At 37.8% G+C, this 118,828-nt stretch overlaps 1 protein-coding gene across 1 annotated transcript; it reads right to left on the bottom strand.

The window, feature by feature from the left end:
• Positions 1 to 919: 919 nt before the first annotated feature.
• On the bottom strand, positions 920 to 91,281 carry SPAG17 (sperm associated antigen 17). Its single transcript, XM_052702933.1, has 48 exons — positions 91,117 to 91,281; positions 83,780 to 83,920; positions 83,416 to 83,475; positions 71,998 to 72,126; positions 70,043 to 70,247; positions 67,270 to 67,464; positions 63,661 to 63,842; positions 60,591 to 60,737; positions 59,792 to 59,870; positions 59,341 to 59,462; positions 58,351 to 58,488; positions 58,159 to 58,269; positions 57,443 to 57,593; positions 55,608 to 55,838; positions 53,017 to 53,117; positions 52,259 to 52,375; positions 50,471 to 50,625; positions 46,471 to 46,583; positions 45,041 to 45,135; positions 44,049 to 44,285; positions 42,461 to 42,572; positions 41,812 to 41,940; positions 40,864 to 40,977; positions 36,508 to 36,713; positions 32,431 to 32,551; positions 31,177 to 31,595; positions 29,434 to 29,563; positions 27,596 to 27,816; positions 27,153 to 27,297; positions 26,458 to 26,612; positions 25,973 to 26,149; positions 24,276 to 24,403; positions 22,394 to 22,524; positions 20,834 to 20,961; positions 20,253 to 20,426; positions 16,889 to 17,002; positions 14,784 to 14,829; positions 13,405 to 13,507; positions 12,914 to 12,967; positions 11,441 to 11,543; positions 10,732 to 10,828; positions 9,310 to 9,408; positions 8,245 to 8,396; positions 7,572 to 7,741; positions 5,634 to 5,694; positions 4,751 to 4,895; positions 3,299 to 3,436; positions 920 to 1,046 (listed from the first exon to the last, which is right to left on the bottom strand). Exons 1-47 carry the CDS (start codon positions 91,216 to 91,218, stop codon positions 3,300 to 3,302), a joined length of 6,582 nt encoding a protein of 2,193 aa, XP_052558893.1. The 5' UTR covers positions 91,219 to 91,281; the 3' UTR covers positions 920 to 1,046; position 3,299.
• Positions 91,282 to 118,828: the final 27,547 nt, after the last annotated feature.

Below are 118,828 nucleotides of genomic sequence, written 5' to 3'. Positions count from 1 at the left end.
ACTTTGTCCTAAAAAATAGTATTACTTTTAGACTGAGAGGTCTGACTCAGGTTCTCAAAGCTGATCTTCTTTCTAACGTGAACTTCATCTGAATTTTTAATTGCATCCAAGTTGTTATTGACTGTCCAGTCTTTGACTTATGTTCTCTATAGTAGTGAAAGCTGTTTTTTAATCTCCAGTCATAATCTTCTCAGTCACTGTAAAGTGTTGAAAGTCGTCTCTGTGTACTAGAGAAAACTCCCTATTTCTTAGGATGTTAGGTACTGGAAAAAGGATGAAGCACAGGAAAGCAACCCACTGGAAATACATTTAAAAAAAAATAAAATGCAGAACTGCACTTAACAGTAAGAATAAGGTATCTCCTAAAAAAGCTGTTTCTTTTAGTGACTGCTGCGTAAGTAGAAACAAAAAGGGGAAAACTGCACCTCTAAGTGGTTCAGTCTACCACTATGATAAAATGAACCTTTGAAGATAAGTGGATATAAACAGAATTCCTTTCACGTATAACTTTGTGTTCAGCCCCCATCTGTTGTTTGTAGATAATTAAAGGTAGGTGAGCAGTCTGTGTGCAGAAAGTTGAGCCTCAGACTGAAAGCAAGCAGAAAGTTAGGAATTAGAAGGCCAGAGCAGATCAGCAGCACTTGCTACAGTTACTTGCTCAAAGAGTCACACTTCAGTGAAACTTGCTGCATGCCTGGTACTGGTGGGGGGTTTCAGGTGCTTCAGGGTGGCTGCAGAAACCTAATCTCTTGTAAAAACAAAATAAACCTATCAGGAAGCATTCAGCACTCGTGCAGTGCAGAGTGTCAAACGGGGGAATTGAAATTCCACGTTTGTTTCAACTGTTGGCATTTCAGGCAGCCACAGAAGGCACTGCAACTTTCGGACCACCTTTCCCATGAATAAGAGACAGACAGAATTTTCATTCATGCCAGTTTGATTGAATAAATGAAAAAGTCTACGCGGGGAATGTTTCCATAACGTTGGACTAAAATTTGGGTAATTCAATATTGCTGCTTTTTACATCATTCTTCCAAGGCTTTGACCTGTAGGGAAAGAGGAGAGAAAATTAACATGAGAGGAAATAAAAGTAAAATAATAATAATAAAAAGGTCTACTTCTGTGTGGTTGTTGAAACACCGTAATTATGTCAGGCTGCCTTCAGTAGAACTGGCCTGTATTGTTGCTGTTGGAAGGGAACAACATGAAAACGGGTTCTCGCATAGGCTTAAACTAGATTAAGGGTTTGTTTTCATTTCATAAATTGAGTGGAATAAAAATCATGACCAGGAGTTCAAGCTGGGCAATCTGCTTGGGAATACTGAAGGCATTCACTGGCAGCTTCCTCTGCAGTATTTCATTTTGAGTGTATTAAGAGAATCTTTGTGAAATGTTTTAAACTTGAGAAAACGTGAAAGAAAGGCCTGAGCCTGAGCTGCTGTTGCTTCATTGGTGATCTTTGATTCTTGGTCTCTGCTGGAAGGTGTGGCAAACTTGTGATCAGTTCCAGGCAAGGGAAGTTTCTAGGTGTCATGGGAAAGAATAATATTGGTTCTAGTGATAGTAATCACTTAGGAAACATGATACAAACTTAAAAGGTTGTCACATAACCCTGCAAAGACTTTACTTCTGTCTTGGTGAAGCCGAACAAGACTGTTCAAAGTGATGTGAGCCTTAACATAGAAGTGTCAGTGTTTTCTGACCCCCATCAATGCTAATTTTTGATGTGTTGGAAATGGACAGGATGTTGAGCTCAGGAGGTATTTTGGGGAAAAATGTTCAAAGAAGCTTTTGGTTCAGCTGTTTGAGAAGTGGGGTGTGGCTAAGAATTGATAAATTGGTAGAAATTGTCAGTCCACTCACACAAAGGCTTTGCTAGAATGGAAGGACATCAGACTGCAGTAATGGCAACGAGGAAAGCAGTCTTCACAATTATCTGGAATAGTCAGGTGGGAGATGAATGCCATACTAATTTCTCTCCACCTGGAATTTTAATGGAAGGTGACGCTAATCAGAATAGGCTTGGCAGGGAAAAGTAGATCAGTGTGTACCTGGTGTACAGGGATGATCCAACAGCTGCATTTTGGTGCAGGGCTGTGATGGGCTGAGGTGGGAAAGGGAGGAGTCAGACTGGGTGAGTACTTCTGTTCCATTTCAAAACAGTGCATGAGGGGTTTGTCTAAACTGCCTTAACTGATGAGCTACAAGTTGTAAGCTGCTAAAATGGAAGGTGTTAAATTAGCTATTCTTCCTAGATACAGTTGTTTGTTGCTCTGGAGATAAAATTCCATATTGAAAGGGTAAGAAGATATTTAAACAGGAAAAAAGCAATGCTTGAAGTAATCAGGGCAGTCCTAGAACAGATGCAGCAGTCAGAGGTGCACATCTCTCTGAAGTTCTTTTGAGAACTGACTGATGTGGTCTTTTTTTGTTTTTTCCCTCCAGAGGAGCGGAAATGAGATACAGCTGGGATTTCTTTACTGACTTGTTAGATAACATAGCAGGCTTACAGATGGTAAAGTTGAAAGAAAAAAGATGATGTCAATGTAACAAATGGGAAGTCTAAACTGAATAGAGAAGAAACAGCCATAGGATTTCTGTTTATGAACTGTCACATTTGGCTATATTGTAGAGCACCTGAGTTGATGTGGATTAGATGAAACACCAGCCCAATGCTTAACGTGGTGGTCGGTGGTTTGATGAAAAATTCCCAGTAAAGCTGCCTTGTTGGCAGGGAAGATGTGTCCACTGTCCATGTATGGACACCGTTTCATTTAGGATACAGAGATGTTCTGTATGAAATGTGTGCAGAGGGTGATGTGTGCTGGAACATGCTAAGTTGTGTCTGTCTGTAAGGCTGCTGTCCCTTATTAGGCTTGCTGTCAGTGTCAAAGGGTCAGCAATAAGATGTGGTTTTAGGAATAGTGTTAAACTGAGGCTGATTTATTAGGGCTTAACCGAAATAAATCTAGCTGCCTGCTGCCAGAAGGCTCAATCTACTGCTTAATGTGGAGACAATTAAACGAAGGATTTGGGGCAGGGCTGAGGAGGTTCTACTGTATCTCCGCTGAGCAGAACAGCCATAGTAATCTGTAAATCTCTCACAGTGAATCTTTTCGTTAACGATGTCACCCAGTGCATTTCTTGTCTTTTTCTTGTCTCAGGTCAAGTGCGTGATGTGTGTGTGACAGCTTTGCTGGCAGTACCTGGCGGGTTTGTTGATGCTGTGGATCAGAAGCTAAGAGAAGGTACATCTGCCATTTAATTCACAGCTGGCAGCACTGCATGCAATACTTACATTAGCTTGAAAGCTTTCGGGGTAGCATAATCCGGAACCGTGGCTTGGGACGTGTAGGAACTGCCCGAACTGTTGCTGCCATCCCACCCTGGGGGTATCCTTGGGGGCGGCACTCGTAAATGTCACTTCTTAACACAGGTGGGATGTTATGCTAAGGATCGAATCATCTCAGTATGCTTATATAACTAAAAGAATATGGCTGGAGGCTGGAAGGAACTCGGGAAGGAAGGCTGAGAGACAATTTGAATCTGAACTGCTGGCCTCAACTCAAAGATTAAAGGCCAAGTAAAATACTGGGCGAGGGTGCTTGTTTTGGAGGGTGGTCTTGCAAAAGTGAGTGACTGATGTCTGGGCGAGTGGGAATGGAGCAGAAACCATTTTTGCTTCTATGCCACCAGGTTTGTCTAGCCCAATTCCTCAGTTACACACCTGAAAGACTTCCCAAAGCATATAAAACCTTGATGCAGTTGCCATTAACTAGCACTCCAGTCAGTCTCATAGGACCCTGAATTCTTCTTCTCTTTGGGACTAACCAATTGAGCCCACACAGGGCTGATTTCTGGCAGCATTCATACAGTTCTGTGTTCACAATTGCTGACACAGCGATTCTCTCCCTTGCCTGTTTAGTGCATGAGACTGTACCATCAAATGCTGCCATATGTTTTATTTCCAAGGGATGGCACGCTTCCCCTATGAGGACAGGCTGTGGAGATAGGGCTGTTCAGCCTAGAGCAGAGAAGGCTCTGGGAAGACCTGAGAGCAGCCTTTTAGTCTCTTAAAGGCAGGCCATAAGAAAGAAGGGGGCGGACTCTTCAGGGTCTGCTGCTGGACCATTTCAGGGGAAATGGTTTCAAATTTAAAAAAGGCAAATATAGTTTGGAGATTTAAAAAAAAAAAAGTTGTGTTTTTTTGTTTGTTTGTTTGTTTGTTTTACAATAAGAGCAGTGAGGAACTGGAACAGGTTGCCTGGAGAGGTGATGGCTGCCCTGTGCCTGGACATATTTATGGTCAGGCTGGATGGGGCCTCCAAGCAATCTCATCTAGCTGTGGATGACCCTATTTATTGTCAGGGGAGGTGGACTAGATGACCTTTAAGGGTCCCTTCCAACTCAAACAATTCTACAATTCAAAACTGTGATTAAAATATTTCCGTCAGTGGAAAGTGGAAACAACGTCTTAATCTTTTATTTGTTCTTAATACCCACATCTTTCTGGCCTTACCATTCCTCCTTTCCCTATTTTTCTAAGTCTTGTTACTTTATCTAAATTGCTTTTGGAGTTAGAATCTTAAATTCTTCATTTGTGCCTTGGAAAACATTCATCTGGTGTTTCCAAAAAGGACAAAAAAGCTTAAGGAAATGATGTTTAAGGCTCCTGCCAGGTAGTCAGACCTCAGTGTGATGCTGCTAGAAGGTGTGTGTGGAGGGGGAGAAGTAAGACTGCAAAGGATATTTGCTCTCACAGGCAGCAAAAGAGTCTCTGTTTCTGTTATTATTTCAATATCATGGGAAATTTCTTCAAAGCCATCAGTACTTTCCTCTCCAACTGACATGGCAAAAATTTCTATCTCCAGTTCAACCTGCAGTCCTGCTGCCACCTGGGAGGGAGAGAGAGTGAGAGGACTGCTGACAAACAAGGCGCATGTTCCATCCATAGCCCCTCCACCAGTGCTTCCAGTTGATTCTTGTTCTGCGTTATCTGATGAAATCAGAGACTTAGTGGAGTACTGAGTACCTGTATCATGAGAAAGGTCTGTATAAAGCAGTGGCTCTTCCCAGTGTAGTTTGAAAGAAAACTGCCAGGTCTTTTTTTGTTTGTTTTTTTTGTCTCATTGCAATTTTTTTCCCCTTAAATTTCCTTTCAGTTCTATAGGCAAAAGGCAAATAAGGAAAACTGAGAGAAAATAAAAAAGCTATAACGTGTAGGTGAAGAGATACTGAAGAAAAGCAGAAAGTGTGAAAGCTTTCTACTTCATGGGACAGTTTCATGTGCTGAGGTGCTTTGCAGGGTAAAAGACTTACGGTGGGGGATGGTTGCAAGCAAGAGAAAATCACTGAGGCAAAAGTTTATTAGGTTCAACTCTTGCAGATACCAGGATAGGAGATGAAAGTGCAGGCCTAACAGGTAGTAGCTCTAAAAAATACCCCAAACAATGGGAAAAACTTGGCATGTTCTGAGGCACAGAGTGCAGAAGACAGCAGAGAGAGCAGAAGGCAGCATCACTTTAAATAACTTTGAAGTTATTTACAACTACATGGTCTACTCCCAGACAGCTGTTATGGCAGCATCATCAGAGTCATGTAGCATAAAACAGAAGACCTTCTGTACTACTTACAGGCCCAGGTGTGTACAGCACGCTCAGTCCTGTGTATGGAGGTGGCTGCTTCACCCGAAACCTGTCAGAAAGGGAAGAGAGGGAGGTTGCTAGAAACTTTCAGGCAAGCAGAAGACATGGTTGGGAAGCAGCCCATCTGCTTTTCCTGTGATTGTGTAAATGACAGCAGAATTTTTTCGCTCATTCTTCCCATCACAGCATACAGCTCTGGCTATAGCAGTATTCCTGGGCTTTCAGCCAAGGCTCAGGCTCCTATCAAAAATCAAAGCAGTAGTTTAAACTAAGTCTTTACATTGCTTATTATACTGCCTTGTCCTTGCAACAGAAGTGAAACAGCTGCAGTCTAAGCCTGCAATACACAAAGGAAGTTGGACTACACGTTACACCTTTTTGGCAGCTACCTGTGTGTTGCACACCCAGAAGTCCTTAAAGATCTTTCTTCAATGTGATTTGATATGATTCTAGTGCAGAAGCATGATCCTTGTAGAAATTACATGTAAATGAGCCTCTTCAGTTTCACGGTACCCAGTAAGGCAGTAATTAAATTTAATTAACTAGCATGCTAAATCAATCAATCAATCAATCACTGTCATGTTCTCTAGAAGTCATTAGAGCAGATAAGACCTTTGATAGTTCTGTAAGAATTCCTGCAGTTCCTCTGGAGTGCTGGTTAAGAGAAACTGGACTTCATCTTTGTCACAGCATCCCAGCACTCCCAGGCAATGGTGTGGCACATAGTTAACTACTGACCCTGCCCTGGAGAAGTTTTGGCTTCAGCATGTGGCAGATATGGGCAAGAACTGCCCACCTTTGCCCTATATCTCTGCCATCAGCATGTTCTGCTGTCATGGAGCAGCTAGTAAAAGACTCAAGCTGGATTGAATAGAACGAGGGTGGTATTTTCTGTGTCTATATAGAATGCTCTGGTTTGAATCTAAAGAATGTAATGTGCACAGCTGGAGCTCCAGGATGTTGATATATGACCTACTGATTTATCATTTGCATGTACCATGACGCTAAAGTGTGCATTAAAGTAGAAATGTCTTTCTGAGGCCACATCTAACTAGGCTGATTTAAAATAAATAAAATCCTGTTCATTCTCATAGAAGAAGTTGTACAAGAGTCTCTCAGTTGGTCTTGAACAGATTTCTAAAGCTCCTCATTGCCTGAGTAGTCACATGAGACCACGATGACTCATGTGGGTGCACCTCCTCTAAGCCCCTGTTTTGATGATAATTCCTTCCACCCAAGAAAGGAGAGCAAGTATTACATTTACATTGTATTTAAATGCTTGGTGTTTGTCTCATCCTTGCATCATAGCACTACAGTAGAAGGATGCTTTGATTGCTAAGGTAGCACCACTGTGACAGCACTCTGGAACAGTGCTATTGCTATGACTGAATGAAAGTATATGTTCAGTCACAATGCTCTGCTATCTTCTCACCCATTGACAGGGGTGACAACAAGTGAGGGAAACATGCTCAAATGAATGTTTTATTTCATCCTTATCTGTCTGTTTCTGAAATCATCACTGAAGCTGTTTCTAAATGCAGCTCAAGACATGTGGCTGCCTGAACACAGCTCAGTCCATTTAGGTTGTCAGAGTTGCAGCATCCAGCAGCACTTACAAAAGCCAAACTTAATACTGATTACCATGAAAAAGTTTTGTTCTTCTTCTTCAGTAATAACCAGTAAATCATCTGCTGTTGGCTAGGACTGTGCGTATAGAACCTGCTGTTCCTTACCGGATTTGCATCTTCCTAATAACACTAATATGCAAATAATGCTGCAGTATTGCTACTATTATATTCTCTCTTACATTGATTCCAATTATAAACATACATTTTGTTATCTCACATTCATCATATGAAAAGGCTGACAATTAACAAGCAATGCATATTTTGGTTGAAAACCAAGTTACTGGGAATGTGAACTAACCTTGAGAAATTAATGCCAACATTCTTCAGAATCACAGTGGCTGCATAGGTACAGCCTTCCTTTAGTACTCCAAACATCATTTGAGGTGGAATGAGGTGGAAGTCACTAAGATGCTGTTTTGCTCTTGCAAGAGAAGATATGTTGACCCTTCCTGCGGCAGGATCTTCTACCTTTGCAAACAGAATTAAAATATTAGATAACACACAAAACTGATGGCCCAACGACTTAGATTCAGATTTACTAAACCTAACCACCTATATTTGATCTCTGTCCATTCATCTTGAGGAATTACAGGCAGGCATCATAAATGCAGTACAAACTGAAAAGGCAAAGCTAGGTACTTTGAATATTATCTGCAAATGTATAGTGGTTTGAGTTTTCAGACATAATGAGATATTTTAGGGCAACTGAGCATGCTCTACACTTTTGGAAATTAGTGCTCTCATGTGAGCACCTGGTATAGAACCAGGCTTTTGGCACATGAGGTAGTCCTAGTAGTTGAGAGGAAGGCTACTTTTAGAATTGCAAGTAAATTTCTGTATAGATTGCAAGTTCTGTTGTTTCAGTAAACAGTTTCAAAACAATGTCTAGTATTGCTCCAGAATAAAGATTTCATGCAAAAGAGATGATTGAGAGGATTTAATATTAACAACAACAGAAGATGCTATTTCACCTTTTTATGTGGTATGGAGTTCGGTTTTCTTCCCAGAAGTGATGATGGTAATCTCACTTTCTCTTTCCTTGGCTGTCCTGCAGCATTCACCAGCAAACTCTGAACCTTTACTTGAAAGGGTGCCTCTTCTGACCCCGCAGCCAAACTTGAGTCTGGAAAGCAAAGATTTCAAAAGCATAAAACACTGGGCATCAAATTTTGCCCAATCCTGAAATTCCTATTCAGATAAAACTTTAATTTCCAGGAAAGAATTTGATTAGCATTAGCACAGCTGAACTGGTCCCATTTTATTTAAAAAGTCAACAAATACATTTTAAAAAAAAACAAAAACAAAAACGAAAAACACCACTCTAATACTAGCTAGTAATTAAAATTGAACAAATAAGCAATTCTGTACTATAATTAGTAAAACTGATTTGTGGGAAGCATCACACTGGAAATATGCAATGAAGGTATATAATCATCTGTGAAAGTAATTAAAAACACAAGAGGAGCTACAAAAACCCCATAAAATCATAATTGAGGACATTACTATTCCAAAGAAGGGCTTCAACTGCACATTGATCAAGCCAATCTGTGTGTTCAAGCAAGAGAAGTTCTAGTCCAGGTCTCAGAGCAGGATTCTGTCATCACAACCATCTCGCAAGCTCTGTTTTTGAGCAGAATTTCTTGCCTTTATTGCTGCAGTTCATTCATGTGGATTATCTGTGAACTTCTTCATCTACCAAGCCCCTAACTTGTTGTCTTTGAACTGAACTCCACTGTGTAATATACATAAAAGGAGCATAGGAATGAAATGTTTTAGAGGAGGAATTACAGCTTGCCTGTGTCTGTGGTTCTACCATCGCTATCATGCCCATGTAATTATAGCAGTCTGCTAGGGGAAAGGAGAGAATTTCTCCCATTATTTTTATAGCACTCTCCCTTTCTGTCAGTCTTGTGCTCAGATATATTCAGAATGCTCAACAGAAACAGGTGGATTTAAATATCTGTTGCAGACAGTCAGAATTTGTAAGTAGATAGAAATAAACCTGCTCCAAACAATGCTCTGAAAAACAGTTTTACCTGTTGTGCTGCTGGAATCTTCGCTTTGTATGGAATGAGTCTGCAGCAGAAGACCAGGGGAAGGTGAGGAGTCACTCGTGCTACTAAGACATTCAGATTCTAAAGGAAAAAATAATGGGATACTGTGACAAGTGTTCTTCACAATCAATCACTATCATTTTCTTAAGCACATGAAAAAAAAACAGACCAAAGTATTTAGCACTTTAATTTAGGCAGCCTTTGAAAGCTGCCTACGTGACCATGAGAAGCTAGGTAAGTTCTGCACTCATGTTCCCCAGGCAGAAACAAACAAAGAAACAAACAAAAACAGCATAACAAACAAACAAACAAAAACACAAGAAAACAACAAAACAACTTTATATCTTGTCATTCTTCATTTATTTCTCAGTTAGCCAGAGAAATCATCAGAAAGGTCTAATGTACAATCCAACCCAGCCTTCTAGTGACTGCAAACTGAGGAAGTGTGGAAACCACCAGGGATCTGATAAAACCCCACGGAGGACAACTTTCCTAATACAAATCTTTGCTGAGTATGACTCTTGATCTCACTTCACCATATCAGTACCTTGCCAGAGCAGCCTTCAAACAGAGAAGTATCTCTCTCAGTATTGTAAAGGTTAAACTTCAGAATGGATTGCTCACTCTTACAATGCTTATCCTCAGTCACGGCTTCCTCCTCTTTCAAACACTTTCCTCCTTTATTTTCCACACTACCCTTATGCTGTGCATTTCCTTTTCCATACCCCTTCTGTTTCAATCCTGAGCTGCCCCATCCCTGTTTCATTTCAGTATTTGCACCATCTCTCAGCTTTTTCTGGTCTTGTTTCCAAACTTGGCCTCCTCATTTCTTGTTCACTTATTCCTGACTATTTTTATTTCACTTTGGGTTTTTTTTTTTGAGCATTCTGCATCCATCAATCCTCATATTCATAGCACAATTCCTCAGCTTTGTATCCAAAGCCAGTGATGTCTGCTAAGGATCCTTTGGCACATGAAACACAGAAGTCTCATAGGCCACTCTGGTACTAGTGGATTAAATGGAAACATTTCAAGATACTCAAACATGTTAATCTATATGGTCAAATTGTTGAACACTGGCATGATACTGACAGTGCTGTTGAGCAGCCTCCCCAGAAATATTGTCAGGTATTTAAGTTGGGGGAAAAGGCTGCCTTTTTTGTGAGACTGAATTTGCTAACATAGACACAGCCTACTCCATACTGATGGACCTCAATGTGAGGGAATGCTGCTGGGTATGCTTCATATGTTATCATAGGTATCAAAATGTCTGAGAATACACAGAGGCAGAAAATTTATTCTTAAATTTAACCTCAGTATGAAATGAGGCAACTGGGTAAAAAAAAAATTAAAAAAAAATGGAGAAGATATTAAAATGCTATCAGACAGTAGAGTCCAAATTACCTCTCCTGACGTTTTTCATCGTCTCTGAAAGGACATTCCCACTTTCTTTTTGTGGAACTGGAGGAAGTTCTTTAGATAGTGCTTCCACATCAGGAAACTATAGAGAAAAAGGATGAAAAGAGGCTTAGATATTCCAACAATAAGTATAAAAAATTCAACCTCATCAGCATACCTCCCCTATGAAAAGAAAAAGGTCAATGGAAATAATAAAAAGCAGAACCAAAGAGGTAACAAAAGAATTTATGCAATTTATGCACATAAATATGCTGCAGATTCCAAATGGTTTTGACTATACTTTATACTCATAGCACTGATGAGGTGGGATTACAAGAAGAAAGTTCCCAAGGTCACCTCCAGTTAACACAGGTGGTTTGGTCTTAGTGATTCCTTTTCAAGTTAACAGAGAGATGTTTTCTGGGGGTTGGGTGAAAAGACCCAAGGTTCAGTATCTGCTTTGGATCAATCAGATTGTCCAGAGTTTACCTAAGGAATCTCCATAGTTTTGCCTCAGTAAACACATGCCACCTCTAAGATACATTTCCTTTGGCAAGAGTATCTAATTCCTAGCATTAATTCTGCCACAACTGTCCTCTGTAATGGTTGCTGGAGTTAATTTGAGGCTGAGATGTAAAACCATATCTCTAAGTGTGGGACTATGGCAGAGGTTACCTGGCCTCACATAAACTTACCCAGTTTTCATCTCCATTACCTTTTTTGAGAGAAATGCCTTGCCCAATTCTGATTTGAAGTAGGGAGGAATTATTTTGTTTCTTATTGCCATTAAGGTTTTCTTTCCTTCATCAAGTTCTTTCCTAAGAAATTTTGTCGTTGTTGGTAAGGAAAAGAAAGAAAAAAGACATAATCGAGTTCATCCTGCTTTCAGTACAATATCCAAGACACTGAAGAACAAAAGGGATAAAGCAAAGTGGCATTTTATTTTTTTTTCCTGTTTAATTACAGTGAACAATATTCTTGTAATTTGCAATTTTCTCAGAGGCAGACCAAGAACAGGCTGGACTGGCTTGCAGACAGTTCTCTGCAGACACTGATTTATGGAGGTCTGATAAAAATGCATACATGCTGTGCTTTGGCTGCTATAAAGAGCTCTTACTCAAAACACACTCCAGTTACCTAAATCTTGCAGATCACGTCTGAGACTGCTAATAGTGCCTTTCTGACCTTCCAACAAACATTTAAACCTGAGGATTGGTATTGCAGATGCATTGTGATTACTAACATTTGTAATATAAAATTAATCAAATTTCAGTATTTCCTGACAGAAAAACTTGATTATTCTGTGGATGCTCAGAAAAAAAACTTGTTCAAACTTCTGAAGGTGGGAGTCTAATACACCAGATGGGTGTGTTGCCACTTGGAGGAAATTTGAAAGGCTGGAAAAATGGACAGAAAAGAACCTCATGAAGTTCAACAAAGGAAAATGCAACATCAGAGAGCTGTGGAGGAATAAACCCATGCACAGGTACAAACCAGGGGACAAGGCTACAGAACACCTAGGAGTCCTGGTAGACACCAAGTTGAACCAAGGATGTGCTCTTGTGACTACAACCAGCAAAATCCTGGACTGTGATAGAAGTGTTGCCAGCAGATTCAGGGAGGTAAACCTTCCTCTCTACTCAACACTGGTGAGAACAACCCGGAGTACTGGGTTCTGGGCTCCCTAGTGCAAAAAAACATGGATTTATAGGAGTGAGTCCAGAGAAGGGCCACAGAGTTAAGGGCTTGAAGCATCTTTCATATGAGCAGAGGAAGAGACTGTTCAGCCTTGAGAAGCTTTGAAGCAGCACCACAGATATATCTGGGGTTCTACTAGAAAAATCAGCCAGGATTTACAAAAAAGTCAGAATCTTAACCTAAAGCATTAGCATCTGAAAATATTAATATAAATTATTTTTCACACTGGTGGCAGAACCTGATGATAGAATACAGGATTTCTGACTTCAGCCCTTGTTTTAATTATGCTGAGTTAACAGAAATGCTATCAGGTTTTGACAAAATGAAAGGCAAACCATCCATTCAGCATTTGCTGAATTTGCAAAGAACACTCCTTTATTTGCTAGCAGACCACAGCACTCAAGACCTCATGAAAGCAGTAAGTCTGTCCAAATGCAGACTTCAGTTGGCTTTTAAAATAAGTAAATTTCTGCCCTACTAATACTATTACCTGTGCTCTTGTAGTTTGCTCTGCCATTTGGACACTGGAGTTTGTTCTTCTGAGCTGAATAATTATGAAAGAAAAAGGTAATGAAAACAAGAAAACTAGCATAAGTGTTTTATAAGCATAAAACAACCTGCAAGACAGCCCTGGAAAGAAAATGTTCTTTATGGAAGTCCAAAACATTAACATTGCTAGTGACTCCTGACTTGGATTTGTAACATTTGGAAAATTGTTCACACATACCTTCATTTTTATTGTTCAATTCAACCAAAATATTCCTAAAAAACCTCTTCCAACAGACGTTTGAGTATCTTTCAGACGAGGAGAGGCACAGAGGGACAAAATAACCACAGGAAAAACTAGTAAAACACTGGGATATGTACCCAGAGATCTAAGTCTTGGCTCTTTGCAGCAGCCAGGACAATGCCATTCCTGTGTGCTTAGTTCCCACTTTTGCGTTACCTACATTTACATCAGTTCTCACAGGTATGTCCTACCTGAAGCTCTGCTGCTGGTCTGCTGTTTGCTCTGTGACTCTTTTCTTGGTGTGAAGCAGGCGTTGAGAAGCCACAGCATGTTCATACAGCTCAGTTATGTGAGCTGCAATGTAAAGAGCAGTACTGAATGCACATGTCCTGCTACGCGCTTGTAAGCGTTACGACTAACAAACTTGAAAGGATATATTTTAATGCATCTTTCTTATACTTGATGAAAAGCTACAGTTAAAAGCAGTGAAGATAAAATTAGTTCTTATGAATCACTTTTAATCATATTAAAGATTAATTGACAGGAACATATTCCAGAGCCAGCTGAAGAGAAAACTGTGTTCTTCCATTTTTTTTTTTTTTTTTACAGACAATAAACATTAATATGAGACAGGCCAATTACAGATTCTTTACTACTGTGAGGAAAGAGGCATAAAGAACTTCATTTCCAACATCAAGTTCAGAACATTAGCTGATAAGAAATTAATTCAATCAATAGAAAACAAACAAACAAAAAAACCCCAAATCGGGAGCAGATTAACTTCATACCCCCACTGTATTTCCTGTATTTATGTTCAAGATACAAATCAAATAGCTGTGAGCAGGAAAAGTTGCTGACATTCAGTCACTTTCTAACTAGTGAGCAACTCTGTCTCCAGGTGAGGAAAATAATGTGGGCTTTTAGGTACCTTTATTACTTTCAGCCTACTTAGGTTGTACTTTAATTGCTGCTGCTTCATAGCCACAATCAACATTATCAGGTTATTGAACTATTAGTTCAATATATTTGATGGAGAAAAGCCAGCCTGTAAGATTGCGACAAATTTGAGGGCTTTTATAAAGAGTTTCCCTATCTACAGACATCTTTTATAAACTGCGTTGCTTCTACCAAGCATTGAATCTAGACTGTGAGTTCAAATAAAATTCCTTTGTTCAAAAGAAATTTCTGTGGTTAAACTTAAGATACACGAGTACTGAGAAATATGAACCTATCTGGCATTTTTTTCACAATAAAACATATTTTCGTATTTTCCTGTTTTTTCTTTTTCTTTTCTATTTGGCCTCTTTTAATGAGCCTCTTTCACAATATCTTCCTTGTTAATAATAGTACATTACAAGTGCATTTTAATTATGTGGCTTTTTGTTTGTTTGTTTGTTTTTAAATTAGAAAACTGTAGTAAGCCTTTGTTGCAGAAATTCTCATTTCCATTACATATTTTGTTTTGGTCTCTTTTTAACAAGCAGAAAAACCCTTGGCAAGGCAAGAGGGGAAGAAGAATAACATTTTGAAGAGTAGTGTCACTACGAGATTGAACACTGTATATTTTTTTATGGAAAAGGGCTGTGGATTATTAAGGGGATTATTAAGATAGGTATTCAATTTTTATTACCTTTGGCACTGAGATCTTCAGATGATTTCTTCCAGTTAGGGAAGAACTGTAATGAAGAAAGAGTAACTGTGACTATGTGAGAAACAGATCTAACAATCATATCCTCTTTAAAGGATTTCTATCCTAAACAAATGTTATCTGTTACCTGACAACATGACTACTGGAATGGAGGTATGTCAGTGTGTTAGAAAACATGAGCTGGAAGAAAAAGAAATGAGGCACAATTTTCCTGGCCTAAAAATATAGGTTTCCTTCTTGATGATCTACGTCACGGCTAGCTTCCTATTTTACAGAGTTGCTCTTTATTACATCAACTAAGCCAGTTCATATTCAAATCATACCTCAAAGTCACAGGCAAAAAGGGTCAAATAGGAAATAGGTTCAGGAAATTGCAGGCTTTGTTAGCTGTAGAGGAAGCATGAGAGAGCTCCTCAGTAAGCCTTTGAGCGGTGACAGACTCTTTTACTAAAGCCATTTCCTTCGTTTTCATGCCGTCCCTGAAGCAGTTAACTGGAAACCAGAGTTCTTGTCATCAGACAGTCTACGTTTTAACAGAGCTAGGGAACAGTGGAGACCTCGGAGGAATATAACACAGAAGGTCCACAGTGGGACTCTACGTCTCAGAAAACAGTTTTCCAATGTGAAATCTGTACCTGCAAATGTGCTCTGGTAGCCAGGGCAATCAGCAATGATGAGTCAGGAGAAAAATCCATTGGAACTGAGTAACATGTGAGATTCAGCACCTGGCTCTCATCAAAGCACATAAAGGATACAGGGAGATTACAGAGAGATCATTTCTCAATACCAACCTCTCCAGAAAGATTGTGAGTTCCCTCCTACCTTCTGCTTTTTTTTTTTTTTTTAAGGTATCTTTTCTCTGCTGTCATTTAAAAAGTGCACATCACATGAAAAGTGTTGAGAAAAATGCATGTGGAAGTTATAATATCAGCAAATCAAAAAGGTCACTTTGACTAAAAGGTTCAGGGGTGAATTCTAGAGTTACATGATTACATTTTATTTTTAAAGCTTGTAAGGAAGAATAAAATCCAAAGAAGCAAGAGAAAGACAGCAGCAGCATTTAACACTGGAAAGATTTAATGTCTACTGATTTTGCACATTGAAACAAGTTTTTAAAATGTAGACTCTAAGCCTAAGATGATGTTCATTTTCTAGAATACTCTCACACTTCTGAAAAATGGATCGATGATCTGGTAGTGAATAATTACACTAATGTGGCTAATTCAAACGTCAGGTTTTTGAAGTCAGTATGTTTAAATTTGCTTTATGCTTGTTTTTTGACTAAGTGGAAATAAAAAGGAAAGCAGTGTTTAATAACCTAAAAGTCTCGCACATTAATTAACTTGATGCCAGGTACCAAATTTAAAAAACACTGAAGAAAACATGACTTGAAGAACTGAAAGACAGCAAACTGAATGCGCTGTGTAAGATGTGATGATTTTTAACATAAGATGCAAACAGTGTCTCTCATTCATCCTAATGCCCGCCCACTTCTGCTGCTTGAACTTCAGTTTGTCACCACTCATCTCCCACTGACCTCACAGTTTCCTGGCCCCTAACTCCAAGCTTCTCTTCACCTTTTCAGCACCTTCCCTGTTCCCCTCCCATTTTTTCCTCATAGTCTAATCAGCCGTGCAAATTAATGGAACGTATTTTACAAAAATATAAGCAGAGACAAGCAATAACAATATTCCTCCAGATTGCTTCTAGATTACCTTGAAAAGAGGGTTTAAACTCTTGACGTGAAGGTGGTACTGACTGAAAGAGAAGTCTCCCAGCTGCAGCCTAGAAACATTCTCATCCTAATGCTGGGGAACACAAGCACTTCAGTCTTTTTTGGCCTGTGTGTTTGGGAACATATCGTTCTGAAGAATCCAAATTCTTAAGCTGTTTTCAGCAGTCCTTCCCCAGATGGCAGTAGTGACATTCAGTAATCCAGCTAAACGCTCAGCGTGGCTTTACTTTACCACTAAATTACAGTGAAGGAAGCACTGTGCTATCCAAACATACACTATAACAGAGTTTCAAGTGTGGCACTTGCAATGCAATACAATATATTTGTTGGAAAAAAAGTAGTTCTTTCTCACCTTAACCAGATCAAGGAGATTTGCAGCATTCTCTTTTTCCTCTTCTGTTCTTGGTTCTTTTAAATTCATCTCTTCCAGCTCATCTTCCTGCTTTAAAACGTTTTCTATGTATTTCTTGTGGGGACAATAGAAAAAGAACAAGAAAGTATGCTTTGCAGAAGTAGACTTAATGGACACGTAAAGGAAAAAAGTTTGTAGAAGTAATGGGTATAAGTATACTTTGCAGTGTCATAAAGAGCATTTCTGTGAGAATGTGTGACTCCATATCTACAGGTTTGCAGGAGGAAATAGTTACAAAAAGCTGAAGAAGAGGAATATGTGCAGAGAAAGAGTGAAAGCTTGCCAGGGTCTAATCAACTCTGATGACTAGCAATACTGTTGAATCTGCAAGAAGTGACAAACTGAGGACACAAAGCATCTGCTTAATTTGCACCAGGCCACTTGCACACATTCACACCCACAGTGAGCTGTATGACTTGGACTACAATCAACAGGGTGGCAATCAGCTACTTAGAATCCCTTGGTGTGTGCCTGTATGATCCTGTGCTTCTCACATTGAAGTAAGGGCTGGCCTCCCAGCTGTCACACCAGCCAGGCAAGAATGAGTGAGCGTGCAAGCATCTGATTGAACTACAGGAGTGAATAAAGGAATGCATTTAATCAATAGCTATCTGTTATTAATAACAATGATTTGATTACTAAGATCACGTTAATGAATAAAGGGGATCAAACAAACACTGGTTGTGATCTCTATCTTCTTTCCATTTGATCCCTGTTAGGGAAATGGAAATTTAGAGTATCATTAGTTGAAAAATTAGGCTTAGAAAGTGTCTGAAGCTCTGCTTTTATACATAAGCATACTTTCTCAAAATCACACTGAGTGCTAAAGAAAAGGGCATGCTCTTTTTACACATTTCTTTATCCATTAGGTGATCAACTGGATGGAAAAGAAGGGTCTTTTGCAGACAGCTGCCCTAACACATCACCCTGCTAGAAAGTTACATGCAACATTGAACTTTATGCATGGAGAAGGTTGGCAGAAATAATCTGCTTCTAGTTCCAGTTCTTTTTCTTTAGATACTGATTTAGTTCTGCAAAAATGAGCATTTGGCTAAAGATTTAAGATATCTGTTTCTGGAAAAATCCATTAATTTGACATTGATATATGAGCAATGAGGGTTTTTTCACTGCACATTAATGCAGTTATTTACAAATGTTTCCTCAGTGCCAATAATTACAATTCTTCCTTCCCAGCATAACAGTGTTCTTCTTCCTCTAAAATCCAGAAGAGATCTGGTCAATGGAGTGATGTAATTTGGGATTTTGGTGTGGAATATTTACTTTTATTATTATTTTTAAGACTGTTGCCTTTGAAAACTCAATATGTAAATTAAAGAATAAGTTTGATATATGAGGGCTGCTCTGAAAGCAATGGTATGGTAGTAGAGGTTGAACCACCAATTTTCTTTTAGATTTTGTTACCATGTGACAGATGGCAGTTTGACAAAATAGCATCTGACATGGAAGTGCAGATGAAGTAAAGGCATGTTACTGAATTCCTCCATGTGGAAAAAATTGCTCCCGTTGACATCTATCAACACTTGCTGAATGTTTTTGAAGACCAATCAAAGGATGTGAGCACAGTGAGGTGGTGGGTGGTGCAGTTAGCAGTGGTGACAATGATGAGAAACACAATCCATGTTCCAAACGGCCATGCACATTTGTCACACCACAAAATGAGGCGCGCCTTGATCAGCTCATACACACAAATCAGTGCATTACAACCAGGCAACTGTGTATGGAGCTGAATATTGGCTTCAATGCACTGGAAATGACTGGAATAGGTCGCAACATCGGAATATCAGACAAACCATCAACTCTGACTGCTACATTTTGACTAAGCTGAAAGATCAAATTTTCAGAGTCAGGTTAGAGAAGACAACAGCCTTTCACTTGCAACACAATGGTGCCAGGCCCCAAACCAGTTTGAAGATTTTGGGGCACACTTCCAATTTTGTCTGAACTGTCCTACCACAGCCATCATGTAGTTTGGATTGGTGCCTTCTGACTTTCATCTGTTTGGACTGATGAAAAGATGCACCGTGAGGGCAACATTTCCCTCCTAACAACATCATCACAGCAGCTGTGAAACACTGGGTCATCTCTGCTGGTGCAGATTTCTTTGAACATGGCATGCAGGTTCTTGTTTATTGCTGGCAAAAATATACAGCTAATGGCGATGACTAAGTTGTACTGTTTTGTAGATGAGAATTTGCTCTATCAAATAGTGTTATTGTACTCTTCGTATCTGTTGTAGTTTCCATGGAAATAATAGGAGGCATTACTTTCAGAACAATCTACATTTATAGAATGTAGAAGAGTAAAATTTTGTTCTGATGGATTAGTGTGTCTCAAACTATGCCAAAGTTGGACAGCTGTTAATGTTTTTCTATTGCAAACATGCCTTTCTTGAAATGTAAGGTGGAAAAAAAAAAGTCTAACCAGCTACAGTTTGCTTCCACCATCACAGATTCTATATGCCATTAATTTTGAAATTCAGTCTGCAACGCCACCATCAAAGTGTTTAGCAATTTAATTATAGAACACGTGTATTTTGTTATTCCCTGACTGGTAAATAATAATGTTTTTAACTATAAAATTTGTTTTAAGAGCATCTTGACAGTATGAATCAAATAAATCAGTGTTTTATACAAAAACTAAGAAGTGAAGTGCTAATAAGGATGAATAGCAGGACTTTCAGATCCTATCTCAGAATGCTTTAACAGGAGCTGCAACTTGTTCTTGTTTATGAACCAGGCAGTAACGAGTGATGCACAGACACTTTTGCAGAAGGCTACACAGCTATTTGCTAGATGTGAACCTAGCAACAGAACTCAGGCTTCAACCTAGAAATGTTCTATGCTGACCTATAAAAACTAATCAGTAATGAAGACTGTCCCAGTGACTGCATCACTAAGCTAACTGTAGATTTATAGTGGATTCAAAATTATTTTGTAACATTATAGATCTTTTCAAGGTTTTGATCAGGAAAATAAACCCTAAGCAAACAAAAAAGTAACATATATTTCCCTTTCTCTCAGCATTGATTTGCTAGTATACAGTCTATGATGTGTACTGGACTGGTCCCCATGTATCTGCTCAGAAAAGTAGGTTCCAAAAGGTATAGGAGAAGAGAGACAAGCAGCTTCAAAATCAAGTTTTTCGTAGAGCACCTGCCTGCATATGAAATGGTTTGTTCTTCAAAAGTATTATGGTTCTTGTCTCAGAGATATATAAATCCATGTTACCCATTTTGTCTGTTCTCTAACTCACTGGAAGAATGAAGCGAATATGATTGTACTACCTTGAGAGAAAGCTGTAGCTTTGTTCTTAGTTCATCACTGAGCGGTTCATAGTGGAACAGCTGACGGATCTGCAGTTTGTTTGGACATTTTCGCACGGGTACTAGTAAGCATGTCTCCTCTTTGGATCCAATGCAGAGACCCTTCCAAGTGTGTGCCCTGACTGTGGTCTCCTTCTGAGCATAAGCAAGAGCAAGCAAAAAAAGCAAGAGGCTATTTATATCACTGGGTAACTATAGACATCAATAATTCATGTTTCAGCTGAAAAGCACATGCTGTGCTTATAGCATTGGAGATCCAGTAAATCATGTTAGTACATCCTTGGGCATAATTTACACATCCTACAATCTCTTCATCTGGCAAAAAAAAAACTATCCCTAAAACTGTTGCAATCACCTCACCAAGCATAAAAGAAGCCCAAGTTGACTAGATTTTTTCCTGACACAGCCCACTCCTTGCTTTGTTTGCTTAATAAAATAAATTTAATTCCTTACTTAACTGTCACATTGTTTGGAGTTCCAATAACCTCTGTGACAAACATGGTACTGCTTAAGCAGTAAAAGACAGTTTCAAAACAATATACCTCATAAGGAGAAAATGCATTCCAAGTTCTTGGCCAAAGATTCGGAGGAACAATACTCTCTGGTTCTTTCTTCATCACCCAGGGAGAGGCTTCAGACAAGGGGAAGAGGATGGTAATACTTACAGCACCTGGTTTGAAAGTGTATTTTGGTAAGAATCAGTTTGAATCCAAAAACAATGGGCAAGGGTCTCAGACATCCAGAAAAATATACTGTCCAGAAAAATGTAAGTATAATGAAACTTATGATCAGATGTAAAACTACAGGTGAAAATGTGATACCCAAGGCTATAGATAATATGGGATCACTGAGGTGATGATACAATAGCTAGACAGCTCTGGATTACTCAGCCTACGTTTAACAACTGGCCACTTCTTTTAGGAAGCAGTTTGTTTGTATATTGTGTGGAAAAAAGGAAGAAAGACCACTGACTTGTGTGTATTGAACACTAATTTCAGAAGATATACATTAGATTCATACAAACATAGTTCCTCAATGTATTTATTCATCACAGCCTGATCACCAGAATGATTCTATTGGAAATTATTTATTATTTCTTTTTATTGTTGCAATTAATTTTAAAGTGTTTCAAAATGTTTTTTTCTTACCCAGATCCAAAGTCTACTTAATCTACTATTATCTCTATCCAAAAGGTGGCCTTCAAAACTGATACTTCCACTGAGATATTCTGTCACAATAATACAGAATTGTAACATCTTATTATCAAGGTAAATCTTGATAGGTTTTCTTGAATGGGATTTCCACCAGGTGCTTATCTTCTCCATCTTCCAGAGATTTCCACTTCCCTTATCTTTTTGGCTCCCTTAGCACTTTTCCTCTATTACCATGAGAAAATCATTCCTTTCAGTTTATATAGAGGAGAACAGAGGGGAACTAATCATTGTTATAAGTTCTCTACATTCGTTTCTGTCATTTTCAAGATACATTTATTTCATTAGATCTACCATGTCTAGGCTTTACATCTTGTTAGGCCACCATATATTTACAGAAGCACTATTTCCAACTAACTTCACAATAATAACTGTTTCAGGATGTAACTTATTGCATCGGTGTAATGAGGCGGCTGTTGCCAGGTACTACTGGCATCCCCCATTTCAGTCCTCTTTTTCCAGATTTTTAGTAATGTACATTTACTCTTTCTACAGCCAGACTAAGGGACAACAGATTATGTTTGTCTTCACTGATAAAGACAGCTATATTACTATATGAAGACTGCAAGATATTCCTTGTTTTTGATAGAGATACACAGAGGATTTATGCATCTGGCAAATGCTTTTGTTTGTAAGTGTGAGAGCGAATAAAGATATGCCAGTTGTTCATTCACTTACTTATCCTTTCAAAGCATCGTTCAGTTAATTCTCTGTTTCTCTAAGCTTTTGCACAAGCTCTCTTCCATTTCCTTCAGTGCCAGGACAGTGGACAATTGCCCACACAGGGAAAACATTTTCATATTTCCCATCCAAATGAGCTTTGAAACTTCTGACTCTACTTTTGATTATTTTTGTCACTAGTTTGTCAGAAAATTAACTAAATCTTCCTACCTGGATATCCTTGTACAGGTTCCTGCAAGACTGCAACAGTTGGATCATCACAGACCTCAGCAAGATACTCTTCCACATCCTTGCTCCGCAGGAGTTCGGTTCCTGAACCATCCATATGGATGATGAAGAACCTGGAGTGCCACAGAACTCTGACTGTGTTGTGTATAGGAGGCAAGGTATTGACAATGGGGAAGGCTGCTCAGACAGCAGCTCTGTGCCAGACACAGAACTCCAGCTGGCTGCACCATCCCCAGCCACACAGCTGAGCCCAAGCTGGGGGGATGTTTCTGGGAAAGCATATTTAAGACAGGGTAAAATCCTGCACAGGCAATGAGGGGTGAGAAAGACAGTATGAGAAACAATCTTGCAGACACAAAGGACAGAGGAGGATAAGGTGCTCCAGGTGCCAGAGCAGCCCGTGATACCAACCTAGGTGGGCCAGTTGATTGGCTTAAGGGTAGGACAGCTCTGCAGAGGAATCTGGATAGGCTGGGTCCAATCACGTGCCATTGAACATGGCTACATGCCAAGTTCTTCATTTCTGTCACAGCAACCTGATGCATTGGTATAGGCTTGGGGAACATTGGCTGGAAAGCTGATCAGTAGAAAAAGAAGCTCAGGTTGCTGGTTGTCAGGCAGCCAGCAGATGGCCAAGAAGGCCAACAGCATCCTGGTCTGCATCAGTAATACTGCAGCCAGAAAGATCAGGGACATGATTGTGCCCCTGTACTCAGCATTGCATCTGGAGGTGAGCCTGCATCTGGAATACTCTGTTCAGCACTGGGCCCCTCAATACAAGAAGAATGTTGAATTGCTTACACATGTGCAAAGAAGAACAACAAAACTGGTGAAGGGAGTAGAAAACAAGAGTTATGGGGAAATGCTGAAGGAAATGGGGTTATTTAGTCTGAAGGAGACTGAGGTAAAACTTTGCCAATCTTTCCAACAACCCTGCAAAGAGGTTGCAGTGAAAAGTGTGTCAAACTATTTTCTTGGGGAACAAGTAATAGGAAATCTCAGCTTGTGCCAGGGGATGTTCTATTTGGTTATTATGAAGAATTTTTTTCATGGAGAGAGTGGTCAAGCACAAAGTGGAATGGGTTGCCCAGGGAAGTGATAGGGTGCCCAACTCTGGAGATATAAAAGACATAGGGATCTGGCACAACAGGACATGGTTTAGTGTAGGTGAGGTTGACTTGATGATCTTGAAGGTCTACCATATATCCTTAAGGAACTGTGGCCTTGGACTGCAGCATGTGAAGAAGGAACATGCTGGAAAAGGGGAAAACTGTGAGAAGGAAGGAGAGGCAGAGAGGAATTGGGAGGGACCACAACCACAACCTCCGTTCCCCACCCCCTGTACAGCTAAGGAGGTGACAGGGAGAAGAAGTAGAGCAGTCATGTTGAGCTTGCAGAAAAGAAGGGACTGGGGAGAAAGTGGTTTTTTGTGTGTCCTTCTTTCTCACTATTCAAATCTTGGCAATAATTACATTATTTTTGCTTAAGTTGAGTCTGTTTTGCCCACTACAGTAATTGGTATGTGATTTCTGTCTTTATCTCAACCCACAAGCTTTTCCATCTTATTTTCTCCACTTGCATCATCAAGGAGGGGAAGTGAAAGAGAGGCTGAGTGGGTCTGGCAGCTGACAAGTGCCAACCCACCACCCTCATCAAATCCTAGACTTCTGAATTGTGTTCTTTTCTAGATGGAGAAAATAAGAAAGCTCTGTGATGACAAAATAAGAGGAGAGAATTTCAGGACACTGACATCAAGTGCAGAAATACACAGTAATGAACAAAGAAAGTGCAAGTCTACAAACCCTGTACAAATACAGAGTAGCAAAGAAAAAAAGTGTAAACTTATCAACGTAGGGAAGTTTACCTGGGGACATGTTCATCACAAGAGATGGATTTGATAACTTCTGGGACTACGGATGCTGAACTTTTGTTCTCCTTGCTGTCAAAGCCAATGCTTTGAACTAACACAGATGTGCTGCCATCAGCCATGACCTACAACAGAAATCATGCCAAATGATTTGAGATGCATGATGTATTTAAAACAGTAACTTGCTGCTGGACTGTAAGTATAATCTAGCTCAGTGACCAAAAATAAAACCATATTTCATGTCGAGCAACCTGAAATTGATGAGAAAAAGAAATGAAGAAAACTGAAAACACAGTGAAAAAAGTGAAAACATTTCTAGGAAAACATGACATATCAGAAATGCCAATACTACATGCTGACATACTTTGAGATTGTGAGTTGTCAAATGAGGTCATCTATGATTACATTATGTTTGCAATATATATATCTGCATGCATCAATAGGCAACTTCATACAAAAAATACACGCTGGGCAGGACTCTAAAGCTGGATGCTTCCTATTAAACATAGATTCATAAGGTGATACTGGTACTGCATACACCAACTCCATCACTTGAACACTCCTCTTATCCTCACACCAATGAAAATGGGGTCTTGAGAGTAAAATAGTGTGGGATAATGTAATTGAAATATACTTCATTAATGTCAAAACCAATGAAACTTGTTTACTCTTTGAATATTTTCCATGTCTGTCTCTTCTCGTATTGCATCTCACCCTTCTCAGTACACCCCATGTTGCCTGAGATCACTGCTTTCATAATACCTTCAGCTGCCCCACAGCTTCTTCAACTCTTGTCTTTTGTTCTCTATGTATCAGCTGGGAAAAAGGTGGATGTTCTGATGCTGATGCCAATCAACTATAATTTGAATAACACTGATTTTGTAGGAAATTGATACCTTTTAAATTTCTACCCCTCCACTGATTAATTCAAAATTTATTAAGGAGATATTGACAGATAAAACATATTTTTATAAGCACAATTTATCCAGCTTAGGGAACCAGGTTAAAAACTGCATCATAATGCATATGTCCAGTGCCAAACTGTATGTCTGAGAACTTTGAAACTACTCGATATCCTCATTACTGTACATTCTATCAGATTTATCAGAGCACATGATGATAAATAAATAAATACAATCTGGAAAAATTGGGAGGATTATAATTGGATATCACATTTAGAAAATAACATGTATGTCACAGACACTTAAACTATCTATTTCCCGAACTCGTAGCAAAGTACTAACCTAGCTCAAAAACATGCCTTAGGTGTGGAAAGATCAAAGCACTAACAATATGACTTCTAAGACTGAATTTTACAACAATATTTTACTAGGCAGATTACAGTTTTTCTAAGGTCCTTCTGAAAAGCCAGTATCCTCTCTCGTTTTCTGTCCACATTTGCAGAGCTGATTTTTTTGCTGTAATACAAGTCACAGTAACTAAGGTAACTTTACAGGTGAGGTAAACTGCAGATCTTGTGTTTCACTTCAACCTCTCTAAAAAGGGGGAAATACCACAAAAGTTAAACCTGAGACCGGTCACGTTTTCTCAGTAACACTTCAGAGTTCTGATTCAGGATCTATGCCTTCTGGCTAGGTAGGCTACTTTGAGTGCCACAAGGCTACAAACAGACTTTGAGAGTTGCTCATGAGATAAAATTACTTAGAATGCATGAACTTCTCCATGTATTTTACCTTGAAAAGATTTCCTTCAGGATCCATCATCTCACAAATAGTGCTGGAAGTATGTTTCATAATATATCTTCCTGCTTGTGTCCCTTCCTTCCTGGTGGTGAAATTGCAGACTTCATGGGTATAAACTGCTGAGCAATCCTCATCAATGAAAAGGGAGCCTGTCTTGACGGGTAGAACCTATTGCAGTAAAAATTGGGGATGCTTTAATGGAATGGATGGAGAGAAGGAAGGAAGATGAGGTCCAGGAGGCAAGCTAATATTTATATCAGTAGAATTTTGACTTCAAGAAAACTTGAGCTTGTGAATTAAATTTACTATACAATTGTGAAGAATTACTTAAACATTGGCAGAGTATAAAGTTGAGAGAATCACAGGATTCATGAAATTTATAGAGGGGGGAATTAAAACAGTCAAGATGAAACTGATGACAGGTAATTGGGACAGAGGCATAAATATATCTGTCACAAACTAAAAGTAACTCCTACCTGATATGTTCCCCATGGCTTTGCTATAATGGATGTCCCATCTCCAAAAATGGTACAACAGGTACCATCCTCACAATTTGTTGTAACAGTAGCAAATTTGGGGTTTTCTACTCGAATCCATTTTACTTTCCTTGTGATGGTTTTTGAGAGTTCATCTAAAAATTAATATAGAAAAAAACCTGAGTAAATGAATCACAGAAAAGTCCTAGAATTCAGCTTGTATTTCTTTCCTCTGACCTTTATCTTCTCAGTAAAAGGTCCTTACATTTTTTTCATACCATCCTTTATCATCTAATTTTGTTATGCAGACACTGTGCAACCTTAAAATTTTTGGACTGAGCACTGAATATAGAAAAAATTATCTGACGATGGCCATACTTAATTTATCAAGTATAATCCTAACCATAATGATTTGGATATTTGTAACATACAAACTGGATCACTGAAATGTATTCTGCCTGTGATACACGCTCTAAGATATGAAGAAATTCTTACTCAGCAGCACAAGTCATAAAGAACGAATTGAACAGGTATATTAATTTGGCCACTGACATTTCTTGTTCACTAAATAACTTTCCCTACACAAGGCATGAGCCTTCTTGATTAGAATGAGCAAAAACCTTTTAAAAGTACATTTTGACAGTTATCCCTATCATGAGATAAAACAAAGTTAAATATTCCCCTTTTGTTTATACCTGTTTTCTTGCTATCCTGAGCTACAGGATGTTCTTGACAGTCTTGGTAAAAAGTTGTAATTCTAGTACCATCTGCATGATCTACTACTCTGCTGCCATCCAGCTTCTCAACAATTATCACTTCATCATCTCGTACAGTCATAACCTGAAATAATAAGGGAATGTGGATTTACATCAGCATTGAGATACCTGTAACAGCAACAACGGTAATGCAAAGCATTATGCATTATGTACTGAAACTCTGAAGAAGCTGGTCTGCTCCAACTTCATCTAGGTCAGAGACCAAGGATTTACATTTTCTTCAACATCTACAGCTTTTATATTAGTAATGATGTAATTACAAAGTCTGTGGGATGTTTTGAAAATGTTTTCTGCAACAGATGATGGCAGCCCTGTCACATAGCTTAGTAGACAGTGGTATAACAACACAAAAATAGTATTACTGTTCCATCAGCTGGGTCAGTTGCCTGATAGAATAAGATTGGCTCCAGATCCATTTGCCTTCCTCCTTCAGTTCGCACTCGAATGCCTAATGGGGTTGTTGTTATCCAGGTTCCTGCTTGATTCTCCTTAGGTTGCTCAGGATTGACCAGACCCTGAGTAACGTCTTCAAATATTTCCTCCTTCTTTGGGTGCAATACGATGTTTTTGTCACTGCCTTTTCCTGCAGAAACAAAAAATTCTGTGTAAGATTTGGTATTGTCTAAGGGAAAAGACAAAATCAATCAACTGAAGAGTTTCTGTGAGTATTGGCTTTGATAGAATTGAAAGAATAATTTATCATCGAATCACAGTCTCAGGCTAGAGGGAAATAACAAGACCTATTACTAAAAATTGTTCACTTGAACCAATCTTGTTTAATATGTTTATTAACAACACAGGAAAAGTAAACAGGATGCTATGATATTTGATTATGACATGGCTTTGGAACGTACCATGAATATAGAAGAGAATCCAAATGGCTTAAAGGAAAAAAAAAAACATCCCAAACTGTCCCACTAGCTTGAGGACTAAAGTACTAGGAATTGATAAAGCCCAACAGAAATAAGTTACAGCAGAAAGGATTAAGACAAATGATTTCTGGTTCAGACACATTTGAAACAGTAGAATGAGATAAAGATCTGGATATAGCATCCATGTAGAATGACTACAATTGTCAGCATGAAAGTACAGTGACAAAAAAGGCAAATACAAACCTAAGGTTCACCAGAAGTAAAGAGATGCAGATTAGACTGTGAAAGGCAATGAATCTTATCAAGAATACAACAGAGAATCTGATCACTCACATTAAGAAAGAGAACTAGACTAAGTGTGGGTAAAAGACAATAGCATGGCCTGGGTAGGAGTCTAAAAGTTTACGGTTTATAAGTCCTAGGAAAAAAAAGAAAGAAACAAAACAAAACAAAGTGTAAATATTCACCACAAATTTGTCAAGACTAAGTAGCAGAGAAGAAAGGTGGGGGGCAGGAGAGGGAATTCATTATAAAGGATAAGGAATAAAAGATATACACTGGTCACAGATATGGAAACTGAAAATTAGAAGATAGTTTGTCAGTTCTTAAACATGATTCTAGATTTCCTAAGGAATATCCTAAGAACAGAGAACTGGACTGGAAGATTCAGAAAATTTCTTTTTACAGACTTCTCTTTAGCAGCAATTTTTATTCACATACTTCCAATAAATTATAAGGTAATGTTATGGCAAGTCCTAATCATTCTTTGCACTACTTAGCGCTGAGAGTCATGTAGGACCACACTGTGAGGTATGAAGCAAACACATATTTGCCTCCTTCTCTTTGAAATGGAATAACATGAGAATACTTGGACAGACCACAAGCTTATACAATCAAATAATGAATAAAGCAAGTGTCCTGGAATAGATACAGTGAGAAAGAAAAATACAGCAAGTCCACTGTAAATGGGATATAACAATATAACAATTAAAACAATATAACAATTAAAAACTGTGTAACGTGAAAGTAAAGATTTGATGTTCCTGGAGTTACAAGGCTTTATCTGAAAAGACTGTTACTAAATCACTCTGCTAGATATGTAGTTCTTATATACCCTTTTATTATTAGAGCTCTTAAGTGCTATAAGAAAGCTGGAGTAGGAGAGAAATTATCTGCTATGAAGATAACAAATAAGCAGTGTATAGCAGCTGAGTACAGATAAATTGCATTTTACACCAGCACAATTTTTAGACCAAAGAAAAATGCCCTTTACTGAGTACCATCAGCCCTGCTCACATTAAATCTATCCAAAACACTGGAAATGTTACCTCTCCTAGTGCTCATCTCAGCTAAAGGTTCTGGTTCTGATAATGGTTGCATGTTTTCTGGAATTACAGGTGGTGGTAGGACAGGGCCAGAATCAGGACTTCTACTCACTGTGCCATCAGCAAACAGAATCTACAGAAATCAAAGACACATTAGAGACTAAAATAATTTCAAACACTAATAAGAAGTCTCAATATGTCACAAATACAATAGTCACTAGAATTCAGCATGCGATGAAGGAAGAAATGTAAGGCTCACAGAATAAATGCAAAAAATAAAGAAACTATATTAAAAAAAAGAAAGGACTGCTAATTAGTTCAGTTCACATATCTAATCAGCGGGGATTCTATTTAGTAACAGGCAGGCATGCATAAAAGCAAAGGTTTTGAGTGCTTAAGTGGTCAAGGGTTGATATCTTTTGATGAATACCACTTTTCCTAACAGCAGTAATGCATCTGTGCCACCGTATTTATCTGTATTCAGGTATTGCACACGTCTAGGATTGCTGCTAATTTTTCTAGCCATCAAGTCTAACAAAAAGAATTAATGGTTATTTATTTTACTATAGCTGATTTCTGAAATCTACTGTCCATAATATCTAACTCTTGATATGCAAGTTTCCTTGTGTGGCAGATTAAGCACAGAATTACCTCATTAATCTCTGAACACATTTACAAATAGAAAACAGATATACTGCGGAGAAAACGTACAATGTGGAAAACATATGGACAACATACGGTCATATCTCAAGACCTACAGTTCCTGTAAGATAATTAACCATTTATTTTTCTTTCTGAGTGCTTGTCTATATGCTTTCCATTCTTCTATAACTCATAGATGTTAAATTAATACAAAGAAGGAGGCATCTAGAATCTGTGCATACAAAGACTCTGGTATGACCATCCTAGGCACATGAGCCCTGAATTCTTCAGTCAGGAGACTGCATCTGGAGGATATACAAACGAAAGGCAGCTAGTTTCTTTGCATACTACTGAAATTGGTATGTTTTTCTGAAATCTTGGATAAATGGTTTAAGATTTAATGTAACGAATGAACATAACAAAGTTGTACTAGCAGTTGTGGCCTACTTAAACTGTTTAAAAAAGAAAGAAGAGGAAATAAGGAATAATTTTGACAGTTTCTGAGTCAAAGCACACATCTTTTCATCAATTTGCTTACAATACAGAGAGTATTAGACTTAGAAAAGATAATTGGTTGTTGACTGATTATAGTATCTGCAAAAGTGGTATCTAACTTATGTTACCTAAAAGGTACCAAAATTCTGGGCAACCTAATTTGTGTATAAACAAAGAAGGAACTTAGGAATACAGTCTTTTTGATGAAAATTTAGGATACCAAAAGGTGTCTACAGGACTGACAAGTGTATCTTTTCTTAAACCTTGTATGAAAAAAGATACAGATGCATTTGTGTCACCAAAAATAAGGAAGATGAACTAATACACACTTCAGATGTAGTTCTCAAAACTATACTAAGCTGTTTCCTAATCCCAAAATTGCCTAAAATGTTCACATGCTTAATGTTTTCACCATTAAAATTTCTTGTGCTTGTTATGGTATCTGATTCTGAACAAAGCCAGGAGCATTTTAGTCTTGACACTGCTGCAAAATTCATTGTTACTCAATTCCAACACTGACAAACTATATACTTATCTATGCCAGTTGAGAAAGCACAAATTCAATGATAACACTACACAGGCTGCTTCCAGTGACTCTGCAAAACATACCCAGGTAGATCCATCCATCATGTATCTTACAACAGTTCCTTGACTGGTGATGACTCTTGATACCTCTTGTTTTATTTGACTTGTCACTGATGCATATAGACGAGAGTTGTTCACGTTCTGGGGATAACTTTGCCTAACGAGAATTTTCAAAGCTGGTTGCGTGGCATTTTCTCTCTTGGTGTTGTCTTGTTTCATTTCACCTTCTATAACCTCATGTTCCTTCTCTTCGCTTTCCACAGCCTTCTCTCCCTTCACCTCGTTTGCTTTGGCCTCATCTTTTTCAGCCTCCTCTTCCTTGGCTTCATCTGCCTCAGTCCGCCGTTTCTCGCCCTCCTCTTCTCTGACGTTATATGTTCTGATCTCACCTTTCTCAACCTCATCTTCCTTAGCTTCAACTGTAGCAGCTGCACCTTCCAAATCTGAAAACAAATTCTGAATTACTTAGTACACACGTTCCAACGGTGTTAAACACCCAGTATCGAGTTGTTTACATATGATATTCAACTTAAGCTACTAAGACTAACTCAACTTGGCTTCTTCTGTAACCCACAGAGAGAGGGACAGTTTCTGTTTCTTGGATAGCAATTCAAAGCAGTTATCTACTCAGAAACTCTGCATCGTCCTACTGATGTGTCTTTCCCACATGAAAAAAAGGAAAATTTTAGATTGGTTTAGTATGGATGCTGAACTTCTAGAAAACTGAAATTAGATAGAGAATCTCCAAACTGGCTCTAAAAAGGAAAAAAATTACTGAGTTTCGCCAAGTTTGAGATGGAATAGAAAATGAACATAGATATTCTGTCTACTTCAATAAATAAAGTTTTTAGGACAAATTACGGACATGTATTGAGTGTGCTACTGAGTATAATAGGCAACTGTGTCAAGAGATTTCATGTATGTGTATGTCACAGCTCTGTTCATCTCAGCCATTCAATATTTGAACTCATGCTCCTTGTCAAATTGTGTGTTTGAAGATTCTCTGTATCCTTTTTGCTGTACTTTATATCACATTGATCATAGCACATTTATAAACTAAATGTGCTAAACTGAATTAATAGCACCAAACTGACAGAATATTAATACTGTATTCAAATTAAAATGCTACTTACGTTGTGATTACTATCAAACAGACTTTATAACAGAATTAGAAATCTGAGATGTTAAATCTAAATCTCTCAAGACAAAGAAACATTTTTATCTGTAATTTTAACTTCTTTAAAAGGTTCTTATTCTGTAGTGGTTCAAAAAACTAGCCTTCAAAACTTTCACCAAGGAAAGTTAATACTAGTCCATTAGGACAGGAGACGTTGAGGCTTCGGAAAGCAAGAGCAGCTGACATCACTTTTGTTTGGGAAGCTGGTTCTTCTACTTCCACCTGCAGGAAGTAACAAACCTTACTTAGTTTTATTCCACATTTATAAAGACTTAAGACAAAATTAGACTAGATTTCAGTTTTACCAAAACATAACAAAACGTACGTTCTGTCACTGATTTGTAGCATTTTGAAAGTGTATGGATTCTGAAGTGAAAGCATTAGCTTATTTTCTTTGATTATGCTATCTTATTTTATTCATTGTTATTAACCTTTGAAGAAAAAACATTCTTGACTGTATTTATTTTGCTGAGTCGTTAAGCAATCTTATGTACAGTGTCAGGATGAAATAAAAGGTAACATGAAGCAGAAGAGCACTGAGTTTGTATCAGCTATTCTAACTTCAACAGTTAAAAAAGTGCATAAGATAGAAGTAACACTACGTCAAGTCTGATGGATGTACAGCAGACGAGAAAAGAACAGGAAGGAATGCTTGACAGACAAAAAGTGAAGTCCTCTGCACTACTCCGTACTATGAATGGAAAAGATGAGGATGACCGAAATAATGTCTGAAGGCTCTAGAAAATACAGGAAAAATACAACAATGGATCCTTTGATGTCAACCTCACAGATAAGCATGTGACAATGAACTACGCTATACCAATAATCATAAGATGAAAACAGTTTTGGGTTGCAGGTGAAGGTAAGAGAGCACTAGTCTCTGTATTATCCCGTATTTTTAATTTATATGGATGGAAATATAGGGGAAAATAGGGAAAACTGGCAGATGCTTTGCCACATCTTTTTAACAAGGGACATTTTATGGTTACCTTACAAAATATTACTGGGTCATTAAGGCTACCCTCACTACCCTAAAATCACAGCCATACAATTGTGGGGTAGACATCACAGAATAGGGTGGAAGTAACCCTCACTTGTCCTCTACTTCCCCCTTTCCAATGGTAGAAAAAGTATAACTATATCATTAGAGAAAACTGGTAGTATAACCGATCCTAAACATTTCCAGGGCTTAACATTTCCTAGTTTCTCTAGGCAAATCTATTCCAATTATTAATCTTACTGAGATTTCCCTATTGGTCATCCTGAACCATTCTGATAAAAAATTAATTTACTTCTGATGATTTCTTCTGATTATATGGGCTAGTGTAAGAGATCTTGTCGTCCCTCTACTGCAAGCTGTTCTCTCTCTCAATTTTGGGTCAAACAAACCCAAACCCAGTCTTTTAACCTTTCCTCACTGGTGAAGTTTTCAAGACTTCGGGTTGTTTTTAGTACTTTCCTCAGATGTATTTAATGTGGCCCATATTTTTCTTTACCAGTACTGATGGGAAGAATAATTTTACATACTTAACAAGTTATACTCTTGTTTAGTCATCTTAGTATGGTGTTTGCCCTTCTCACAGCAAGATGGCATTACTGACTTGTATATAAATTTTCATTCTTTTCAACTCTCAGACCTTTTTTTGCATTATTGTGATTGATAAAATGGTCATACATTCTACAGATTACTGATTATTTATACACAATTACAGAACCTAGTACATGTTTTTACTGTTTTCCATGACACTGTTTATGTGAATTTGTCAAGTTCACTTCAGACTCTAAAGCTGTCCTTCAAAATATTTGCAGATTCACACAACTAGGTTTGCACTAGCAAAGGAACATTGCTTGTCTTACAGACTTTTTATTAGAATACAAAAAATAATGGACTGAAGACATTCTAAATGAAACAGTAAGAAGTTTTTTGGAAAAAGAGATGGAACATAAAGGTTTTGACAGAATTTTATTGGTAGGGGAGTATGTGTGGGGTTTAATGTATCGTACAATTGTGATATGTTATTGTCAGTGCTGTCTGGCAAGTTCCCTTGCTCGAGCTCTTCAAGTATCTAGTTAAATTTGAGAAAATTAGGCCAGCAGGGCTTTTTGTGGATATGGGCAGAATCCAAGTTGAAAGAGCCACAGCATAGCATCATTTACTAGGTACCACAGAGAAGCATAGCTATTTCATATCAGAGAGCCTTCCAGGATATCCTAAAAACATTCAGTATCTTTTCATTCTTGTCTTTCTTACTGTCCTCCCCTGTAACTTGATGTGCACTGGAAACTATCTCCTGTTTCAAATATATCTATACTGCATTTAACCCCCTCCTTTCCATGTTGCCTACTCTGCATCTTTGAACAGCTTGGCCCAGCTCTGTTAACATAATTAGTCTCCACTCAACCTCCCTTGCCAAGAGGGCTAAGAATACATATCATAAACTGCTGAAGAGGGCATAGCAGGAGTGATTTTGAAATAAATGGTGAAGTGACCAGTGTGACCCATTTCTCCCTCACCCACGTTTCCATGCCAAAAAATTGTTTTCCCATAGAACTTTCTGGAAGAATTTCAAGATCAAATGCTAAGCACTTTTGAGGCACATGGCTCTGTAATTTCTGCCATACTTTGTGATAAGCATTCCATAAAACAAATGCAGAATCTACTTCTAAAATGTCATCCATCCTTTCCAAAGCTCTGTCCTAACGTAGAATTTTGCCATGGGCAAAAGCAGCTTCCAAATTGCTGGAGCCTGGCTTGTGGTTTGTTGAAAAAAATCAAACTGTATAGCAAGCTTTTCCAAAAATGATAACATTAATTTGGCTAAATGCTGAGTGCTGTACTTGGGTCATAACTCCAGAAAGTAGTATATGCTTGAAGAGGAGAGGCTGGAAAGTTGTCCAGCAGTAAAGAGCCTGATAGTGTTGGTTGACAGCTAGTTGAACACGAGCAAGCAGTGTGCCCAGGTGCCTTGTATCAGAAATAGTGCAGGTAGCAGGACTAGAAAAGATACTGTCCCTCTGTATTTGGTACTTGTGAGACCACATCTTGAATACTGCGTTTAGTTTTGGGCCCCTCAACACAAGAAAGATGGTCGCTGGACCACATTCAGAGAGGGCCAACAAAGCTGGTGAAGGGACTCAAAAACAAGGATCTGAGCAGGGGCTGGGTTGGAAGGAAAGCCATTTGGATGTGCTTTGCAACCTGCCGTTTTAATTAGAGTACTGTCATCTCTTAGCTGCTTGCAGATCTCCAAAGAAATGTTGTGCCCTGCTGGAAAGAATTTCTTCATGGTTAAACATCAGAACAGGCAGTCCATGAAAGTGGTGGAGTTACCATTTCTTAAGTTATTTAATGGATTTGTGGACACGGTTTTTAGGGACATGGCTTAGTGATGGATTAGGTAGGGTTAGGTGGACAGTTGGACTTGATCTTTTCTGATTCTAATGATTCTATGATTCCAGTTTGGTTGGCTGAAGACTTTCCAATACAGATTTTAGAAAGCACAGAGAAGTTCTCTTATTTGGTTAAAATAGAAAGTTTAACCATAGAAGAAGTTTTAACCATGGAAGTTCTGTACAAACACAAGGAATAATTTCTGTACTATGAGAATGATGGATCACTGGAACAGACAAGAGCAATCTGTTTAATCTCTCTCTGGAGATATTCAAAACCCATTAGGAAGCTTTCCTGTGTGGCCTACTGTAGGGAACCTGCTTTAGCAGGAGGGTTGAACTAGATGATCTAAATGTCCCTTCTAAACCTACAGTTCTTAATTCTGTGTTGCTGCATAAAAACCAATTTCTAGAGCAGCCCTAATCAGTGAGAATGTAACAGGTGTCACTGTAAAACCAAAATCAATGCAAGTATGTGGATCACTGCTCTACATCACAAAGCTTTAAAAGCTACCTTAATTAACAGCTACCAATATTCACACTTGAGAATCATAGAATTGCTCAGGTTAGAAAAGATCTTAAAGACCATTGAGTCCAACCATGACCAAAATGATTTTTATACAACTGGAGAAAGTAAAGCATATCCTTAGAAGCACCATAAATTATTAAGAATTTGTTGAAACACTCCTCAAAATCCTGAGAAGAATATATATTTCTATTACCTAAGTGTAGGTATTTAAATTTTTGTTTCTTTTCTACGTTCAGCGGACAATCGTCCATTTTCTTACCTTTTCCTCTTGTTTTTCATTGTTGTCTGGTGGTGAAGAGCTTATTCTGCTACCGTTTGATTTTGTAGATGGCAGAGATTTTCCTGATTTTTGTTTGACTGACTTGTCTTTTTTTCCTGAAGCTGATGTAATGGAAGGAGGAACAGTCGGAATATGAACAGAAGGAACGTTCAGAATTGATGCTAAGATGGGATCTGTTTCATCATCTAAAGAAAGGAAAAACATTATTTTTAATGCAATTAAGCTTCATAAATGTAAATTGTAACACTCATTTTTGACAAGATATTATACTCTAAATTTTATCCCTGAAATAATGAATTCAGTGGTATCAGATAGACGGTCTGAACATATTAAATTATTTGGAATGGGCTATTTGACAATTGAAAAGGAATCTTGAAACTATTGTTCCCCTTAGTTTGGAATCGGCCTCAAAATAGAATATACAACTTTTTAATTCGGTTTTAACTCCAGAATACTTACACACATGGAGAAATTTTGAGTCTAATGCCTAATATATGATGGATGGAGCATGGACTGACTCCAGCAATTTTGGGTATCATAGCTCTATTCTGTTTCAATGATTCAGAAATACTTTTTTTCTTAAGTTCTCCCATTTCTTAAAAGTCAAGCATTACAACAGTCTGCTATGTTGACATTAAGTATTTGCATTACCTTCTGAAACAGTGACTTGAAAAAAATATAAGATATTCTGTGAGGTAGGTGACTGTCCCCCTCTATTCTGCCCTTGTGAGCCCCATGAAGAGTACTGCATCCAAGCCTAGCAGCTCCAACACAGAAAAGACATGGAGCTTTGGGAGAGGATCCAAAGGAGGGTCACAAAGATGATCCAAAGGCTGGAGCACCACTCCTATGAAGATAGGCTGAAGGAACTGGGCTTGTTCAGCCTAAAAAATTGAACGCTGCAGGAAGACCTCATTGTGGCCTTTCAGTATTTAGAGGGAGTTTATAAACATGGGGGAAAACAACTTTTACACAGGTAGATAGTGATAGGACAAGGGGGAATAGTTTTAAACTAAAGGAAGAAAAATTTAGATTAGATGTCAGGGGGGAAGTTTTTTACTGAGAGTGATGAGGTGCTCATCAGACAGGCTGTGTGGAGAGGTTATGGATGCCCTGTCCCTGGTGGTTTTAAGACCAGGTTGGATAGATCCCTACTTGATCTAGTGGCTGGCAAGCCTGCCTGTGGCAGCAGGGTGAGAACTTGATGATCCTTGAGATCTGTTCCAACCCAAGCCATTGTATGATTCTATGATTATCTCAGAAAACAGCTTTTGGAAACCTTTAAAAAAATTTAATATAGATAGCAAGCTTGATCTGCTTCGTAGTTTCTGAAACTCTGAAGTTTAATGACAAGTCAGTCATTGCAAAAGTGTCTTTTGGAAAATTCAAAAATCCTTTTTTCATTTTTTGGTAAAATTACTTCTTAATTTTGCTTCTTACAATGAGCAATGTATTTTAATTGAAAAACTAATAAGTTAGGCAAAGAAAAGTTAATGAACTCATTGACAAACTGCAAGCCAACTTGGAGTTAGACAAAGGAAAAAAAATACATACGGAAGCATGCTAATAAAACTATTCTGGCGCGAGGTCACAGGGTCTTCTGTAATGCAGACCAAGTGTTAATACAGATTTGGCTCAACAAGCTAAAAGGTAGGCCCAGTACCTACTAAACACACAGTTTCCAGGGAAGTTTTGACTTACATGCTTTTAGCTCTGCAGATAAGACGACGCTTAAAATACCCCCCAAAACAGATTCTAATCAACTAGAAAGGCTGTTTGTGTGCTCAGGAACATTTGCCTTATGGATGATTCTGGATTTATGAGAATTGCAAAGATGACACAAAATTTGACAATCTAAGACTGAAAGAAACTATCATCACCAGAAGATCATCTAATTAGCAGTCCACAGAAAACAAGTCTTCCAGCTCAGATTTTAACCTAATTCTTCAATCTCAGCTTCTGTCTTGATGCTTGCATTAGGAAATGCAGCAATATCTGAATATATCCATAGCCTTCAGCCTGACAGAAAAATTTAGATCACCTTGAGGACTTTTAAGTACCCATTTTCAATAGCTGATGCATGGCTGATGTGCACAAATCTGATACTTTGTTAGGTGGCTCTGTTTTCAGGTGTTTAAATTTATGATGTGCAACTTCTACAGTTCATTGGAAATCTGAGGAAAGATGAACAAATCTGTTTTATTTGTAATAAGCCAGTGATAAGTTCTCAACTAATTATATAAAATCAGAAAGTTAAATGTTCTCAATGGGGACCATGTGATGTAAATTTATTAGAGAACACAACTGTGAAATAAACCACAGAAGTATCAACCTATAGGTGGATGATTAGTAGAAACAGCTGATGAATAATCTTTGGCAGAGGTAGTTCTCTACTGAGAAGCATAATAGCTAAAACGAAGGACTGAAGGAACTGGCTTTTAAAATCATTAGTGAATGTGATCCATCTTATCAAGTTTGTACAAAAATTCATGTGATCACTGCAAACTAGTTACAAACAAGCATTTATTTAGGTATAAAAGCTGTTATTTTAGGTATAAAAGCTGTTATAGGCTCTCAGCCTCTGAGGAAATTTCACCTACTCTTACAACTCTGGTTGTCCTGAAAAAAGGATGACACTCTGAAGGCAGCAATGGAAGAATGGATTGTCATGACAGAGAGCAAATATCTTCAGAAATCTTGAGAATTATGGGAAATTCCAGAGGACTATCAAAGCAGGGTATGTTCCTTTCCTCTTTAAAACAAAATCAGATCTCTAGGACTTGGGAGCTGTACTCTCAGGATTTCATCAAGGCTCAAACTGCAACTGCACAGTTTTCATAACACCCAGATGCAAAAACTCCAGAAGAGCTCTAGTAGTTCAAAGTGATGAAGAGCTTACTTACTAAATCTGAAGTTAGATTTGGGTTAAGCTAGAGAAAACAATCTAAAAACTAAAAGTTGTTTTTTATTATTTTTTTTAACCTTAGAAGTTTAATATTAAAATTTAACCAAGAAACAAAAAGCTGGCAAACAATCTGAGTCCTTCTCTCATCTGAACTTCAAAGAAGAATATGGAAGAGGTAAAACAAGGTAAGGAAAAAAAACCAAAAAAACAAAAAAAGAGAATTTGAGAGGCTCCAAAAAATTATTTCAATGACACAATTTAATCAGTCCGTGGAGAAAAGCTCTGGATTACATGCCATTATCATTCTAATTTAGGAATGGATGATGTGCAAAAACAGACTAAGCCCGGGTGTTTCTGGTTAGTATGCTTCTGAGCTCTTACAACACAAACACCCACAAGGGAAATGAAGCCATAAGCAAGTGATTGCAGGAAAACTGCAAACGCTCAAAGAATGCCAGTCAGCACTGCTGCATTAACACTCAACATGGCAAAGATTATTCTAATGCAGAACAGGTTGCCTATTGGATACGTGCAAAAAGCCTGCACATTACAGCTGATATGTAAGTGTTTAATTAGACAACTCATTTTTATGCCAAAATACAAGAGTTCTCACAGTCCACTACATTGTGAATGCTATCTTTGCCCAATTTTAAATAGTTCTTCTTTAGAAAATTACTTGGAAAAGATATTTGAATAATTAAAATGGAGCATATAGTTGAATGGTTTACCACAGTCCACACAAAGGTGCACTCAATTAAATGTTTTCATATTTTAAGAACTGAAAAATGCTGGGATTATTCTCTGATCAGAAGAGGGTTTCACTTTTATCCGTGTGATGGTTTCAGTGGCCTTTCAAATGCAATGGAAACAAAAAGCTCTTGGTAAAAGCAGATGCTATTTTCACTGTGGTTTTGTGAAGCAATTGCTTCCAGTTGGTGAATGTGTTTATTGAAAAGCTGAGAGAAATCCCTCATTATGACTGCACAACTAGAACCTACAGGCCAACTCCTAACATAAAATGAAAATTCCATAATCACCTACATAAGTTAATGAAAATATTATTTCTTGGAAAACCAAAAAGATTCCTCAACAAATCACATTTTCTTTGGCTCAAATTAATTTGCTGATTTTGCTGGACTACTTAATAACAATACTTGCAAATTTCTCCCTCCACTGCTCTGTTTTCACAGTAAGTAAAAAAAGCATGGAGACCTCTTTCCATTTTGAAATTTAAATCACTGAACATTCTTGACAATGTAATCTCATCTCAAGCTTTGCTGAGAATTCCCCACCATGTGGTAACAGCTGCTAAGAAAGGCAGAATTGCATGCAACAAATTATTAAGTTAAGGGGTGCATGAAAAATAAAAAAAGAAGAAAAAGAATTCCCCCTTTAGTTCTCAAATATCCTCTTCTATTTGCTTATTTTACCTGCTGTCTTCCCTGTAGGTCCATAATAGCTCAGGGACAGCTGGATTCCATTTTCTAACGTGGCTGAAAAAGATCCAAACTTGCTCACAGCTTTCTTTTTATTTTTAATTTTTCCTTAAAAAAAAAAAATCAGAATTTTAATGATAGCAACGCACTGCAGAACCATCTGACTTGCAAACAAATGACTGATTTGAACAGTGCCACATTAATCTGGATGACTAACCTGTAAAACAAATTAATATAGAGCAAGGAAAAAGTGGCTAGCATCTGTTGTCCTGCACTATGCTTATGTCTACGCTTTAATAAGATTTCTGCATGATGCTTAAGTCAGCAAACTGGATTACTATTTAACCTTTTGTTTTTTAATGACTGAGTCTCACTCTGATCTCAGATACAAAGAGTTGTCTCACCCTATAAGCTGTCTTTCCAAATAACACAGTTTTCAAGGGTAAGAACAGAATGGAGCATCCCTCTTTACCATCTTCTTCATCTTCTGACTCAGAAGGTTCAAAGACTATTTCTGCTCCAGCAAGCTGGGGCAGTACTAGATCTGCATGTTTCCAAGACTCCCTCAAGGATTTCAGCTGGAAGACTGGTCACTGAAAAAAATATTTCTGCATCTTCTCTGGACTTCTCATTTGGTCAGTAAATTGTAAAACATAGTAGTGACCAGAGAAGTACACATTCATTCTACTTTGTTTTTTTGGACGAGTGGTGCAAATAGCTGAACGTTTCACTTACACCTCACATTCACAGACATCCTGATATCTTTATAATTCTGAATGATGCCTAATAACATACATTCTTGTATACATTCTTCATTTGAAAGAATGCATCTATTCACAGCAGCACTGATCTTATTTACTCTTTGCAATTAGGGTTTACATCTGACTACTAAATACATCAAACTATTAATTTTTTTTTAATGAGTGATGTCAACCCACTAACCTGGTGCAGTTTTCTGTTCTTCGTTGTTTTCATGCACTTCAATTTCTGTTAAGTTTTTCTTGGGGTCTGTGATATGAATGAAGAAGTTGTGATTGTCCTTTACCACTTTCACCTTTACCAAAGTTAGGCCTACAAAGCAATGGAATACTGTTAGGCTTCAGTACTGATTTCTGTCCCCCAGAAAAGCCTGCACCTGCAACTGTAAGTCATACAAAAATAAAATTATACCCACAAAAAGAAGTGGGCCCAATTTCTTACTATTAGGCAAAGACGACCAAATTAAGTTTATCTGAATTTAGATTATCTTACTAAACGTATAGAAAACTTTCTGACAGTTACAACCAATAGACTGTGGAACAACCCTGTTACTTACACTGGACAATTGACTGGGATATGAATTCATGGAATACATTGCATTGGCTGCCACTGAACAACTCTATTTTTTTAATACTTTATGAATTTTTTAACCTACTACAGAAAAACTTAAACTTCAGCGGCAATAAAATCTAACATGGAATTACATGGTACTGTCACAGTATCTTTAACAGAATTTCTACTACTGAAATGCAAAAAAGCATTTATGGATAAAGGAAACTTTGTCATCAGCTATTAGTGAGACAAAGCAAAGCGCAAAGTGTAAAATAATCACCTTTTACAAACTCTATCTTCTCTACTTGAATCTGCCCTCCATCAGATGGGAAAAGATAGTGATTGATTCCAGATACTTGAATGAGATTCTCCCCCATGTTGTAACCAAGAAACTGAAAAAATGCAAGTTTTAGACTGCGGGTAAATGAGAAAGGCAAAAGTTGTAAAAGGCAAAAGCTGTGAAGTAGGGTTAGGGTAATCACACTAACATTGCTCGGATCAGTATTTCTTGTTCAGAGATCTAATTGTGACTTTAACAAATATATGGCATGTTACTCTTATACCTGAGTAATATATCACTTTCTAACTGAAGTAGCTTGTTTCACATGAGTGTAGAATCTAGTTATTCAGTTGTACATAGCCACCGTGGGAACTAAAAAGTAGCAAGTAGTCTGGTGGCTTAATAAATAAAAGAGAGAAAGAAAAATTCTGGCTAAATACAAAGAGATAAAATACAAAGTACAATGCCATGAGATTTGTATGTCCAAACCAAATCTGATAAGGATTCTGATTTCCAGCCCTGGATTTTGGAATTCAGACATGGAATGTACTGTTAGGCAAGTTCAGATCAGAAATTTACATAGTTATGATTTTGTAGGGTGTACTCAAGCAAGCTCAGACTAAAGTATACTGACTTAAGGAGGTCACTTTATCTGCAGTACATAACCACTGTTTATATCTAGGAAATAGAATTCTGTGCCATAAAGGGACTCTAAGCTTCCTTATTTACATTCCTAAATTTCAAAGAGATGAAAGTAATGAAAATAGGAGAACTACTTTCATGAATCTGAATCTTCTGTTTTTGTAGATTAATGTCCAGCAAATTTCAAGGAGAAGTGGGATATTATCTATAACTGTCATTTCCCAGTTCTGCAACAATAAATTGCTTTTGGAATATCTAGTCTAATACTTGTTTTGCAGGTCTATAGTTTCTTGGTGTATAGTGAAAAGAAAACTCTGCAATGACAGTCTTGGATGTAAGGCTTACTCTGCAAATAAAATCTAGTGCAAACTGCCTAAAAATGGTTTGGATACTATTGGTAAAGAGTTCCCTCAGTAAGATATCTCTCTCTGTTAGTGTAACAGACAGAATAGCTTGTATTATGGCACTCCAAGGACATGAATTTTGAAACAGGAAATGGAAGAAACAGTAGATTCCTTTTATTTGATTTCCAATGTGTATAGCCAAAACTTCAGCCAGGTCTAGCAGTCCCCAGATAAATGAATTGGAACAGGTCTTCCTACCCTTCCTACCCTCTCCCATAAATGACACTTCTTTAGGCAAAATTCATCCTATGAAAATACTAACCAGGAAAACAAAACCAATATCAAAAATATCAAAATATCAAGTGTTTATGTCATATACATTTAAAAACATCCAAGTTAATTAAATAGCCTTAAATAACAGAAGCTGCATTTCAAAACTTTTAGGAAGCAATCTGATGCAAAAATGATAGAATTGAACAGGACCTAGCTATGATTAATTAGTCCTGCACTTCAGTTTCATAAAGGATTATAGCTTTGCTAATCTTGGCTATATATAAATAGCTGACAATCTCCTAATGTGGTACAATAATATCACTCTTTACCTTATAAATTTTCTCAGAATGTGTTTCTGGGATGCTGAGATCCTCCTCAGGTTCAGGCACTTTTGCTGGCTCACCCTTAAGCTTCTCTTTGGAAGATTTCTTATTGGAACCTTCACTTTCTTCACATATTGCTGTCTCTTGTCTTTTCATTTTACCACTCAAATTTTCTCTCTTTGCTTCTTTCTCTTCCTTAAGTCGTTCTTCCTCTAGTAATTTATTCTGCTTCTCTTTACTAGCCTAAATGATAATCAGGAGTTCAAGTTACTTCCTAATCCATGATATTTTATATGTGAAAATTTTATGAGTAAACAAACTCAAAATAACATAGATTCCTTTGGTCTTCTAAGTTAATAATAATTTTAAAACTTGCCTACAGTTTCACAATATTGCATACTATAATCTGCATAAAATTACTGACACACTCAATTCACAGGATCAGTCATTCTTGACCAAAAGAGTTGTACCAGATGATAATTTGTATCCCACACACTCAGTCATAGGGAATTATTGATTTTATAGTTCACTTTTCCACAATGTTTATCACCATATCAGAACAAATTACTGACTGAATTTATTCCCAAAATGTGATATAAAATTGTTTTACCTTTTACAGAAAGAGGAAAGAGCTATTAAGACCAGAATTATTAACCTGTATTAAGACAACAACATTAGGCATTTGACATTTTCCAGGTTAGCATTTTATGTTCTAAGCACACTAATGCACTAACATTATCATGAAAGAAACAGTAAGCATTCACAATTACAAGTTAGGCCAAGTTGAGTACCCAGGAATTGGTTAAAGCCATTTCATGAGATAGATACACTATGACTGTCTAAAAGAACCAAGAGAGTGCAGCATCAGTTAAGCTAGATCTACCGAGTATAACGGATAGTGCAAGTATGCATAAGTCTCCATAAGAATGAAAGCATGCCTTTCTGGCAAATCAGTGTTAATTAAACCCTTTTCAGAACCATACACCTTCTTGCCATACCTTAAGAGAACCTTCTCTAATAAAAGGTCTTCTTTCATTGATGGACTGAGATTCTAGAACGGTGTCCATTATGCTCTCTGGTCTTGATGTGCTGTCTTTGAGAAAAAGAGGAGGAATAACTGTGATCATAAATATGTGAAAATTGAACAACTGTAAAAAAAAAAAAGTTCAAAAATGAAAATAAAAATGGTATGAGTAAACAAAATAAAATACACATTGGTAAATAGTAAAATATACAAGTATAAGAGCAGAATGAAGTCAATGTTAAATATTTTTAGACATAATACGCTACTCAGATTAGAAGAAATTTATCTCACAACTAGTATTAATTGGCATTCATAATTGGGGGCCATATGTTCCTTTGGCTGTTTTGGGTGAACAGTCTTTATGGTGTTTCCTCTTAGCTTCATGTGCTCTCCCAACCACCCTGCTGGCAGAGCAGTGTGAGAAGCAGAAAAACACTTCGTGCAAGCACTGCTGAGTAACACCTGAAACACCGGGATACTGTCAATGTTATTTTCCTCCTAAATACAAAACACATCACTGTATCAGTCACTACCAAAGAAAATTAGCTCTAATTAAGCCAAAACTGGGAGAGCTACATGGGTGCAACATAAGATTCTAAAATCATAAATGTCCTTTTGGTTCTCAAGCATTCAGAAGCATTAAGCTAGTTAAGGAATGGCAATCCGACTTTTGTAAATGGTAATCTTTAGTGCTAGAAAGTTTCAAAGTAAATTCTCAAAGAAAGTTAGTAAAGTAAAGGCTACAGAACAAATAATTTTAAATTCCACTTAAATACACACATTGAAAATTTGGACAAAAGCTCTCTTTTTTGTCAATATTTGTGTTAAAAATTTTGTTGCCTGCTCAAAATTTACTGCGTAAGCTGCTTACTATTTTTGATATTCAAAATGCTGCTTGTAGTTAAAGTTCGCTTTGCAGTCTAGTTAATTCCAGTTTCCAGTTTTAGTTTCTAGTCTGCAGCTTCTGACTTCCAGCTTTTATCCTGCTTTTTCAAAAAAGTTGTCGATTTCAATTGCTGTTTGTCTCTTCATATTCACATATGTCACGTGACAGAGATTTCATAGTTGTATGTAGTCTTTCAAGTAACTCCATTAAATAAAAACAGATCCTGAAAGTGTGTATTTATATTAAGGGACTCAAGTTTGCAAAATGAAGGATGATGCAGAGTATTTAAGTAAATATACTTAATTTCAAAAGATGCTTATGTATATACAGATGACAAGACATGCTTGTCCTACTAAAAATACATGGGATTTTACTATGAACAGATTTGGGTCTCAGCTCTTACCATTAAGAACGAATTTTCTAGGATAAAACAGAAAGATACCCACTTGTAGCTTTTATAGATAAGCCAGGCTTTTTGACAGCACAATCAAAAAATTCAGATGGTCCTTCTGTCATACCTTCTCCCTGCTTAAGAGCCTTTATTTCTCTAGCCATCCTCTTCTCTTGATATTTGACTTCTTCTTCTTTAACCCAATCTTCAATTGAGTTGGCTACCAGCTCAAGATAGTTCCTGAAAAACATAACATTTATCTATTTACAATAATACAATTTTCACTAAGATGATTTCAGATAGGAAAAATTCACTCAGCTTCACTCAGACACTGGTATTTATGCCTGAATGATACTTGTTTAAAATAACTGATGTTCGGGATTTGGGTTCTCCTGACTGCAAAGAAATAGTAGAAACTTGTCTTCCAAAGAACATCTGCCATCAAACAAAATCCAGACATCCAGAAAACAGACATTCAGACCAATTTTATTTATTTTCTTAGTCGCTCTTGATTTATATTGCCTTTTAAAATACACTTTTTTTTGTTCGTTTGACAGCTACGGAGGTGTTATTTTACTTAGTTTCTAGCACTCTGCTTATTTTCTAGCTCTTTTCTATCAATATGACAAGGAAAGACATTTGGAAATTATCATCCAAATTCAGATTAGAGAATCAGTGCACTGTAGCCTGTCATAAATTAAGAATATTGGTAAATAATAGTGTGAGTCAGCACTGAATGATAAACTGATGCAGAGTTTGCATTATTTTGTCTTCCAGTGGTATCTGAAACTACTAAACAGTTTACTGTGCATGACTGCTTTCAAGGCAAGATAAAAGCTAAAAATTGCACATGCAGTTATTCCTCAATCTCTTGTTTGGAGCATTACCATAATTCATCAAGTATAAAAGTAAAAGAAGCATGCATAGAAGTCATTTTATCTTCATAATTTTTTTCACTCAAGAGTTCAAGATGCTTCCACTGTATTCTAAAGCCATGGCAGTATCCACAGATTTTGGTTGTGAACACAGAACAAGCAATTTTTGACCTCATGATGGTTTCAAATTTATTACTGTAGCATTACCCTCTATGTCAAAGAGACTTAATATGTAAGCTGTGTACATAGGCTGGATATATACACAGCTTATATACAGCTTGAAGATATACTAGTCTGACCTATTTCCTGCAGTGTGCATACAGCCTGCTTTGAGATACCTGCATAGAGAAACTGTTTGTCATGTATTCAGCAGGGACAAGGCAACTCTGCTTTTATTTGAATCAAAGAATACAAGTTAGAAAAACAGAGGTGCTGAAAATCAAATGCAAAGCTAAGCTAGACCTAGAGTTGCCAGTACTGGAATAACTTGAAGATGAATATATGTTATAAATAAAAATGAGATTATTCGCATGGAAAGTATTTTAGGGCAACGAAACAGTCATTCAAAGTCAAAAATACATATTCTATTAATATGTATTCTGATGTCACTACTGCCAATGTCTGACTCAGAATCATTTCTCAGAAATAATTATTTTTTCCAGTAACTTGTGCAATGTGCTTACTATGAAACAGTAAACAAATGTCATTAAGATTCACTTTCAGCAAAAGAATAGTTACGACAATGTTGAAATCAACTTGGCATTCTGATAGAGTGGTCACTTCTAAACAGAAATGAAGGGTTTTTACACACGTACCACTGAGCCCATGCCTTTGGACCCAGTTAGTCCATAGAATCCACTGGATTTCAGAGGCATTCTCATACTGCCTGACCAATTGTGCCTGAAGGATACAATTCTTGCATTTTTTGGATGTTTTACACGAACTATAGGATTTCATAGCCATGGAGAAGAAGGAGAAGTAACTGAGATCTCCAGGAGCAAAACCAACTCCAAATCAAGCTGCTGCAACACAAAATTTGATTCCCTTCTGTATGAGAATTTGCCATAAAAGGAACTACTTGAAATCCACTGACTAGCAGTAATTTCTCAAGTATGCAGGTAAAAGAACTATATCCCAGAGAGCAACTATGGAACAACCCTACAAAGCAGGTATCTGGTTTGTAAGATATCACAACAAAGAAGTAACAAGTAAACACACATGGAGAAAATCCATAACAGAGAGACAGTCAAATACCTCCCCTGTGCTGAAAGTGTGACTCCTAAATATAACCCCCAAATGAGAATGACAGTAATTTTAATAAAAGGAAAATTAATCCATAGTTACATCAGAGGCCAATATTTCATAGAAAAGTAAAGTGCCACAAGCAATACAACTACGTTAGTAAGCAGGTTAGCAAGTAGAGTTTCTGAATGTGTGTATGGCAACTCAGCAAGACTGGAATCCAAGAGAGGCTACAGCTTGAAGTGCTCCAGGTATTTAAAGACTGACTTCCAAAGAAGTGTTAGGTTGCTTGGAAACATACGCTAGCAAATATTTGTGATTACTTTGTCTGGAAATCTGACATGATCTTTAGCAAAAAGGTTGAGTAAGGTCAGAAAATGTGGTAATTACTTTGCAGAGAAAAGGCAGGTACAGATGCTACATAACAGAACTAAACAAGAGCCTACAGCTCTTCATAGATACTAAATAGCAGACAGAGAGCACAGAGTATTTCCCCAAAAGAAGAGTAAAATCAAACCTTTCAGTTAGCTTTCATTCTAGCTTCTTTAGGAATGCCTTTCTGCTTTATAGAACCTTTATAGAAATAGAACTCCAAGAAATGTCAGTGAACAAAGCTGGCATGCCCTACCAAGAAGTTGTATTTAATGTTCAAGTCTTGTTTCCAGTGTATCTGGAAGAATAATAATGAGTAAACATATAGCTAGCACAGCCTCAGCAAAACTAGTTTGTCTGCCAAAGAGTGTGCATTACTCCTTCTTTGGATGTAAAATCATTATCTTTTGTTTTGAAGGTTTCAAGAGCTCTTCTCATTTTGCAGTTGGCCTTGAATTGACTATTTCGATACTGTGTTGAGGTGAGCTGCCAAACTGTTTCAGGAATTGTTAGAAGAGTTGTTTCAAGTCTAATTGCTTCCTGAGGAAGTCTGGTTCCACATATTTGCTCCTACAGGTAACACTACAGCAGGTCCTCAGGATAAATCAATGCTGATCACAACAAACTGAGATGGATTCACAAAGATTTCCCTAAGAGCAAAAACAGTACAAAGTATGTCTTCTGGAAGGCACACTTCACCTACTTAGCATTAAAACCTGTTTAAATCTGTTGGTATCAACAAAAATTTACATTGAAAGAGTCCAGTATTCTGATAAATAGAATAGGTTCCTCAGATAGTGATGCTTACTGATAGACTTGCAGAAAACAAACAAACAAACCAGTTTGTCCACTGATAAGTTACTTTTAACTTTATTTGATGAATCAGATTTAAATAACTAACGGAGAACCACTTTGTTATGGTTAAAGCTAGCTCAGATGTCTCTCCATAGCATTATTGCTTCTTAACATGCCAGTACATGGACACATATTCTACATTTGATCAACAAACTGGAATAGCAGTTGGATTCATATAATCTATACTGCCCATCAGCAGTGCAAAAAAGTACCAAAATAAATACATCCACTGGAAAAAGCTCTAATAGTAGCACATTTATACTTCTTACTGATGAGCAGATAGTGACAATTAAGAAGAATGTGTTATTCCAAGAAAAAAAAAAAAAAAATCCTACTACTAATAAAAGGCTTCTAGCTTTTCCCAGAAAAACTTTATGTGATAGCTGTACCATTTATATAACTATGGTTGAAAAACATGGAAATTAAGTTTTTAGACAGTTTGCCATTTGAACTCCTCCAGATCAACATTATTTTCTTGACACGTATATCCCTAATTTGACTTTGTGTGTATTATCATATTCTTAAACCATGTGATAAGGACTCATGCACAGTTACTGTATGGTTCTCCTCACTATGAAAAGCTTTATCTCATCAGAACTCTTTTGATACAGTACTGCTCTCTACCTTTATGCCTTGCTTTCTCTTAAATGTAGTTACATCATGATACCTTTTAATTTCAAAGCTTTGGTCATGCAGGACAAAATTTCAAAAGATTTGCCATGACCATATAGGGCTTTAATTGAAAATGACTATGATTAATATAGAAGTGATAAAATTAATTACCTGAATCCAACGTTAGAGTGCAATGCAACATCCCAAGTCTCCCGGCACAAACGATTCTGATTCATAGGATTGTGAAGAACCATTAGCAAAGACTTATCTTGTGTATGATAATAGGAATCGATACATCTATATTCCTGGGCTGCAGTATGAAGAACCTGAAAAGGAAAGAAAGAAAGGTACATCCTCTTTGTACACAGTAGTATGTGTAGATGGTAAACAGCACAGCTTTCAGCGATGGGTACTTCAGAACTTCACTCTTCCTGTAGGATGCACGCAAACTACTTGGATTGTAGCAATCTGCAGTGATCCAGCATGTGGAAACTGAAACTCTGCCACTATCCATATGGAGAATACATACTCTCTGCCTTTCACCTCTGAATCAGACCACGAATGAAATAATTCAGTTAAAGAATAGATAAATTATTATTCATATATTTTTAAGACTTTAAAATGAGTATTGAAATAAATACATAACGAGTAAACGCAGAACTACTGCAAAGTGGGTAGAAAAAAAGAAACAAGCTGTTTTTCAGCTCATTTTGTATCCAATTTACTCTATTGTGCCCTGAACATCTCTGACATGAAGAAATGAAAATGAAATGAGATGGAAGTAATTCCATACCAACAAGCATTCTCTTTAAATATGAAAACCTCGTTATCACCTGGTTGTATAAATGGTGCTTGTTACAGTTGGAAAGATTAGTACAGTGGAAAGCTGATACAAAAGTAAAACAGCAAAAGAGACAAACAGAAAAAGATCTAGGCTCAGAGAGGAAAACTCTACAAGGGAGGGATCTCTAATGAGAGACTTCCTCTGTGGTAGTCAGCCCTTAAATAGGGTCTAAAAGATGTGCAGCCAGGCTCCACCCCTTCCAGTCACACAGGTGAACTGCCTTCACCTGTGCTCCCAGGGCTGATCGGATCCTCTCTCCAGGTGATCAAACAGTGGGTTTAGGCAGTGACTCAACAGTTCCTATACAGTGCTTATATGTGAAATAAAGAAATACCATCAACAAAATGTTGCTGTTTTCTTCTGCAGTTGTTTTCCATCAGCGTCTTTTGACTTGACACTAATTACTGACAGTTTAGTTTGTATTAGCTGTTTATTTTGCTTAAGTAGGAATTCCCCATGTACTGAAATCTATTACCCAGACCCTAATGAGGGGATGCTAAAGTACTGCTGAAAAAGCTGCCATTTCTCTATCCTTGTATAAGCATGCGTGAGGATCAAAAAGAATTGCCTTGAAGGTCAAAACAGCCCTGAATTTATAATCTAGTTCTCCAAAGAGAATGCCTCATGCCATCTACACCTGAACTCATCTTTCGCATTTGTTGTTCTTTCTGCAAGATCAACTGTGTCTTTAGCTCACAAGATTTCTGTAAATAAAGCTTGTAGTCTTCAAAGGGTGAAGAATTATTATGACAAAATTTCCTGCTTGTCCATAAACCATATGCTGCACAAGTATTTGTAAAGTATGCTTTCACATACAGTGGGCTAATTAATCTTGTAATGATCAAGGAGGGTCACCTTTAAGGGTAATTTTTTTTTCATCACACAGTTAAAAGAATCATACTGAAAAAAACAGCTGCAGTGTGGCCAAATCATGAAATAAAAAACAATTATTAACTTCAGCTTCTCATGCAAGATTTAAAGCAGCTGAACAACGAGTTTTGGTGAAAATGCATCAGTGATGAAATTGAACCAATTTTCTAGGAGGGAAATACCCTGTATTCCCCTACTAATTCTGAGACATGATTGAATCTACAAAACTGTCTGTTCACAAATACCTGAAAAAGGACATCAGGATGAAAACGTTCAGCAAAATTCCAGTCTGTCAGACAACGTTTCTGAGTCTTTTTTATTTCTTCCAGTTTTGGTTCCAGACCAGAATTTTCCAGACTCACCTCAAAATACAATGAAACAAAGTAATAATTATCAACATTTTAGTGTCAATTGTATCAAATTAACTGTAATTTGTTGATTTAATAGACAGCATCACATGTTACTTCACAGTTAATTGCATAATGCTGCACACGTGTAGAGCCGTATGGCAATATTTAATAAAAAAAACCCAACAACTGCTCCCAAAGGTTTTTGCTTTTGGCTTTTTATGTCAAACATAATTCAACTATTTTTATTGCTAGGCTATATGTTTTTGAGTGCTGTAAGCAATTATGAATATTTAGACGGGTATTATGAAGTGATTTTAAAATTGCTGTATTTATCCAGGGCTGTATGGCAGGCAGGTGTTTCTGAAGGAGCCAAAACGCTCAGTCTGTTAAGTTTGAAACAGTTTGGCAATTTTTCTTGAACATCATTCAAGTATTTGACTTCTGGTATTCAGTAAAACCTGCATTTCCATTAGTAGCTTCACCAAACCCATCACATTAGAATTCAAAGAAAGTGACAGATAGCGCTTAACAGTCATCTCCATATTCCCCAAACATGACAAAATTGTCATCTGCATGCAGCACTGGATTTGTATAAACATTTCCCAGTACTGAACAGCACTTTCTGTTATCTCACGCTATAAAGCAGAGTGTACTCCATTCATCACACTTGCCAGATCAGAAGTAGAAACATCCAATTTTTTGTTCAAAACAGCCAGACCATCTCTTTCATCCTTGTCTTTTCCTTTTGCATGTCCTAGAAATTGAAAACTGAATTTTAAGAACTGTTCTAGAAATTTCAGCCCTAAACACTAATGTCAGAGTGCTGCAACTTCCTTAGCATATTTGACGAGATTGCCATCAAATTAGTTTCCTTTTATGACATTACTGTGCTAAATACATGATCTCCTCTGACCCACTTTGAAATCCATACACATAAGTACCAGATCATTAACCAGAAAAAAAAAAAAAAAAAGGAAAGGAAAACAGGAAACCCACTCAAATCCACGACCTGTAATAGCTTTGCCTGTCCAAAAAAATTAAAAATACTCTAAGAAGTGGCCTCAAGATTCACAGGTGAAGAACCACCTACCAGCTCATTACCTGAGAAACAAGTATTCCTTTGCAGAGATAACATAAAGAAAAGCTAAAATAAATTATTTTGGTATTAGAATTCTTGGAAACCATGTATTTTAAACTTAATTAATTGGATTTGTAGAGCTCTACAAGCTAATGACAGAACATTACACTTACCAAGGATCTAAGTAGTAATTGTGATGCACAGATTAGACTGATAAACTATCATTATTACAATGGGCACCAGACATTAATAGGATTACATGGAGATTTTCATTTCTATATTCTTATATTTTCTCTCACTCTTAAAAATAATTTTCTTCTAATAGAATTCTTAATGCCCTAATGTAGGGCAGAATTCACTAATATTTGATTAAAATTCAGATATACAAGAAAAATTCTACTCCAAAGAAATACTCCTGAAATTATTTGTTCATAAATGGTTCATAAACAGCTCAGCTTCCAGACATGCATTCTTAGACTCTGCTTCTCTGAAAAATTGCATCTGTTTGCTGGCTGCCTTTAGGAGGTTAAAGAAAACTCATTGCAAAAGCTTAATGTTCCTGGTATTTCGTACTGCAGAAGCACTGAAATGTTGACAGCTCAGTTTGTAACTACAATATTTAGAATTGTGACTAACACAGAAGTAAAATAAACTAACATTAAAAAAAAAACAACAACAAAACTGTTCTCAAGCTGCAGAAAAAAAGCAGATAAGCAAGATTCATTTTGTCTGCTCAAACTTCCTATCTAAGATGGTTGCTTAGACATCTACAGTAGCAGAGAATGGACAATATCATAAATATAAAGATGTAGCAGATTAAACTGATCTGATTTTTACTTCTCTCAGATCTCAAAAAAATAATTTCTTATTTTGAATGTGGCTTCTAGAACCAGTTCACTACATGATGTAGTCTACAAAGTAGAGTAACTAAAGTCTTTGACACCACCTCCCACAGCATTCTCCTGGAGAAGCTGTCAGCTCATGGCTTAGACAGGTGTATTCCTCACTGAATAAACAACTGGCTGGACTGTCATGCCCCAACAGTGGGGATGAATGGAATTACACCCAGCTAGTCACAAGGGGGTCAGTAATGGGACCAGTCCTGTTTAACACCTCTAAGAAGATCTGGATGAGTGGATTGAGTGCACCCTCAGTAAGTCTGCAGATGACACCAAGGTGAGAGGAGGTGTTGATCTGCTTAAGAGTAGAAAGGCCCTACAGAGGCATCTGGATAGGCTGGATTGATAGGCTGAAGCCAATTGTATGAGCTTCAACAAGATCAAGTGCTGAGTCCTGCACTTCGGTCACAACAACCCCATGCAATGCTAGGCCAGATATCATAGAACCATTTGTGTTGGAAAGGACCTCTAGTCCAACTGCCCTGCAATGAACAGGGACACCTTCAGCTAGATCAGGTTGTTCAGAGCCTGCTCAAGTATGACTCTGAATGTCTCCAAGGATGGGGCTTCCACCACCTCTCTGGGCAACCTGTTCTTGTGCCTCACCACCCAAGACTGTAAAAACCTTCTTCCTTACGCCCCACCTAAATCACCCCTCTTTTAGTTTCTACAAAGTAAAAGATACATATGCATGTGTAACTACAAAGCATAGCACAGGTTTTTTTCTGTTTTTTTTTTTTTTTTAATTAAATTTCAACTTTTCACATCACTATCTAGAGTCCTTATGTGTAAGGTATGTATCTTATCCACTCCTAATACTCATTCACAACTAATCATCAAATTAGTTGACTAACACCCTATGCATCACATTTGATCTTACTCCATGGTTGCTACTAAGGTGACAAAAACTCAGGAGCTATTACAGCTTAAAGGAGCCTCCATTCAGAAAGGTATTTAAGCTCATGTTCAGTATTCTACACCTTTAAATACATATTTAATTTCATTAGCAATAAAATAGTTTTCTAGTACACAGCTTTTTACACATACCATTTTAATAAGTTGATAAATCAACTTTTTAAAGTTATATCATACAAAAACAGCTAATTTTTGTCTTTATGTATATACTCAATGTTCAGACTACACAATATTTGAAATTTGATGATTTGTATAAGGAATAAAAATCACTGGCCTGTAACAGCAAATGATATGGTAAAATAAATAGCAGATTCAAATTCTTCAGGAGTAACATAAACAGAGAGGTTTTTACCAGAGCCTCCTGGTGATTTCCCATTAAGTTTCGTTTCCATAAGGTAGAGTTGTCTCAGCTGCCTTGCAAACTTGGCTGGATTATCCCAGGGTATACAAGATACTTCAGAATCACCTCCAATCAGAGATCCAGAGCTCTCCAGGAGTCCAGAGTCACTCAGCTCAGTCAGCCTCAGGCTTTCAAAAGTAAACACTCTGAAGGCTCTTTCCACTTCAGCCCAACTCAGAAGTTCTATATGAGAATTACAATCATTAGCAGAAAATGTTCTTGTGGCTCAGCAGAAAATAAATAGAAAACTATGCAAGCATATTGTTCTTGGCAACTCTGCAAAAGCCAACAACAATTTCCTTAATGGTAAAGGATCAAATTATGTCAGCTACATTCTATACTGCATTCAAAGTTGAATGCTTCCAAATTGCAAAATGATATACCTAACTGTTAATCCATCTTAAATGAAGTGCTTCCTAATCTGAAGACTTCCTGGCTCATTAGCTTTATATAAATTATGATGATTTTAAAATATTGAATACACTGTATCACACCAATTAACAGCTAGCTATTTTCAACTGCAGCTCATGAAAAAGCTTCCATTATCATTAACGTTTTTTATCATCAGTAACTTTTCAAGCAAAATTTCAAATTTTTTTTTCCCTTGAAAACAAATTTTACACACACTTTCCATAGAAGAATTCAAGGTGTAAAGACAATAAATGCTACTTATGGTTGTTTGCATGAGTGTTTGTTTAACAGTGTTAATCAGGAGAAATGTTGAATTTTAGGAAAGTTTATTGAGATTGAAATGTTCTCTCCTTGCAGTAGTTAAGTACCCAAGCACACTGCAAATCCTGAAAAAGAGAAGAAATTACTATCAAAGTTAACAGTTGGTAAAGCCTAGCAGTACAGTATGGTCCAGTGAAGATCATCAAAATTGATATCCAGTACCTGGCAAGCTTCAGCAATATAGAACACCTTAATAGCTAAAACACACTGTCTAAAATGAACATACCAACACCTAGACACAGTGCAGCTAGTGTAAACTAATCCAACACATGGCATTTGGGGAATGAATAACCAGGAAAGTACCTCCAAATACTGCCCCTTATATGATGGCACAAATGTAACCAAAGAGATCGTGATGTTCATATCTCTTAGAAGTTGTAGAGTAAACTTTCAAAAATGCCTAAAGGTATTCATGCAGCCTTAGGGATTGTTTCACAGTGTACGTCATGGTGGTGGGCACATTCCAAGAAAAGGTAATTGCAGAAGTGATTATGGTTGAAGAAGTGAACGTATTTTGCTGGTTTGTTAAAGAGACTATTATAAAAGCCAGTTCATTATTAACAGCAGAAGCTTAAAAAGAATATATTTTGAAAACCAGTTACTGTGTAACAAAAATTTTCTACCTAAAAAACACATGCTCCTCCACCCCAAGGATGCTGGTAAATAAATATATGATTTATGTCATTATTTACCAAAAAGCACTGTGTGCTAACATCAAAACAGAAATTTGCAAGATTGTTTCTTTCTTTCTCAGATATAATAACCATTTGTATGTTACTAAACATAAATAAGTAAACAAGAGACTTCTGAGATACTGCCAGCTCTTAGTTTTGCAATGCTTAATACTCATTTGCCTTGTCCAATTACCATGAAACTGAGGTGTGAAGTTAGCTTAACTTGTATAACTTGCCATGTTATAAACAAGAATATGAAAAATGGGAAATTCCTCACAGGTTTTAGGTAGCTGAAAAATCTCATCCTCAAATTCCCACTTTTTAATAGGATCATCAATAAGAAGAAAAAGGAAGAAGTTATATCAATGAAAATCAGCTCACCACTGGTACAATAATGCATAAGCTCGTGAACTCTGGCCAAGCGTTTAGAGTCATTTTCAGCTGAAGGAAGGGTGAAATGGATAAGTTCTTTAAGAGGCAATTTATTCATCATTTCATGTTCAATCTTTTTCGGATTTAAGTTGCCTTGGATCTAAAACAAACACCAAAGTACTAGAGTTAAAAAAATTAAACTTTAACACCAATGGACTGCTAAAAAAGCATGTTAGAATAAGTAAGTCTTTTTGCAGCAAAAGACATAAGTGTGTGTTTAAGCCAATCAGATATTAACAGTGCTTTACTGAATCATGGTGTCAGATATTTTGGGCAAGAAAAGTGAGATAAAAAGAGAATGACAGAGAGCGTAATAATAGAAGATATTTGTCTGTGCTACCTAGACTCAAAAATTTTGCAATACTGGAGTAAATCAACAGAATTCTGTAACATCACTCATTTACATAAAAAAATAAACCTTATTATTAATGCAAACAGTATATCCATTCAATACTCTGTGTTATGATGCGTCCTCAGTCTGTATAAGTAATCCATTGCTTCTTAAGCAGACTAAGGACTTGTGTTAGTGTCTATCCGAGATGGAAAAATCTAATCTATACTGCGTGTTTTTGTAAAAGCAAAACTCACTCAGTTCTTTCTAATGCCTTGAGTATTTACTGTTTGTGGACTTTAGAACTTTTTATATGTGACAGATAGCACTATACCTTCAGCAGGTGCAAGCGCTGAGCTAGAGTATCGTGGTAGTTAAATAGGAGTGGGTATTTGGGGGTTACAGTTTCTTCGCTGTATTTGGGAGAAAAGTAGTCATACAGATTCTGTTAAAAAGAAAGATGCATTAAACACCAATAATAATACAAATGTGTCATTGTAGGAAACAAACTAAAGACAATGCAAACCTTTTTTTCACTCTCAGAAAGTGGAAGTGAAGGAAGCACAGAGGCTATATGATCTGCAATCTTATGATGTATCCCATCTGCCCGTTCCTCTGGCACCACCAGACTAGGTGGTGTTAGGTTTTCTTCACTTGCAATAACCTAGTGAACATAGTATATGGTAGCTTTCATTAAAATATTACTGCTGCTTAACATCATTAAAATTACCAGGCAGATTCTGTGGTAAGTTACATATAAACTAAACACTTATCCATATATTTTGTAAGGAAACAAAAAGAAAACATTTTTTTCTATCTTTTTGGTATAAGCAGCCACAATTATGGAAAACAGAAATATGTTCTCTTATTATTCACCTTCAGAAGGATGAGAAGAAAAAGATTTACAACTTGAAATGTTAAGAACTGTAATGAACACAGATTCTGTCTGCATTTCAGGTGTCACACTTTTTCTTGAGTATTTTTGCATAAGCCTATCTTTGGATAAACAAATTGTGCTGAAATTTCAATTCAAAAATAAGAAAGATTTTCAAATCATACTGTGGGGTTTTGGTAATGTGTAGATTTTGCCTGAACTCAAAAGTAATCAGACCAAACTAGTGCTAGCATAGATGCATAGCACTTATATTGTTAAGCTTGCCTTTGTACTTGGTTAAGTATTACAAGTTCAATACTGCTGCATAGGATGTGAATAAACAATTCCTGACTTACTTATAAAATGACATCTTTTTCCTCATTTGATCATATTGGATCTGTAGTCTTAAAAATGAAACTTTAGGGTAATACTGTATTTACAGGATAAGTGAGCACAATATAAAAGGAAAACAAGGAAGCCATGTTTTAGTTATGAATCCCAATATTGAACCTCCATCATCAGTGCCTCCATTCATAACCTTCTGTCTTAGTATGAAAGAGATTGATTTATTGATCTTTGATCAATCATTATACCAAGTCTAGAAAGAATTAGCTGAGGGAAGAGAAAAATATATATTTCCACCTGTTCCAGCATGCAGTTCAGCATTATGGGCACAGAAAAGCATTCCTCAGGAATCTGATTCAGCAAGTCATTGTAATATCTCATATCCATGGAAGTAGCCATAAAAGAAAATTCTTCCTCTGCTGTAAAAAGAAAACTCATTAAGCTAGATTTATTGAATTCTTGACCAGTTCAACCTTCTGACAATTTCTCTGAAAAGATAATGTTCATAGTTGTGTCGCTATTAAATCCAACTGTGACTAGGAAGAGGTAGAAAAAGTGATTTTTCTAAAGAACTTAGTTATCACCACTGCAGTTTCCAGGGGTTTTCACAGTGTATTCACCACGAAACTACTCCCACAGCATCAAACCAGATTTTGCTTCCTGTGAAAATAATTTCTTCTAACAGGTGAATGAATGATAAGACAGATTGAACAGCTAAAGGACCATTGCTTTCATCCTTTAGACATGCCTTGTGATAAAATTACAGTTGTCAGAACTTCTGCTTGCTGCTTTTTCTTTGAAGGTGTAATCTGTGATGCTGGTTCTATCTAAAAGAACAAAGACAAAGATCAAAAAACAATAATCAGAATCACTGAAACAAGTGAGGGTTGCCAGATGCAAATAGGTGGGAAAAATAATTTTATTTAGCTTTAGTTTCTTACTCTTAACTAGATGCTAAAATTTCATGTGGCTTAAATCAAATCTGACTCTGAAGGGAACAAGTTATGTTGTTTTACAAATGCTTTAAGTGAGAGTTCAGAAGCACTGCTACAGATGTAGAAATCCTATTTTTATCCAGTCTCTAGTTCATGTCCAACAAACTGCTTTCTTGAGCACACTTGTTTTGTCTACTATAAGCAACATAAATTAACTGTTCTGGGATAGAAGTAAATAATAATTATTGCATAGTTTGTAGATCTGTAAGGAGACATAGTAGCCCTGTGCATGCATAGTGATTTTCCAGGCATAAGAAGACATAATCATAAGTTAAATAATTTTTAAACCAGTGATAGCTTATGACAATATCTGTATGATCCTTCAGATGTTTATTTTTCTGTTTCTCCAATAATCTTTTTTTCTCTAATAATTTTTCCCATTTTTGATTTTTTAAATGCTGAAGACAAAAATCCCAACTTTGTTTATGAAACATTATACACGGAGTGATGGTCCAAGCTGATATTTTTTGTGCAGAATTGAAGGAAGGTAATTCTATCCTATAGCTCATTATTTTCTATAATAAACAAGATAAAGCAAAAGAAAATCCTTGCCTTGGTTACTACAGGTGGCTGTGTCGATAGTTCAGGCACATTAATAAACTTGGTGTTTTCCAAGTAGTTACAATGCTGTCTTCTCCAGTCTATGCAGTCATACATTAAACAAGCAATGCTTTCAAATAGTTCAGTGCCAAATGCAAGCTATGACAGAAAATCAGATATAAAGGATGAAGCATGCATACAAATGTGGCATGTAATGTAGCCACATGAGTTATTATTTCTCTATCCAGCAGATCCACAGTTGTTCAAAAATTTTCAAACAGAATTGAGATCAACCATAATTTTAAATTTGAAATACCTTTATACTCATACCAAACCCTCTCTCAGACCACATGCCACACTCAGGTTTCAGTGGCTTTAATGGCCATACTCTTCTTTTTATCCTAAACAAGTAATTGGATATCTCAGCCTTAAGTTTTCTAAAATGAAACATGGTGAAGAAACACAACTGTCCTCCAGTTCCATAACTCACAGTAAACATATTAACTGATTCTTAAGAAATATCAGGCATCTGCTTTCTCTACCACTAACCCTGTTTATATCATTTCTAAACAAGCACTCAGGTCAGTCATCAGTTATGGAAAACTTGTAGTATTCGTAATATTTGAATATTAGAAGTTCAGTTTGCAAAAACAGTTTTCAGAATAAATATTTGCATATTTTTGCTTCTCTAATTCAATGCTCTTTTATAAAACTTTCCATTAATGTTACAAGAGATCACTAGGGCTAATTGAAAATTTCAATTAAAGTACTGGAGAGTTTTGCAAGCTCAGCCTTTTTAACAAAGTAAGAATTCAGCAGGTTGAGGGAGTTGATTGTTCTCCTCTACTCTGTGAGGCTCCATCTGTAGTACTGTGTCCAGAAGTGGGACCTCCAGCACAAAAAAGATATGGTGCTGTTGGAGGGGGGTTTAAATGAGGGTCATGAAGATGATTAGAGGGCTGGAGTACCTCTGCTACAAAGAAAGGCTGAAGGAGCTGGGTTTGTTCAGCCTAGAGAAGAGAAGGCTCTGAGGAGATTTTAAAGGGTCCTTTGCTGTACCAAAAGAGGGCCTATAGAAAAGATGGGTAGGCACTCTTCATCAGAGAGGGTAGTGACAGGACAGGGTGTAATTTTTAAACTAAAATAAGAGGAAATTTAGATTAGATATTAGGAGGAAATTCTTTGCTCAAAGAGTGGCAAAGCACTGCAACAGGTTCCCTGGATTAGTTGTAGATACTTCATCTCTGGAAGTGTTCAAGGCCATGTTGAATCATTACAGAATGGCCTGGGTTGAAAAGAATCACAGTGATCATTTAGTTCCAACGTCATTGCTATGTGCAGGGTCGCCAACCACCAGACCAGGCTGCCCAGAGCCACATCCAGCCTGGCCTTGAATGCCTCCAGGGATGGGGCATCCACAACCTCCTTGGGCAACCTGTTCCAGTGCATCACCACCCTCTGAGTGAAAAACTTCCTCCTAATATCTAACCTAAACCTCCCTGTCTTAATTTAAAATAATTCCCCCTTGAAAGTTGGGTAGGGTCCTGGGCACCGTGATGCTCCGTGATTCCCACTGGGAAGTGCGTTGACCACACTGGGGGACTGGAAATAGATGGTCTTTAAGGCCTCTTTCAATCTAAACCATTCTATTATTCTATGATTCTAATTTTCCTCATTTCAGGACAGACATGTTTGTCAAAAGTTCTGAGTCCAGCCACCAGTTACTATTGAAAAAAAGAAAATATTCCTGAAAGTATTTTCCATTACATGAACTATCTGAAATGTAGATAACTTCCTGCATTTAATACTCCATCATTTTTTCAATGCCTATCAATCTGTCACACGAGTTACTCTCTGATAGCTCTTGGACTTAAGAGATGCAGCAAGATAGTACTCAAAGACTTTCCAGGAATTCCACCAGAACAGATTTACTCTATGATTTCATTACTTGCATTTTCAACATCTGTATCTTTAAAGAATTACTTCTTTAGAGCTCATCTGAATTTTGAGATAGAGATGAATGTGAAATTACAACTACAATCTGCTGGAACAATTTCAGTGACAGACAATTTTTTTTTTATTTCAGTAAAGATAATTGCTCATAGTATATTTACGGACTCTCAGAAGAGAAGGGGAAAATAGAAATGATTAAAGAATATCTTTCACAAAATTGGCCTCATATGTGAAGATCAGATTAAGAAAATATAATGGTGAATAATGTTATAAAATAGCAACTCTACACATTTTCACAACTGAGGTTTTTTTAGCAAACGCCTTAGAAACCACGGTGGATTTTGTCAAATTCAGTTTTGATCTCTTTAGGATCAAGGGTACTTCCTAGCTCACCAGATTGTTTATATACAGGATTTAATGTACTATAGATAAGTGTTAGGGAGATACAGTCTGTCATTTAACTGTAATAATATAGACCACAAATACAGTAGGATAAATCATAGAAAGTTGTTTTATTTTGCTTTAGCACATATTTTTTAATGCTGCCATTATGGACTGGAAAATGCTGGACACCTTACCTTGCTGCATTTGAAATCCTCAGTTCAAAAAAAAATTCTAATTGTTCACCTTGCCTCCCTTTACCAAGTAATCGTCCTTACTCAGCAGGTTATGAAAAGCAATAAACCAAAACCATGTTTTGGGTAGGACAACAAGTAGCACAGTATGTGCTAAAACAACAGTTTATAATCAAAAACTTTTTTTTGCATTTGTTTGAATTTGTTGTCATGTGACTTTTCTGATAAATAGTAAGTAGGCCTGTTGTTAGAAGGAAATAAACATAATTTTTATGTTATTTCATGCTGACACCTGACTCTCTAATGAGATTCAAACTGGGTCATTGTGAAGACAGAATAAATTTAACACCTCATATTACTTTCAACTTGGCTATTGTTGCCTACAGTATTAAGAAACTCCAAGTCAGGTGTTTTTATTCAAAGGACTCCTTGTGAAACATACTTTAGTTCTTTTTCACAGAAGACCAAACTAAAATTCTTGCCATTACTAAAATGAAGCTAAATGTTGCAAACTTCAAAGCTTGCCATATATAGTGAAAGTATTATCTACTGACCAGGATTTCTCTGTCAGACCAATCAGAAGGAAAGGCATTCTCCTTAACTAGGTGATGAAGTCTGGCAACATCAAAGAGTCTTGACCCATGCTTTTCACTGTTCAGAACTGGTTCCAGGTATTTCCAAAATGTTTCCAGGTCTTTGATAGATTCATTTTTCTTTTTTTTTTCTGCTTCTACATCTAAAATTTTAAAATAATAAATCATGATACAATGTCTCCCTTCTATAGAAAGCACAAACTGTTATTAATCTTCTGTAAGTGCTGTTAGAATATTCTCACCATCTCAGAAAAAAATCTGATAACCAACTTTGAGTTTAAAAACTTCAGGAAGAAAAAGCCTGAGTGAAACATGGCAGTTAGAAAAACAAAGAAACAAAATATAAACAAACTCCCAGAATACCAGTAATGCAGGTTTGAAACTTCGGAAATATCAAAATCCCACGCTGTGTTTTTCCAAAGCTGCCAGCACAAATTTAGAACCAACAGCTCTTCAAGTATAGGATAAGCAATTCTCACTAGCATCGTTTTGTTGAAGTGCAAACGGAGGTTAGAGGGAGATTAAGGTAATAGACTTGCCAGTAATAATCATGCTGAAGTTGCATGGTTTTTATTTTTATTGTATGGTAATGATTAGTTTTCAAAGGTGCCATCAGGTACAGAGAATAGTCTCTCTCCCTAAATATCAAACTCCAAAGTCCCAGATCAATTGCACACATTATACCCTTATTTTAAGAGAAATGGGGACATTAAACCTGCAATGACTTGCTTTCATCTGAACTAGCAGGTGCTCAGTACTTCTAAAACCTAGATATGAAGGCCAAATGCCACACTTGTACCTTCCCAGCAGCCCTATGGATTTAAACCCAAATAACCCTATGAGGCCGTGGACTCTTCAAAACATGCTGATCTCTTTAAAGAATTCATAGATATACCTTTCTTCTGTAGCAGCCATCAGAAGTGATGGCCAATTAACTTTAAAACTGTCCTATCATAGAATCACTCAGTTTGGAAAAGACCTTAAAGATCACCAAGTCCAACCACAACCTAACCATACTACCCTAACTAGCAACCCACGGCTAAATCATGTCCCTGAGCACCACATCCAAATGGTTTTCAAACACATCCATTGATGATGACTCAACCACCTCCCTGTGGAGCCTATTCCAGTGTTTAACAACCCTCTCTGTAAAGAATTATTTCCTGATATCCAACCTAAACTTACCCTGGTGCAACTTGAGGCCATTTCCCCTCCTCCCATCACCTGTCATCAGTGAGAAGAGACCAACCCCATTCTCGCTGTCAGCACCTTTCAGATATTAGAAGAGAGCAATAATGTCTCCCCTCAGCCTCCTGTTCCCCAGACTAAACAGCCCCAGTTCCTTCAGTCTCTCCTTGTAGAACATATTCTCCAAGCCCTTCACAAGCCTTGTTGCTGTTCTTTGGACCTGCTCCAGCACCTCCATGTCCTTTCTGTACTGAGATGCCCCAAACTGAACACAGTACTCGAGGTGAGGCCTCACCAGTGCCGAGTACAGGGCAGGATGACTTCCCTAGTCCTGCTCACCACTCCATTCCTGATACAAGCCAGGATGCCATTGGCCTTCTTGGCCACCTGGGCACACTAAACTAAACCATTGAGGTTTACTGAAAAGATACATCAGGATCAGGAAAATACCTTGACTTGAAAAGAAATGGAGGCTATGTTAAGTGCACATGAAGTAGTCTCATCCATGCTTTTCTTATACACTTATCCTTTTTCTATTATTTTCATTCTTTTCCAGTGCTCTTTTCCTATTATTCTTCTCCTTTTCCTCTTCATTAGCATCAGCTCATGACCACTTCTGGGGACAGAATGCTGGCCTTGATTTTAACTGTTCCATGCTCCTAACAGCTCACCTTGGACAAAGGAACATCCTTCCTTTTCCCTCTTTTTTCAGGTGCTCATGAAAGATAAGCTCTAATTCTACACGGTATCTCATCAGTAGCAAAGTTCTCCTAACACTCTTTGAACACATATTTTGGCAATATAACAGTGTCCAGACTGTTCGGTCCTAGAGTGATCTCTTCATGTTCCTGAACGGAAGTGGAGCGGCTCAGTGATAATTACCTTGTATCTAGAAATTCCATTTTAACAACAGAGGAATAATGTTTTACTATCTCTATCCTATAGTTTAATGATAAAACAAACAAGTTTACGATGCTTAGGTCTCCCCTTGCACCAAGGGATGTCAGGATCAATCATCAGATGTTCTACCTTTGAATACTATCTCTCTTCTTTATTCTTACTGAATTAACATGAAGTCATATTACTGAAGTCTTATAGTCATTATACTACTATTACCATATATTACTACTATTACTGAAGTCTTCAGGAATAGAAATGAGACAGTATTTAGTAGTACTCTACATGATTTCAGCATGTAGAAAAACAACAACAAAAATCTGTAACGATCATATAATAGTGGAATAATAGCATCTAGTATATACTAACACATTGCATAGTGATTTTGAACCATCACAGTGTAAACAGAAGTCCAAAAATTACTAGGGTGTGTCAGGTCACACGTTTCCAACAGACACATTGAAAAATGAGTTACATTTTGTTAAGCTGGGAGATTGGTCTGACTTCTGAATGTTAACTCTAAGAGAAGTGGAAGTAATAGTAGTGAAACTAATAGAGTGTTTAGAGGAACAAAAAACTAACCATATGAAAAGGGTAATGACAATGCTTGACTTCATTCACAAAAGGAAAGCCATTAGTGGATGTAAACAGATAAGAAAAAAAAAGAACAAGAGAGCTACCTTCCTAATCCAGGATTTATGAGTCATAATAAAAAGAACAACAGAACCATTATACCACAATTGTATGTACAAGTTACTATCTTCCTTCCTAAGATACATCTTTATGCGTTACACTGTTTCAAACGCCATTCAAATAGTACATACTTCAACTCCTGCTCCAAGCCACAAATAAATAAATCCTTGTTGACATACACTGATCTAATATAATCTTAAAAGTCTCAAAGACTGAAAGATATTCCTGCCCTTCAATGATGGCTCCCATTTAGCTTGCTGTCCACCAGGATCCCAAGTCCTTTTCAACAGAGGCACTACTCAGCTATCTTCAGGCAGCTTGTTATTCTGCAATATATTCTTCTTCAGTTTGACCCATGGTCCCAACCTAATAGAAAGCTGTGCACTTCTTGGAAATTACCAAATGTTTCAAGACTTCTTAGAAACAGATTTTCCTGGATAATGACACACAATGTTATACATCTGATAAAATGTTCTATGGTGGTTGCTGCACAGAACTGTGATTAAAACACTGCCTCTTTAATCATTGTCCAGCTAAGGCAAGTTTTTGTACTGGCAAACTCTTTGGTTTGGTGACCAAACCAATGGCAATACCATTTTTGCACATGGAAATACAGCTGCCCACAAGTATTATGCATAAACATAAGGCACAGGGATAAGGAGAAAAGTACAGGGATAACAGGGAGAACAGTATATACTTGCTGTATATAATATAATATGTATAATAATATATAAGTATATAATATGAAACATTATTCTTTCTACACAAATGCTGTTCTTAAGACCAAGTTACCTTCAGGTGAAAGTAAAGACTCTTCTTGAAGTCTAGCTGCTTCCAAGTATGCCTGTAATGGCTCATAATTCTCAGAAGAAATCCTGATTACACTTGAAACATTAATTCCAAGCTCAGACATCACTGGCAGTAGCTGAAGGTTGTGGAAACCCAAAATTATAAAGTAATAATGGGCACCGTCATCTGGTTCATCATCTGTTCAAAGCAAAATCAAAAGAGATTAGAGTATGGAATTACACATTAAACAAAATTATATATATATATATAATTTATATATATATATGTACATTATATATATATTTAGTACATAGGGATATTGCAAATTAGGGTCACAGAAGCAGCTCTTCTATAGCCTCACTGGCATAACTGTACATAATATGCTAAAATTTATATGTGCTAGATTGAAGTCTTCAGCAGCAGACCACCTAGAGAAAAATTGTTTGGACAAGAAACAGTAAAAAAATTACTGGAGAAGTTTATTATAACCACAACGCTGGCTGTAGCAGTAACATTTTCTGCAACTGCTTTTCTCAAAGAAAAACTATTTAGTTCCAGGACATACTCACATGGTCTACTGATAGTTTCAACCCACCTAAAGCTAGTGAGGGAGCACACAGAGTAAGTTACTGTGTCACAGCTGAGAGATAGCATTAGTTGTAGTAATTTTGAAGGATTAGCCACAAGAAGGAGTAATCACTGGCTCCCTGCCAGTTTGTTTTTGCAAGATGGAGTCCCTGTCAAAACTCTCATCATCTGGTAATACCAACTCACACTAGTCCTTATAGTTGGCCAGACTCATCCAAATTCGTTTTAGAGAATGGATGAGAAGTTTCATTAAATGTCTGCTTCTGTAGTAATATACACAACAAATACCAATGTACCAAAGCAAATGATGTCAAGCATCATATCAGATAAGTGCAAATAAACCTAGAAACTTGTCTTTAGTCTAAGTTACTTATTGAGTAGATCCTATTTGTGGCCTATGGAGAAAAACAGGTATTCAGATAGGCATTAGGTCATTTATTTTATCCAGCTTAGTTATTCACTCTAAGATAATGGAATCTCCTGTATGTCTTTGCTGGCTATGGAACACATACAGCTAGAAAAGTCTATCCTGTCCTAACAACAAAACACACATTTAGAATCTTAATGCTAAATAGAATATGTCTTATGCTCAATAATATAGCTTACTTCTAGGGAACTCTAGTTCCCTTCCTGTTAAATCTATTCATTTAGGAAGACTTTTTGTAATGTAAATTCAGCCAGTAAGTACTTTCTGACATTCCAACAATCTTTGGAGAGTTTATTTTTTATTCTTGTACTGTCTTCACGAGTGCAAAATACCAATACAACTTCTCCTTTGTCATGATTTGCAACCATTTCTATCACTATTTTATAAATATCCTTGGAAGACCATCACAGTTAATAAAAGTATAACAACATGTAGTAGTAGTTTATAACTTAAAGCTACTAATCACACTAAACAAGGTGACTTTTCATGGTAGTTAGTTTTTAGATTTTTTTTTTTTTTTTAACATTGCCTTATTAGCTGTGGTTAACTAAGGCAGCTAAGTACAGACTCGGGGGAATAAAATCTCTTATTTTACACATTCCTCTGATGTTTTCTGCCCAGACAATAGAAATTAAAAAAAAATATTGGCTCTGATGAAACTGTTTCTACAGGGCCTAGGAGAACCACATTAGTACTTTATCAGTACTTAGCCATTCAGGCCAGTATATTCTGTACATATATAAATAAGATGACATGAATTCTCTACATCACTTTAGCTTTGATTCTTACAAGTGTAAGCATTTATTCAAACACTTCTCTTCAAGTCTCTGAAAAACCTAACTTTATCAAAAGAATATTATTATTGATCAACTTTATCTGAGAAAACAAGGGGTTATGAACAGAAAGGTAATGTTCAAATCCTGTGTGCTTTTGCCAGCTTGACTAAGATTCAGATTTGTTCTAAACATCTGAACCGACAACTGAAGAATGCCATTGACCTCAAAAGAAATGTAGACAAAAGTCTGATGAAAGAGGAACATCTGCATTGGCTCAGTGGCTACACATCCAAGATGAGCAACTTCTCTTCCAATGGGAGAGTTCCTGTTTTTTCTGACATAGATAGAATGGACTTTAGTCCAAATTAAATATAACTGTGTTCTAAATGAAGAGATGTATGTACAATCTCCAGTAGTTTTTGTTCCAGTGATATTTGCAACCATGCATGCTATGCATTAAGAACAAAGATTTTCTCAGCAATATTATTGTTTATCTTACCAATCTCATTTCTGAAGTGATTTTTTCAGGTCTGAGTACCAGCTGCATGTTTTTACAGCAAATATCATATTACCTTTTGTATAGAATTTGGCTTCACCTCCAAACAGTGGTGGACAGCTCTGTGTTACTTCATTAATACAAAGAGAAAGCTGCCTTTGGATACTGACAAATGCATTTAGTTATTCGGAAATCTTTGTGTAAAGATATGTTTTATTTATCCACTTTAGTTTAGTCTTAGACACGCTAAAACATTTTGATGTCAAACTGCCACATATACCTCATCTGTATTTTTCTTAGACATTACCATCTACTGTATTTCTATTCTTCTAAGCAGAGCACGGTGCCCTCTTCAAATCCAAAGTGGCAATGCTTTATCATTGCCAAACATACCTTTCAGCATGGAACAGAAAGGAAGAACTGAATGAGAAGCTAGTTTTAAAAATTTTTCAGCAAGTTTCTCAGAAGCTTATCTGCAGTTTTACATACCAATATATTTGTATTCCTCTTCCTTTTCTCCTCGTCGCTTCAATTGGGTATTTTTTTTACCAGTAACTGGCACTGGAGGGGCTGCTTCTGTCTTTTTTCCTTTTCTTTCTTTCTCAGTTGTCTTGGCACTAGGAGGTTTCTCCTTGCCAATAGGTTTGCCTGTTTCTTTCCCCCCATTCTTTTCCTTTTTTTGCTCTTCTTCAGCCTGACAAGATAAAGAAACTAAGTTGTCATTGTTGCTTTTGTGAAGAACAAAGGGCAGAGTGCTGTAAAATCAATTTATTTCTTTGAATACTTTTCCTTTTCAGAGTTATAATGTTGTAGTGAAGATGTCTTGAATGCTGTTTTAATCTTCTTAAACACATCATTTGGTTTATTACATTCTCAATGAATTATAGCGTTAAGACTTCACATTAATAACAGGGATAATGGTAGAAAGGTGAGTGAAGAATCACTGTCCTTCAGTTACTGCCACTACAGTACTTGCAGTCAGAAACCTTCTCTGGAGGGAAATCAGACCAAAATTCAAATTCTGTTAAGTCTTAAGCATCTCTGTTAACACTTGAATAAGGTGTAAAATAGTACCAGCACTACTTTGTCTTTGATGTAAATATCTGTCTTCTATAAACAACAACCAACAGCCTTGTGCTCATGTCATTCAGGATATTACCTAGCCATTCTCATTACTTTTCAAACAAAACCCCCAACATTTAAATTTACTCAGTAATTTAAGAGTAAAGAATGAAAAAAAGATGGTGATAGTGACCCAAAGTCTCACATTATACACCTAAGGAGCTCAGATCAAATAAAAAATTTAAATAATCCAAATACATTATGGTAAAGGGAGGTGCTGTAAGAGCAAGAAAAACACCATATTTCTATTCAGCATCATGACTATGAACTAACTACATAAGAATAAAATTTCAGTTTTATAAAGTTTTTTAAATACACTAAAAAGATACTAATTTTAATTACTGCTAGCATTCCTTTCGTGTCACTTTAATTGCCTTTAAATCAATGAAAAAATATTTCCATGCAAATTAGATAGGTCAATTTATTCTACACCATTGACTTTCCCACACTCAGCTGGTCAACCAGGCTTTCCAGCTGCAGCAATTGTGTTTAGCTCAATCCAAAATCAGAGCTGAAAATCTTTTCCTTCCTTCCCTTCATTAACATTCTCTTTTTGTATCACTTAGGAACGTCTTCAATGATTCTTAAAATTGTTTGTGCTGTGGTGATTCTGATCTTATTTACTTTCAGATTTTCTCCACTTTAGACATTTCAACTGGAAGGTTTTGATATTATGACTTTGAATTCTAAGCTGATTAACACATCAAAACAGAGAATACAATCATCAGACAACAGTGCTACAATAAGCTTTGTTTATCGCTCTTGAATAATTTTATGTAATTGAGCCTCAAGAAAGCAGAAATATATATTAGAATTTGTCAAGATTCCCACAGAGAGCACTAGTTGTCCTTGGTACTTCAGAAAGTAAAAGCCTCTTTTGAGGATCTTTTCCCTTTCCTCTCAGTGTCACAGTGATTCTGTGCAAGCCTGCTGAAATTCCTGCTATAGAAGTTAAGCAGGCTGACTAAAGCAGTCTTGGGGCTAGCAGTGACAGCCCTAAACGATATGTGGAAGTCAGTTCAGGGAACACCAGAAAAGGACAATGATAATACATAGTTTCCAGCTCTATTATCTCTCAGTCCTAAGACTGAGATACTGCATTAGTACTTTTTACTCAAGCAAAGAGTTCTATTCTTTCCCTTATCTCAACTACATTTGAATAACTGGGAGCTTCTTCCAAAAACCTAAATAAATTTCTGTTTACATTTTTTTCTAATGATGCTTACAGGAAGTTAAGCATGAGGAGATAGCTGAATGCAAATAGTTCCTGAATTAGCATCGTAAAGTTAATTAAGAAATCTCCCTAAAGCATACTGTAGTACCTTTTCAGCGTCCCTTCTCTGAAGATCCCTCTGTTTAATGCAAAGCAGTTGAAATTTCAATAGCTTTCCAGTCAGTGTAACAGGAATTTCTTCTCCACTATCCAAAATGGCTTTGGCTACTTCTACTACCTGCAGAGAAAAAATAAAAATAACTATTACTTGTATGGTTTTAATATTGCATTTGATTTATTTTGCATGCAGAAATGATGGGGTGTTACTTCACATTGTACAGTGAGTGGCTCAAAGGCTCAAAATGGCCACACGTTCCAAAAAAACAACAAATTCATATGATACATAGCTATTCTTTATTTCCAAAAACCTCAAATGAAGTTATAAATGCTATAAAATAGCAGATGAGAGAAAACTTCCATGATTTATTTAAGGGTCAACAGATACACAGTTTTCACTGTAAATTACATATATTTTTTTAAAAATAAGAAGCAACATTAAGCAATTACTTATTATAAACTAAAATGTATTTAGCAGACACCAAATCAGAGGGTGTTATTTTGAATACTATTTACAAAGTGACTAGCATCGGAGGCATTGAATGAAAGATATAAACTTCTTGAAGGGAATTTGAGAGGGTCTGTACCATTGAAAATATATCCCCTCCCTGTATATTGCTGATTCTGTTGGTATGCAGCCTAATTGGGGTGAAATAAGGCTATTGAGTTTTCTTAGGGTGATGACAGCAGCGGGAACATACGGCTGCATTGTCCAGATGTGTGGCATTGACAGGCTGTTTTATGACTATGTTTTTTACAGCTTGTTTCCACTAAATTTTGTACAACACACTAACATCTGGGCTGTTTTCCTTGGAGCCTCATAACCACTTTATTTACTGCGAAAAAAATAAAATAACATAAAAATATCATAAAAAGTTGTTATACGTTTCTTTTCACTTGTGTTGTCTCCGTAATAAAGTTCACCTATGTAGGAAGCGCTGTTGAGGAATAATATAACCATAATATTTTCCTACTTTTGTTTTTAAGCAGCCATCAGCATTATTTATAACCATGAGCTGAATTAGGTGTTACTCAAATGTTCTGACATGTTTCTCTTTTCCCCTCTTGGAGCAATTACAGTTGGGCACATATGGTGTCAATTTTGCTTGCTAACATTCAGACAATGAAGGTGCACACTGCATCTCATTGAACTGTGTCTTGTCTAATGCAAACAACACCATTAGCTTTGAGCTTTCAGTTTCTCACCCAGCTTAGAAATTTTCACTTCTCAAGTAAAACCTGGGTAAGTAAGTATAACCATTAAAAATGCTTGTTTGAATAAAACAAAGCCAGAATGGAATTCAGACTATTATAGGCCAAATGACTGTTTCATACAAATGAAAACGAAAAGGAAGAAGAAAATCTGGTATAACTTAGATTTTTCTGGATCACGTAAGAGGGAAACAATACAAAATATTTGTATTTATAACCTCCCACCACCAAATACTCCTCCCACTTCAACACTAATACATCTGGTAATCTCCTTAGAGCACATCTAAGAAAATGGTAAAGCTCAGTTTTGTTTTACATCTTTTGCAGTCTGAGTAAGAATAGTTACTGGTCACTGTCTCAACAAACCAACCATAGAAGGCTTCTGGAAAGATTCCTAGTGACTTCAGAGTCCTGGCAGAAAACCAATGACATGTTAAGAGCAGACTTAAAAAAATTCACAGACTCTAGTCACCCTAAAATCTTCAAGCCATTCCAACAAAAAAGTGTAATTTAGAGCTAGCTAGAGAAAATCAAAGCTCTGAAAGGAAGACAGTTTGCTAGAAATATCAGATTAATTTCTCTTAGATAAAAAAATTCTCATACTTCTTTTTTTCATAAATGGTGTTAACAGCTTATGCAAAAACATGTTTCTTAACTGCCTAATCTAGATGAGATGCACATTTCTTGATGCACAATAGAGAGGAAATGAAGGGATTCTGGAAGGATTCCTAAAAAGTATATATAGTAACCCAGTTTGATGGCAGTTGCTGATTTATTGTTCATGGAAGAAGGAAGGAATGCACAGACTCTTACAATCCATTCCTCCTGAGAAGCTCAAAGCACTTTATCAGTTAGATGCAATGCATCATGACTTTTCCTATTCTGTAGACAGATAATGCAGAAATTAAGAGACATGTCCAGTTCATTATAGAGTTTAGACAACTCTAACAAGTTCCAACAATTGGGAATGGCAATTTTTGTATTAAGTGTTAGAAAAGTGTAGACCAAACTCTCTTTCACAGGAGTACATTTTACTACTGTGTGTAGTGAGGTCAGACAAATAAGATGAATAAAATAAGCATCCAACATTTGGCAATAAAAAGAAAGTAATCAGTTTTTCATACAGCAATGTGAAATCTGCAACAAGCCTAAGGAAATAAAAAACAATCCTTCATCATAGCTTGTTTAAAGATAGAATATAAATCAATTCACATAGAGTAGATAAAAGAATTTATTACACGCATGCACGTTTTCTTTATTTGTGGCCCTGTGAATTATTCAGGCACCTGGCATAAACAACTAAGAATCCACAGAGCCTCAGTAACAAAAAGCTGAATACAAAGACTTGGTAAGAGTACAGAAAGAATCTTTTGGGGGTACTGTGAAGTGGATTCATTTCAGATTGACTATACTTGTTCCTGCCAATGATGACCTTCTCCTTATGTAAGAAACCATGGAAACTTGGACAGACAAATTCAGTTAGGTAGAGCCTCTTTTCCTTTAAAGGAAAAGGAAACTTAGCATTCCTCACACAGCAGGGGTCACTTTTGTGAACTGCAGAAAGGCTGCAGTGATGCAGTATTTGATCTCACATAGTGGCCGTATGAACCATGCAGAGATTTAGCTGCCTGGTGCAAAGGGCATGCATTTCAAGCCACTCAAACATTTCATGAGTGCTTGTAGGTGATACTATACCACTGGCATATGCTGATGTTGTTGAGACTGGAGGCAGGTTTTAAATGTTTAGGAAACATTTAAATTCTGAGCCTTCATCTTTTTTTAATTTCCCTCTTTTTTAGTACAGCCTTTTCAGCTCCACTGTGGCTGCTACAGCATAATCAGAAAAGCACTTAAATTACCAATTTTCACAGCTTTGTCACTACATCCAAGATAAACTTGCTAGAGCCCCATCTTTCCTCCTTCTTGAAACTAAGCAATTAAAGCCATCACATATATGTCAGATTCACACACATAATGGTTCCTACCAGAAACATACAGTACAAATCCCCTTCTAGCAGATGCAGTGCGAGTCAGTCTGAAGCTGGTAAGCTACCTTTAACAGAAGAGTCAAGAGGCTATGTGGATTACATATACCAGTGAAGACACTTTTTACTGTTCAAACATGTATTTTTTGAGCAAGCTAATGAAAGAAGGAAAAATAAGCAATCTTCACTTATAACAATCTGCCATCAGATTAGTGTGGTGCTGTGTTGTGAGAATCCTTTGTGATAAGCTTTCAAGCCAGACTATGGAATGAAAGCTGCATGCCATCCTGAAAAACTTCTGTCCAAAGAAGACACGTCTATGCACAGTATAAATATTTCTGAATCTGGTGATATTCATTTCATTCATTATCTGATGATAACAGCATACTGTAACATCATTTTGAAAGAATACCAGGAGGGCCTTGAGCTGACAAAAAATTTCTTTGAGACTGTACCTGCGGTTTATCGAAAGGTAATTCAGCCTATACTGTCAGACCATTCCCCTTGTTTCATTTTTGCCTCTCAGAAAGTCTGCCCAATTACAATGTCAAAAGATTGCTTTTTTAGTCACTGTCCTTCACTGGTGAATTAATGACTCACAATTCAAAGTGAGCTCAAGGATTATCTAAATCAGTACATCAAGTGTGTATCTGAAAAGAGCTCCATACAGAGCTTATATATCCATCAGGTAGACTGAATAACTTACACCAAATCAATGAATCACCTTAATTAATCAGTAAAGACACTACCAACATGAATTCCAGAGAATTTTAAAAACTAATAAAAACAAATTTGAAGTCTTTTTCTTTCTCTCAGTATCCCTCCATATCTAAACCCTAGTTTTCAAACAAACCTACTTAAATAAGACTAGTATACTTTCACTTTAGATCAATATTGAGCAAATATGTATGCTATTCACGTATTAAATATCTGCCTTTCTATTGTGGGATCATTTCTCAAAACAGCAGCAATGGCTGTTCATGCCCTATTAAAATATGTTGAGTGAGTTCGTTTTTGCCAAATCACAATACAATCTAATCCAGTGAGAAGAAACCTAGCTAGAAAAATATATCATAAGAAGATCTGTGCTTTAAATCTCTCTCTACAGTCAATGCACAACCTGAGGGGATCATAGAATCACAAAACAGCTTGGGCTGGATGACCACCTAGCTCCAACCCCCTGTCATGGGCAGGAACATCTCCCATCAGATCAGGCTGCCCAAGGCTCCATTCAACCTGGGCTTGAACACCTCCAGGGATAGGACATCCACAGTTTCTCTGGGCAGTCTGTATTAGCACCTTCTGAGTAAAAAATTTCTTCCATATATTTAATCTAAATCTACCTTCTTTCACTTTAATGACATTCCCTCTTGTCCTGTCACTACACTCACTGATAAGGAGTCCTTAGCCAGCTTTCCTGCAGGACTGCTTTAACTATCAAAAAGACAACAAGGTTTCCTTGGAGTCCCTTCTCCTGGCTGAACAAGCCCAGATTCCTCTGTCTTTCTTCACAGGAGATGTGCTGCAGCCCTCTCCGTGGCCTCTTCTGGACCCTCTCCAACAGCTCCATATCTTTCTTGCACTGAGGGTCCCAGGTCTGGACACAGTCCTGCAGATGGAGTCTTATAAGAGCAGAGTAGAGGCGGACAATCACCTCCCTCTCACTGCCTGCCACCCCTCTTTTGATGTAGTCCAGGATACAGTTGGCCTGCCAGGCTGCAAGATCAACGGTGTTTGCTTCTGTCAAGCTTTTCACCCACCATTAACCCCAAGTCCTTTTCCACATGATATCTCCACAGGTTTAATTTAAGCAGTACAGGAGAACTTTCTAAGACACATATGTACAGAGCATGTATGTCTTACTATTACAAGCAGGCAATATTTAAAGGAAATACAAACAATTGAATAACACAAATTAAATAAAAAAGAGAAAAAATACATTACATAAAAATTAGGATGACTTTTAACTTCGGCTTTATTAAAGATCTCATACAACAGCTCTAACCATCTATGATACATACTTCCAACGCCTTCCTGGTCACCTAACTGCTACCAAACCTTACTGCTCTAAGGCATTAAAAAATATAGTGTGAATATCCAGTGACCAAAAGGATTAATCATCAGCATTGATATCTCAGCAAAGATGAACTTTATGGAAAGTAAAGATTCTCTCATATGACCCCTTAATACCGGTTCAATTTTAACACTCTAACTGGGGAGAGATGAAATGGCATTTAAGTAATTCCTGAGGAACAATCAAAGAAATCAAAGCTCTCTAAATAGAGAAGATATACCAGTCTGCTGTGATATGTTTTCAGAAGAAGAGATATATTGCTATGATCAAATCTTGAAACATATACATTTCAGTGGTATAAATGTGCTCAACAAATCTTGTTGAGGAGCAGAATATTTTGTGTTTCTGAGAAGCACATTCTTTCTAGAAACTTCAGCCAAATGGATTCGCACAGTGAACTTTACAAAGCTGAAGTCATGTTTCTCTGATACTGTATCTGGCAAGGGAGAGAAACAAGACGAGTTATCCCAATAATAATATATTATATATATAATAATATAATAATAATACCTGTTATCCCAATAAGACAAGGAACAAGAAGATTTAAGAAGTGAAGTTGTCTCATCAATCCCTGTGCTGGCAGAACCTACCTAGTTGCCAGTTGAAACCTAACAACCTGTGAGACAGAAAGTCCCAATGGCCTTATGGACTTGGTACCACAAAACTCCTCAGCAGCACTTTTCCACTGTGGTCCATATTTGCAGTGGGACTTAAGCACTTCTTTTTTTCCTTCAATGACATCGGATTCTGTGGTTATTTATTCTACTTGAGAAATATGACTCTTAGTTAACCCCTATAGGCACCTGATACTGTGAAGGCAACAAAACAAGAACAGCACTTCCTTTTCCAGAAGGTCTCTACCAGTTCCAAGATCGCTACAGACATCACTGCTATTTGCTTAGTTACACACATATTTCAACAAAACCTGCATGGAAACACCAAAAAATTTTATACCAAGTTGCATGCATGTTGGAAACAACTATTTACCTTGTAGGTTCTTGGCAACAGGTGAGCTGAAAACCACTGAGAAGCTAGTACCCACAGCTAGACCGAAAGTTCCCTACCCTTCCCTGGCCCTAGCACCTCTGTAAAAGGCATCTTCATTTAATGAAAACTCCCAATAATCTCTTGAGCATGTATACCTATACTGTAGACAAAGTGCACCTGCAATAAAATTCTGTTAACTCTCATTCACACAAGTGCACTTGATAAAGGCTGACCTGAGAACAGTTCTATTCTAATATTTAAGATTGCAGTATTTGTACTGGCCTTCAAAATTAAAATTAAACTCTTCTATCCTCCTGAGCAGTCAGCATGACTTTTGAAGCGATTTTTACTACCAAGCATTCTCAACACAACAATGACACACACGTGTGAAGAGTTCTGGTTCTTGAACTATTCAATTTTACAATCACTTTTTGATGTAATTTTTCTTCCACAGTGGAAAGAAAACAAAATCTAACTTTTACTACAAAATAAATTCTAATCACGTCATCTTTTGACTTTGAAGACTAGATTTTAGATTGACTATCTCTACTTTCGAGAAAGTCTAGTCTTGATCTTAACCATTCTGATGGTGTTTTGTCCAGACATGGACTTCCACAAAAACAATTCACCTTTGATCATTTTTGTTTCTACAAGACACCAGAAGGAATCCCTAACAATATTCCTTACTTGTGTTATTTCTGAAACTTGTTTCTTCAGTAACACATATCCTGGCTACTAATCAATCTTTGCTCTCCTCCAGCTGCCACAAAACTCACAAGAGCTTATGCCTTCTTGGGTAAAAATACTTCTAGTAGCAAGTATGTCTGCAACATTAAGAGTTTTGTTTCCACATTGAGTTATTAATCTGATGTAAAATCCAAGTTAAAAAGCATTGCATATATCAACTTTATGCAGCAAGAATTAAGCACAAGAAATATATAATGTTACAGACGTGTACTCTAGGCCATTAGATTGCAAAAATACTTATGGTAGTAGGGTAGAAAACTGTACAGCTAAAAGGGCGATGTGGAATCATGAATGCAATTAGGGACAAGAATCTAATGGATGACAAAAGAGTTCATGGGAAGAATCACTAGAGTGGACAATGAGAATTCTTATAGGAGTAGGGGTAAATGGGCTAAAGATGTTGATTTTCATTTCTACTTTTTCAAAAGCAAGATGTCTGATATCTGAAGCTACTTCATTCAGGAAAGTATGATAAGAGAGATTCATATCACTTTTTCACCAAAGGTATGGTACCATTAGCCATATTACATTAAAAAAACAAACAAACACAATATGATAAAACCAGTAGCTCAGTTTTTCTACACTATAAATTTACTGTAAGATCCTTTTGGCAATGTAGATGCATACCCTTCTTCTTCCTAGTTCCTTTTTTTTTTTTTTTCCCCCTCCTTTCTTCAGTGAAAGTATTGTTAGAGACAGGTTGCAGAAAAAAGGGACATCATGGAAAAAAAATAGAAAGGCAGGAGGTGTTTAGGACCTACTGAAGAAAGGACACAAAAATTGTTTTGAATTTCTCAATGCAATTCATGCCATTGAGGTGAGGGAGTACTAGAATAAGACAGCTTTGACTATTTATGCACATCAGCACACACATACATATATGCATGCATGCAGACGTTCATAATACAAGAATAGCACCTATGCCAGGAACTACATGCTGTGTTCCCTTCCGAAGTGGATCTCTTCTTTATTGTGGACACTGTGGTATCACCAAAAAATAATACTTACTTCAAATAATCTTACAGGCAGCAACTCTTACCACATAAATCTATATTCCACAAACTCCAAGCAAAAAAATAATCCACAGAAATGCCTGGAGTAAGACTGGTTTAAGTCTATCACTTTCTGCCAAAATTCATTCAGTTTGCTCTCCATCTCAGCTTTTTCAATTTTTACTGTCCTACAGTAGATCTTTATATTTCAGGTAACATATCCTGAGTTAGAAGTGATAGGATGGGAATCTGCTTCACTTACACCTCAAAACTCAAAGGACACTTCCGATCCTGCTGTTATTAAGGCAAGAAGTACTGTTAGCATTACACAAACTCCCAAGGATTCTGACAGCACAGACTTGGGGAAAAAAAGAACGACAAAAAAAAAAACACCCAACCATTAAACAAAAAACAAGTACCCTATAAACAATTTTAAAGCAAGGTGAGATTCTGTTTCTAATCAATAACCTTTTAGTCCTCAAAAATGAGCTGTACAAAACATGCACTAATTAAGATTTATGTGCAAACATTCAATTTAACTGGATTTTGACAGGAAAACTGTGCATACTATGCATATCAGTAGCAGGTTTGATTTGGGGGTCTCTTTGGGTTGTTTTGTGAAACTGCACAACTAGGTAGATACCTCTATATACCTGTCTATGTCCGTCAATATGAGCTAACTGTTATGTATCTTCACTTGAACAACAAAACTTGGCACATTCTCTGCTTATACCAGTCCTGAAGTGTGAGGTATCTGAGTTGATACTTTCTCTGTAAGCAACAAGGTACACTCTCCCGTGCCCCTCCCTCTCATGGCCACATCCATTATTCAGCTGTTTTTTTGCAGCAACCCTGTTATCTACTTGCAGTCTTCTCACATTTAGGGACTGCATGAGGTTCCAACTTTTCTTAAAATCTTTTCTTATCATGGTACTACTCTCCAGCTCCAGCTTATTCCCTTCCGTGTATGTGGCAAGAATCCTTCTCAAGATTTTCTGAGTAACGTAAGGACAACATTCCAAACCCTGCCTTTATGAGTATGACAGAGCTCGAAAACAAATGCTGTAAGGAAAAAAAAATAATCTTTCCATACCTATAGGCCTTGAACTCAATCTCACTAGAATTTTCCAGAAAAAAATAATTAAAAATAGTGTGATGAACAAAATGAACAAAGCCAGTATGGAAAATGTAGGCTTGAAAAGATTTTCAAAAATCAACATATGGAAACTGAAACACAGTCTCATATTTTGTAGTGGTAAAGCATCGTAATTACACATAACGTTACCCATCCTAACAGAAAACTTACAGCACAAACAGGTACATAAACAATAGAAGATACATACCTCGTATACATAATACATATATTTTATTCAAAATACAGCTTTAGGTCTTGTCTGTTAGAAAATTTGTCTATGATAAATAAGCCTGACTCAATATGAAATCTGTTATTATTTTACAGGAAATGTAATGTAATGTTTTTCTTTCCATTAAAAAAAAAAAAGGCATCTTTGAGATAATTAGCCTAACATCATTTAATTAAGTGCTGGAAATAGCAATAAATTACAAATCAGGGCTCCTACTCCTCCTCAAGTCATTTCAGAGGAAGAAAAGCAGTTAGACACTAAATTCGTCTGGATTTGGAAATCTTTTAGCTATACATCCATAAGCCCTGCTATTATCCTGTTCAACTTCTACAGTAAATTATATGAAATCAAACATACTAAGATGTTAAAAGCCCTGAAGGGAAAAAATTTAGAATAGACAAAAGGAATTGCTTTGCTATGATATATATCTAGCTTGCAGTACACCAACACAACAGTTTGTTAATGTTTCTTGACTTAGAGCAGGCACTGCAGACTGCTACATTGGAACTTATTACAACACCCAGCATCTGAGTAGACACAATTTGCAGGGTAACAGTGTTGCTGTTAATACATTAACAGCCACATTAATATGCATCAGTCATCAGTCTGAAATTCACTCACATGCATACTTTACACATACAAAGATCATTAATGGCTTAGTAATTTAATTTACTGTGTCACTAGAAATGAATATGCACCTGTGGAATGTACATATTCCTCAAGTGTGTTGAATCCCACAGCAGAGAAGAACTGTGTGCAGCAGGGTCAGAAATGCTCCTCTCTAAAGAGCATTTCATAGCTCTGTTCTGTGCTAGTCTCATACTTGTTCATTCCTATTGCAGCAAAAGCTTTGAATGCACAGACTGTACGTGGATTTGAAGCACGCACTCAGGAGCAAATTTCTGCCCAGAGAGGCAGGATCCTAATGCTTGTGGCAACATGATCAATCTTCTAATTTGCTACAGCCAGAAAGGAAACTGAGTCCAAGCAAAAGGTCAGAACAGGCATTTTATATTCTCTGTTAAAGGAAGGGAGGAAAAAAATGTCTTTGAGGAATAAAGTAAGTAGCTAATGAGACACAGAACTGACAGCTGGAATTTAATAAGTATCCACTTCACAAGGAAAATTGCTCTTAGTAATTAAATACAGGTATCATACAAAGCTTCTGCTTAGAACCAGACTTCAAAATCTTTCCGTCAGTAGGACTGAAAGGGTTTTACGTCCCAGGTAATATAAGGGTGGGTTTGCCTGGGAGGCTGGTCCTAAACAAAGAGGGTTAATTGCATAAAATTCACAGTCATGTCAGTGGTAAATAATTCCAAAGGGACTTGTTCAGATAGTAGTCTGGCATTACCGAAAAACAGACTGCAACTAAAAAGACCTGTTATAAAGTCCACCAAAACCCGAGACATATAAAAACTTTATTAGTCATTTCAGAACTAAAATGCAAACAAGATCTTTTTAGAGGGATCCAAAATTCTTAATGTTCCAGGTCTGTAGGGCCATAAAACACTACCTGAGAAAATTTTAAACAATCTTCTAATTAATTACAGAATTTTATAGCCTCTCACAAGCTGTACGTAAAACATTAACAAGGCAGGGAGAAGGAAGTCCTCTTTGTACTAAGCATGACTCCCAACCCCACTGACATACCCCACTTGACGAATCAGGTTAGAATTTAACATCAAACTGAGATTATTATGGATACTAGCACACAGAGCTGGTGTTTCGTTTATGGGCTTGCATGCCAATAAATGAAGGTATAAGTCTCTAAGTAACTGTGAGCATCTGGAAGAGCAGAGTCTACTTTTCTGTAATTTTTACCATCAAAATAAGACCTCATAACATATTCTTAATAAAACTAATATCTCTAAAAAGATATCTTGATTCTCACCTAATTAGTAGTCCAGTATGAGTGGTCCATGTATGAGTGATCATACCAGACATAGTCAGTAGAATTGCATTTACTCTGGTATGTATAACATAATTACACAACTGTAATTACCTCAACATAAGAGCACTGACTTCGCAGTATATGTTTTAACTTACCTCATAGAACATAGGCACATCCTTAACCTTTTTCCCCTTCTGACTTCCAGATTCTGCAATCTGCAAGGAAATAAAGCGTTCTGCTGTGATCAGATTTTAATTTTAAACAAATTATTTTACTTGTTATTGTAAATACAACAAAATTTGCTATTGTAAATCATCTTAAAGTTCCTTAGGGAGGGAGCTTTGATGAGCACCTTGAAGAAAAGTCTGAAGAAGACTCAAACACAGGGAGCAAACCAACTTACATAGTAAGGTTCTCTACTTCCATTTTTAACTCCTATGAAGTAGTGTAACTTTTGAAATTTCCAGAGTGATTCATTTATGGTTTGGTTTGTTATTAAAAGTTCCTTTCTTGGAATACCTGTCTGAAGATATCTTCACGTGCTACCACACTGAACAGCTTCCGCTGTGGCACCTGCACAGCAAGGGACAAGGCCTTTGTGTGAATTTCATCCTCAATTCTGGCTCCCACCACAAAAGCGATGCTAGGCTTCCAATCATCCTGCTTTCCAAAATAAAATATTTAATGCATTAGAACACGAGCACACAATAAAGCTTCTCTGCAGTTTGAATGAGTGAGCACATAGCCATAATTACTTTATTTAACACATATTCATTATCATATGAAACGCCCTACAATAAAGTGTACAACCTGCAAAAGCACATGCTGATTTATTCCAATTATTTCTGCCATCAGGTGGCAGCATTATGCTGTGGAAAAAGCAAGAGCCCAATAATACCAGAACACCTTAGAGGCAGACACTGCATTGACATTGCACAAAGGTGAAATAACTTTTGAATGTCATTTGCACATTTGAGAGTCTGGTAAACAAAAATGATGTAGAATTTAAATGTATGTATTTATACTGTTGGTATTATCTATTTGCTCTAGAAAAATGAAAAAAAATCCAGCTTCCTCATCCTGGAAAAGAGAAACTGACTGGATACTATTTTCTAAAAAACGTGGCATTGTTTGTATGTTTTATAAGGGTCTGTCATTCATGCATTCTTACAATTTTTCACTAGGTATTTGAACAAAGATAAATTCTGTGCAAATGGGTCATTTAAGCAAATCTTCTCCACTATATTTACTCCAGCCAACTGGAATCCCTTTCAGAAAGTGAGTGGTCATCTCCAACACATCTATAGCTCTCTCCAGTGTTCTTTATCAGCATCATTGACACCTGAACTGGTGGCACCTGAACCAGAAATACATCTGGGAGTTGTGTTTTCCACACTTCAAGACACACCGTGTTATATATATTCTATTGCACACCTGCATGTTTAAGCTGCAAAGATATCAATAAAACTTCATTAGGGTCAACACGCAAACAGCTTCAGCAAGATCTAAGTGGTTCAAACACACTGTCATACAATCAGGAGCAGGTTAAGCAGACTGCTAAAGAGAAATTTAAGAAAAGCTAATCATGCAGGATTTTTATGAAAATATTTTCATATTAATATGTCATGAAAAACGCATGCATGTATGCTTGCAGAACAATAGAACAAAACCTGAGTATACAGTAAAGACAGGGAAAGAATCTTTCAAAAAAAAAAAAAAAAAGAAAAAAAAAGAATATGATAAAAAGTCAGGTTTATCTTTTTCCAGTTTTACAACACTATTCTTCATTTGTTCCTTCTCATATCTGAAAAAAAAAAAAAAAGTCTACCCTAAATCTTTGCATAGAGAAGTGTGTCCAGCCACGTTGCAGTGGTGACACTGCTCACTGGAGAAATGGCAACGGCTGCAGCACTGCTGGCAGCTCAGCTCTCCATCAATGACCCATGTGGGGACTGAGGTAGTTTCACTCAACTCCTTTTTCCCCTTTCTACAGAGCTGAGGAATACTGACAGCTCACCCTGCCTAAAGTTGTCAAGATAGCTGTAGGTGTATGAACGAACTTGATATTTTAACATTACCATCAAAACATGTATAGGAGTTGCAGTTAATGTGAATTACAGTTAAATTTGTCATTGTAAATTTGTCACTGCCTTCTTTGAACAGAGAGCATTTGGATGTCCATACTTGTGTATAAACGCATTATATTCTAGGCTTCCACAAGTGCAAGACCCTCCCGTATCAGCATTGTGAGCAATGCTAGAGCCTTGAGAAGGACCATCCAGACGTGAGGTAAGCAAACGGAGCAGCTAATCACCAAGATGTTCTCCTTAGTGTAGGTCACCAAGAGGGGAATGAAGTGCAGTAGGTGTCACAGAGACAGGCCAACAGCACAATGAAATATTCAGAAATGCAAAGTTTTAGTCTTAGCTTCAGGTGGGGAATGATCCAGTAGCAACAGTGCCTGTTCCTACAATGTCTTTGTTTTTCAGATATGTGAAAAAAATTCCATCAGAGTTCTAAGACCTCTCTACCTCATGCTCTCTTTCTCTTTAGAACACGCCAGTACCTCTGTGCCCAGAAATTACATCTACTTAGAACTAACATCATCCTGGAACAGTGATGCCTGTGAAACCTGTATTCCTCCTAGCTCTGACTCTTCTTGACCTTTGTACCCTTAGCCCACAATTGTTGCTGTCTCACTTCTTCTGTTTCTGCTCTCTGTTTCAGAGTGCCATAACTTCTCCAAATCCTTCTCACACCCAGTTCTTGCATCCCTAATTCCTAACATCATCTTCTCCTCAGTCTCCCCATGCAGTTAGTCCTCAGCTTCATTACATGACTTCATTGCCAGCCTTCTCAAGTCCCAGATTCCTTGTCCAATTCCAAGCACCTTTAATATTTTGCCAGGCACTTGGCTTATGTGTAATTGGACTTTTTTTCTTTGCAACACTTCTTCATTTCTTTGAGAGGCATTTGAAGCAAAGGATAAACATTTCCTGATTTCTACTGAGGTGGTCACCTTCAGAGAAGCCCATAGCACCGATGCAAAAACATCAGGATAAGTCCAGCTTGTGAAAATGAATTATCCAAAAACCCTTCAGATTTATCCAAACAAAACATTTTCAGGGATTCACCAAAGGTATGCTCTTGACACTAGTAGTGTCATTTTTCCTCCATTAATTTTCTGCTTCAAAAGAGCTTCTCCACAGAACAGCTCCTATCCCTCTTTAGCTGGAATATGAATCAGAAATATATTCCTTTTATACAAACACACAACACCTGTGAACAGGAGCTAGATAAATACAGGAATAGCTATACAGACTTGAGCAGGGAATAATGATGCAGAATTCACAGTCACCAACATCATGCCATCTATTTCTACACCCACTGATTTTGAAGCCCTTGAGGTTCATTTTCCAGTAAAGTGGAATGTTCATAACAGCAATTGAGGTCAATGTGGACAAAGAATAGCAGCATTAGTAGCATTAGTACATAGCTTAAGATGTTCAACTGACTGTCTTTCTTCTGAACTTAAAATTTATTATTTTTTGCAACATTGTCCTTATATTATCAGTACTGTAATAGTACCCTTAATGTTCAAGGCTTTGAAAGGAAAGAGAAGAAACAGACCCTGCTTCTACAGCTCACCACCTAAAATCACAACATAAAACTGAGAAGGAAGAGTAATAAAATGTATACGGTTACTTTTAAAACATTTTCTCCCTCAATATACAACTGCTGCTCTGCTCAGTTCAATTTTTTCAAATGTTATTCTAGAAGAGAGTCCTAACATAGGATCTGAGGGAGCACAGATTAATGACCTCAGGGTTACCTCAAATGAAGTTCCCAGCTTAGAGTATAGGACAGATAAAATCATGCAGTAACTAGAGGAAAAGCACAGAGACAGAGTGGGGAGGCTGCCATTAGGGGAACAGCAGAAGCACTCCTGACTGTCAGTGGAGATGAGGGAAACAGAGATAGCAGACTGCCCAGAGAATCAACAGCACTGGTTCAAAACTGAGCGCTAATAATAATGGGAAATGTGACATTGGTAACTGGATATCTTCTATGCAATTTCCAGTTATGGGTAGGATCACTCTAACTGGAAGATACTTGGTTAAAATCACTGTCACAAATGATTACGTGTCCCTCATTTCAAAACACTTGACCATGTCAAGACTTGTTTCAAGTCAGAATCTCTCAGAAATGATCAATAGGGGAAGCTTGAATGTCCTTCTGCAGAAGAACCTCTAGACCCAGCAAGATCCACCTAATTCCCAAAACTCCACACAAGCAGATTTCTTTCCATTTTTAACGTCTTGTTTCATTTCCTAGATATAGAAGAGCAGTTGTTTCAGAGGAGACATTTGAACAAATCAGACACATTGGCTACACTTACTGGTTTCTAGATTCCTGTTGCTAGAAAAAGCATCAAACAGTTGTCTCATCTGTGGGTGTTTTTTTTGTTTGTTTGTGTGTGTGTGTGTGTGTGTGTGTGTGTGTGTGTGTTTCCTGCAAAGGGCCACAACTAGAAGGCTCATTTCTTTACACTGTAATTTCAAATGTAACTCTAATTGCTAAAGGGAAACATTTGAAAGCTTAAAACTCCAAATATTTGAGCATTGAAAAACGAGATTCTTTCATCTCCTCAATTTTAAGTAAAGCCCTAGAAAAAGCAAGATTTGTAAGTAATTTACGAAGGCTTGGGAAGGCATAACCCTTAGCATTTTTTGTTTTCAGCAATGAGAGAGCTTGTAAACCTGTAAATACAGCAGGAATTAGTGGAAAAAGTGGCTCATCAGCAATTTTGCAGCCATAATGCAGAGATGCACAGGGCACCAGTGTTAAGATACCTTCAAGTCCGCTTTCATTACCTGCTGACTGACACCTACCCAGGTTACTACTGGATTCTGGTTTCAGGAGCTTGGGCTTTTGCTGCATGATTGCAGGTTACAGAGCAACACAATTCAACTGAGCATTTAGTTTCTCTCCAAAGAGCAAGCAGAACGAATAGAGATCAAAAGTTGAGCCATCCTATTCAGAATGTTTTCAATGGTTTTACAAGGTCTAGATTCAGTTCAATTTTCAGGCCTTAAAATGCCGATAAAGCAAAACAGTACAGATGGGAATAGGAGCAGAATGCAACTTCCAGTTGCTATGCTCAGTTAGAGCACCTAATAAGGACATAGAGTAGATATATCAGAGCTGTGTTTGCTCAGAATTCACTTTTCAACCAGCAAATACAGCCTTATATCTACTTAAAGCATGAAAAAATGTAAATCTGAGCATCTTAGTTTATATTTTGTGATTTAATTTTGCAATTAACCCAATCAAATTATCTTGATAAATAAATGAAGACAAACTCAACTTGTAGCTCCATTTTTTTCTGCAGAGTACGTTAGAAACAAAAGATGTATATGAACTACAACGTTAGGCTCTGCAAAATCCATATTTCCTCTGTACCTGTTTTTATGTTGTCTGTTTGCCGGTTTTTACAGTGTTTTTAAGAAAAAGCCATTATTTGGTTAGTAAATACCAGTTAAATCATATTTTGGTTAGCATACCCTCCATAAAATGTTAACACCACATGTGAAATGACTCCTTTTCGTAAGATCAGGCTAATAAAATATTCTAAGTAAGTCATAAACACACATCAAAATGTGAAATTTCATTGCTTACCTTACCTGGTACAGTATAAAACCAGTTCTAGTAAATGCCCTCTGACTCCACTAAAAGGAAAGAATATTCTCTAAATTGATAAAAGATTTTAAAATTCATTATGCATGATTTACCAGGAGAGAAATGTACTTAATTGGTAGGAGTTCCTGTCATCCCCCAAATCTTTTCAGTTTCATACAGTATATTGCATACGATGTAAGAAATAATTTTGCACAGTGTGGTTGATGACACCTATAATTAAAATAGCTCAACACTTTCTATAAAAGGCTGCTTTCAGTGTCTGACCTTTACGTATTTGAGTTTAAATGCTATATGCTGTAAGATTGCTGAGGAGGGCAGGGGGAGAAGAGGATACTGAGTTTAGACTATTTGCTGAACGAGGTTTGATTAGAAAGATCATTTTTATCTCTTCATAAAAAAACCTTACGTGATTAAGTAAGAAAATCAGTTTTTTCCACGTTCAATAGGAAGAAACAAAAATTTGGCAGCACAGGCACACATATGCCAAAGGTATGGCTTTACAAAGCACAATCATTTACATTAAGTATATCCACATCTCGGCATCATGAACTCTGATGCTCGGAAGAACATTCGAAAGCTAAGTGCTATGTCTGTCTCTGCCCAGGATAATCAGAGCTGAGTAAGAATTCCTCCAACAGGGCGTTTTAGCAGTTGCCCAGCACCACAGAAGCTTGAGCTCAAATTGACCCCAAGGCTCTGCCTGCCAGCAGCAAAACAGTGAAAATGGAATTAGTTTAATTGGAACATAAAACACATGGACAGTATCACAATTAAGGAACCAAGGAATCTTAATTAAGCTCCCTTGGGTACAGGCATTACAATAATCCTTAATTAGGTGATCACATACTTTCTTCCAACAGGATTCTGATTCCATTCAGTGAATACATTCAATATTTCTTTCCATCTGCCTCAATGTGTGGTCCTGAATAATCCTAATTTCGGCATTTCCTAAATTTTGAGCATTTATTTCCCACCTTTTAAAATACCTCAATGTAACAGTTTATATTTAACAAATGTAATAAATTACAGATAGAAGCAGTAGAATAAACAGAGCACTTTGTTCAGTGAATTCACTGGACAATATCCACAGCCACAATAAACACCACCATAAAAACAAAATTTCGCTAATTGGCACCTTGCTAGCAAGCCCAGGAAAATGGCCAGGAGCTGAGAAGGGTATGGAGAGGGAACCTCCACCTCTTTCTCAGTCTTTGGGGATGTTCTCCTGCAGTAAGGATGGAATTCGACAGCATGAAAGGGCTCAAGTACTTTTGAAAATGTAAATTCAGAGGGGGGGAGGGAGGGGAGGAGAAGAGAAGCAACAGGCTCAGATGAGCAGAACTTACTGCAAACAGTGATTTTGTTTGGCTAAACTTGTACAAGATGGTGACTACCAAACGAAAAAATGAATGCAAGTTAAGTACTTTTGGGAGACTTTTGGAATCAGAGGCGTTTTTGGAAAACTGAGCGGCCAATTTAAAAACAGAACTCTGAAGTCTTCACGCTTACCACCAGTGTTACCACATTATGAAAAAATAACAAGGTGAAAACACAGCAAAAAATACTCTGGGTCTTCAAATGAGGCAGGAACCCCCAAACCCCCCAAACAAGGGGTCCATGGAAGTCATTTGTCTCACTTGCAGAAGTGGTGCTATACAAACACATGCTAGAGAAATATTATTGTTTGTAAAACTGCCGTGCTATTTTGAAACCAAATTTCTTTCTTGCAAGTCAAGATTTATTACAATGACATTGCTTACGCATAGAACCTGGAAACCCAAATACGCCTTTAGACCCTCACATGTTGTTCAAAAGCAAAGGAAAAAAAAAAAAAAAAGCAAAAAAAAAAAAAAAGCGCCTTTTAGCTGCTCACGCTCACGCAGGAAAATTACAGCCTCACATTTTCAACGCGGGAGTTAATGCTGTGTCAGCACCTCCACGAAACCCCCGTTGTTCAGCAGTTTATAAAAAGTTCACTCCGAGTCGAAACTTGGCGCCCGACCCGCGGATAGGAGAGCAGGCGGCCGTGCCGTGCCGTGCCGTGCCGAGGGCGGCTTCCGGAGGTGGACACGGGGTGCCCCGCACGATCCGCGGCCCCCCCGAACGTCCCTCGCCCCGTCAGTTTCAGGCCCCCCTCGGCCGCCCTTCGCTTTCACCTCCTCTAACGGGGCGGACACCAGCGCAGTCTCCCAGCTCTTCGCTGCGGTCCCCGCGGAGGAGGCGGCCGCTCCGCCGGCCTTGGCCCGCTTGGGGGCCATGGCGGTGCCGGCAGCGAGCGGACCTCACGCGTCGCCCCGACGACCGGTCTCCGCGTGACCGCGGCTTGTAGCCGCGCCGTCGCTGCGGCAACCGGTCCCGCAGCTCTTCGAGCCCTATAGGCATGTGCTGCCTGCTGGTGGGCCCGAGGCGGCGGTGGAGCCTTTCGAGGGGCTGTAGGCTATAGGCTGAGCAGCGCACCCGGCATAGAACCGAGGTGCTGCGCCTCGAGCCGGCATTTTGTGCCTCGGAGAAGAGCGTGGGGTTGGGTGCGTGCAGTGGGTCTGGAGGGGGACTTCGGTCCCCTGACCCCCTCGACCTTCTCCTCATCCCCTTGGAACTGTGCTCGGCCCCTGGGCACAGGTGTGAGTGTCCCGGGCCAAAATCACCGGCTGAATGCTGCCAGATGTGCCGGCACGGGGACCCAAAGGGGAGAGGGAGGAACGGTTGGGAGAAAGCAGGAGAGCTGCCAAGATAAAGAATTCATTACAGAGGAGTCATGTTGTGATCTCACAGTGGAGACGAGTGAAATATTCTGTGTGATTTAACATTTGGTGAAAATATCCCAAACCACATGGTGCCCTTCCCCCAGCCTGCTGCACCGACCAGCATTGCTTGGAGCCTCCAAATCTTTTATTTTAATTTTGCAGGAGACTTAAAGCCATGCTGTGCAGCCCGTTACTGCTTTATTCTGTATTGTATTCTAGGATGATACTGAACCTCATGTACGTTCTTTATAAAATACCTTCTAATTACATGCAGTAGAAAACTATTAATTTAAGTTTATAAGAGACATAAGATATCAGTCTTGTATCATCGTAGTCTGCAGAAGAGCATCTTGCCTGGGTTTGTAGACAGTGATGTAGTTTATAACATGGGAAAGCTGCACAGTGGATTTGCCAACACCCATAAACATGTTCTCCCACCCCATTTCTTGGCTAATGTCCATTTTTCTCTTTTTGAGGTTTTCTTTTGTTGTCCTGGAAAAAAAAAAAAAACAAACACACAAAAACAGACTGCAATTGTTCAGAGAAACAGAGAGGATGGCATTCCCACCAAATCTTGTTCTTCATTAAGGTCTTGGTTATACAGACTGTGCCTGCTGAGGTGTATGGAGAGAGTATGGGGAAGAACTTATGCCAGGAGCAGCAGAACAGGACAGAGGAATGGGGCAGAGTGCATAGATAACATTGCTGAATACCATTACTATGAACTGTCCTGATTTTTTTTAATGGCTCAGTTTTTCAGTCTGGTTGTAATCTTCAGTATGACCAGTGGGAGAGGACTGTTTACCCAGTTCCTGATGGTATGGGGAACTATACACTACTATCATGCCAACAGGAGATGAGGACTGCTTAAGCGCTACCTTCTATGTCCACACCTGGAGCTGTAAGCTCAGGGTTGGTGGGAAGACTGAAATCAGAAAGGCACAAAAAGGTCTGAGAACATGAACAATAGCTGTGAGAATCAAGAAGTGGCCTCTTCTTACCTATTGTGTGTTTGCTTTGATGGGTAAGGATTAGCTGACAGAAATTGTTTTGTTCTGCTGCTTATCGTTAGTACTAACACACTGTCTAACTTGCTGTTTATTGTTGTTGGATGCTGTTACAAATAACGAGTCAAGCTGAAGTGGGATGGCCAATTAGGGAGCTTACCAGTTCATTCAAAATGACCTCCACCACTCTCCTGAACAAAGGAGAGAAAAAAATTATACCCTAGTGTATAGCTTTAAAATAGGCTTTCCAGTAGTGAAGTCAGCTAAAGATGTCTCCTGTTTGGCTGCTTGTCTCTGTCCATTCAGTTGTGCTGCCAAAGATGCTTGCAGGCCAGGCTATAAAACATATCACTGAAACTCTCTTGGTTAAATTCCCCAACAGACAAAAACAGCAAATCAGAAATATTGGGAAACTACAGCCTTTGTTCTCTCCAAATGGAGAGAGAACTGCAATGGAGTGGAGGCTGCAAAACTTTGAGTTATCTCTCAGCCATCTGCAAACTTCCAGCTTCCTTCTGATAACTAAAATATGAAATTGCTGAAATCTTAAAACTTGCATTAAGAAAAATGAATGTAATTCAGTGATACAGATAAGCCAGGAATAAGAATACACAAGATAAAGATCTAGAGCAACAAAATGTGGTCGGGAATACCCACTTTAAAATAAATGGAATGTACAGATGTACCCCTTCCATTTCTGCATAGCGAAACTGAGTTTCCATTAGTGCAAGTGATAATAGGCAAATCTGTGATGACTTTGTGTGTGACAAGAATATTTATGGTGCTATTTTCAGGCAGAGGGTGACCTAAAAATTATAAAATCACTCATTTATTTTCCGGCTTATTAAAACCATCACAACAAAAAAACATGAATACATGAACAAACGAGTGTGAAGTAACCAAAGCTTTGGTTTTATCAGAGACTTGCAATTCCAAATAACACTGTATGTAAATATGAGGCAACTTGCATTTACCTGGGAGAAAACTAAACCACTCTGTACTTTTTCAATTCACACAGCAAGGTAGAAGAATGTTCATGTTAATATTGCAGCATAGTTACACGCAGTAACCTGTGCCCACACCTTTAATAATAATAATATAGAAATAATAATTACAAATTATTGACTAAATTATTAATTAGAATTTATTAAAACATTAAATAATTGATAACTGAAATGTTGGTAAACCTCAGAGAAAAAGAGACATTAATTGCTTTTTATTATACCATGACTTAAAGAACATTTACTCTTACTGGTTTTCCAGTAAAGGGTGGAGAGTGAAAAGAAACAAATGTTTATAAAAATTGTGTCTTTGCTACTTGATGTTTCCTGGAAGACTACAGTTGACTGAAGAACTAGTAGTTGTTTTGTGTCTTTAATAATTAAAGCCTCATCAACTGAGAGGCAGAATTAATTTAATCATGCTTGTTTTTTGTTGTTCCTCCCCTCCAAGTGCTTATTTTAAATACTTAACAAATATTTGGAAAACACTATATTTTCGGTAAGAACCATCAACTTCTCTCCTTTGGTTGACAAGTTACCAAAGAGTGCTCTTTACTCAAGTCCTTAAGAACACACTTAATTACTTTATATTGCTTTCCTAAGATTTAAATGTTTCTTGAATAGCAAGGCTTCCTGAATTATGGCTTCAGAAGGCTGTTTCCGTTTTGGAAAACTTTCCACAAGGCTGTCAAGAACAGCTAGCATGGCCATCAGCACTGCTAAGGAAAACAATCTTTCATATTCCATATATATGTAAAAGAAGAAAGGTATTAAAATATATATATTTTTTTCCCTAAAAACACTATTCAATTCTTTTTCTATGAAAAAGGAAAAGGGGAAAGAACATAAAACTTCTTTCACTTTCCTGTTCAGTATTACAGTGCTGCAATACTTAAGCAGGGAACAGCTTTTCTTAAAGTTTGCAACCCCTCAGGACACAATCATCTCACAAGTTACAGTGATATGGCAGCAATGGCATGTGTTTCCTCAGCCTCCCTGAACTTGCACATATGAAGTTGGATATAAGAAGTCTTTACCTACAGTTACTGCTCTGCCCACCAAATGCTTCCTTTTTTAATATTTATTTATTTATTTATTTATTTTATTCTCAGTCTCTAAATTCGTTTATATGATTTGCATAGAGCTTTCCACATGAACTGCATTGGCCTCGTGAAGGTGGACCAAGTCATCTCTTCTAGCATCAGGACCTATAAAGCTAATTTCTACATTGGTGAATTATCAGTGCAATGTAATTAATGATGTACCCTGAAAGGGACAAAAGTTGAGCATGAATATTAGTGCAGGTCCCTTTTGAGTGTGATGTGGTGGGCTTAAAATATTTCTGGCAACAGAAGTCACTTAATGACTGGGTGCTAACTATTCCTTATGGTTAAATACAATAAACTGTCCTCCTCAGATTTTAATAGGACTTTTGTTATAACCAGGTACAACTTGCTAGATAATGTGTTATGTAGTAACTAGAGAGACAGTAGGTGGTTGTGGATATGTGAAACCAAGACATCCAAATGGCAAGACCCACTTTCTGGATTGAGGCCATGGCATGCACAAATTGACAGACATAATCTGTAAGTGTGCTGCTTTAGTCTGTCCATCTAATGGCCAAAATCAAAGGAAGCATCTCCCTCAGGCTCTAACATCTGTGTTGTCTTCTGGCTAGCTATTGTTTTCCCTTTGCTCGCATTTTCCATCAAGCTGAGCTACAATGTATGTAGCTTCTGTTGTTTATCATTAACATAACATGCAGAGCAGATCCAACTTCCTTTGTGCGTACAAATAAGATTACATTTAAGAGCCTCTACCAACTTTGTTTACTGAGAGAGAAACATGCAGGTCCCTACATTTAATTTCAGAGAAGATACTTTTGTAGCCTAGTCTATCCCACATGCATGTTTTTTCCAGGAGAATGATTTTTCCTCTCTATAGCCAATGATATAAGGATTCCTGGAAAAGCTCAAGATGAAATCCATTATTGTCTGTTAGTAAAATGACTTCCAAATTCCAGCTGGATGCTGTGCAAGAGAACTCTCTGCGTTTGGTATTGCAGTTCCACTGAATCTTGGTAGTGGGATTTTGGAAGCAGTTCAGTACTGCCAGCCAGCAATAAAAAGTCCAATATCTGATATCTCAAGCTTTATCCCTGCCTCTTACATAGCAGATCACGAGGTTTTTATTCTTCTCCTTGAAGAAGTAAATCCAAAGAAAACATTTTCCCATCCTTGGAGAAAGTCAAACTTCCCAATCCCTCCATCACCCCATCCTCCTATACTTTCAAATCCTGTATCATTGCCTGCTTTCTTCTGCCATAAGAAGAGTATTTTTCCTAAGGGTAGAGTCCTCCATGCAGATCTGCTCCTGTAGCACTCATACCATCATTGAGGATCTTACACAGTAGTAATGAACACTAACCACTAACCTTTCTCAACAGCCAAACAAAGCAAAGTCTAAATAAAAGGAATTTGAAACATTACACTCCTAATGCTGCAAAAACAAAACTGTTTCTAATGCGCTAAAAACAAACATTAACACTACAGAGGGTAAGCAGGCCTAAGATCCATGCCACAGAGTGCACTGAAGGTATTGATAATAAGTGGTGGAAAGACATGGCATGTTAGTTTGTTTTTTAAAGGAGAAGACATTACTTCTAATAACCCATTCAATTTGAACTAGAATTTCAGTAATTACATTATTAGCATCATAATTCTTTGGCCTTGATGTCCTAATTCTGTGAACTTTCTGCAGATAATGCCTAATTGTGGAATAACTAAATTACAACAATGCAATTTATTCTGAAACTCTTCCTTCAATTTTAATTCTCTCCTTTCCAACCTAATACCCCGTGGACATATATGCCCCAGTGGATCTAGTTCAGTGAGAAGGTCTCCAAAAGGAAAGCTCAAAATAGTGGCTATTTCCCACACTATATTGGCACCTTTTTTCTGTCACACCTGTGCTTAAAATATGCTTGATGGAATAGTTTTGATTAAGCTTTCTAGTCCTAGGACTGTGTTCCAAAAATCTGCTATACCTTAAATTATCATCCACTAAATCCTTTATTCTTTCTTAAACCTGAAGCCAAACTATATTCACCTTAACTCTTACAAAACCAGCATGCTGTGCTTCTCTTTTTCTTCCTGCACCAATCCTGCTTCAAAAGTTTTCCTTGTTCTGCATTACCAAAATTCAAGTGGTTTCTGATCCTGTGAAATTTCCCTTTGCTAGCCCAGACCCTTGCCTGTGTCAGCAGGCTGTGGTGTTACCAAGACTCAAAGCCAAGAGCTTCCAGCTTAGGCAGGACATGTCTGAATCACCAGAACCTCTCTCCTGCTGATCCTTGGTGCCAGATGTGGCTTATCTCTGATCTGTGACTCACCTGCCTGCCAGTGCAGCTTGGCAGTGCACTGTGAGAACTCCTGGCACAGTGCTCCAACAAAAGTATTTATGCAAGATGCAGTCCCCTCCCTACGACATCACCTACCCTGGAGTGCTTCCTTCCTAATGCATTCTTGAGTGGCTCCTCCCACCATTTCCTGGATGATATAAAATAGAAGAATGTGTGCTTACAGCACAGAAACTAGCCATATCCTGGCTGCATCAAAAGAAGTGTAGCCAGCAGGCCAAGAGAGGTGTCTGTCCTTTTCTCTGCTCTTGTGAAGCCATATCTGGAGTACTTGCATGCAAAAGAAAGGTGTGGAGCTGTTGAAGCATATCCAAAGGAGGCTATGAAGATGATCAGAGGGCTGGAGCATCTCTCTTACTAAGAATAGTTGAAGGAACTGGTCTTGTTCAATCTCGTGAGGATCTCCAGGGAGATACAGCAGCCTTCCAGTGCTTAAAGAGAGCCTATAGAAAATGTGGAGAGGGACTCTACATCAGAGAGTATAGTGATAGGACAAGGGCTAGCAGCTTTAAACTAAGAAAGTATGAGATTGGTGGAATTAGTTGTCAGAGAAGCTGGATGCTCCATTCCTGGAAGTATTCAAGGCCAGCTTGTATGGGGCTTTGAGTAACTTGATCAAGTGGAAGATGCCCCTGCCCATGGCAGGATGGTTGCAGCTAGGTGATATTTGTAATCCCTTCCAGCCCAATGATTCTGTGATTCTATATGAAATAAAAGAATGTATGAGGTCTGGGTGCTTCAGTACCTAATGAGTTGAGTTGGCAACCTGGAATTTGGCCAGTCATCCTGTAGAAACTCAAATGCATACACATACATATATATATATATATGTAGTATCTAGTGATTTCTGAGAGAAGGACTAATTGGCATTTGAGCATAATGTGGAGAGATTTGATATAACCTCAAGATCAGCAGTTCAGCCCAATGTACTGACTGTGGTATCTGATCCATAAATCTGTCCAGCACTGATGTATTCTGAGCACATGCAAATCTACACAAACATCAGAAAGTCATTTTGACTGCCTGTCATCAGTTACCACAAAGAAAGACTGAGCAAAATGAAACAAAGCAGAATCTCCTAGCTTTCTTTAAAATCTATATTGAAAGCCAACAGGAAGATTTTTTGTTGAACACGTCTTCTTCCATTTGCCTTGAGTTATCTTCTCTCTTCTTCATCATACCACAAACTCCTATAATAGCAACTTAAAGAAAGTACTGAAGAATTATTTTTTCTGCAAACTTCTATCAATACAGTACCATTACTAGCAGAATGGATCAATAAAGTGCAACTTGTCTGGTTTCCTCTTATACAGAAGTCTGACATTTATATGATTTATTTGAACATCTTTTTTTTTTTTTTTTTTTTTTCCCAGCTTCAACTATTGCTTCCCAGGTCTGAAAACTAATGAACTGATCTTGAAATGCCTTCTTCTGGTCAAATTATATTTAAACAGCACTAGAGAGATAGAGCTATGCCACCAAGAAGTGTGAGAGCTTGGGTGTAATAAAAGGCCAAACCTGAATCACTTAGAGCTGTTTTCATTATATTCATTATATTTTCCAGAGGTGATGGAATTTGATTTTAGTAATCATAATGTAACTTTTGCTCAAAAGGTTCAAGCAGCACTTTATGTAACTTTTTAGAGCTTAGTTCATGGGATTCCAAGCTGGTGCAAATATACCACTGTTATTTCAGGGCAGTAAGCTAGCTGTGGGAAAAGCTGATCAGTTTAGAAGCTATGAAAATATTGACTACTAAAGCTCAACACTTACCTCATTCAGACCTTGCCATTGGAGTTTAAGTAATTCTAGATATTTGGAACAGCAGGCTGAGGCCCAGATTTGAAGGCAGTTAGCTCCCCAGATACCTTGGAAGATCTGAGTTGATGCATATGGCTCACACACCTTCTGCCTTGCATTCTGGATCACTAGAGGAGTAATTGCATCTAATCAGAGAATTCTAATGTGGCAAGACAAGGCAGACTAAACTGCCTTGGTGTTTTTTAGGACATTGGTGATACCCAGCAGATATGGTTGGCAGCACTTCTCATCCAATGATTCTAAGGGATTTCAATGAAACATCAGAAAGTTTATCCGTCACACATTCATGTGTACTGTTCAAATCAGATACTTGGAGATCTTGACTACTGAACATTGCAAAAAGTGCTATCCTTTTAAATTTTCAGAAATGTGGCAAAGTGATAGAGAGCTTTATTGTGCCATAAACCAATTTATTTTCCTGAATGTTCGTGAGGAAAAGTATTGCTGCTGCTGCTTGGCTTTGGGAGGCCTTGCTCAAGACTCCATTTGTGCCATTATTGATTATTTCATCAAATAGCCAGGAACAGTGTGGCTTTCTGAATGAATGAATGATGTTTCTGATTTATCTATGGAAGGGATGAGAAGGCATGAAGAGAACAATGGAGGGATAAAGCTCAAAACGAGAACCTTGGGGCACAGCACATCACTGCTGCTACACACAGGTAGCAGTTTCTACAGCTGACAGATGAAAAGGCTGAGAGGCTCAGCACTAAAAGACAGAAGTTTGAATCTGTGAGGAAACAATTCCAGATCTGCCCATGCAAATATCCTGCTAATGGGGCACGGCGCTTGTGGAGCATGGCAATATTACCATAAGGGACAGCACTGTGTGTTTAAAGTCTTTTTAAACTGAGCTACCTTGGCCTGCCTTAAATGCTTTCCTTGCCTATCCTCCCATACCATTTAGACATCCATTTATGTATTTGGAATTTAAAGAATTGTCAAAAGAGTTAATACTATGCACAGATTTTAATCTATTTATTATCCTCACTAGGGAAATACAATGTTTTAACTGTGTCTTGAAAGGCTACCAACTTAGAATGGGAGCCCTGGAAGTCATTTGCATTAGGCTTTTTAAAAGAACAGCTAATCAATCTGATAAAGATCAAGCTGGGGTTGTCTTGCCCAGCTTCTTGCTGGGATATTTGTGATTGGCTACATCTTCAGATCTTCAAAAAGCATATGTTTTTTTATTTGTTTGTTTGCTTTTTTTTTTGTTGTTGTTAAAGAAAACATAAGATACTTTACAATAGTGCATGTAAAACATAATTAAAAGAAATAAGGGACAATAAAAAGATAGTTGTAACATTAAATGTCCATATTTCAGCGTGGTTCTGTATTTATTTGTAAATCTGCAGCTACTAAACTCAGACTTGTTTCTTTACAGCAGTTTTCTTAACACAATGAAAGATTGTTCTCCTCTAAGCTAGTAGATGCTTGTAAGTTTGCATCTGTAAGAAGAAAAGTACAGGTATGGAAATGCAAACATTAGTGTGGGAGACCACAGCCTTATCTAAGTGAAGCAAATAACTCAACTCTTTTGTGGAACAGAATTATATGTATTATATACTTGTCCCCCGATATAACTCTCTGTCTGTAACTCAGAAAGAGGCTGCACACCCCAATCAGAGACAGCGGGATGAATGTGTAAGTGGTGAACCGTGAGACTATAATATTTTCTAAGTGAACAATTGGTTATTTCAAACTTAAACTTATGGCCTAGAGCTCTGAAAAACACTCATTATTACACTCTGCCAAGAGAGAATTCTCACCTTGTTTGTGGTAATGTTAGCTACCTCTGTTATTGGCTAGGTGGCAGTAGAGTTCATTTATGTATTAATAGTGTGCTATTTTCTATACCAGTTTGAAATTCAGCTCACCCTCCTACTACACATCTGTGCATCCTTGTATTACTGCTGCTGTGCATTCTATTACATCCAGCAAAAAGCAATTTTCATTACCACAGCTCTCTATTTGTCTACTCAAGGAATGTGAAACCAAACCCCATTAATTTGTCCCTTTTTAAAGAACAAAGTTGTAATTAACATTACAGGAATCACCAAGTGCCTGCTGTTCCAGGACAGTGAAAACCTATTTTTTTCTCAGCTCCCCAGGATTTTCTAAACTCATACATTTCCAGTGCTTTCTCTACTCACTTGTCTGAAATAGTTGATTTGGACAGGATTTGGATTGCAGTTTGCTGTCATAGTTATGTGTGCTCATGACATGATAATAGTCATCTTCAGGGTGATACTAGCAAGCAGTCAATAATCCTGGGAGCAGACACAGCTGTATCTGCACCAGGGCTCTTATGGCCACTTGGAGAATGTTGTGTAAGCAGGTGGTTTAACTTCTCCAGCAGAAGGTGGTCTGCTCTGGGATGTACAAGGTGGTGGTCCAACCTGTCCAGCATACCTGTTGTCCTGTTTGGATAATCACACTGGCAAGGCTGCTGTAAAGATTAACATAGGAACATGCAGGGGAAGCTCTGGCACCTCACCTCTGTGGATTCCCAATAATATTATAAAAGCTAGTAGTTTGGAGTCCATATGAAATATACTACAGCAGAACCACATGAGACTGAGGTTGTACAACCACCCTGACATGGCTCCAGTCTCCACCTTTATAGACACTGATAGAGTAGAGGCAACACAGCCCAGCTGAAGCTGAACATCTTTAGGAGAATCAGGCAATGTGCTGATCCCACTACCATGCCGGAGACCAGCAGAATGCAGAGCCACACCGACTTTAATTTTGGACCTCTAAACAGGAATTGGTGCAGCTTGACAAGAATATGCAACTCTTATCTCCTTCTTACAAGGGAACTGTGCTGCAGGCTGCAGCTGCCTTCAACCCCACTGCTTCTACAGGCCACCTGTTGGTACAGGCACTCTCACACACAGCCTCAAACCTGAGGAGATTAGACTCATTCATATTTGAAATGACTGAGAAGAGAAGGGGGCAGGGAATGAAGGGAAAACTGTTAAAGCGGCTCAGGCTCAGCCCCCTCTGTGCTTCTCCCTTATGGACCCCCAGCCCCACTGAGCAGCTGCTTCCCCACCCCAAAACCCCTCAGAGCAGCTGCTCTCCGTCTGGCTGCCCTGGCCTCTTTGTCAGCTGTTTGATGTCACACATCAATCTTCCATCTTTCCTGCAAATCTCTGATGATCGAGTTTCACATTTCCAGGACTCTGGCTGTAAAGCCCCTTTCACTGATATAATTAGTAATTAGAGGAAAAATGTTAGCAAACTTCTCTTGGCATAAACAGACACTTAATCCCCATCTGTCAGATCAGGAAATTCACATTAGGGCAAAGGACCAATGCAGATTTTTGTATCATCTGAGGTGAGTGACCGCACACGCTCTCAACTTCTTAATTAAGCTTCCTGCACAACAATGAGTGAATCTATTTTTAAGCAATTTCAATTATAAACTGTTTTTAGTGTTTTGAAAGTCACTGTGTCTTTACCACTAGAAACCCCTCTGGGCTTTAAAGAAATTGACTGCAGTCCTTGGTAAGAAGAGAGTAGTACTCATGACTTGCATTCAAACGCATGGCCTTTCACAGAGCTACTCTGCTGAGATGATCCCATTCAACAAGTGCTCAAACACACTAGGTGATACAGGCCAAGAATGGGACTTATTTAGTATAGTAGAAAAATGCATGGTGATATGCTGAGAGTGAAGCTGAAGACAGACTGGTTCAGCCTGGAAACAAGGCCCCATGTATTTAACATGGAACGCAGCTAATGGCTGGGGACAATTAGCAAGCCTTGTGATGACTGCCCTTCTCTGGAAAGATTCCAGACAAGACTGGGTGTTTTTTTCCTCCCATAACAGATGCTACAGCTTGAAGATAAGCTAATTTAGGAAAGTTCAATGCCTTGTGTTATGCCAGAAGCCAGCACAGATGCTCGCAATGGCTTCTTCTGGCTTTGTCAAGCATAAAGGGAATAAATGGTGCCAAACATAACTGGGGCTCAATGTATTGTTGCGTACAGTGCATCCTCTGGTCTTGTTGAGCTCTCTTTAAAAGCTGCTTTCTCCCCTTCTGCAAGGAATAAAATTCATACATGACTGAGAATCAAGCCTATCTGGTGCTTCTGTAATTGTATGAAGAAAAGCCAGCAGTTGTACAGCCGGACAAAAACTCAACAATAGTTAAGTTCAGAAATCATTTTCTGAGGTTTCTGTTTCATTTACAGGTTTTTGGTGCAAACAAAACCAAGAAAAACAAACCAAGTCCCTGGCCATATTCTACACCTAAAGTAAAACAGCCTTTAAATACAAAAACCCAGCACTGCAACCATTGCAATTCTTACATGCCTGAAGTTTGCTCTGTAGCCCAGTTCTGCCTACTTTCCCCAGAAGGAAAGAAAATTCTTTCCAGGCTTCTGAGGCAAATTACGCATAGCAGCACATGATTATTTCAGGCATGGACAGAAAAGCTGGGCTTGCTTGAGCCACACTCAGGTAAGGAGACATTACTTAATGGGAATTTAAAAATATGATCCGATTCTTCAAACAGTAAAGTCCTCATGCCAGTATAAAGCTTAGATGGATCTTCCCCTCAGACCTTGAAAGAGACATAGTGAATCATGCCAGTTGGAGCAGGGAAAGAAAAAGTTTCCTGAGAAAAATAGAACCCCCAAAGATTTTATCAGATATTTCTTCACATTGTTTCTGCAGAATGTGTAGCTGGAGAAGGGCTCAGACAAATTTTTATGATGGCTTGGTTTCTAGATACACTGAGCACTATGTCTCAGGGTACTGAAAATCAAACTGGACATTGAGTTCACCGTTAGATGCAAAATGGAAACTAATACAACATCACAGGAGAAATTGTAAGAAAAACAGAGCTAAATACTTACAGTAGCATAATCTCATACTTTTGACATGATGCATGCTTCACAATGCTGACCTTATTGTCAACACCTTAGAAGTCTTTGACCTTAACAGCTTAATGATACCCTCTTAAAATATTTTTTCAGAGTTTATGTTCCTAGGCCTCAACGAGGAAAGGTGAACTCGCAGAAAAATAAACCAGTTATGTAGGTTCCTACTTGACATCCTTAATCTACAACTGATAACTTAAGATCACTTTCAGCAGCCCCTATCACTTGAGCTAACCAGAATAACTGGTAACGGCAGGAGTTTGCTATTTGATAAATGAATGAGCATTAGAAAAGAATTATGTCATACTATTCATATGATCACATCCTATTGGCTTTTGGAAGTAAGGGAAATCTGGACTCTGCTCTGAAGGGGTTTGCTGAGAAAGAAGACACTTGCTTTGATGAGTGATTGCTTTGTGATCAAAGGGGATCCCCTCTGTCTGCTTCAAACAAGCCAGCCACAATCCTTCTTCCCTACTTCTGTTGCCTGATCCTTGCAGCAACTCTGTGTTTTCCCCATCCGTAGAACCATGTTGTAGTTCCGTCCCTTCTTCTCTGTCTGTTCTATCACTATTAACTCCAGGAGCAATATCCATGAGAAACATCCTTCTTGACTTATGCATGCAGCACATGCACAAAATCCTTGGTGACTTCAGCTGCACAGCTCTGACCTATACATTTCTGAATGAAATCTTTTCAAATTGGCTAAGCTGTGATAATTTCCACAAGAAGAAAAAAAGGAACACTCCCAATTCAAAAGTTGTTCCATTAGAAAGGACCATGTTTTTCTTTCAAGCATTAGTACCTCTAGAGATTCCAAAAGAAATAAATGTATCCGATCATGTTCAATATGGGCAAAAAAAAAAAATGTTCTTAAGTTCATTTTTCAATTTTGTGGTTGAATTTTCAGAACAAGTGTTTCATCATGAATATCACAATGACCAGGGCAAGTTAGAGACAGAGAGAGAGGGGGAAGAGAAGCCAAAGCTAGGGGAGGTGTGGGAAGGAAGAAAACTATTCCAAAGATGTCAATGTCTTTCTTTATCAGTGATAGCAGTAAGTTGTTAGCAACACGGTTATGGCATGGTACTCTCTTAAACTCTATTTGTCCAGTCTCCTCCTCCTTTTTCATTCTCCCTCTTCTCTAATTCTTGATTTCATGATTTTAATTTAATTCTGTATCTGTTTTGTCTCCTGCTCTATGTTCTTATATTCTCTTCATACTTCATGGCATTTTTCTTTCCTATTCTACCTCTTAAATTTTCTCCTAAATCTTTTCTTTTGGTGTCTTTTCCCTCTAGTTATATTTTTCTTTCCCCCTCAAGCTGCTCCTTGGTATAACTCTTGCTATGAGGAAAAAAAAAAAAAAGATGACAAGAACAATAAGTGGAAGGCCAGATGTTTGGACATCAGCATTCACCGTGCTCTGATTTTTGGTCATACACAAAATGTGCCCAGCTGTTGCACTAAGCCCTTAACCCAATCAACAAATCCCTGCTCTGCCTGCACTGAATACATTCATGCATAGAATCCCATATGGATTTGCTCATCTCTTTTTAGGTCCTCTTATACTACCTTATGCTTGTATGTATTGAAGAAAGGGTTTTACAAAAAGTATTTTGAGAAAACATGAGCAAGCCTCATCATCTGAGTTGGAAATCTCTCAAGTGACACTCTGACTCTGTGAAAGCAAGACATGTTTCCCCTTTCTTATTCTCTGTCCTCTCTATCTGTTCCTTCTTTCCCTTTCTCCATCTCCATTCCTTTGTGTATCTCTTCTGTCCTGTTGTCCCAGTTTGTGTACATTTGAAAGTCCCAGGCTGCTTAGTGATAACACCTGTCTAATCAGTTAAAGAGGGTGCAGATCTTACGGGAACTGTGAAGGGAGGCAGAAGCAGCTCTCTCCATGCAGTCTGAGATTGAGGGTTAATAGAAGGAAAATATTGATGTTTTATTAAATTACTCCTATAGGTCGGATCATGTAACAGGCCCAAGATCTAAACAATGATCCTGTTCTGGAGGAATGCGAGGTTCAGACTGATGAGATAAACCATTTGCTGGAATATCTCTCTGACTTCACTAAATTGCTTCCCTTATTTAATTACAAATTAATTGAAAACACTCCTTGCCCAGCGGAACAATACTTAAACCTGGCTTGTTGATAGTATCCTAATTCTCTTTAACATTCCTGTAGACTCTCCCACGATTATGTCATCAATTTTACACTTCTTAGACTTTGGCAAAATCTTTTATGCAGGACTTATTAACATAAGCAAGAGAAATAGCTGCAGCCCTGGGATACAGAAATCCTCACTAATCCCAACCAAGATGATGCTGACATAGATAATAAAGTGGCACATTTGCAACTGATGCAAATTTGGTAGCAGAGACAACAGAGCTCAGAAGAGAAGACAGTACCTCTGTTAGCAGACAGACTAGTATTCAGAAAGGAAGCCAGTGAAATCTGCAAAGAAGAGGTTGAGTTATGGAATTACTCAAAATTAAAGCATCTAGTGAGCCATGTTTGTTCTACCTATTGCACTTCTAGTCTTCTGTCAGTACAAGATACTCACTGTTCTGTACTTCTCAGTGCTTAATATGATCTTCCTCTTGATTTTGTAAGTGAGGCAGAGCTTGCCTGAAATAGACATTTCCACTCTGTGATAGGAAAATTTAGCCTGTGAAAAGTAGAAGAGCTTTGTGAAATCCCAAAGAATGAAAGTGCTAACTTTTCAACTGAGCCATTGGACTCAGTATGGGGTGATGTATACTTGCCTATTGTAAAAGTAACAGAAATGCAAATACAGAACCACAGTGAAAAAGTACTCAGCAATATCAAATTCTTATATCTATCAGCCAGCATCACTGAGTATTCTTAATACAGATAGCTCAACACTATATATATATGAATCACTGCCCACTCTGTTTCACCTACATAAAAGCTCCTCCTTTTCCTTCTATTCTATAGTTGTCCCTTTTTTGAAATACTAATTATATAAATAATTTATATGGCATTTCAAAAAAGACAGATCTGCAGAATTTTAGACCCCACGACGGAGAAAGGGAAAAAAGATCTAGAGATTCAGCATCTGGATTGATCGAAGCACCTTCACTAATGTCAGTGGGGACAAGATGCAGGAAAGAATGGATCGTTTATGCAGGTTGGTCTTGGTTATTCTGGATCAAGTTGCAGTGTATCCTACAAAGCTGTACAAATCCCAGAGCTGTGGGGACCTCCAGTCTTGGGAAGATGCTCTTTGAGAGGGCAGGTACTGACTACATGCTCTCATTTTTGCAGATATTTTTCAAGTATAGCACTCCATAGCACATAATAGCAATCTGCTTCAGAAATAATGAAAGCATGAAAAGTAATGGCACAATGGCTATTGCCCTGCTAAAATCACACACTGATGAAGATGATAAAGGCTGAGCATTAGTATCACTGTATGTGTGTCAAACAGCTACAGAAGAGATTTAATTGTCTCACAGACAGAATAATAGAATCATAGAATACTTAGAGTTGAAAGGGACCTGTGAAGGCCATGTAGTCAAACTCCCCTGCAATAAACAGGAACATCCACAACTAGAACAGGTTGCTCAAAGCCTGGTCAACCCTGGCCTTGAAAGTCTCCAAGGTGGACATAATTCAGAGATATCTCTGCTGTTGACAGTGAAAGCTGACACTGCTCATGCTAAGAGTTTTTCATTTAATAGGGGCTTTTACCTTGGAGGAACTGGAAGTCATTGTCCAAAGGTGTACATTTGGCTGGATTGTTTAGCTAGATTCTTGAGAAAAATAAGATGGTAAATATGGCCTGGAATGCTATTCAAGGAAGCAGCTCCACTTTTCATCTAGTGCTTGTTTCATGCTGATGGCTTCCATCTTAGAATCAGGTGAGTGTTCTGGTAATGGATTTGGGTAAATAAGAGTCTTTATTTGCGCATGGAAATGAAAACCCAGAGCAGCTGCTCAGAAACAGATCATCACAGAATCACGGAATCATAATCACAGAATCATAGGGGTTGGAAGGGACCTCCAGAGATCATCGAGTCCAACCCCCCTGCCAGAGCAGGTTCCCTACACCAGATTGCACAAGTAGGTGTCCAGGTGGGTCTTGAACATCTCCAGAGAAGGAGACTCCACCACCTCCCTGGGCAGCCTGTTCCAGTGCTCCGTCACCTCACTGTAAAGAAGTTCTTGTGCACATTTGTGCAGAACTTCCGATGCTGCAGTTTCTGGCTTTTTCCCCTTGTCCAGTCTCCACACACTGCTGAAAAGAGTCTGGCCTCACCATTCTGCCCCCCACACCTTAGGTATTTATAGACCTGGTCATCAAATGAATGAAAAATAAAGAAAAACGGGTTTTTGGCTAGTTCCACTCTGCCATGCTATCAGTGGAACCTCTTTTCTTTCTAGAGGAGGCCGGTAGCAAGGGTGATGGTGGGGCAGGACAGTCCTCTGCAGCTGGGCTTTCACAGTTACCTGCTCTCTAATTCAGCAAGTCTATGTCTCCATGTATGAACAGCATCACATCACATGCACTTCCTTCTCATCTGCCAGAGAGATTTTAAAGGTGGCTTTTCCTGTAGATGGTTGCTCAATACAAATAAATTTGATTCAGCTCCCCCAAACCATACTCAAGAAATAGGGATTGCGAATCTGGGATTACAAAAAATGTCTGAGCATGTTTAGGTAGTCAGTTAAGAGAAGCACTGTATTCATGGATGCAGTAAAGAAAAGTCTGCTTTTCTTCAATTAATATAACTGATGACCTCAAAGATTTCAATCTGAAGCAGAGTACAATCTTGAGTGTTTGCATTGTCTCTGGGGACTTCAAAATAAGGAAAACCCAGCAGATCTTCTAGCCAGTGACAAATGACCCAGGATTTTCAGAGATCCTCCAAACTTGTAATGACTGGCTATCTGTATCACTGCATATGTTTTTCTAAAAGTCAATTCACAACAACAAATTCACTCTTTCTAAGTCTAAACTAGTTTCCTTTCTAATTATTTTGACATGCTTGGTGTCACCCTAACAAAAATCAGAAAGACTAATTTCTCTTTAATTACATGAAAGGGAGCAAGAGACCCAAAAGTTAGTTAGTTAGTTAGGGCAGAGGAAAGAAAATGCTCACAAACTGCTGACAAGATTAATATGCAGTTGATGGAAAGCGCTTTCACACCAGGGTGCCAACAAATAAACACAATTCATAAATATCATCCCTGCTGTAGTGGATAAGGGTGGATTCCCAGCGACAGAGAGAGAGGGAGGGAGAGACATTTAGGGAGGGCGAGAGACCTGTTTGCCCTGTGAAGCTTCATGTCCAAAATTCCTCGGTTGGAACCTGATAGCAGGGGGACTAACCAGGCCAGAGGGTTAGTGCTTTCCATGTTAAAAAAAAAAAATAATTAAAAAAACAACAGGGAAAGGAGGCTTGGGCAGGGGAGGTTGAGGACTGTGTGTGAAAACCTGGAGATCAAGGCTGTGTGCAGCTGCTCTGGGGCTGGGAGCTTCCACCTGCTGTGAGCACTGAGCTGACTTCATGGGTGCTGCAAGATTTCCACAACGGAGGGACAAAGGGGAAGGGTCCTCTCCTTGCATGGAGTGTGGTGGGAGGTTGTCCCATACACAAGTAATGTAAAAACATCCCAGTAATGCAGGTTTCCTCAAGAGAAAGAAAAGCAGTGTAGGTGAGGGAGAGTGGACAGTGAGTCAACAGAGCAAGCATGCACTTTTTTCTACATGCTCAACAACGTGCTGCTCAATGGCCACTTCATGGTCAGTTTATAACATATGTAGACCCCAATTATTTTTCCCATTCCTTTCAAATTTTCAAATTCTCTGCTTCTTCTGTCACTTCATAACACCTTCTCCCTTCCATGATGCCTTATTCTAATATTGAGAGAAATGCTGTCCTTCTGCTCTCAACCATCCATTAAAAATGCAATTTAGATAATATTTCACCTAAGCTGCGGTGTAATTGCTAGGCCTAGCAATTGAACAGCATTGGATTATAGGTCAATGTGTGTATCAGCAGAGCTGATTTAGTGATATTGTTCACTAATGGAATCTTAGCTTTAAAACTTCACTTCCCTTCAGAAAACTATGACAGTAAGAGCACTCTCTCTGTATTATGACTAAGTTGTCACTGTGACTATGCTGCTGATAGAATGGCAAAAAACTTTTGCTGAAGTCAACAGGAATGCCACCATTACTTAAAAAAAAAAATGATAAGTTTGTGCTTGTTTTCTTTATGATTAAAAGCACAGACTTCTTCATCCTGTCCTGCAGCAAGTCACTGCTGCAGTCCTATCACAGCTGTACAGCTGTGCCACAGCTGTGCCCCCCCAGGTCTGCTTCCCACTCCTCACAGCCTTCTGCCATACAATGTCAGGGGAAGGCTGACAAACAACACACAAGACTTGTACAAGACTTTCAGTGACTACAAACGACAATAACTGCACTCCCTTATCTATACAAAAGGGAGTGTTTTAATTGAGATTTCTAAAGGAGCAGTCCTGCACTTCCACTGCAGGACACGGAGGGATGGCTGAAGACCTCTAGCTGATCCTTGTAACTTTGTGATTCTATTGGTCTGGTAGCTTTGTGATCCTGCAGGAGGCTGACAGCTCTGTCTATGTAACAGCTTATGCCTCTCTGCTGACCTGCAGGGTCAAGGACATCTCGCTGATCTGGGGATGACAGTAATAGTTCTGTTGACAGATGCATTTCACCAGCTGTACAGCCACTTGGTGGGACTCAGAGTTAACCCTTCTTGTGCCACTTGACACCAGTGTCTCACAAATAACTTGTGTGAGACAGATCACGTACAGCCTTCTCCTAGATGTAGTCTGTTTATCTTTATGCCTCTTCCTTACATTTGTTTTCTCTCTAACATCTGCTTGATAGTTCAAATGTTTAGTTAGATCCAGGTCTGTCCTTGATTCTTCTCCCTGCATTTGTGACCATGACTTCTCGCAGTGGCAAGGCTGACTCATGTTCTGAACTGGTGATCCTGGTTGGTTGCTATTTACCCTATATCCATCCCGCTCATGCACACAAACAGGGAGCTGGGAAAGTATTCCTTGTCAAAAAGACTTCTACCTTTGAATCTACAGGTCTAACGAACCCAGGCTGCAACTCCATAGACAGCAAGCATGCGCCTTGTGTTTCAAGATTGGCATTCAAAAAGAGTGGCAAATCAAAATAGGTGGCAGGTCTGCATTTGAAGGAGAAAAATCTGGTGCCTTCTGGCATCTCTTGACCCTGGGTCCTTTTCTCTTCCATTCCCTCTTCCATATTTTAAAGTTTGAACATTTTGATAGAACTAATATCTCCTCTCTGGATTGTACAAGTACTGTTGGAATTTACTTAAGTGTAGATAGAAAGTGGTAGAAAAAAATGCAATTGAAGAAAGGGAAATAAAGGTAAAATATGTATAATTTTGTTTTATAAGAACAGTTGCAATACATACAGAATCAGACAGGTAAAATTTTTTTTCTGTTTTTACTTTTTCTACTAACATTTTAGTTCCATTTTAAATACACATCTTTTATTTCTTTCTGATTCCTTTTTTTCCTTATTCTCGATTTTCCACTGACTTTACTGAATTGCTTTGACTACTCAGGATTCTTTGTAGAGTAAACTGGCACATCTTTGTCCAGATCCTAACAAATCTATGCATTATACATAAAATATGTATTGGCCATGTGCCTACAGCTACAGCCAGTAGCACAGCTTCCAACAGCACACACTGCTCTCTTCCTATCCTAATTAAAAGTACAGTCCACAACTTAATTTCCCACTAAGAGTGCAATATGCCTTAACACCCATTCTAATAGAGATTTTGTAAGGACCCTAAGCTACCAGTATGATATGAATCAATACAAACATCCTCACCGCACCCTTCAACTTTATTAAATAAAGGAAAATTGATCTATCTCCAAAGCTACTCTCTGGGTTTACTAACCTTCCCTGGTTAGTAATCCCTGCCCTGGATTTAAAGAAATAGCGCATATGTCTACATTGCCCTCTATCAAACACAGTCAATTTGTCAAGTTTGAAAAAATATGCCAAAAGGAGATGAGAAATATTGAGAGCCTTGTGTTCATGTGCATTTAACCTTTGCAGAATATGCATTTTTAGTCAGTAGCAGTAAAGTCATAATGTTTTCCAGCCAGTGGTTTTGCAATTTATCCTAAGAGGGGAAAAGCTAAACATTCTTTTTTTGTTTCACCAGGAGGCAAAATTCAGCAGCCTGACCCTGCCTTGGTTTCCTGTGGTCAGAAGCCTCCCTCTATCGACCAATGATGTCACTGTCTAAGAGAAGGAAGGTCTTGTTAGAATCCAGGGCAGGAGCCAATCTGCCAGGGATCTGGGACCAATTGCAAAATGTCTTTGAAAATGCAAACAACAACAACAACAAAAACATCTGCGTGCTTTTGAATTGTTCCTACATTGTCTTATTTTTTTGTTAATCAAACGTACATTTAATGCTAATGAAAGAAATAGTCCAGCAGGGCTAGCAGATTAAGTTCTGCTTGTTTCTATAGCATAAACTGCCTCCTGTCATTGTATTGCCATTCCTAACCATACTGAAGAATGCAATGACTTTGGCCTACATATTTCTCACGTGAAAGGCCTTCCAGTAAGGGCTGTGGAAAGCTGAATTGGTGAGATCTAGCATTCGGGGAGGAATGAACAATGATGGCTGTACAAACACAGCTGTCATTTAAAGTCACTCTAGAGAACTAGGATAAATTTACTGACCCCTATTTTATAGTTGTATATAGTATATACAAGTATAATGTACAACATATTTCATAATTTCATATGTGTATGCATTTTATAGTGAGATGCTCTCAATATACACCGATATGTGCACTCATTTTGATGCCTACATAAATAACATAACAAGAAAAAAGCCCCAACAATTAAATAGCAATTAAACAGATGAATGCTCTGTATTTATTTTTTGAACAGTTTTATCAGGGAAAAATAAATATGCAGGACTGTATTTCTTTATAAACTCTGTATACTAGACAACTGTGAAGCAAACTCAGGCAGGGCCCCTTTTCAAACATGCATTGACCTGAGTCATCATGATGATAGAACAGATCCTCACTCCATGGAATTCGAGACAGTGCCATTAGATTCAGTGCAGCGATGATGAGGTACTACAAGTGGATTCCTGACTTGTCTGTGATGAACACCCAAAGTTCAGGGCTTTGCCATGTGTACTGACATGCTGATTTATTAGTAAAACTTAGGGGTGCTCAGGAGAACTGAGTGAGGTATGCTGTGTTGCTATTTTGAGTTGTTAGGAAAGCAGCAATGTGCACCCAGAGACTTTACCAGGGTTGCTCAGAAAGTGCAACTGGGGAGCGTGAATTAAGAAAATGTAGAGAGCAAGCAAGCTGAGGAAAAGAGGTGAGTTTGAGCATATTTCTAGGCTTACAAGACTACAGCTGTGGGAATAATTAAAAAGCACACTTTTTGGACAATTTATTTTTGAAACTCTGCAAAATTTGTCAAATCATTTATTTGATGAGCATTATTTGACCAGCTGTATGGGGAGCCACACTGGAGTGCTGTAATGAATGTTCTGGAATGCGAAGAGCATTAATGTGCCTGTGATAGCTGGATAATTCCTTTACCCTGCTCACTTTTGTGGTTTGCCTGTAACTATGGTCGTGCTTGATTACTGTTATGATGTGAGCTCTGAGTTCTCTCTCTCCTTTGGCCTTTCCCTCTTGGCAGCTCCAGCAGAGTGAAGCCCTGATTAGAACCACAGTGTGTCATTTGATCTTCAGATGGCTATAAAAGGTCTGTTTGAGTGGTCATCCTGCTCCTGTCCCAAATGGATGGTCATGCATGCTGCACATCACCATGCTTCTGGCATGACTTCAGCAAAACTGGCCAGAGCTCCTTCCAGAGCTAAAACAACACAAGGTAAAGAAGCAATTTCATTAAATGCCCCTTATGACCCTCAAAGTTAACGGGAACTTTAAAACAAAAAAGGCTTTAAAGTGATGAGGGAGAAGTCCCATTCCACTGCTTGAATTTGCAGCTGGGTTTGTTACCATCAGGTGTGATATGAAGTCAGCATTTTCCTTGATGACTTTTTCCTTTGCCATTGTTGTGATCTGGCACTGCAGACTGGAGCCTCACTCCAGATTTTTAAAGGGAACAGTTATTTTCCTCCAGGATTTTATTCCTTGTCTCTTGCTAAATGGATTCTGTTATTTTTGTAGTTTCTCAAAAAAGGTGAATTTGATAAAATCCAGATATTTGGAACCAAAATGGAGAGCTCAGATAATAGCAGTTTTACTGCAGGAATAACAGAGGTTTAAATACTCATGCTATTAAGTAAAGTCTACAGTCATGTGCTCCATCCTTTCATTCATGGGATATTTCAGAATTTTGATGCCCTTTATTCAGACACTTTCTCTATTCAGTTACTGGTGGTCTTGACATGAGACATGCAAAGTGGCATCTGGGCATGGAAACACCATAATAGTGATTTCAGTGTCTCAGTAACAAAATGGACCTTACTTTGATCACAAGGCACATGCTCTTGAGCACTAGCATGTTCAAGTGCTGGAGACACAATTGTTTCTTCCATCTATTATGCAGTTCATAGAAGTCAATATTTTAAGAATAAATCTGCTCAAAGATGAGGAAGAGAATGAATTTCTGTGCAGCTTGCACAGCTGCTGTCTTCAGATACTGATGTTATCAAGGGCTGAATTTCATAATGCAGAAAATCTTCATATAGTTGATGCTTCCTTTTTTGCTAAGTGCAAGTATCCTCTAGAGATGCTTGGCGTAGGAACAGTTTATTGCTCTATTATCTGTATTCATTATTCGAATAGTATTCACATGGTGGATTTCAAGTCAAAAGCTGAAGTTTCATTCCCAGTTCTCAGATCAGCTCATTTTGAATACTTTGAATTAAATCAGATTATGGTTTTGTCCTAGTAGGAACAGATTAGGTTTTGTCCTTTGCTGTTCTGTCATATTAAGATATTTTAAGATTAAGATATTATTTTATCTTAAGATTGGTTGATGCCCTTCTCTCTCACAACCTCAAGTGCAAGTCTGTGCGCATTAAGATATCTCAATAAATTTTGCATTAGCTCTCAGAAATCTGATCTCAATTTGAAAATGGTTAATGGAAAAAGAATTGTGACACTGAATTAGCCCCTTTAACTCCTTTTTTCCCAATATATATTTGTGTGAAATTAACTGCTTCTAGAAAAAGTAGTTCTTTAAAAATATCATGATATCAAATAATTAAATAAGCAGCATTTGGAACACACCATCTCATTTTTTGGTTTTGACAGTTTTGATAGGTCAGCTGATATGACTGTTTTTTCAAATCAAGAATTTTCTATTTAATTAAAAAAAAAAAAAACAGGAAATTTTGTTCAGAAAGGTGATTAGCTAAGAAAAAGAAATGTAGCTTACAAGGTGCTACATAGAAAAGTCATTCAGCACTGATATAAACCAATATCAACCATTTGTTTAAATTTATATGCAGATAATTTAGTTACACCATCATTAATGTTAACACTTCAATGCGTGAGCATAGCTTGTAAGTATCAAGAAGCCCTCCTTACTGTCATTGAATTAATTAGGATTTTTCAGGGTTTTCTTCTGTTCTGATGGTTTGTTTTTTTTTTTTTTGAAATTACATTGCGAGAACCCTGCTTCAGGTCAGTCCAAACATTTGTGCAGAAGTTAAATTCTAAGTACTGAAATGTACACACAGACACAAAACCAAACACCTTTTTTATTAGTGTTCAATTGCACTTATATTACACGAAGTCATATCCAAGAGTTCTGCCAGACGTCAGGGAACAAAAAGGCACACAGTGCAAGGTGAGCAGAGTTCTAAGACATCTGTGTTGCAAAGTTGAAGGCCAACCACAGAAATACCTGGGCAATAGTCTTCACCTGAAGTGATCAGATGTCTCTCCTGGAATGCACATCCAGCAGTACGGCAAGAACAAGGCCTTCATTTGACGAAGCATGCTGAATCTCTGCTGATATGGCTGATGGTTTTCTTTGGCATTTCTGCCTCGTTCATTTTCTAGAGACACCTCCTAAATAGCAGAAGTGGAGGGATAGGAGGCTCCTCTGTATCCATACGTTCAGAGTTCTATGCTGCAGTTCAGAGACTGGTGTTTCAGCTTGACCCGAAAGCTTCAAAGTCAGGTTGTAAAGGGTGATGAGGATATCAACAGAGGTCATCTGTTGGTTACAAGAACCCAATTCAGAGAAATACAAATCAATACAAACCAATACAGAGAAAAGTTATCTAAATTGCATGATAGTCTGGAGATCCCAGTATTTCAATACTCATTTTTGTTCCTAAATTTAAACACAAAAATGTAAGCATCAAAACTTCTTTCAGCACAGCAGAGTGATTCAAAAATACTGATTGTTTATTTATTTAATTGATATCTTGACCAAGGAGAAACTTCTATGCAAGTCCTCAAATTGATTTTGATTGCTGAGTTGACAGTCTTTTTTTCTTTTTTCTGTGAAATATCAAGTGATATTATGCTAAAGATACAACAGCACATGTTATCTGGAGAATTCCTTGGTTGATACCCTTCTCACTCACAACCTCAAGTGCAAGTCTGTGCCAGAATGGCAGCTGTCATCCAGAACCTGTCATGGTGATCAATTTTTCATCAGAAACCACGGGATGTGAAGAGTAGGGTAGCTCACAAGGAACTTGATTCACAGGACAGAAACTTGAAACTTTGAAGAAGCAATGATCTGAGAAGGAAAAGCAATTCAAAAATCTACTGAACTGAGATAGCAAAATTTATAGATAAAAAGTTCCCAGATGGACAGTCATACTTGCATCACCATCTGCTATAGCAGCAGCTCCCAGACTTCTCTCATTGTCCGGGAACATGTGAAAAATGGGATGAGCACAGTAGAGTTCTTTCAATATATATCACTAACATCATTGTACTTCCTATCACACAGACCTTTGTGATGGGATGAAAATATCTCTAGGAAAAGAAGAATACAAAATAGTCCCCTTTTGAGTAGATTATAACGAAGTCAAGAGTAGTAAGTGTAGCTGAAAGGGGAGAAATTGTCTTATCTAAAGCTAAGACTTGTAACGTGGAAATTACACGTGCTTAGAGCTTCTCTGTTGGATCTCATGTCCTATTATGTCACATTCTTTCAGTATGAATTTTCAGATATTTAGAATTCCTTTTCTATTCTCTAGTTATGTTAAGCTTGAGGTCATAACATGGCCTCAGAAGTAGATTTATTGAGGTGCAGTCTTACCTTTTTAGCATAATCCATACCATATAACCTGCAAGAAACTTATGCTGCTTATGCAGCTCCTTGCATCTCATTCATGGAGGACATCTAACTAGACAAACCAATGTAAATAAAAAGGGCATATTTTCATACACAGAGGGGGATGCAATGATCAGTACCAGACATGGCTCAGAGAATGCATGGGTGAAGGAAGTACTCCAGAACTATGGATATAGGAATGGAAGAAGCTGCTGCTGGAGGAGCAAAATTTGTTTCATGGGAAAAACATATTTTTTGACATTTTTGTTCATTCAAAGACTTTAAAAGCAGACATTTCTATGTGTTTATATAGCAGAAAATACTATATCAAAGACATGGTCAAAGTGTTGCCTGCTAGGATAGTCTTCCAGTTGTCTGTCAGTAAAAGAAAGCATCTCTTGAAAGTGTTTTGGATGTAGCCAGGAAGGGACAGAGTTGGGGCTTTGTTAATGTTTCTGTTAGTTTCTTCTTCATTCTCCTCTTTTCCAAAATCCATACAGTCCTGCCTTCCATCAAATGACAAGGAGTGAGCAGATCACATGGCTGAATGTTGTTCTCCAGTATGCAAATCCCCCATGTGATGTTGGCATTTTTGGCATGTGATGGCTACTCCACTGATCATGAGAGGAAAGCAGGAAAGGGAGTGCAGCTTTCCCATATGAGGCGATGGAGCTGAGTTCATGCTTCACGTTGGTTATCTGATAGAGAATGGGGAATGGAACTCTGTGAAGTGGGGCAGCAAGGACACACTTTGGGAAGAGAGACTTTGGAGGGAGAGGGCAAGAGGCTAGTTATTCACAATTTGAAAACCTGTTTATCCGGGGCTCAAGAACCCAACCTAAATACAGAAAGTGCAACCTGAACCCCAGTCAGCTTTTCCAATTTCTTCTGTATTTCTTCTCTAACTTGGATGGACTCTTGATTTTCTCAGAACATGTAATAAGAGAACTGGCATTCCTTGTATCAGAACTTGAGGGCAAAATCAGCTCCTTAGATGCTTTCAGTGTTCTCACTATGAACAAAAAATCTGTTTGATACAGTAGGCTTTACTAAAACTGTTTTCACCTTGGCTTGCTTGTGGCATCATTTTGCCAGTCTGCTGTCTAAAGAAATAACACTCTTTAACTCACAGAGACACTTGCACATCATATTTCTATTTTGATTACTTGTGTCACAGGATCTGATTTACTGCTGGACAGAGGCTTGACTGAGATCAGCACAGATCAATTGAACGTTGTCCTGGTGAGCATCATCCCTCCACACTTATGCAAGCCTTTAGGACAAGTGTGACCTGTTTAGCATGAATGTGAGTCATCAGCATTGGCTCAAATTGTCTCCTCATATCTTTGAGATGGATGATGAAGATCCAATTGCAGGCCAGTTGATAACTTAGCTACAGCAGGGCCAGTAAAGCACTCAGTTAAAGCTGAAATGAATTAATCAGGGAAGCATCTGAAGACTCCATCAGGGTGCCTACATGAGTATTCACTGCTGTATCAGCTTTCCACCCAGACACATTTATTTAAGTTGTGACTACCTGTCAGAGGGAAATTGTAGTAACATTTCCTGAGGCATCATCTGGTAAGGTCCTGGTTATCCTGAAATAATGTGCCTTTCTTTACAGATCAAGCTCTGGATGGGAGTACA

The sequence above is a fragment of the Tympanuchus pallidicinctus genome, unplaced genomic scaffold, assembly GCF_026119805.1.
Source record: "Tympanuchus pallidicinctus isolate F22 unplaced genomic scaffold, pur_lepc_1.0 scaffold10, whole genome shotgun sequence".
In the NCBI taxonomy this organism is placed as follows: Eukaryota; Metazoa; Chordata; class Aves; order Galliformes; family Phasianidae; genus Tympanuchus; species Tympanuchus pallidicinctus.
This window is presented reverse-complemented; position numbering and strand designations above follow the sequence as displayed.

What these genes read in the sequence shown, in the direction of transcription:
- SPAG17 (XM_052702933.1), bottom strand. Translation starts at nt 91,218, where the DNA reads ATGGCCCCCAAGCGGGCCAAGGCCGGCGGAGCGGCCGCCTCCTCCGCG. An exon ending in TGAACTGCATGCTGGAACAG is followed by an intron (nt 58,489 to 59,340) that starts GTGGAAATATAT and finishes TATGTTCACTAG; the next exon opens with GTTATTGCAAGTGAAGAAAA. An exon ending in ATCTCCTTGATCTGGTTAAG is followed by an intron (nt 14,830 to 16,888) that starts GTGAGAAAGAAC and finishes TCTTCATTACAG; the next exon opens with TTCTTCCCTAACTGGAAGAA.